The following is a 121,131-nucleotide window of genomic DNA, read 5'->3' on the forward strand; positions in this document are numbered from 1 at the left end:
TGATAAATTTCATAAATTTGTAAGGGTTGATCATTAGTTACAAGGAGTTTTGGAAAGGGTTATTTAGGAAAAAGATATATAAAACCAAGTTAAAGCAAAGATCCAAGACTAAGAGTACCAATATTGAGGTTGAGGTTACCGATGCCTAGACGAATGAGACTAAGTTGAAGCAAAGATTGGGGTCACGTGAGGGTTAAGTGCATTTTTTTCCTTGTTTAAAATTAGTGTCAACATTATATAACACAACCACAAAATAGTATTGATAAGTTTAATTTTCAAACATTCAAATAAAATACTACCAATACAAGCCTAAATTTTCACCTTATGTCTAAATAATTTAGATTACAACACTTATTCAAATTTGAAATTGAATATAAGAAATTTAAAAGTTTGAGGTTAGAATTGAAACAAACTTAAGAAGTTCGTGTTCTAGATCTAACTTGATGAAAAAATGAAATTGATGTTTCAAGAAATTTGTTGATAAATCGTGTGAGATTTAATTTAATGCAAAAATATATGTCAATAAACTTTTATGAGTTTCTTCACGATCTTGACTTTTTATGTTCATTGAAATCAGTGGCTAAATTAATTGATCTTATATTACAAATAAACTCAAAAGGTCAAGTTGATAAATAAGAGTAAATTTTGTAATTACGCACAACCTCTTAAACCAACTTGCCATAATACCATCTTAAATTATCGATTGATAAAAAAAAAACTAATAAATAAATGTAAATTTAATTATAATTCATCTAACGACAAAAAGTGAATAAACGTAATATGCAACAATTTGAGAAAATTAACTAGTCATGAAAAGTATAAAGACAAAAAAGTTGAACGTTTCTCTTTACTATCCAACTATTTTTAGTCGAGACTTGAACTTTGTATACAAAACCCTTTCAGTCGTACAACATTCATATGTCAAACAAACTTGTGGAATGTTAAATTATAGGCATATATCTATCACGAACTAAACTCATTCCCACTAAGTCATTTATTTATCAATAAGTCAACCCATAGCGTGTAACTATACCGAGGAAAAATAACAAGAATAAAAACAAATATGGAAGTTGGAAATTTTGAATTTCTAATTTTAATAACTGAGTAGACATCGATTATTGTAAAATTATACACTTTTCGACGTATGTATTCCTATATCATTTTAAATAATAATAATAATAATAACTTTATGAACTTAAAGGCTGTAGTAATTAAAATAATGTCATTAAAGTATGCTAATGTTGGGATCTTAATTTTTCAATACTATAATTTCTTTCTCTAAATACCATTATTGAAAATTTGATTGTTTTTTGTGCTATTTTATTTGTTTTTCATTATTTCCTTAAAAACCATAAACTTTTTTCTAAAAAAAAAAAAATGAAAGTCAATAAATTTATTGATTTAAAAAATGTCAAATACATCATTTAATTATTTTTTATTGGAAATTCAAATAACTATCATTAAAATATATAGATTGTTAATTACCCTAATTGACCATTTCAGTATTTGAAATGCAACGGCCATTGCCAAAATTGGGCCTAGGCTTTATTTTGGGCCGATTCCTTCTATCCATTCAAAGCCCAGCTAGCAGCCCTTTTTTGGTTTGGCCCATTCTACTTTGTCTTCCACATACGAATATAATTATTGGTTTAGTGTTTAAATTAATATAATTCTCAAAGTCTATAAGTATAAATTGATATTTATCCTAATTTTTTTTAATAACATATGCATACGTTTTATATATACATACATACACGTGCATGCATGTATATATCGGCAAAGTCTACTTCTAAAATTCGAAATATGTACATCTAATAAATTTCAAAATATTTGTTTACTACTTACACTTTTGCAAAAATAAGAAAAGAAAAATCAAGTTCATCGACGAGTAAAACAAGTTTTTAGCACGATCAAACAAATTTTAAACGAGTTATTATCTTCTTCATCCATATTTCACTTTTTTTTTTAAAATAATCTTTCTATATTTCTCGCTCTCCATTTGTTTTTTCCATTCTTGAACAAACTCTTTCATGTTGAATAAGAATTCAAAATAATCGTGGTAAAAAAGTAAACAAATGTATAAGAAAACTTACTGACGATTTCTTTCTTTGCTTTTTAATATGAATTGAAAATGAATACAACAAATAAGTCGAAAAAAACATAAAAGAAATAGAAATGGAAAGAGGATGAAAAGTGAAAAACAATAGAATCAATCCAAGAGAAGGAGAAAAAGGGAAAGTGATGATTGATTTGGCTTTAGAACCCTAAACCGATAATTGTCTTTACACACCTTATACGGTGAGAAAAAAATACAGTTTATAGAAATTTAGTAACAAGTACTTTTAGTGTGATATCAATACATTAAAAAAAAAAAAGTGACATATTAAAGGGTAAATAAGTCGTTATAAGAAAAAATAATGCAAAATAAGAATGTAAATATCCTCGATCTTTCCCTATTTCAATACTAAATTTCATTTCAGAAACCTATTTGTTGCAAAATTTGAAAGTCAAGGGACTAAAACTAAAATTTTACGATTTATCATTTTGTATACATTAAGTCATATATACTAAATTTAAATTTGGCAAATATTGATTTGTGACTTCTATAACTACATGCATGAAATCAAATCTTTTATCAATTATGAAGCTTTTGTGCATTTATGCTCCAACACCTTTACTCATCATTTCTTTTTTCAAAATTTATGCTCTTTTTTCATCCAATATTCCATCTTTTATCATTCCACCTTTTACCCTTTTTGCCATAAAGTTTTCTAGTCCCAATTCTTAGGCCAATCCCAAACATAACAATCCTATCTAACATTTTTCCACAAATAATCCTATGTTTCATCATTACATTTGTCTTCAAAACATTTATCTTCTTTTCTCTTTTAATTAATATTCCTAATCTTCTTTGCATATCATATACAATATTATAATAATGTATTTTATTTTAGTAAAAGATTTTGAAACCTAACCTTATAAATATTACATCATTTTATCAATGTTTTTAAAAATCAAACCAATTTTTTTTTAAGTAAAACATCTACCAAACAAGGTATTACAACGTTTTTCCATTTTAAATTGACGAAAACCTTTTATTGTGAGGTTGGAAGAAAAAAATGCAAATTGTTAAAACGAATATAATTCAACTAATATATAACTGTGTTATTAGCTTCTACACATCTATCGACCTATGTATTTATTGATTTTGAGGGTACTAAAAAGTTATCGAAAAATACTCTTTAACATTTTCTATATTTGATAAGTTTGACTTTAATGAATCTAAAATTATTTTTCAAACACATTGAAAGTTTTAACTTTTAAAAGTTGTTTGTTGTGAAAGAAAATATCACTTCCTTGCAAAATTTTAAATTATAATATATTTAGAAAGTATATTATTAAAAAAAACCTATTTCAAATCAATACGTTGGATTTTTTTTACTTGTAATTTTAACATATTATTCATTATATTTATAATTGTAATATCAAGTAATTTTTTTATTATTATTATTAATTATATGTATAAGTTTACAAAGTACAAAATTAAAATATACAAATATTAATAAAATGGTCTGTATAATTTTTAGAAACTTACTCTTTAAAGTACGATGATAGCTGAAATTATACTCTCAAACTTCTAAAAAAACTTAATCTTCTTGAATCTTTGACACTTAGGTTTATCCTAGAAATTTGACTCTCGTAAAAAGTTTCTATGTTCCAAAATTAGAGATAGAAGAAGTCGATGGTAATTATGATATTTGAACGATTGAGAAAATTGATTATGAAAAATTTGACCAAAAGTGGTTGGTTGGTCAAGCAAATAATTTGCATTGGATTCTATATTAAAATGGAGAATTGAGTAGTGGAAGCATTATTTCTTACTTAGTCCTCGTGTTACGTGCATGATGTTTTGATGCCCTCACGGGTGTACTCTCCCCTCCTCTCTTAACCCTACACGTGTACGGTTCTCCTACTACTTTCCACACATTCCTATTCTAGAAATTTTACCCTCCAAACAAATTCATTCTCGTGTTAATGTATTTTACCGTATGGTTTTATCGTTATATAACAGTAATCAAGGATTAGGGTTATTTAAAAAATTCGGATGTAGTATTTAACCTAACTCAATCTTTTAAAATGTTGGGCTAGATTGAGTTGGATCGTTGTGTTTTTTTAGACCGAGAGAAAGTAAGAAATATAGAGAACGAGGTGTGAAAAGTAAAAACCTTAACTTATATATATATATATATTATAGTATACATGTTCGTCAAATTTGAGTTGGGTCTAGAGTTGAGCAAATATAGATTGAAAATCTTAGGGCGAAAATGATAAAATTCTAACTTGATTTGAAAGACAACGATTTCGATTTTGAATTTAATAGTTTAAAATGTTCAGATTATCGAGTCGTTTTTATAAACCCTAATCATTCTTCTCTACTCTCACTTTTCCTTCTACTTCTCTCGTTGGTTATCATCTTTTTAAATAGTTCAAATCATTTGGTTTTTGAACGGTCGGGAGCTTAAAGATACAAATTGAAAATTAAAAAAAAAATTAATAATAACTTTGCTTAATTTAGGCCCTATTTTGCAATCATTCTGTTTTTTGTTTTGATCTTTTAAAATTAAGCTTATTTCTTTTCCTATGTATTACAATAATTTACATATTTTTTAAATACAACTGGTTGAATTCTTAGTCAAAATAATAATAATAAAAAAAAAACAAAACGCAGCTGTCTTTTTATTTTTCCTTTTTTCTTTCTTTTACTGTCTAATATTTTTTTAAAATGTTTTTCAATTTATTCTAATCATTTCTTTTAATCGATCTAGACTTAAGTTTTTTAAATCAAACGATGAATGTCATATTTCATAATCGTCTGACCTTCTGATTTTTAAAAATTAAGTTGCAAATACTTCGATTAAGTTTTTAAGTTTTTTAAAGTTATTTTCTAATTTTTGTTTTTCAATTTTTTTTATTCGACTAAAAGTTCAAAAATTTTATTTAATAAAAATGATATTCCACGATGAAAAAAAAAAGTTAAGATTAAATTTTATTAGGTTAATAGGTATAGTGTGTTTGACATATATAGCCTAAAATTTTTATGTACAGATATTTTATATGAGGTATATATAGTAAGTTGAATTTAATCTCGTTCTTAATTAAAGTTATTTTTCACGATCGTCATTTTTGTATTATTTACATTTTTTACTATAAGTTTAAAGAAATGTGTTATGTAAATTCTCCAATTCTAAAGGCGTCTTTGTTTTGTATTCGAAATAATTTTCTCTCCAATAAACTTGTTCTTCGTTTGTTCTCCAATGTAATGTATTATTATTGAACTATATATATAAATTTGTGTATTGATTTTTTTTTTCTGCTTACACTTTTCTATTTATCTTTGTCTGTCAAATTTCTAACAATAAATGTGAGAGTACTCAACTATTGCATCGAGTGAGATATCTTTACATTTTTAATATATGTCAAAATTTTAACTAAATCTTTTCTTAATTAACAAACAAAAATTAGGATCAAATGAATTTTATCGTTATGGACTGAATTCACGTATAATTCATTCATGTTAGAAATATTTCAAAAGGAAAAAAAACGTGAAAAGGTTTGTAATTTAGGTCAAAAGGAGACAAAAGTTGGAAGGTAGAAGTGTTGGAAAGTTGAAAAAACAATCTTGAATTGTTACCATTGGTCATTTAATTTAGTTAATAAAGTTAGTAAAAAGGTTATATATATATATATATATATATATATACATACATAATATCATAAGAGTTAATTCTATACTATATGATTAATTTTATCTTAATCTTAATTGTTTTTCTACCATCATATGGTTAAAGTTAAAATTTATATAAAGTTAGAGACAAAGCTAAAAAGTAATAACAAATAAATAAAAATAGTCAACTCATTAAAGGAAATTTAATGGAACAAAACAATTTATTAAAGAACTTCCTTTAAAGTTAAGACTTTTTCCAAAGAAAATAGTAAGAAGAAAAGTTTATGTCAAAATAAAAGAAGAAAAGTAAAGAAAAGGGAGATATTAATTTTTTATGGAACATTATAGAAATTTTGTTTCTAAGACAAGTGGTGAGAATATATATATATATATATATATGATACAAATATTAAAATCAACTAAATGAATCAAATCACTAAGATCAGGTTGAATCGAAAAATTTTCTTTTACTAAACTATTGGATGAGTTCGGTTTAAAACTCTAAGAATGTTGATTTTTCCAACTTGACTTGTTTAAGAATTTTAGATTTTAAAACTAAATCTCAAAGTCGAATTAAACTATATATATATAAATATTTATGATTTGGTTTGATTTTGTGTTTGATATATATTTAAAGTCAAACCGAATTTTGAACACTCTTGATATGTACTAATTTCAACACAACTCAATTAGTTAAGATATATGTTTGTTTCTCTTTATTAATATATTAAACTTATGAATATCTTTTCTTTCGTGAGTTGTTGAACACCCAAATAAACAAATAACACGTACGAAAGTTTTATGTTTTTTATCAGATAGATAAAGAAAGTTCGGATTGATTTATAGCTTTTTTAAAATAAGACCACGTATTAGGGTTAGAAAACTTAGGTGATCATAAACAAAACTATGACTTTAATATAGTGTCTTAATTGTTTAGCGTGATAAATAAGTCTAAAGTTTAAATCAAATCGAACTTTGAATTCTAATAAAAATCAAATAATTTTTTTTTCAAAATAAAACCTAGACGTAAAGTTTGATCAAACCAAGAGTACATAGACACTTCTGTTAAAGTTGTATATATACTCGTCTGTAATTAAGTTGTATACACGAGACACATTAAAAACATGAACATACCATACATATACATATACATATAACCAATACGTAAAGAAAAAAAAAAACAAGCTCTACTACAAAAATAAACAAATCTACCTAAAATACGTCCAACGTAATCTAAGTACCAAAATATATGCATAAATAGTATTTCAAGTAACAAATTCGTCTCTATATTATAATTCAATAAAAACAACACTTTAAAGTTACTTTAATTTGATTCATTTAGACGGTTGTAAAAGCGTTAAGCTTACGAGCATAGTTGTCTATTGGCTAGTTAAAAATTCAAACCAACATTCGATCATATCGTTATACATTTAGTGGATTCCATGCATCTTATTCTTTTATATCACAACCCGATAAAGAAATCGTTAAATATGCCTTAATCAATGGTCGTAAAAAGTTTATTAAAGTTTAAAAGATGATTAAAAAAAGAGAGAGGAAAGGTTGTAGGGGAAAAAAGTGAAGAAAAACAAACATGGATTGAATTAGACAAAAGTGATTGGCTAAAATTAAAAAGAGAAAAATAAAAGTTCTTTTTTTTTTTTTTAGTTAAATTGAAAACTTTATGAAGGCCTAAATACAACTTAATTAGGAGGAGGTGATTGATGATAATTATTCATAAAGCTTAATTAATTTATATATCTTCATAAGATTCCTTTTTATTTATATATATTCATTATATGTCTTTTAAGTGATTACATATTTGATTTTTATGTGATTATTTGGGTATGATTTAAACAAAGGATGCTTTAATTGGAATTTTGGGATTGATTAATTAGGAATTTTATTATTATGATTAAAGTGTTCTCCACTTTGTTGACATTTTAAAAACAAGTAGTAGGTGTGTTGAAATTTCATTCAATAATGAATTTTGTAATTATTTTATCTAGAAATCTTAATTTCTTTTCTAACGATGGTAGAGTAAAATGCAACCAAACACGTCAATTTATCTTCAGATGACAATAGAATTCAATTGATATTTTAGAGTGGAATAACAAATAATTATTACATAGTTCAATAGAAATACAATGTGTAAGTTATGTTTATATAGTTCGAAAGTTGGAAAATGAAGTTATGATGATGGGTGTGTTCACGTATCATTTGATAGTAGATACATACATTTTTTAAAGAATTATACAGTTCACCAGAGTGAGCATAGCTCGACTAACCTAAAGTATATACGAAATTTATAATTTTTTTCCTCCAAATAAACTTTTTTATATTTATGTGAATTCTTTTAAGAGTATTTTTCAAATATAGCAAGATAAACAAATATTTATAAATTATAACACGGTTTTAAATTTTATTAACGATAAATACTAATAGACAATAATAGACTTACATCAACGTTTATCAATACCACCGATATTATATTCTATCAATGATAAATATTGATACACACTGATGAAAACTACAATTACGTCCAATGACGAGTTTATAAAACAAAAGTTACTTTAGTTTTCTCACTTGAAAGTATACCTAACGAGGAAGAAAAAGAAAACCTTATGGTAAAAGGTATTGTGTATCAATTTTATTCTAGAAACAAACGATTATACGATTACGATACATATTTCAATTAATTTCTTTTTTATTTTATTATAGTTTTGGTACAATCATTTAAACTAAAGACCGTAAAATCACTTACGCATAGCACATATCAATTGAGTTATACTCGTTTAACTAATTATATTTGAGAACCTAGCGTTGTATGCTTTTCGAATATGTGTGTGGTGGTGGTAGATTCATTAATTGGGTTATAATTTAAACAAAATTATTGTAAACTTAATTAAAAGTTTGAATATGTTGAGAAATGAAATGAGACTGTGTGTTTAAATTGGTGGTGGGGGGTGTGGCTGTGACGCACTTAGCGTGACCTGCGGGTGATCTACGAAAGAAAGCGAGGAGGGTGATGGAAATTGCAACGGCTACCTGCTTCTCGTTAACCGATGACTTTTTACTTTTGTTTATTTTTTATTTTATTTTATTTTTATCATTTTTGGGAAATGGAAATTTTCGTCCTCTATTTTTGAAATTACTAGATTACCCCCACTGTTAATTACCATGCTTCGTTTGTCCGTTACCGTTGGGGATAATATATATATTTTTTTAAATTATTATTATTATTTATTGGTAATGGGTTGTTGGAATATTCTAATTATTCTTCCCCTGACATTTTTCATTCATTTATTTCCTATATAAATTTTGGTACATAACTACGACATCCCTTCACTAAAATTATTATATTTGAATGTCTAATCACCTCGATCAATCACTGAATATACCAAAATTTTAAATTCTATACGTAGTATATATTGAATCATTCTTTAACAATCTTACCTTATATGGAGCTACATTGATGTTTTTATTTACAGAGTTAAACCTTTCTCCCACTACGTTTTTAGAATATGTTAATCTGATAAATGAACTGAACTTTACGTGAGATTCTTGGCCTCGAAGGGGCATTTAACCAGAAGTTATGAGGTTTTCTTCGTCTCAACCTTCTATGTCAAGGTTAAATGAATCCCAGGTCTAAATACCTTATTTTTCTTCCTTATTATTCTAATTGGACCTACCTTGGTTCAGATCTCGTTTTTTGCTTTTTGTTTATTGATTGAATTTATCCTTTTAGTCCAACATTAGAATTAAAATGTTTGTTTTATAAAAAAGACACAAATGACTAAAAGTTGAACAAACACTCGAATATTAAATATTATGATCGATATTTTAACTTTAATCCTTGAAGTTTGAATGATTCTGAATTTTACGTCATTTAAATATTTGTGTGTGAATATACATATATATATATATATATATATATATATATATGTTTGTTTTTTTTTTTTTTTTTTTGTATGTGTGTGTTGATTTGTTTAAGTGAAAAAAAATGTTTTTGTTGTTTTTGGAAGTGAAAATAAAAATAGATCACGTGAACTATTCTTTTGATCTCAATGTTCCCATGTGTCATTTTAGATTAATTATTAAATTGAATAATACATAACGTGAAATTATTCCATTTTTTTGGCCTTTTCATAAAAGAAAAAAAAAAACCCTAATCTCTTAATTTGGAATTTATTTATTTTACATAAAAAATCAGTATAAATAAATAGATGACAGCAACCATCATATTATTCTTCCCTCTATTTTAAATTAAAACAAAAAAAAAATTGTTATAAAGGATAAAATTGTTTAAATATTTATAAATATAACATAATTTTTATTTATATTTATTAAAATTAAACAATTAAATATATATATTTTTTTAAATAGTTTAATTCATTTTAATATATAATTTATGATATTAGTATGGAAGTTTTTAAAAATATGTTTGGAATTTTTTTTAGAGAGGACTGAAACACAATTTTATAATATTTTGAATTTTAGTGGATTATTGTCTATGCATTCTCTATAATTCTTAAATTTTGTCACCATGTTAGTTAAATATTGAATTGTTATACAAAATTTTGTTATTATCCATTAGTAATACAATAGGATCTATGCATTGTAAAATTTGAAAATACATTGATATATTGCATTTCTATGCATATAAATTAGGAGAATTATTGAAAATAGAAAAATAGCAAATTATGGATGAAAATATTGTTGTTATTATTAATTGTTTATTAATTGTGTTTTTGAAGGTGTGTATGAAATTATTAGTTGATTGTTGATATGATTTGGTGATGAAAATGAATGAAGTTTTGGACATATTTATATTGAAGTGTGTGATGTGATTAATTTATGTTGACTGAATTAGAGAAATACTTTATTGATTCATTGAGATTGGAGGACTTGTGGGAAAATCAGAAGGTGAATGATGAATTGCAATATGAAAAAATGTGCACTAAGATATCAAATAATTATGGGTCTCTTTTTACCTTTTCTTTCTTCTCTTTTTTGGTGGTGGGATGAATGTGAAGTTTTTTCTTCTTTTTTTTCCCTTTACAATAGTGATGGCCATAATGAATAGGTATACCTATATATGTATATTATATGTGGATATAATTTTAATATAATATGTATATAAAACAAAAAAAAAAATGTTATAAACCTAAAAAACTAAGGTAACTTATATGTATAAATATTATATATTCTTAGCTTTATATCGGTCTCTATATGAGTCTATAAACGATGGAAAGTAAAACTTTTCCTATGTTTGAAAATGATCTTATTAATTATATGTTTTTGTATTAGTTTTTTTTTTTTTTTTTTGGGTTGCTTAGAGAAAGTTTAATATGGTATGTTCCTTTTTTGTTTTAGTATGTTATCAAATGACTAACGTTAATGACATACTAGATATAAATACATTACGTTAAAAATGAAAGTTATGACTTTTTATTTTAAACTATGTATTTATGCAGTTCATAAATTAGTTAGGTAAAATTAAGTGCATACTCAGTCGTGTTTATAACGTAGCTTGTTATAAGCATAATTGAGTGTACACTCGTGTTTTGTCAAGTGTATGAATTATGAACTATATATAAGGTATGGTTAGTTATTTATCGCATAAACATTTCATGTAAAGAAAAAAAAAACGAGCATACCTCATGTGACATATTGTAATGTCGTATAATTTAGATAAATGATATCTTAAAGTATAATAAAAGTTTGGAGGTTAAGTCAATATCTAAGGTGTGGTTGATGTAGAACTCAAATTTTGTTTTGTTTTTATTCTTTTAAATTTAAATTTCGCCTTCATGTTAGTCTCTAAGACGTGTACTAACATGGCATACTAGAACGAAAGTTTCTCCTGCAATTGACAACATCATCTATGCTCGTTGAATGACTTTAATAGTAAAAAGTCGTCCTCACAAAAACTAATACAGGTAATTTCAACATGTTTTATTATCCCATTCATTCGCTTTTTGAGAAAATTCCCACAATGTAACCAAAACATATAATTTTACAAAACTAAGCATGCTTAGCTACGAATGTCTTATGATCAAGCCACTTAAGAGGAAGATGTTTATCTTGTTAGCACATATAGTAGATTTCAATTCTTTTAAGTGTTTCATAAGCATACTTTCATATCACAAGGATCTCTCTTATTTAAATATGATATCGATTCATTATTGTTCTCTGCTTAAACTCAATAAGTTACATTTTGTTATTTTTATTACATCAACAATACAATTTAGTAACAACCACGATATATAGTTATAGTTACACATGTATAGAAGGTTAGCCCTAGCTCCACAAACACGTGGATATGATTTAATTATACTAGTTTCTCATTAATTAATTATGTTTCCATATTAGTCACTTTTTGTTTGCAATGTGTCTTGAAGAAATATATATATTATGGTAGGCTCATTTTGTACCTCCTCATGTAATAAAGACTAAATGGTGTCACACCTCGACCTTGTCGGGTGCATATCAAATAGCTTGTATATCCAAGTTAGCATTAATTAATTAGAAATATAATATATCGTTTAGAAAGTTGAGATATGGTATTTTTTAAAGTACATATTTATATAGTTCGTAAATCAATAAGAATTTAGTGTAAAGTAAATAAGCCGTTTACATTATATGCACAATTGAACGTATACTCAAATTTTGTCAAGTGTTTACGTTATATACTTGGTAAAAATAAAAGCTATGTATATTTAGTCGTTGTTGTCTAAAAAGTTTCTAATTTTGAGTTTGACAAAATATGTCATCGTCATTAATAATTCGAACTATAAAATATAAAACAAAAAATTGGTCTTTATCATATTTAATTAAGGGAAATATCTACTAAAAACTTGTAAAGGCAATAATAGACATGATTTACTCCGACCAAAATTATTAAGACGTAGAAACCCAAGCGTCTTGCTTGCTAAAAAGGAATTGTTGATTGTACTATCTTCTTTGATTGTCATGTCCTGATGAACATGCTTAATCGTTTCCTCTGCCCCACTCCTAAGACTCTTAATTTGTTTATGAAAAAATTGGGATCTAATGTTGTTTTCTTACCGATGTTTTTTTTTAGTTTTATCCATCAAATTGGAATAGTGCTCATGGGGATCTTATGGGGTTATTTTTTCTTGGGCTTCAGATTTGACGATTGGTTGATATCCCCCCTTGTTATTCTGATATCAAGAATTTTCTCTTAAGGTCTAGAGTCGTCAAGTCGTGAGCATTTTGGTTCTGTTGTTGTACTTAGAAAAAAGACATGAACACTGCATTTACTCTAAGAAAAAAGAACAACAATTTATTAATTTTTAGAGTGAAATGTCACTTTTTAAGACTTTGTTCATATACTTTCAAACTTGTTCAATTTTAGTAATTACATATTTTATATCAATTCGTAGATTTATTATTGAATTTTTAAATCTTCTACAAGCTATTAGTACTTTTATTACAAAATTCGAAAACACATTTACTTATTGTATTTTATTGCACAAAATTATCGTTGTTTAATTAAATTTCATATCGATTTATTCGAAAGACTAGAACTGACCTTTATTAAAAATAAAGAAACTAAAAAACTATACATTAAAAGTATAGAAACCGAAACTGAAGCATAAATAATAAATAAAAAAATTAAATGATAAAACTCCTATAGAAAAACATCATAATCTATCGATGATAGATCATGTCGACATAGATAATAGTCTAATTTAATTTATTGATATATATTTTAATTTTATTTATTTAAAAAAATAGTTTGGTTTATTTTTGAAAATGGCCTAAAATAAGAACTAAAATATGGTGACCAAAGACCATTAATGAGGCTTTATTTCATAGTATTTTATTCTATTTCCCTTTTTCTATGATGGATTAAATAATGTAAGAGTGGAAGGAAAAGTCTAAAATTTAATGGGTGACAGAGAAAAGAAAGGTCCCATTTGCAAAAAAGTTGTCATCTTTAGATTATGTAATGTAAGTAAATATCCAAAAATCTTTCATCTCCTATGGAAATTTGACCATGCAAAAGCAAACCCATTGGTCCTAAAAATCATCCGTTTCCCATTACCAAATTTTTGAAAAAAGAAATGAACACACGAAAAAGAAAATATGATTTGTAATTGTACAGCAAAGGTCCGAATCGGAGGGAAAATGACAAGAAAGTGGGGCAGTTTTCTTGAGGGGGAGAGAGAGAGAGAGATTGAATGCTTTTTAGAGAAGTGCGCGTGTGGGTTTTTTGAGAGAGAGAGAGAGAGAGAGAGAGGCTCTCTGTGAAGTGGGTTCTTGGTGGTAGTGGCCATCAGCCATTGTTGTTTTTCAGCTGGGCTTCTTCTTCTTCTTCTTCTTCTTGTTCTGTTTCTGGGTTTTTCTTCATTTGTGGTGTAGTGGAGGAAATTGCAGTGGATCTTTGATTTTGAGAGTGTTTTTGGAGATGGGTTCTGCTCGATTTAGCAGATGCAGGACCATGGAAGCTCTCGTCGTCATTTTTTCTGTTTTGGGGATAGTTTCTTTGTGCTGTGGGACGAGGTTGGAATCAGGTTCTCGCCAGAAGCTGGAGGTGCAAAAACACCTCAGGCGTTTGAACAAACCTGCTGTTAAAACCATTGAGGTTTGTTTGTTTTCTATTCAAATGGGGTTTTTATTCTGGTAGTTCTTGCTCTGTTTGGTTTCTGGGAAAATGTGGGGAAATGGGTGTTTTTCTTCATTTTCTCCGGAACTAAACAAGGAATGATGTGTATAACTTCCTTCCTATTTTTTGCTCAAATGGGATTTTCTTCCTGGGAAAATGTTTGGTTTCCTTCATTTTCTCAGGAACCAAACAAGAACAGATACATTCTACCCAAATGGGGGTTTTCTTCTTGTGGCACTCTGTTTGGTTCCTGGGAAAATGCTTTGTTTCCTTAGTTGTCTCCTTCACATTTTCTCTTGATATCTCTATATCTAAACTTTATCAGGAGCCAACCACCATATGTTGTTGTCTCTCTTTGTGAAAACCTGGCTGAAGATGAAGTTTATTACCTTCTACAAATTAGAACAAAGAGAGTCTTGTGGGTTTTTATGTTGTGAAGGCTCTTTGATATTGTTCTTATGTTTGTTCTATTGGTTCAACCAGAGTCCAGATGGGGATCTAATTGACTGTGTTCACATGTCTCATCAACCTGCATTTGACCATCCTTTCCTCAAAGACCATAAAATCCAGGTTTGTTCTAGTTTGAGCTGATAATTTTCTGTCATTTTCTCTTCCAAGTTTTAACTTACAAAAGTTTTGTCCACGTTTCTTTTTTGTTTTTCAGATGAGGCCAAGTTATCATCCTGAAGGGCTATTTGATGAGAACAAAGTAGCTGAGAAAGCCAGTGAAAAACCAAACCCAATAAACCAACTGTGGCATGCTAATGGAAAATGTCCCGAAGGAACTATCCCCATTAGAAGAACAAAACATGAGGATGTTTTGAGAGCAAGTTCAGTCAAAAGATATGGAAGAAAGAAGCACAGATCAACTCCAATACCTCCAAGGTCTGCAGAGCCTGATCTCATAAACCAAAGTGGTCATCAGGTAATCATCACATTTCTCCTTTTATTTTTTCTCTTTAATGTTCTTTTTTTCAGCTCTGATTTTGTTCTTTTTGGGCTTGTTTAGCATGCGATAGCTTATGTTGAAGGAGATAAGTATTATGGCGCTAAAGCAACTATGAATGTGTGGGAGCCCAGTATACAACAGCCTAATGAGTTTAGCTTATCACAGCTTTGGATATTGGGTGGTTCTTTTGGTGAAGATCTCAATAGCATTGAAGCTGGTTGGCAGGTATCATCATCATCATCTGCGTTATCTTCGTGTTACTGACTCAAAATGATTGAACTTATAAATGAGAAAAATGTCATAACGTTTTATTCTTTCTTAACATTATTAATTTCTTGCCATTATTCCTCTTCCATGTATCAGGTTAGTCCTGATCTCTACGGCGACAACAATACTAGACTCTTCACATACTGGACGGTGAGCCCTGCGAGACATTCGAACATTTTTCCAGCGGGTTTTTTCGATTGTCATTGTTTCTTTTGCTTACCTGTCTCCTTTTTTTTTTTTTTTTTTTTTCAGAGTGATGCATATCAAGCTACAGGCTGTTACAACCTCCTATGCTCAGGCTTTATTCAAATCAACAGCGATATAGCAATGGGAGCGAGCATCTCTCCTGTCTCAGCATACAGAAATTCACAATACGATATTAGTATACTTGTCTGGAAGGTAAAAGCCAAAATCTGACCGCTTTATTTTTAAATAGCATGATAGTGTTTCTAAAACAAGGAGAAAAATCCAATACTCACGAAAATGATAGTACCAATGAAAGATGGCATGTGGGGGAAGAATCAGATGATGGTTGTTTGTCTCAATCCCAATTGATCACTCGAGACATTTCAAATCTTTTGGCCATTTCAATAAATACCTTGCTGCAATAAATGAGACACTGGTGGGGAGGGTGGGGGGTGATTTGAAACGAGAGTGCATTATTGTGGTTCTCATGCCGCTGCTAAGAATCTCTTGGCCTTGGCCATGACAGGTTGGCCTTAGGGGCCACTAAAAGATAAACTGTAATGGGTGAAGATTTAAAATAGGTTACACACACCGGAACTAATCAATGGTAGGAAAAATGACCATTAGGAGATTGGTTAACATACACATAATAGCTATTGATATTGATTAGCTCAAGTGTATATAAACTTGTTTGACCCCACTGTGTCTCTTGACAAGACACCACAACCAAGTCTCCGGCTCTTTTCAAGTCCGTACTTGCAGATTTGAAATGAAAATCACTTTAAACTAATAGTTTTGTTTGTTTTAGATTGGTTTTTCACATTACATTTACATAAATGGTGATTGATTTATGCAGGATCCAAAAGAAGGGCATTGGTGGATGCAATTTGGAAATGGTTATGTGATGGGATATTGGCCTTCATTTTTATTCTCATATTTAGCAGACAGTGCTTCCATGATTGAATGGGGAGGTGAAGTTGTAAACTCAGAGCCAAATGGAGAACACACTTCAACTCAAATGGGGAGTGGCCATTTCCCAGATGAAGGATTTGGTAAAGCAAGCTATTTTAGAAACATTCAAGTTGTTGATGGATCCAACAATCTCAAACCCCCAAAAGGCATTGGCACCTTCACAGAACAACCTGATTGTTATGATGTTCAAACAGGTAGCAATGGGGATTGGGGCCACTTCTTTTACTATGGAGGCCCTGGTAGAAACCCTAATTGCAAATGAAAAAGAAGAAATGACCGTTTTACCCTCCATGTCCTTCTCTCACTGTAAACTACCTCTCTTAGGCTTAGTTAGTAGAGGCTATATGTGACATTTTCTCACTGGTGGAAAGTTTTGGCTCTGTGGGGTCTTTTCTTTTTTTCTTTTTTTTTTTTTTAGAGGAAAAAGATTCTCTCCATGTAAGTGGTGGGGTGTAAGGGAAAGGGCCAAAGTTTCTTAGAAGCCTGAAAAGAAATAGGGGCCTTTTGTTATGACTTGATAATGATGAATGTGTATTTTATTAGTTTGTTCAGTATACTCCTCTCCCTTGGAGTTGCTTTATTAATGAAGAATGGGCTTTCTTTTATTTTTATTTTGTGGATTGTGAGGAACATTGGTGCAAAGAAAAAGGAGATTCTATTATTAATGGGATTTGTTTTCATGGTATAGTTTATTTGATTTTTATTAACAATCTAAGGGTCTAGAAATATTTCTGTCTTCTATAAAAGTGGAACCACCTTCTTAAAGACTAAAAAGTATCCTTTTTGTAAAGTATAATTTTTAGAAATTAATATCAATTTTATATGTCAGTAACAATAATAAGATAACTTATTATTTCTTGTATGAAGAATGAAGACATCTTGGAATGAAGGCAGTACAATACTTTGATTCTCTACTTGGATGACCATAGAAGATAACTTAACTTGGTATAGCTTTGTTTGATAGGGGCAATTTGGTCAGCGATAAAAACAAAAAGTTGAGTTGAGTAATTGAGGGAGTTGACACAAGTGTTTTAGTGAGAAATGTGAATTCATGTGAGCAACGAGTAATAAACCTTTTAATTATTGGTGAACCAAACGGTGAGTTGGTTTTTTTTTACCGACGCAACCCAACTCTTTCAAATTACTCGAGTTGCCAAACACTCACTAAATTAATAGTAATCATATGTCTCACATGTTGGGAAAAAAACTGTCAACAAGAAGTTCAAGTCTAAAATTTTATTTATCAAAGTTTTAAAGTAAACTATCGAAGTTTGATAATGCATTGAAACTATGAAATCTCTTTTGCAAAACTTAATAAGAAAAAAGTTTATAGAAGATCTATACTCAAACTTCACTCTTGGTTCAAAAAATACTTGTATACTTCAAAATTATCTTTGAGTTTTCTCAAAGCGTTTCAAAATTATCATTGTATTTGAAAACGTCCCTTCAAAAAACTCTTCAACAAGTATACGAGAATAAAGATGCTAATGTCGCTCATTCTCCATGCTTTCGCAACGTTATCAACCTTTAGAACTATCTTTCATGAAGTCATTTTTAAATTTATTTAGATGTAGATCAACCCCTTTTTATGGTGCTTTTTAATCACCAAAAGAAAGTCCCTAGTAAGCTAAAGTAAGGGAAATTTGGGATGTGATGTAATGTGCATGCTAGTGACAGTGGATGGGTACTATATCTTTTCCATTTCCACATACTTGCCTGTCTCCCTTTTGAATCTTATCTTGTCCCACTCAACTCTCCTTCACAATCTCACACTTCCTACCTTTTTCCCCCATCCTCTCTCTCCTCTACTTGCACATGAAAACAAAAGGGTTTTCTTTAAACTCATTTTAAGTCCAACATTTGACGAACTTATGACGACATTTCGATCGAAACTACGATACGTAAGATATAGAATTATGCTAAAATCAAAGTTAATTTTAGTTTCTTTAAGATGGAGTCATTAGTAAGATCTTTTTTTCCTTTTAAACAATAGGTAGGGGTGTGAGAATTGTACGTCTCTCTAACTTAAAGTTAGATTGATAGATCAAACACTCAGCTAGCTAGCTGAGTTTACTTATTTAGGTTGTAAGTTTATTTATGCTTGTTTGCTTCATTGTTTTCATTATATCTATAAAAAGCAGAGAGAATTTTGATTTTTGTTTTGTTCATAAGCTAGTTTTCAATTGATACACAAGTTTAAAAATAAAAAAACTTCTAATATTTGGATTTTAAATTTGATTTTAATTTATTCCCTAAGTTTCAAAATGTTACAATTTTACCTTTAATGTTTGAGTTTTTGGTTTTAATAGCTTCAAAGAGTTGTTTTAGTTTTTAGGAATGTGCCTTAAGAACGATGCAAATTATTGTAAAATATGAAAAATAAATAGACATAATTTTCAAAAACAAAAAAGAAAATGAAATGGTTACCAAACGAGACATCGAAAATAAAGATAAAAAAATTATACTTTTAGAAACTTAAACAATTTTAAATCATAACTTAAGAAGTAACAATTTTTAAAATGAGGCCAATTTTTTTTTTTTTTTTTCTCTTTTGTTTCTTCCATTGAAACATTGGAAAGCTCAATATGTGAACGTTAAAAAGTAAACTAATATTATATTTTCTTTAAATATAAACTTTTGGGCCTTTAGAATTTACTTTTGCTAAAAATACTTATTTGCATTTTCAAGAATCTCATTATTATATTTTGAAAATTTTCCAACTTTCTAAGTAAAAGAAAAAGGGTGATATATTCTAATAAAAAAAAAAGCAAAAATGTTTTCCCACAATAAATTAATAATAAAAAAAAAAAAAAAAGATAAAAACTTTTTAATTTCTTCAACATCTCTATCTCTCCTATAGTTATTATAATGTTTTCGACCCAAATCTAAATTGGATTTGAAGTTAGAATTTTGTGTCAGTCAAAACTAAAGTTTCAAAGATTTGTCCTAAAAGTGTTTCAAATATAATAATTTCAATCTAACCCTCTAAATCTTATTTTGATTCCTACGGTGTATTTCGTTATAACTATATTCAAATACCATCCTTCTTTTAACTTCTTAATCGTATTTTTAATAAATCTTTCACTTTTTTGTTAAAACGAGTTTAGTATAAAACGAGTTTAGTATATTGATAGTTAATATAAGTGGGAATTCGATCTCCATCCTAAATTGTGTTAAGAAAACAAATCGATCACTAATCATTATTTATTATCCATTAAAACGTCAATAATATAATCTCCCCTATTATTTGATGTTTTTTTCCAATATAAACTTAAGGTTATTTTCAAATATAGCAAAATAAACACAAATATTTACAGAACAAAGTGAAATATCATAGTCTAAACACGATAAACCACAATAGATCAAGATATACTACTATCTGTGTTTATTCGTATTATGATAGACACATGTAGTAATTTATTGTAGTCTATTTTTGATAACTTATAATGTTTTGTTGTATTTGTAAATATTTTCAGAAATTTTGTAATTTAAAATAATTTTCCCTCATTTTATGTGTATAAATCTTACAATCACTTATAGTCCTTTATTTGTATATGATATTGAGTGATTTTTTAATGGTGACAGTTTGCATGTTATTGTACGAAAAGAAAAACTTTTAGTGCTTTTAAATTGTATCTTTTATTTTAAAATATACATGAAGAAAAATATATTTGATTTTTTTTAAAAAAATTACATATAATTCGTAAATATAACAAAGTCTATCAGTGATAAATTTATAAATTTTATCCAATGATATGATCTATCGTAGAAAATAAATCATAAAATAAAAATCTATCGTTGATAGATTTTGCTAAATTTGTAATTATTTTAAAATATTATTATATATACCGATATTTTGATTTTAATTGTTATATTTGCAATTGGTCGGCCGATAAAAAGTAAAAAATTAAAAAGAAAAAAAGAAAAACCATTGATGTGTTGGGTATGAAGGATGATTAGGTGCCAACGGGCCTTGTGTAATTCATGGGTCGATAGTCACTTCCTTTGCAACTTTATTGGGCCCAATTGGCCCAAAAATCAATCACACTTTGTAACTCTTGCATTTTGGAACCATTTCTTTTTCCTCTACTTTGGAAGGGATAAGCTAATTCCATTTTCTTTTTCTTTATATATATCATATGAGAGTAAAACTTTGTAGTTTTTTCTATACAAAACAATAATTTTAAATCTAAATGAAAATCATGTGTATACTTAACTGCACATATTTAAAACAATGCAATGCTTTGTTTCCTACTATATCAAACATATTGTACAGTGTTGAAAAGAGATCAATCTTTTGTAGGGTTCTTGTGTTATCTCTCATTCTATATTTGACGAAGCGATTAATGGAGTTGTGAGCTTGCTCTCAAAGATGGTTAATGGAAGTTTGGAGACAAATGATCTTTTATCTTATATTTGAGGAAGCAATTAGTATGACCATCAGATCTTAAATAAACTATTTTTGAGTTTTTCTCGACAGTGTGCCCCCTTAGGATCATGTCTATGTCGGAGAGTCTTGTTTGGGAGAGGTAATAGAATCAAGATATGGTTTATGAGTTTATTGTGTTATGAATGTATTGAGAATCATTGAGAGTGACCATTTGTGTTTTTTCCTTTTTATCTTACATTACTATAAAATGGAAGTCTACTATGTCAAATGTGGGTACAAGTTGACTTAGGTGTTGTACTTGGAAGCTTCTTCTTCCGTAAGTCTTGACGTGGAAAAAATTGAAAAATCGTTATGAGCTATTTTTGTTAGACAAATATGCAATGTGCTTACCTTAACCCTCTCCCAACTTGTAAAGTCATGGATAGTTGGCCCATCGTAGATTGTGACCTAAAGGGGGATGCTACGTTTCTTATGGAGGGACATTCTCCTATGATGGTCCTGTTCAGCTTGTTAAGGCTATTGCCTTATTTGAATGTATTTCCAATTCTCTTACGGATTGCATTTTCCCTCTTTGAGTTGTTGAAATTAATCTTTGAACTGTTTGGAATCGATTGATCGTGCCTAGATACAAGAACGAGGTTCAAGCATTTGTTGATTTTAGTTGTGACCTTTGTCGTTATAGTTTTGTTCATGGTTTCCTTTCAGTTAACTACAAGTATAACTTGGTCACTCATAACATTGTTGTCCATACTAAAAGATTTGGATTTTTGGCAATATGACTTGAAGATCTTTCCTCCGTAGAGGAATTATGGTATATGTTATGACTGGACATGCCTTTAAGTTGTCTTGTTATTATTTTTTCCTCTTGTAGTATTAAAAAAAAAATACATTATATAACATCTTGTTATAGGTTAACAACAATGTGTCATAAGTTAACAATAATGTTAGGTTAACTAACTAAAGGATGCCAAAGTGAGTCACGTTCAACAGTAATTAACATAATATTTCATCCTAAATGTGAGAGGTTTGGTCAACCATCCCTATAATTGTTGTACTTTTTTTAAAAAAGCCAGAGCATACTGTTTGTTGTAAAAAAATTTAATAGCTAAACAATATGTGTATGAGAGGTTAGGATATATGATCTTGGTAAGAAAAATATACATGCTTCATGTTGTGAAATGGAATAAGTTCAAAACCCTAACCATCGTGCCAAATGGGAATATAACTCACAAGAACGCGTGTGATGGTTAGAAATTTAAAATGCCATACTCTCATTTGTTGTACTAGAAAGATATAACTCATATTTGTTTAATGGAAAAAGTATGACAGTGTCAATATTATAAAAAAACGACGTTTTAAAGTTTTTTTTTCATTTAGTTCAACGATATACATATGTGAGAAATTTCGAAACTTGTACCCCTTAATCAACTATATTAGACTTAAAAGGGAAACTTATCTTTTTAATCCTTAGGTTTTGATGAATATGTGCGTTTAATCCATGAGTTTTAAAAATAAACATTTTAGTCCCCATGTTTATAAGAGTAGACATCTGGTCCTCAAGTTTTTAAAATGTATTTTTCTAGTCCACGAATTTTTAAAAATACGTTTAAAAACTATCTGAAATAACTTTATACTTTTATTTTAAATAATTGCCTGACATTTTAAATGAGAATAATAACTTCTGTTTTTTTTTCGTCTAATTTTAAAAATCATATAATTATTTATAAAAGATCAAACATAAAATACGTATGGGATCTCGTAAACCTATTTTTTAAAACTCAAGGACTAAAATGGTACAATTTGATACTCGAGGATTAAATTGATCTATTCTTATAAACCCGGAGACTAAAAATGTCTATTTTTTAAAATCAGGATCCAAATGCACATGTTCACTAAAACTTAACGACTAAAAGATAGTTTTTTCTTTTAAGTTAGTGAAGTCATGCTCGGGATTAATTTGCTCATTTCTCATACCAACAAATTGTACCATCTATCGATGTAAGGGTTAAATGAATTGAATTAATTATTAGTGAGGATGTGAATCTTCTAATTGTGAAAAACACACAAAAGCAAAGTAGATGATTGGAGGTTACTTAAAAAATTAAGAAGAAAGATGCGTCCTTAGTTGAACGTCTAACCATGACTATGACTATATATAAAAAAAATGATAAACTTCTATTCATCGGAAGACTTCATTGACTCTTTGGTTGATTTGTCCATACAATTTTCAAATGGATTCAAAACCTACATACCATTTTTAATAAAAGCTAAAAGAAAGAGAGAGAGAGATTTGAGAGACAAAATTGCTTAAAAAAAGTCAAATTTGTCAAATACAAAGCAAACAAACAAAAAAAAATTGGACCTTTTCATTCCTACATAACTCCACACATTATATTATATAAGATAATTCTTACATTCAAATGATTCAAACAAATTGCTTCACCTTTTTTTTCTTTTTAAACATTTATTAAAAGAACACTTTTCTATTTCGTTACATTCTCAACTAAATTATCTTTTATTATTTATTAAATATATTATCCATTTAGATATTAATTCATTATAAAATGAGAGATTGAACTTTCGACTTTTAAGAGGATAAACTATACTAATGTTATTAAGTAAATTTAGTATGAATAACACCAACATTATCAGCATGTAAGAATAAACTCAACGAAGAGATATCTTTTTATTTATTTATTTAATTTTTCTCAACCATTGTCTTCTTACTCCTTAGCTAAAACTATTTTTTAGTCTTTTTGTTTTTTTCTTTCCAAATAAAACATCAATTTTTTTTTCTCTTTCTAAAAAAATGCTTTCCCCTTTTTTCACTCCTCACTGTTCAAACAGAGAGAGAGAGAGAGAGAGAGAGCAAGCAGTAGGGTTTTGTTAAATTTTGGTTGATCTTCTTTACCAAAGCTTGTTCATTTTTGTTTGGTATTCAAATCTTTGAAATCACAGAGATAAACCCAAATCATCAAACCCTAAAAATTTGTTCCAATCTTTCCCATTTCTCCTTTTTTGACTTTGATTCCAACAACTTTTCTTTTTCTCACTCTTCACCTCTGTCTCTCTCTCTCTTCTCACCCCTTTACTTCACATGCCGAGCTAACCCAATTCTTCCTTTTTTTTTTTCCTTCCCCAAACCCTAAATTCCATGTTTGAACACTACCCATTTTAGCTGAATTTCATAATCATGTTGTTTCTGTCTCATCAATCAGTTGCAGTGAAACAGGTAGCAATTATCCATTTCTTTGCCCATATGGTAACTTCTTTTAGTTCTGGGTTTTCAGTATTAATCGTGTTCTCTCTTTGTTTCTTGCATTTCCCCCCCTTTTTAGTGGAATTAGTATTGGTTTTGATGCATGCGGGGTAGCTAGTAAGAGGACGCCATGGAAGGGGACGGGCATAAGGTGGTATTGGCGTGTGTGATATCCGGGTCGCTCTTCTCGGTGCTGGGCTCCGCCTCGTTTTTCATACTCTGGGCTGTGAACTGGCGCCCATGGCGGATTTATAGGTAAATTTTTGATTGTTGTGGATATGCTGGTCTCTTCTTTTTTGAATTTTCCTTGGATGACACCAGAATTTTATGTAATGCTGTTTTAGTTTAGTAGTTTCAGATTGTAATCAAGCATGTTGTGGTATTTGAGATCATAAAAATTTACTTGTGTGAGCATCACTGCTCAATGTGCGGGTCAATTAGCTGAATGCTGGGTTGGAAAGATTTATATTAGGGCAAGGAGTCTGGATCAAACATTTCCTTATGCTTTTTCATGGGTCATGATTGAGTTATAGTTCTTATAATATGAAAACCCTCATGGTTAAAACATTTAGGTGAATTCTCTGGTTTTTGAGCAGTCGAATGAAGATAAACAGTAGTTTAATATCCGCTGTTTTGTATCATTTGTTATAATCAAACATATTCCCTGTTTTTTGAGAAAGAAATAAATATCAAACATTTTCCCTGTTTTCAGATGTCTGTTCAAAATTGTTATATCCATTTTTCTAAGCCTGGTTTTTATTGTGTTATGCATGCATGTGTTTAATGGAAGCTGCTCATGTCTTTATTGTATAGATGAACGCATTTTTTTTCTTCCTTTTGTGCATCATATATTTCTCAGGTTTGTTTTATATATATTTTCATACAAGTATAGATTATATTTTCATCTATTTTAATGCAAGCACAATTATTTTTCAGTTGGATCTTTGCCAGAAAGTGGCCAAATATCTTGCAAGGACCTCAGCTGGATTTGCTTTGTGGTTTTCTCTCTTTATCTGCATGGATATTAGTTATTTCTCCAATCATGGTGCTGATCATATGGGGGTGCTGGCTGATTGTAATATTGGGCCGAGACATAACTGGGCTTGCTGTGGTGATGGCTGGCACTGCTCTTCTACTGGCATTTTATTCAATTATGCTATGGTGGAGAACACAATGGCAAAGCTCAAGTATGTAGCTTTGATTGATTGGTTTAATTTTGAAAAGATTATTATGATTCATCCTTCTATCTGTTGAATAAAATTTTCAGTTCTTATATTTTAGAATGATATTTGACTTGCTTGAATGGTTATTGTTGAGATTTTTGTATTCAGCTAGGGAGAGGAGATATATTTTACAAGGACCAAGTTGTCCGGTTGTTGGTTGTTTAACAATTAGCATACTACTAGTTTATTCTAGCACCATCACAACTTTCTAGGTTTAGAAGCCTTTTGAAAACCTTACTGTTTTTTGTTATCTTAAAAGTTGGACAACAAAGTATGGATAGGGTCTTGGTAATTAATGATCTCTATATCCATGTGCACATGCATGTTTGGATGATTGGAGTTTGAAGTGTCTAAAGCCTTTTGCTCTAATGTTTCAAAGAGTTTTCCAATTGACAACTCTATTCATTTGTTCTCTTTGTGGTAAAATAATAGTATGCTTAAGTAGGCTCGGTACGTCAATCAGGGCATAGCCCACAAGCTATAAGAGCCATGAGAATTTATCAAGCAACAATTTCCTTCATTTCACCTTTAGGAAAAGTTGGAAGTTCGTCAATATTGGTAGAGTTAGAAATTCAGGTAGCCGGTACGATTGTTGTTTAGCTATCTTGTGAGGTGTGTGGGTCAAGAGAAACAACAAATATTTTAGATGAAGTGGTCTTTGAAGGAGGGGTATGGTAGGGGTGATGTTTAGTGCCTTCGTATGGGCGCATTTTTGTTGGACTTTTTGTAATTATCAACTTAGTATCATTCTTATGGATCAGAGCTTGTTAGATGACATTATATTAAATTTACCTTCACCCATCAACTTTAACTTTTGAGTCAATTAGTGATTTAAGATGATATTAGAGCAGATGGTCTAAGTGGTCATGTTATCAAACCATGCAGTGTATTCTTCTCCCAATTGATATTGATTTCCACATGTTAGGTCTTCTAACTATCTCAAACTTGCAGATTTACTTTGGGAAGGTGTGGATGAAGGAAAAGGAAAAGGTTCTCAACTTATTAGGTGGGACGTGATTGAGAAACCTTTATCTTTAAGGAGTCTTGAAATTGGAACCTGAAAAACTGTAACAAGCCCTTTTAGCCAAATGGCTTTGGCGTTTTCCCGATGAGCCCAATTCTTTATGGCATAGGTTTATTAGAAGTAAACATGGTCCTCACCCTTTCAAGTGGTTGGATAAGGGGGTTAAAGGCACTTATCGGAATCTGTGGAATGATATCTCGTAAGAGCTCCATGATCTTCTTCTGTGGGTTTAGTGTGTGTTAGGGGAGGAAAGAGAGACATATTTATGGGAAGACCTTTGGGTGGGGAAAGACCACTTTGTGGGTTATTCCCTTGTTTGTATCACTTGTCGTCTTTGAAAAATCATTTTATGGCTGACTTTCTGGTATGGAATGGGAACTCTTGTTCTTTCTCCTTTGGGTTTCGTCGTGCTCTTTCCGATAGGGAAACGTCGAACGTGGTGGCTCTCATTTCCCTTCTTGAGAGCCATTCTTTCCGTCTTGGAAGGAGAGATGTAACTGTTTGGAGTCCTTTTCCTTTGGAGGGATTCTTGTGTAAGTCTTTCTTTCAGTGTTTGGTTAACTCTACCCCCACGAGTGAATCAGTCTCTTCTTTGATTTGGAGGATTAAGGTCCCTAGAAAGTTTGTGTTATTTTCTTGGCAGGTTCTTCACGGCCTCCTTAATACGTCAGATAGAGTGTCCATGATTTTGCCTTTATTAATTGGTCCTTTCTATTGTATGTTGTGCCGAAAGGTGGAGGAAGACTTGGATCACCTTCTTTGGCATTGTGAGTTGGTGAGTTGCGTTTGGGATGATTTTCTTCAAACTTTTGGCTTGTCGTATGCTCGTCATAGAGATGTTAGAGGGACGGTTGAGGAGTTCCTCCTCAATTCGCCTTGTGGGGAAAGAGGCCCATTTCTTTGGCATGCTTGTGTTCATGCCCATCTTGTGGGTTTTGTGGGATGAGAGAAATAGGAGGGTGTTTAGGGGAGTTGAAAGGGGGAGTGGGGAGTTTTGTTCTGTTACTCGGTATCATATTTCTCTTTGGGCTTTGATTTCGAAGACTTTTTGTAATTATCCTCTTAACATGGTTTTGTATAGCTGGGTCCCCTTCCTGTAGTGGGGTCCCCTATTTTCTGTGGGCTTGGTTTTTTTGTGCAGCCGTGTATTCTTTCATTTTTTTTCAATTGAAGCCGTTTATTTCAATAAAAAACAATATTTCGAACCCGCAAATGAGGGAAAATGTTAGATGATGTAATATTAAATTTACCTTTCTCCTATCAACTTAAATTTTGGGTTAATGGGTGATTTGACAAAACTTTTGGGTCAATGGTTTATTTAACAGGGTATAGTGCAAGTGATCCATGTTCAAAAATTTGCAATGTTCTTCCCCCTCCTATTAATATCGATATGCACTTGTTAGGTATTATAATATATCAAGCTACGAGTGATGAGAGTATTAGATGATATAATTTTAAATTAACTTGTTCCATAAGCACCAGTGGATTTAGCATAGGCCCAAGGGACTCGAGCCCCCCCTCAATTTTATTGTCTTTATATAATATATATAAAGAAAATTGCTTTGTTTTTAATATTTATAGTTGGTTTAGTGGTTACTCTGACTATCGGCCTCCCTTCTGACCCAGGTTCAAATCTTACCTATGTAGTTTATTTTCCATATTTTTCTTTTAGCCCCCTGTCAATATATTTTCTAGATCCGTAGAAACCTTTCACTGAAGCTTAAACTTTTGGGTCAATGGGTCATTTAAGAGAGTGCTAGGTTGAGAGCTTTTTATGAGCTTGATTTTATATGTCCTTGTATATTCTTTCATTATTTTCAACGAAAGCTTGATTTCTTACTTAACAAAGAAGAAAGAACTATATTTTGTTCAATCATGCAAGATGCATGTGCGAGACATATTGCATTAGTGTAATATTGTACAATTAGGTAAGTGGGATGCAACTAGGGTGGTAAGCAAATATAGCCGATGATTTAAGTATGAGAAGAGTAAAACGTGTCATGCATATTTGTATCAATTGGGATATGCAATCCATATGGAGAAAAAAGTATGCTGATTGGAAGAAACTTGCACCCTTTTATTAATGATCCATTCCGCCCCTTTGTCTCTTGGGTATTCAATCTTACGGATGACTGTTTGTAGTTCTTCCATCCTTCATGTTCCACCTGTTCCTTCACTCCCTAGGAATTTCACAGAACCAGACAACCTAAAAAGAAATTTAGCTCTTTCGGCTGACTTTTAGACCTTTCGATAGGGTGAGTATCCACACATGTCCCAAAGTGATGTACATTGGGTATACTCGAGAGCGAAGATTGGATTTCGACATCTCCTTATACATGGGGTAATGGACTCTTTGTTTGTTTAGGATCTTCTTTCGACATGAAATGCTTTATTGAACTGATGATTTATGCATGTAAAGGTTTGTAGATAGAGAACAAACTTCTTGAGAATAAAACCCAAGAGGTTATTCTTTAAGCATTTGGAATGGCATACTACTTACCAACATTGTAGTTCTTTTTACTCATGTTAGTCATCCTTTCAGAAATGAGAAGAAGACCCTCTGGCGTCACATAAGAGGAACTAATGAACCTTCATTGAAACCATGAATTCTTTCAACTCTTTTATGAGCTTGATCTTCATTTAGCTTTATACTCGTAAAAACCTTCATATCTATAACAGATTATAGCTTGGGCATTCTATCTTCAATCTGGAAAACTTTTTTGTAATTCTTTTGAGAAAACGTCCTCCCTTTTTGTATTATTTTGTTTCATAGATGAAATGTTTATTTCCTTTAGGAGAAAAAAAAGGAATTTTAACCTTCGTAAGCTTGGTAAAGAAATGATTGTTGGAGCAAAAAGCTGCCAAATCATGTATGCAAAAGAAGATTTAGCTAATAAACAACGTGAAAGGTAGCTAGGGTGAGAGGCGAGGCGAGGCGAACAGGGGCTGTTGCGCCTTGAAGGTAGCTAGGGTGAGCTCCTTCAACCAGGCGTTTGCCTAATCACACCTTTTGTTGCCTTGATGTGCCTTCGCCATATTATGAGGCGAGTGCCTGTCTGTATTTTGTCCATTTTTCTTTTCTGTTCTTTTCCTTTTCTTTAATATACTTGTAACAAAAGAGTCTGGTGAAGGACAAATGATGGTAGAGAAGTACAGAGAAAGCAAAGAATAAAAAGAAAGATGAAGAGTATAGTTGGCAGTAGAGATGATGGAAGGTGACAAGTTTACAAACTGCTTATGAACCCTCCTTTCAGGAAAAGGGAAAAGTCTTGTGGCAAACTAACTTCTTATGTTGTTTTCTGGGGTATTTGCTTATGAATCCCCCTTTCGGGAAGAGGGAAAAGTATTGTGGTAAATTAACTTCTTTTGTTGTTTTGTGGAGTATTTGGTCGGAAAGAAACAAGAAAATTTTTAGGGAGGTTGAGCGATTGAATGAGGAGGTCTGGGAGGTGACTAGGTTTTCTACTGCCTGACTCTGGGCTTTGGTTGCTTTTTTTTTTTTTTTTTTGTAATTATGTCATTAGTCTTGTTCTTATGGATTAAACTCCTTTTATGAAAACCTGGTCTTTTTTTATTGCTCTTGTATTCTTTAAATTTCTTAATAAAAGCTCAATTTCTTACCCAAGAGAGAGGCCCTACAAGAAAAAAGTAGAGTTGTGCAAGTACCACTCAACTACTCTTGTTTTGTTACTTTTATTATTATCTTGAATAGCCTGGTTTAGTTTTATATAAAGAAAAGAAATTATATTTTTATACTTTCACCTTTGTCTCTCTTATTCTACTTTTCAATCCCTCCTTCTCTCCCATTCATTGTTTGTTTACCTATTATTATTATTTTTTTTTTTGAAAAGGAAACGAGTCTCTTTACCTGTTAATTGGTAAATGGGAAGATGTTGTAATGATGGAAGTTCAATAGGTGTTGGAACTTCACTATTGCAATATGTCATACCAACAGGATGTTGTTTTAAGTGCTTTCTTGCATCATCTGTAGGGCAGTAATCTTTTCTTTAAATTTCTTTCTCATACATTTATCTTGACATCACCATGTGTTGTTCCTTGGACAGGGGCTGTCGCTATTCTTCTTCTTTTGGCGGTCGCGCTTCTATGTGCATATGAACTTTGTGCTGTATATGTTACAGCTGGTTCTAGTGCATCTGAGCGTTATTCACCTTCTGGTTTCTTTTTTGGTATATCAGCAATTGCCTTGGCTATCAACATGCTCTTCATTTGTCGAATGGTCTTTAATGGTATACTCGAAAACTCATCACCGCCAAACAATTTCTTCTAAGTTCGCATTCTTTTTTTATTTTTATTTTTGACAGGAATCTATTTCTTGCATTCCCTTTTATTTATTTTTCTCTTGGTTCAGGAAATGGATTAGATGTGGATGAATATGTGAGGAGGGCATATAAGTTTGCATATTCGGATTGTATAGAAGTGGGTCCCTTGGCTTCTTTGCCTGAACCACCTGATCCTAATGAATTGTATCCTCGTCAATCTAGTAGGCAAGCACTCAAAGTTCTCACATTATTCTTTCATCTTTATATAATCAATTAATTACAAAATCTTATAATTTTGTAGCTAGTGACAGTGATTCTCACTAGTCTCTGGGCGTGCCTATGCTATATTGTGGGTGTATTTTTAGGTCTCTTACCTTTTCTATTCTTCTTCTGGATGCTTGTGTCCTCAATCTTTCATATTTTGATTTCATGTTAAAAGTTATTTGTATACCATTCTTATTTTTTTGTTTCTTCTAGTAATGTTTGGGGGCTTTGTTTACCTACTCAGGATGAAAGTGAACCATGAGGAAAATAGTTAGTTTTCGATATTATATTCTAATCTTGAAATGTTAACTGTCCAGGGAGCAAATATTGTTATTGATTGAAAAGTGAGTTGGTAGACCTTTCATTAGAAATTAACGAGTATTAGGATGGTTTGAAAGAACCATGTGGTGCAAAGTTGTCTTTCTCCTGAGGAGATTAAGGTCTTTAGTTGTTAAATGGCAAGTTTTATTAAGATGTTCTCAAGTTCTAGTTTCAAAAAGCTAAACCACATAATGTCTCAAATTGCTGTCAAGAGGTAAGTTCAGACATTTAAGTGGCCAAGACCGGCATTTGTATACTTCTGCTTATTGGCGACCTCACTTAAACTCTGATCATCAGTTTAGCCATGTTAATACTCAAGCTGAAAGCATATTTGAACTGGTTGATGATGTTTTGAGGATTAGCTTTGGTTTTTTCCGTTCATCAATGAAAAAAATGTTGGATGTTATTTCATTTGAGCTTCCTACTTTTTCTTATTTTGTCAGGCATGTTGTGGGGAATGGTAAGGACATGTTTCTTTTGAGAGGATCAGTAGTGGGGGATAGAGCTCTTTCTACTGTCTTTTCATATTTCTATAACTTTTCTTCCTTTAAAATTGTCTGATCTCAGACTTCTTGATTTGGTTTGAAAACTCTCTTTTTCCTTCGGGGTTTGTTGAATGTTGCCATTTGTCCAATAGGGAAATAGCTGAGGTTGGCTCTCTTCTTTCTTTATTAGAGGTGTGCACTTTTAGGGAGGGGAGAAGGGATGTTTACATTTGGAGTCTGTATCCTAGTGAAGGGTTTTTCTTGTAAATCCTTTTTCAGGTTGATATTGGATCCCTCTTCCACTGGGGAGTCCGTGTTTGATGTCATTTAGAGGTTTAATATTCTTAAAAGAGTTAGGTTTTTTATTTGGCCAGTCTTGCTTGGCTGTGTGAACACTCTTGATAGGCTTGTTAGGAGAAGAACTCCGCGTGTGAGGCATTTTTGCTGTATTCTTTGTCGGAAGGTGAGGAAGACCTAAATCATCTTTTTTGGGACTGCCAGTATGCGAGAACGGTGTGAAGTTTTCTTGCAAGAGTTCAATGATAGCATTGCTTGGCAGGGAGATGTTTGTGTGATGATCGAGGAGTACCTCCTCCATCCGTCTTCCTGTGAGGGAGGCCGTTTTTTGTGGCTCGCTGTGGTGTGTATGGTAGTTTGGAATATTTGGGCGAGGGGAATGGTAATGTGTTTAGAGGGCGAGAAAGGGACCATTGTTAGGTTTGGTCTTTGGTGGGATTTTATGTGTCCCTTTTGGCTTCTGCGTTGAAGCTTTTTTGTAATTATACTCACATTTTCCTTAGTTGGAACCCTTTCCTTTAGTTGGGGTGTTTTGGTGGGCTTGTTTTCTTTATGCTCTTGTATTCTTTCATTGAAGCCGTTGTTCCAATAAAAAAATGTTGGACATTATTAATAAATTGGGGTGATTAAGATGTATTTTTCCCATAACAATGAGAAAACTTCCACCAACTAGAACTCAACTTCTTTCGGAAATATTGTCCCAAACACAACCTACTACAGAGAGAAAAGGGGAAATATCTTGACAAGGTTCTCTATCAGTGAGATTCCTCTTGGTTTTCCATTGAGAGTGTTGGTGTGATTTGAATGAGGGACACAAGGAGTCCATTTTCTCTTAGTAATGCCAAAGTCAATTATGTGCATCTAAGAAATTCCTGCCTAGTTTTCTATTGACCTTTTTGATATGTAATTTAGAAAGGAGGTCTTGCTTTCCCTTCCTTCTGCTCATATACAACTTTATTAGTCAGATTTGCAAACAAGAAGACCTGATTAGGAAAAGGAGTTAATATGTGCTAGTTGGCTAAACAATCATTCATCTTTGGGTTGTTTAGAATCCACGTATCTTTAGGGGAAAAAAAAAATTTACATATCTTTAAAGAATTTAGTTAGTTATTATTATTGTTGAGGTTCTTATTAATAAAGAAGTTTTTGTCTCCGTTTCAAAAAAAAAAGTTATTATTATTGTTGAGTATTTAGATCAGAGTCTGGTTGTGTCTAGCCTCATCAGATTAATTGTGATTCTTCTAAATCTCCTTAGAGATCTGTTTGTACTTCTTTGGACCTAGTGGCCCATCATGCTTATCGTCGTTAGGGCCATCTCTTTTTGGCATGAAGCATGATTCTTGGTTGAGTGGTGGAGTTATTACTACTGTTTTATCTTGTCTTTTTCATCTAACCACTTGGCTGACCAGTGCCATCGCTGAAGTTTGGAATTTTGGAATTCTGCTCATGCTGCTTGGGATTTGAGTTTTTACTGTTATCTCAATGGTTAGGAAATCATTGAATGGGGACAATCTTTCTCATCTTCTTTCCTTGATTGGTATGGGGAACCTGGATGATTATTGGTCTTGGCCGCTGGATCCTTCCAATATCTTCTCAGTTAAGTCTCTTTTAGAGGCTCTTGTTGGTACACCTACAACAAGTAGTAGCAATCTTTACTTAGGGATCTGGAATAATACTTATCCAAAGAAGATTGTGATTTTCCTGTTGGAGCTTAGTCTTGGTAGATTAAACTCAACTGATTTTCATCTTTCTCCTTCTTGTTGTATTATGTGTTTGTCAATTTCTGAGTCTGTTGGACTTGTTTGCTAATTGTACTCTTTTGCATCTAATTATTCGACGTGTTTTCTAAAGGCTTTTGGGTGATCTTTGGGCTTTGGCCTTACCAAATAACATTTTTGATCTTCTATCCTCTATTTTTGTGGGCCACTCTTTCAACGGTGCAAAACATTATTATGACTTGCTATCAACTAAGTCTTTTTCTGGTCTCTTTGCGGAGAGAGAAATGGTTGCATTTTCAAGGATATTTCTTGTTCTTCTTTTAATCAGTTTATGGATTCCATTCTTTTTCATGCATCGTATTTGTGTAAATGTAAACACCCTTTGACTGACTGTAGCCTCTACTTTAATTGCTAATCGACTAGCTTATGTAATCCACCTATTAGTGTTGGACCTCTTTATTTTATTTTATCAATGAAATTGTTTCCCCTCTCAAAATAATTATCATTGTTAGCTGATAGTATGATTGTTCATTTCTGGGTTGGGACTTCCATTTTTCAGGGCTTCACATCTCGGGCTTCTTTACGTCGGTTCAGTTTTAGTACTTGTTGCCTACTCTATTTTATATGGCCTTACAGCTAAGGAGGCACGGTGGCTTGGTGCCACTACTTCTGCTGCTGTTATCATTCTTGGTATGTTCCAACTGTTTCACCTATATTTATCCTTCTTTACTCTTGTATTTTCTAATGTTTTAATTATTTTGGGTACATCTTTTGCAGATTGGAATGTAGGGGCATGCTTGTACGGGTTCCAGCTGTTAAAAAGTGGTGTTTTAGCACTTTTTGTGGCTGGCATGTCTCGTGTTTTTCTCATTTGTTTCGGAGTTCATTATTGGTTTGTTTCTACAAATTTCTTTTGGTTTTCTTTTCTTATTACTAAACCTGATAGCTGTTATCATGGTTCTCATTCTTCCTTTTGCATCAGGTATTTGGGACATTGCATAAGTTATGCAGTTGTAGCTTCTGTACTATTGGGTGCTGCTGTAATGCGTCATCTTTCAGCAACAGATCCATTTGCTGCTAGGAGAGATGCCTTGCAAAGCACTGTGATTCGCTTGAGAGAGGGGTTTCGCAGGAAAGAACCAAATAGTTCATCAAGCTCGTCAGATGGTTGTGGTTCAAGTATGAAACGTAGTAGCAGTGTTGAGGCAGGTCACCTTGGTAATGTTGTTGAATCTACTAGCAAGAGTGGGCCAGCTGCACAATGTACAGTTGATGGTAATAATTGGAATGGTGTCCTATGTCGAGTTGGTAGTTCACAAGAGGGGATTAACAGTGATAAGAGCCTGGATAGTGGACGGCCAAGTTTGGCTTTGCGGAGTAGTTCTTGTCGTTCTATCATCCAAGAGCCTGATGCAGCAATGTCGTTCGTGGATAAAATTTTTGATCAAAATAGTTCCTTGGTAGTTTGTTCTAGTAGTGGGCTTGAAAGCCAAGGCTGCGAATCTAGCACGTCAACTTCTGCAAACCAACAAACATTGGATTTGAACTTGGCTTTGGCGTTGCAGGAAAGATTGAGTGACCCAAGGATTACATCTATGTTGAAGAGAAGCTCTAGACAGGGGGATCGTGAATTGGCTAATTTATTGCAGAATAAAGGACTGGATCCTAATTTTGCAATGATGTTAAAGGAGAAGAGCTTGGACCCAACTATCCTTGCATTACTTCAAAGGAGTAGTTTGGATGCAGACAGAGAACATCGAGATAATACTGATATTACAATCATTGATTCAAACAGTGTTGACAACATGCTGCCTAATCAAATTTCTCTATCTGAAGAACTGAGACTTCATGGGCTTGAAAAGTGGCTTCAGTTCTCCAGGCTCGTACTACACAATGTAGCAGGGACCCCAGAACGAGCATGGGTGATCTTTAGTCTTGTTTTCATAATTGAAACAATCATTGTAGCCATATTCCGTCCAAAAACTATAGACATTATAAATGCAAAACACCAACAGGTGAATAGAGCTTTTATTTACATATATGGAGTACAACAGCATTATTTGATTTTGGAATTACCAAATTTGTGAAATGTCAAGTTAACCTTTGTGTTTCTTCAAACTAAGACTTTTTTTGTGCTTTCAGTTTGAATTTGGCTTTGCTGTCTTACTACTATCCCCTGTAGTCTGTTCAATTATGGCTTTCCTCCAGTCATTGCAAGCAGAAGAAATGTCAATGACCTCAAAACCTCGGAAGGTATGTATTCCATTGTGAGATTAAATATGTGCAGACAAGAAAGTTGTTTTGATTTACATCAATGAAATATTGTTCTGGTAGTTACATTGATTTTTAGTATCCCTAGAATTTCTTCTCTTATAGGTGGAAACAGCTATTTTCTTGTATTGTGAAGGTTGCGTATAGAGCTTTATTTTCTTCTGTGGATATAAGAGCTTGTTAGGTAGGCTATTTGAAATCGAAGATTTGGAAACAAAGAAATATCTGAGTACTCGAAAGTTTGGTATGGCAATGTGGAGGTCTTAGTTTTTGAGGAACTCCTATGTTGTTTAGGGTAGGAGGGATCTCAATTTTGGTCCTCTTCTCCTCCTGGGCTTCCCTTCTAGTTCTTTCCTTTTCTTATAAGGACTACCTTTCTTCCCCGGTTTTCTTTACTTGGGAAGATTAAGGTCCCAAGAAGGTCAAGTTTTTCGTCCAGCAGGTCCTGTGTGGAAGCGTGAGCATCTTACACTGCATGCAAAAATATTTTCCTTTCTTTTTGCGGCTGCATGTTCCATTTGCAGAAGGTGCTGAAGAATCCTGACCATATCCCCTGGGATTGCAGTTCTGTGCAGTCTGTATGGTCTAGATTTTAGGACGCTTTGGGAGTTTAGTTGGCTTGGAGTTGGAGCAGAGTTTGTAGGGCCGTGATGGAGGCGGTTTTGTTGTCTTGTTGTCTCCCCCTATCTCATTTCTCTGGCAGGTGTGCTCGTTTTTGCCCTTCTTTGAGGCTTTGACTTGTGAAGATGAAAGGCTTTTAAGAGGCACTGCAAGATTTGAGGTAGAGTTTTGGGAGGTTGTTAGGTTCAATACCTCAATTTGGACCTCGGTGAATAAGGTTTTTTTGCAACTATCAGCTAGGTCTCATCCTTTAAGATGGAAGTCCTTTCCTGTAGCTTTTTGAACTCTTACTTGTTAGGTAGTTATTTTCTTGTATGTCTTCATACATTCTTTAATTATTTTTATTGAAAGCTTGATTTCTTATTAAAAAAAAAATCTTTTTACTTATACTATTTTACGTGTATAGTTCCATGATTTGATTCATATTCATTGGTTTTCTAATTATTTATTTTGGTCTATGCCTCAATATGATCTTTTTTTGCAGTATGGGTTCATCGCTTGGCTACTCAGCACTTCTGTGGGGCTTTTACTTTCTTTCTTGAGGTTTGTCAATACCATCTAGCATCAAGTGTTATTTTTCTTTTTTGGAAAAGCTCTAGAGCTGTAGTGGCCTGGGAAAGTTGGAAACTGGACCTTCTATTTATTTATTATTTTATACTTCTGTATTGATATTCATACTCTTCTGTTACATTGAGGTACATACCCATTTTTCTAAGATTTAAATTCTCTCTTGAAAGTTCTATAGTTCCTCTGTTTTATTATTATTTCATCTGCACAGTTTTGAATACCATTCCAGTTTTCATGCCTTCCTTAAAAGACTTTTTACCTTGAACCTTCTTTTGATCTTCCACTACGTCATTTTTGGTAGCAGAAGTTTTTGATTTCCTTCCTTTTTCTCAGTTTTACTTTGATCCATTGATTTTTTTCTTTGTTTCTTTGGTAAATGATTGTTAAGTATCTGTTCTGCAGCAAGTCATCGGTCCTTTTAGGGCTGTCCTTAACAGTTCCACTCATGGTAGCTTGTCTTTCTCTTGCCATTCCTATATGGATCCGCAATGGATACCAGTTTTGGATTCCTCGAGTACAATGCATGGGTTCTGCTGGAAACCAACGAACTCTTGGAACAAAGGAGGTTTGAAGTCTGCTTTTTAATTTTAAAAATTTTAGAATTTCTTCCATTTTACTTCCTTGTAAGATGAAAGTTTTTGGTTTCTAATTGTAAATTCTTGTCTTGACTCTTGTAATCTGACTGTTACGGGTGGGACTTGTTATTTTTACCATTTTGCAAGTCGTTTTCCATTTTACCATTTTGCAAGTCTTTTTCAATTTTTCTAATAGAAGTAGAAGTAGGTTCTTATGTAGAGTAAAGAAAAGAAATTAGAAGAAAATATTTATTGATATGAAAGTGATACATTACGAGCACAACCATCAGAAAGAGATTCAGGATAAAGGAAGCATGGACCTCTCAGCTAGTGTTTTGCTTATCTACTTGACTGCATTTCAAATATCCGAGTGGGGTGTAGTGACAGGTGTTATGGAATGTTAGTGGTGCTCGCATAGCTCGTTGTTAGATTCATGAGGAATAAATCAAAATTATATATTTCTTTTAGGGGTTGTTTGAGCCTCCAACTTCAAATGGGTGAAGTGGATTATTATAACCCACAGGTTACAATGGTTGGTGTTTACAACTATTTTTTTTGAATCGGTCAAGCTTTTTTATGAATTATAACTCAAGAGAATTATACAATGAGAATAATATGTATTTCCAACTATTATAACTTACCATTAACTACAATATTGCGATTTCAATTTTTTTTTTGCTACGGTGTTTATTGTTTTGTTATATTGTTTACTATTTTCTAGTCATTCCCTCTTTCCATCTTTGTTATAATGTTTACTATTTTCTATCCAAACTATGATAGTCTCCATCTAAACATAAATTATTATGACCTAGACAAAAATAACCTACACCCCGAACACAAAGTATTATAACCTACAAACTATTATAACCCATGTACCTCTGATAGATTATTATACATATTGTGAACTTAGTCCGTTGCTCTTCATACCTAAGCATTGGTAATAAGAGATGAGCAGTTTTGCTTCCAAAAGAGATATAACCCACAAAACTATATTAACTATATCAGCCAACTTAGCCCCTCAAACGGACCATTAAATGAAGCATAAGGACTGTGAGCCTCTGTGCGTTTTTACAAAGGTTTTCCCTCTTCTTGTTCAATGGAAGCGTAAGTCTCAATGCTAAAAGTTAGGGTTTGCTTCGGTGCAACCCTCAAGGTTTAAAGCTTAATAGCCTTTTAAAACCTTGATATGAATAGCCCATAGAAAGGGTCAATCCTTAATCCTAAACCCTAAACTCCTTTTATTTATGATTAATCTCTCTAACCGACTTTTCAGGTAATTATAAGGACACCACTATTATAATCCTACTATAGCACTAATATAATTCCTGGTGTTTAATCATACTTAACTTGAATAATTAATTTTGATAACTTTGAGTCTTCAGCAATCTCAGTTTTCTTTACTCAATTTCATGAGTTTTATGGGAAACTATATTAGGAATTTTAGTAGTGGAAAGAACAATTCTAGATTGATGCTCAAAGAGGAACGTTAACATTGCAAGAGATGAACGACTTCCCAAATTCTAAAAATCTTACCATTCCTCGCAAGCCAAATGCTCCATAGAATATTTGACAACCAGCTATTGAAGGACCTAGACCTTTGCAAAATGGTGGCTGCAGGAAAACTGCCTCTATCATATAACAGTAGTCTCTGTTCTAAGTCAAACAAATGCCAAACAGCTCCATAAAGCAATCCCAGATTGATCGATTTGTCAAATTATTCTATGTTTACAATATCTCCCTGTTTCTATTATTTATTTATTTCTTTTTTTCATATTTTTTATCACTTCAATCACTGTTCAATGCTGATTCTAATTTCTCTATTATAATGATTTTACAGGGTATTGTCCTTGTGATTTGTATGTCACTGTTTTCTGGATCCGTGATAGCTCTTGGTGCCATAGTGTCTGCCAAGCCTCTTAATGATTTACGCTACAAAGGTTGGACTGGTGATGACAAAAGCTTCTCATCGCCTTATGCCACATCTGCATACCTTGGCTGGGCTATGGCGTCTGCAATTTCCTTAATTGTCACTGGTGTGCTGCCAATAGTTTCATGGTTCTCGACGTATCGTTTTTCCTTCTCTTCTGCTGTTAGTGTTGCCATCTTCACAGGTAACATCTGCCAGTAGTTTACACATCATTTTTCCCTCTCTTCTTTTCTGCCAATAGCTTCTTTAGTTGGCCTTTTGGATTAGGTTCTTGGAACGAATGGTTTTTATTTTAAAAACTCTGCCCAAAGTTGGTCTTAATAGTCTCTTTTCCTTTTTTATAGTGGTTCTTGTCATGTTTTGTGGTGCATCATATTTGGAAGTTGTGAAATCAAGAGATGATGAGGTTCCTACGAATGGAGATTTTCTTGCTGCTTTGCTTCCGCTAGTGTGCATCCCTGCTTTGCTCTCTCTTTGCTCTGGATTATATAAATGGTGAGAGCCTATTCCTTGTACAATCAGTGTGGATAGAATTATCTGGTTGAACTCTGCAGTTAGTTACATTACTGGCCAACTTTAGTTTTAACTCTAAGGAGAGAGATTATTGTTACCTTTTGAATATGTGTTTTCAGGAAAGATGATGGCTGGAGGCTTTCCCGAGGTGTTTATGCATTTCTTTTTATTGGGCTCCTCCTGCTACTTGGTGCTATATCGGCTGTTATAGTTGTAATTAAACCTTGGACGGTAAGACAAGACTTGTGATACCTCTGTTTTTGTATACTTTGACTATATTCATTTCGCTTATAGCACCTCTTCTTTCCAATAAACAGATTGGGGCAGCATTTCTACTGGTGCTTCTTATGGTTGTACTAGCAATTGGCTCTGTTCACCATTGGGCTTCAAACAACTTTTATTTGACGAGGACCCAAATGTTTCTTGTTTGTTTCCTTGCTTTTCTTCTGGCTTTGGCGGCATTTCTCGTTGGATGGTTTGAGGGTGAGATAAGGAATTGTTGATCTTATTTCTTGTTCCTGTGTTTGTTTCTCTTCCCTTTCAGAAAGTTATGAGTCTAATCACAAAATACAAATTTCTCACCCTAATAATGCTTCTCTTTTTCATCCTTCAGGCAAACCATTTGTGGGAGCTTCTGTTGGCTATTTCTTATTCTTATTTCTTCTGGCTGGAAGAGCATTAACTGTGGGTTATACTTGACCTTCTTTAACATATTTTACTATTATATTTGATTTTATCAGTTGTTAACTAGTAGAATATTATTACTTGTAATCACTTTTTTTTCCCTCTCTTTTCAGGTTTTACTCTCACCACCAATTGTAGTCTACTCACCAAGAGTTCTTCCTGTATATGTTTATGATGCTCACGCAGATTGTGGGAAGAATGTCAGGTTTGTTTAGCTCTTGTATTTTCTTGATTCATTGTCAACTGTCTTGTGCTTTCTTCGTCATATTGTATATGGGTCTGTATTGAAGAAATCCATCTGATATTTGCTAATTTATTCTCCATAGTGCTGCGTTTCTTATGCTTTATGGGATAGCATTAGCAACTGAAGGCTGGGGTGTTGTTGCAAGTTTGCTTATTTATCCACCATTTGCTGGAGCCGCTGTATCAGCAATTACTCTTGTTGTATCCTTTGGTTTTGCTGTCTCTCGTCCATGTTTAACTCTCAAGGTATGGATTATCCACAATGAAGACTTCTGTAAAAGAGTTTGCTCTATAATCTGTACTCACTGTTTAAGGCATTATCAACGTTTTCAAATATGTGTAGATGATGCAAGATGCTGTTCACTTTCTCGGCAAGGAAACTATTATTCAAGCAATTTCTCGATCTGCCACCAAGGTGTGCTTGACCCCAGTACATATAAAGATTACCTTATACTAGATGTGTTTTCATCACCTTATATGTAACTATATTCATAAGGATTCTTGACTGTTGCTTGACCTTTTATGTAGTCAAATTCTTTTTATTGTGCTCTTTTATGATTTGTGCATCAATCACTTATTCACCCAAAAAGTTACTTGTTTGAATGTGCATTTATGCTCCTAGTGCATGTTTTACTGGGTGTCTTTCATTTGTTTGCTATAGCAACTTTTAGTTTTCTTACTTTAGATTTATTTTTTTCTATTCTAAAATGCTGTGCCTGGATCTAATTGGACTAGTTTATGCTTACAATCCAGACTAGAAATGCTTTATCTGGAACATATTCAGCACCACAGAGGTCTGCTAGTTCTGCAGCTCTTCTAGTTGGTGATCCAGCCGTCATGCGTGATAGAGCAGGAAATTTTGTTCTTCCAAGGGCAGATGTTATGAAACTTAGAGATCGCTTGAGAAATGAGGAGCTAGTTGCCGGATCATTCTTCTGTAGACTGAGATATAGGAGGCCATTTTTTCATGAGACAACTAACGATGTTGACCACAGAAGGCAAATGTGTGCTCATGCTCGTATCTTGGCCTTGGAAGAGGCAATTGATACAGAATGGGTATACATGTGGGACAAATTTGGTGGCTATTTACTGCTTTTGCTTGGTTTGACTGCCAAAGCTGAGCGAGTTCAAGTATGTCCTGAACTGTTGCATATTATTGATGAAATATACGTTCGCTTCTGTTAAATGGTAGTTGGAAATTGACGGATACTAGTACTGATTTATTTTATTACATAATATAATAAAAAGTTTTTTTATTGATAAATTTTAAATTTTTTCAACTAAATTGAGCACTTCTGCAAAAATTAACTCGATTTGGTTGATTTTTTTTTTGTAGGATGAGGTTCGTTTAAGACTTTTTCTTGATAGCATAGGCTTTCCAGATCTGAGTGCTAAGAAAATAAAAAAGTGGATGCCGGAGGACCGTAGGCAATTTGAAATCATTCAGGAGAGGTATTTAACTTTGTTAGTATTCTTTTTACGAACTACGGAAGATCTCTAATTTTCTTGTATGCATTGTAGTTATATAAGAGAAAAAGAAATGGAAGAAGAAATCCTAATGCAAAGACGTGAGGAGGAGGGAAGGGGTAAAGAAAGAAGAAAGGCTTTACTAGAGAAAGAAGAGCGTAAATGGAAGGAAATAGAAGCTTCTCTAATGTCTTCTATTCCAAATGCTGGTGGTAGAGAAGCTGCTGCCATGACTGCAGCTGTGCGTGCCGTTGGAGGTGATTCTGTTCTTGAGGATTCTTTTGCTCGAGAAAGAGTGTCAAGCATTGCTCGTAGGATTCGAGTAGCTCAGTTGGCTCGCCGTGCACTTCAGGTTCAGTACTTCCCACTTTCTGATGAAATAAAGCATATGACCTTTTTCTTGTGCTGGGCAGTTTAATATTACCATTATATGCAAACAACAAATACAACGAAATAGAGATAAACTTACAAACAACCACTACCGACATGCCTCCTTCAAATACGGAGAAACAAAGGTTACTAAAAAGCTACCAATAAACTTCCAAAAAACGTCCACCAACCTACAGAAGACCAACAAAGAGCAACATGATGCATGGACTAAAAGATCAATGAAAAATGCTTTTGACGAAGAACCAATTCCAAGAGTCTTGAATTTTTTTTTTCCCACGTAACATTCTAACACCTTCCAATAGGAGAACGAAATAGAGCCCAACAAGTTTTTAAACTGCCACCTCATAGATCTTCCCAAAACAACAAACAAGAAGCCAACCACCCTCTATATATCACCCCTGAGATTGTTACAAGACGGGGTAAAGGGTGAATTTCTTTGAGTTGTATTTTACAGACCTTAGTTAAAGATGAAAACTTGGAAGCAATGGAGAAAGATATGATAAAGGGTGCAAAGGGTTGAGACAGTCTAATTATCTTGGAAGGGGCTGGACAGTTCCAACCCAACCGCTTTAGCAGAAGTACAATTGAAATAATAAACCCAAATAGGAAAACTAAAGAGTTTGGAATTATACACGGAAATAAGGAAAATCCCTAAAATCCCCTACAGCAGGATTCTTGTACCTTTTCTCCCTTTTATCATCGGCCTATCTCTTTCTTGGCGTAATTATAATTTTCCCTTTCTTAATAATATAGTTTATATTTTCTTATACCCCGTCGGATTAGATTTTTGCAATCATCTAGCTAAGAATTTCAGAGTTGCTTGTAACTTCATCATATCAATGAAATGAATGGATTGCCCATGAACAAAAAAGAAAAACAATGTAAAAAGGAAAATAATAATAATGATAATGTTTACCCTTCTTTTTCATGGTACTTCTGCAGACAGGAATTCTTGGTGCTGTCTGCGTCCTTGATGATGAGCCAATAGGATGTGGCAAGCACTGTGGTCAGGTTGAGGCTAGTTTATGTCAAAGTCGAAAAATCAGTGTTTCAATTGCTGCATTGATTCAACCAGAGTCTGGTCCTGTTTGTCTGTTTGGTACGGAGTATCAGAAGAAGATTTGCTGGGAATTTCTGGTGGCTGGTTCCGAACAAGGCATTGAAGCTGGACAAGTTGGTCTAAGATTGATTACTAAAAGTGATAGACAATCTACTGTAACAAAAGAGTGGAGCATAAGTGCAACCAGTATTGCTGATGGAAGGTTTGTGTCGATTGTTTTGAGTACTAGACTAAGCAGCTTCTTCCTCTTGCTTCTGCTTTGTTTCATTTGGCATGAGAGTGTGCTGATGCAAGGCTTTTGTTATGTCTTTTGTGAACTAGACTGAGCAACCCATTCTGTCTCTATTTTCTTGTACTTGAGATTCTAAGTTTTGTGCTTTCAAGTTCTTGTCCTGTCTGTTCTGGAGAATAATCTTCTGGTACAGCAGAATTCGATTTAATATTTCAAGTTTTATTTGCAGGTGGCACATTGTAACTATGACCATTGATGCTGATTTAGGAGAAGCAACCTGCTATTTAGATGGTGGGTTTGATGGCTACCAGACTGGGTTGCCATTAAATGTGGGTGATAATATTTGGGAGCAAGGGACAGAAATTTGGGTTGGTGTTAGACCCCCCACAGATGTTGACATATTTGGAAGATCTGATAGTGAAGGAGCTGAGTCCAAGATGCACATTATGGATGTGTTTCTCTGGGGAAGGAGCTTAACTGAAGATGAAATTGCCGCTCTCCATGCAGCTATTAGCTCTACAGACTTTAATATGATTCACTTTGCTGAAGATAATTGGGAGTGGGCGGATTCACCATCTAGAGTATGTTTTGTTTCTCTATTAAGATATGAGAGGCAAGCTACCGTTCCAGTTGAACCTATCGACTAATGGATGCCTTATTTGTTTTCCTCAGGTTGATGAGTGGGACAGTGATCCTGCAGACGTAGATCTGTATGATAGGGATGATGTGGATTGGGATGGACAGTATTCAAGCGGAAGGAAGAGAAGATTGGAGCGTGATGGAGTAGTAGTTGATGTGGATTCTTTCACAAGGAAGTTTAGGAGGCCTCGCATGGAAACATGCGAGGAAATCAACCAACGGATGCTTTCAGTAGAACTGGCTGTTAAAGAAGCCCTCTCTGCAAGGGGAGAAATGCATTTTACTGATGAGGAGTTTCCTCCAAATGACGAGTCTTTGTATGTGGATCCAAAGAATCCACCTTCTAAACTACAGGTACTTTTTCTGACTGTTTATCTGATTATTGAGGCTCTTAATCAATGTCGTGTTTTCTTCATAAAATGTTTGTTCTTCCTTAGGTTGTTTCTGAGTGGATGAGGCCTGTTGAGTTAGTAAAAGAGGGCAGATTAGAATCTCAGCCTTGCTTATTTTCTGAGGCTGCTAATCCATCTGACGTTTGTCAGGTTTGTCTCGGAGAAACTACTAAAATATTTTTCCGTTTGGCTTTTCCTTGTGGAAGGAAAGATCCTGTTTGTCTTTTGAATTCACCAATATTAAGCATTTAATCTCTCCATTTTTTACTCTGATCTTACTAAACTTTAACAAGATCCATGTCTATGTGATAAAATGAAACAGGGACGACTAGGTGATTGTTGGTTCCTAAGTGCTGTTGCTGTTTTAACCGAGGCTTCCAAAATTTCTGAAGTGATTATTACTCCAAGTTATAATGAAGAAGGGATCTATACAGTTCGCTTCTGTATTCAGGTGAGCTTTTGAGTTTTGACTATCATCATTTGGTGCTCGTGCATGAGCGTGGTGTTCGAGGGAAATCCTAGAATCTTTGATGATAGGAGTTTCGAAGATTCTTTTGTCTATAGCATTCAACATTTAGCTTCTTTGTGGAAAGGATTTTGTTGCAATGTTTTCTTGATTTGGTTCTTACTATTTGGGAAGGAGTTCTCTACCTGGCTTGAGCTGTATTTCTCTTCTATGATGTGAATCCACATATATTTTATAAAGGACAGATAATTACTAAAATCCTTACTGAGCCTGCACCCGGAAACTGTAGCAAAGAAAACACCAGAGATCGTTGATTTTATTTCTCTAGAACACCAGAGATCTTTGATCTTATTTCTCTTTCTCTGTAACCATGCATGTCACATAATACTCGTATTTGTATGTTGTAACTCTATCGAGCCCACTTTTTCCATAAATCTGAATGGACGATAAAAGGATAGTGGAGAAGAGATTGTTAGCCACTTTGTAGTTGAAAAAGACCCAGCAGAAGAGAACGTCCACCGTGTTGAGTAACATTTTAACAGTACTAATTCACATTCTAAATCGTAACGAAGTTTGTTGCGTATTTTTGTAATTACTGTTTCAATTTATTACGAGTGATTAAAATTTTAATTGTTGTGTATTTCATTTTCTCTTCCTAGAGTGAATGGGTCCCTGTGGTTGTTGATGATTGGATCCCATGTGAATCACCGGGGAAACCGGCATTTGCTACAAGTAGGAAAGGTAACGAGCTCTGGGTGTCCATATTGGAGAAGGCATATGCTAAGTTACATGGATCTTATGAGGCATTGGAGGGCGGTCTAGTTCAGGATGCTCTTGTAGATCTTACTGGAGGTGCCGGTGAGGAGATCGACATGAGGAGTGCCCAGGCCCAGATTGATTTAGCAAGTGGTAGGCTATGGTCTCAATTGTTGCGCTTTAAGCAAGAGGGATTTTTACTTGGTGCTGGCAGTCCATCAGGTTCAGATGTGCATATTTCATCCAGTGGCATTGTGCAAGGACATGCCTATTCGTTGTTACAGGTAAGTTGTTTCTATATGTGCATCTGATAATCTTGTACAAATTTCTGATTGAATGTCCAGGAAGAATGTTCAACACAACATTAGACCCATATTATTATTTCAATGAGAAGTCTTGTTTCTTTAAATTAAAATTGAAGAATGTCCAACTTTTTACTGAATTTTCAGGTAAGAGAGGTTGATGGCCACAAGCTTATTCAGATACGAAATCCATGGGCCAATGAAGTTGAGTGGAATGGCCCTTGGGCTGATACTTCACCTGAATGGACTGATAGGATGAAGCACAAGCTAAAGCATATTCCACAGGTCTGTGCTTACGTATTGTTTTCCAGATTTGCTGTAAGATGAAGGGGCTTACAATGAAAGATGGATTTCAAAATTTAAGATGTGATCTCAACATAGTATTCGTATGAGACTTGAAATTATAAACTAAAGTACGAATAAAATGTGTGAACTCTTATTGTCAGTAATCACATGAGACTTGATACAAACTAAAGCACGATATAATTGCTTACTATGTTTTGTATGTGTTTTGCAGTCAAAAGATGGAATATTCTGGATGTCATGGCAAGATTTTCAGATACACTTTCGATCAATATATGTTTGTCGAATCTATCCTCCAGAGATGCGGTACTCTGTGCATGGCCAATGGAGAGGTTATAGTGCTGGTGGCTGTCAAGATTATGATACATGGCATCAAAATCCACAATTTCGGTTGAGGGCTTCTGGGCCAGATGCATCGTATCCTGTTCATGTATTCATTACCTTAACCCAGGTATCCTTCTTTACTTTAATTTGAAAATATCTTCTTCCTGATGCACATTATTAACTTCAAGCTATACATTTTTAGGGGGTGAGCTTCTCGAGGACCGCTGCTGGTTTCAGGAATTATCAATCAAGTCATGATTCAATGATGTTCTACATTGGAATGAGAATCTTGAAAACCCGTGGACGGCGAGCTGCTTACAATATTTACCTGCATGAATCCGTTGGGGGCACGGACTATGTGAATTCTCGTGAAATATCATGTGAGATGGTTCTGGAACCTGATCCAAAGGGCTACACAATTGTGCCTACAACGATACACCCAGGGGAAGAAGCACCATTTGTCCTCTCTGTCTTCACTAAAGCATCTATAACCTTGGATGTTTTATAACGCACGTGGTCTCTCTTCAGATGGTTTTATCAAACAAGGTGAGATGGCCTTGTGCATCCACCTAACATTTCGAGTAGCTTGGGCTGGCGATCTGTTTTCTGCTTCAGGGGTTTCATTGACCTATCAATCATGAGAGAATTGCCGGTAAACTTTTTTTCTCTAAGTTCTATAATTTTTCCCCTTTCATTGTCACTATGTCGGGAGGACCCCATTTTTATGCTTCTTTTAAGTATCTCTTTTTTTTCCTTTATCCAACAGTTTTCTCGGTGCTTTTCATATGGCTTTTAACAAGTGTGTCAACCATCATGGGTTGACATAGTAGTAAATCGGGGGACATGATAAAGAACTAACAGGTTATGGGTTCTATTCATGATGACTACATGCTTAGGATTTAATACCCTACAAGTTTCTTTACCACTCTAATATTGTACGTAGAGTCCTCCTGTAAAAGGGAAGCAAAAAAAGGTTATGTTCTCTCGTTTGCCCCATATGGAGGCTACTTTGGGCTTTGAAAGGAACAAAGATGTTTGAAAAGGAAACAAGTCTCTCGATCCATATAAATGTAAATGAAAGAGACTGATGCTCAAAGTACATGAGGATTATACAAAGAGCGTAAAACATAAAGCATATCTAGGATTAGTAGACGTACCTGGACATCTCAATTAGGTTGACACTCTCTTAGCGCCCTCATCATATCCTTCAAAACATAACATCAAATGAGCGCCCGGGGGGTCATTGTTAGTGCTCCCCACTTTAGTCAGTTAAGTTATACTAGCTACTTTCTATTCTGAAGTATTAATTGATTTGCTATATTTTATGCTTTAACAATACATAATTCTGAAGTATTCACTGTATGCTCATTCTTCATTAAATGATTACCCGCTAATGGCAACATCAGCACTCTCATAGGATGGTTGAAACTAAATCGAGTCTATTCTTCTCAGGTTGCAATGTTATATATATGTATCCCAGCCTCTAAGGGGCAGCCCTTTTGGGTCGAGCAATTTGGTAGATATAAGCAGGTGCAGTTGCAAGTCCAATACGAGCTCTCAAAACATTCAAGATAATATCCTGAACAAGCCTTATGCCTTTTTCGGATTTTACATAGGAAGAAGATGCTAAAGCAAGGATGCATGATAGATTCTTTTGAGTAGTACATCAGGTACTTTTGTCAATCTTGTATATAGGTAGATTTTGTATTTAACTATAGCCGTTGTAATGTAAATTTTTTTATTTATGATTTCCCCCCTTTTTTGGGTTGAGGGGCAAAAGTATTAGGAAACAAAAATTAGCAGAGCTAGTCAACTTGGGCACTATAGAGAAAGCAATGTAGCTGGGGAATGCTTATGTTTCTAGCTGCAGTTTTGGAAGCTTTTAACTGTCGGAACATTGAGTTCAATTGTACAAAAATGCATTTTTTTCTCCCAATATAATCTTTTGTTATATACTCGAGTCTCTCGTATTCATTTTCATCTTGGTTAGAATTTCATAGGTATCATTTTCATCTTGGTTAGAATTTCATAGGTAATATTTGTAGAGTTGTCTATTTGTTTCTAGGTCACTCATAAATGAGTGATTTTAGCTCAATGACAATTGATATGATCCTTGGATCTTCATCTGCAATTGTAGTAAAAGAATCCTAGTTGGAGAACTCTGGCATCACCAATTTAACAAGAATGGAAAGGATTTCAACCCTTCCAGGTTGGCCTTGAGAGCATTTTTTATTTAAGTCGATTCTAAAATTATCGTGATTGTTTTTTAGTATTCTATCAATCATTATTTGTCCTAACTAATGTCTGCCAAGTAAATGATCATGATTGTTTTTTTCAAATAAGTATGACTAAATTGAAATAAAGCTAAAATTTAAATTTGAGTTGGTCCAATAGTAGCTGTGAACTTTTCATAGGTTTTACACAAAATTAATAATTTTCAAATTGGAATATCTTTTTGACTGATCCTCCTGAAACATTGTGGTCAAATGAGATTTGACTGAATCTTTTGCAACTTTTTTTCCCTTCCAGATTTTTGTTGTATTCCCCCCCTTTTGAGGTCTATGCTCTGTCTTGCTTGTGCTCTACCTCTCTCGCTCTCACTTTTCGCTCCATGCATGTTCGAGTCGTTTCTGTAGGTTGCCAATGCGCCATCTGAAGTCACCCTTCGAGGTGAAAAGCGTTGCCGAAGGATAGAAAGACTTCCATTAGCATTTTCACTTAACATTTTCATTTTTGGTCATGCAAAGTGAGTGATTGTGCAAAATGAACGAGTTGATAGTAAAAATGATTGTTAAAAAATGTTTGAAAAAATAATCTTTAGAAATGAAATATCATTGAAGCTCAAATCTTTTAGTTCATCTTTTAAGAACCTTTAGATGCTTTCTAAACTTTTTGAGTATTAGAGCCAACTCAGTATAAGCATGTACCATTGATTTAGGGATTCAAAATTTAAACCTTCAGATGTTAACTCATAAATTTTGTGAATAATAAAATTTGCGATTGAATTATAAAATAACATAGCAAAGAACTTTCAAAGTTTTCATGATACCCATGAACTTTATTGTAAATATTTTTAGTTTAGAGTTCTTTATTGTCTTTTTACATTCTCTTAATTAGGAAACTTTCGTACTCTTTAGAGAATAGAATTGGATTAGATATTCTGATTCTTTCCAATCTAAAAGTTCCAAGTTTTGAAATTAAAAATCTTGATTTTCTTAAAAAATGTTCTAAAAATAACTATAGCATTAATTTTGAATGAAAATGATTAGTGCTTTGTTTAAAAATATACTTGAACTTACAAAAATTCAACAATATTTTTAAATTAAACAATTTGAAAAATACCTCATCCTTAGTATGCAGTTGTTAATCATATCTCGTTTAAAAATATTTTTTAAATTTTGGAAAGTTTCATAAACAACACTCGTAATTTCTATTACTCCAAATTAGGTAATTCACAAGTTTTCTTCTCTTAAAAGGTAAAAGTACTTCTAATGCCCTTTTTAAAGTTTAAAAGTATTTTTGCAAGAATGTACTCACAAATCTTGTTTGTATCAAGAAGGGTATTTTTAAAAAATTATTATTAAAACAAAACACTAACAATTTCCACAAAAAACATATAATAAAGTTTCAATCTTTAAGGGTTATCTTTCAAACTTTGTGTGTGTAGCCAAACTTTGAAGATTTGAATGTTGAAACCTAGTAAACTTAACCAATTAAGATGTAATTTTTCATTGAAAATCACAGGACTAGATTAACCAACAATATAAGAATGAAGTCAAGAGTGGTTAATATTTAAACCTATGAACTATAAACACACCCTTTATCAGAACAAACAAACTATAAAAAAATGGTTGTGGGGTAGGCTATTACATAAAAGTTGGAAGCAACCCATAACTTGGAAAGGAAGAAAGCTAAAATTACAAACATCAAGACCCAAGAAATAAAGAGCAAAAAGTAAAATGATTTCTACCAATTTAAATTCACTCAACCAATTAGCAATCAAATAGCACTAAAGAAAAGAAATTAGGTGACTTATATTACATCATCATCTCAATTCTGAAAAATCCCTCCTCCTCCTCCCCCCCCAACCCAAAAAAAAAAGAAAAGAAAAAGAACCCCAAAAGTCCAACTCTCCTCCTTTTCTCCAAAATATGGCTATCAATAAACAAGAGGTTATTTCTATCCAATATGTCTATTTTTGTCTCTTATTGATCCAGTCATTCTGAGTCACTTTCCATACTTCTCATGGCCTTCAATCCTCTGGGTCTCTGCGTATTCCAATACCATTCTCATGTTATTATTATTTGAAAGAGAATCACAAAAATGGGTAGGGGATAGATTGACAATACTTTGTCAGTTTCCATCTTTTATATAGTGTTTTTTAGTGAATTTTTATCAGTAAGGAGGTGTTTGACTCACAGACTCCATAAGTTGATGTTAAACAACTTCAATAGTTAGAAACGAGAAACTCTATCTTTCTGTCTCCCCCTCTAATGTTTCTTGACTCTAGATTAAACAACTCCTCCTCTAAACACGGACTTCCTAACTTCAATATATTGACTACAGAAGTCAGAATTCGGTTACTCAAACAAACTCTAATAGTTTTCTTGGTGGAGTGATGTTATTTTACCTTTTTTGAAGTCTTCTTTTCCCTCACCTCATACCTTTCTTGGCACAAGTCTGATAGCCATGAACCTGGCATCACCAGCTGCATTCACACACAAGCGAAAGGAGTTAGCTAACTTTTCAAATGAAGGGTTCCTCGGTGTGACCCGTGATTGCTTTCTTTTCCTCCTTGGCTTTATCAAAGCATGAATCATAGCTTAAAACACTTACAACTAAGCTTTTTTGTAACAATTTGGCTCTTTTCTTAGGTCTTTGAGGAAGTTTACACCCTTTCATGGCCATGAAATCTTCTTCCTTTTCCTTGCTAGATAGAGAAATATAGAGCCTTGGCCAGACAAACCCTTTTCGGTCGTTTCCTGTGGGGTGGTCTATTGAGACCTTTTCATCCACACCCATCGAACCTCTTGTCGTATAGTATCGATCTTCCTTTTCTGGTGATGTTATGGTTGTTCTTTGGTTGTCAGTTGGTGAAGCAATGCTCCTTTGACCAAACAGAATATCATGACAAAATTAGCACCAATATAATAGCCTACATTATTCTGTAAATTCCAAGATTACAAGTGAGAAAAAGAATGCTTAAGATACACATAAGGATCTACTAACAACATACAACCAGTATCAAACTATTCTTCTAATCATCATCAACATTCCAAACCAGAATAACAGCATTCAAATAGAAAGATACTTCACAAGTTTCCTAAAAAGGTAGAAAATAATCTTGTTTAAAGCTGTTCAAGACCTAAAATATGATCTTTGAGCATTCCAAGACCTAAAAACTTGATGAATTAAAGAGCAAAGCATAATCAAAAGAAAGTAGAGTTAAAACAAACAAAGAATAGGGGAAAATGAAGTACGATTTCTTTGACATTGAATCAGGAATCTGGTTTCTTACTTGTTAAGGCGATGAGTTTGTTGAGTAGATGAAGCTTTCTCAGCTGTAACAACACGACGATCCCCTTTAGATGAAACTTTCTTCTTTCCCAAACAATCGGGTTTACTAGTAATTCTTTGTGGTTCTTTAACTTTCATATATCTCATCCTCTTCCTGTTCCCCCACTGCAACAGAAAATCTGTTTCACCAGATTTATTACTTTTCTGACCTATTTCTTCCTTTTCCATATCTCTGCAACAAAAAAATCACATTCACCCATTCACTCTTTTGTACAAAGAAACACTCCAAATCCAATAAAACCCCATAAAAAAATACAGCACTACAAAACTAACCTCAAGATCCAACCCCCAAAAATCAGTGAATCATCAACACAATTTCCCTCTAATAACCCTGCATTCAATGGATTAAAACAAACCACATGATTTACCAAAACGAAGATGCAAAAAAATCAATTAAGTGAGAAGTAAACGAAACTCCCTAAACCCAAAACCGGATTAAGAATCAAAGTTTATCTCATTCTTAATTTTTCATTTTTCCCCCAAAATATAAACAAAAAAAAACCCACAAAAGAAAAAGAAGAGGAAAATACAATTACCTCTCAAAAGGCTTCTTCTGCATCGGTATTCATAATCATCATCAACACAAGAGTTGCAATGGAAGAAGAATCCAAAGTAGCAAAAGAGGCGATGAAGCAGCAGAGAGAAAAATGGAAATGGCAAAAAGATTTTCCAAAGAAGAAGAGGAGAAAAGTGGCTAGAATGGAAGAAGAGACATTAAAGTTTAATGGGTCAGAGTTAGATTTTAGCATTCAAAGGAAACAGAGGAAGAAAAATCGGCCGCTCTTCAGTTCAGTTGCACGCACAGAAGCTCTCTTCTCTTTCTTTTCCTCTCTTTCTCTTTCTTTTTTATTTTTCTTAATTAGTTTTAGAATTTGAAATGAAAAAGGAAAAGCGTGGAATTTTTTCAACCATTGGATTGAAATGAAGGGCTAGATGGAGTTCGGGTTGACCCGATTGAAAAATTCAAGTGCACGTGATATCGGGTTGATGAATTCAAACAAAATCTATTGAATGAATTTTGCGTTAACATTTGCACTAATCACTAAAGCTACAATCTGCTGTGCCTCATACATACCTTTTTCTTTTAACCCCTTTTTCTACTTCTGACACGTCATCATCTTAACCCTAATTTTACTTTTTTTATCCGCCACGTCATCCATTTTCCTAATTTTATTGCCATTAGTTACAAAGAAAAATGAGAACCGGTGGGATATTGATTTTTTCCTTTAACTATTGGATTCTTTTTAGATTAAAACGAGAAAAAGTCGGTTACATGAGTTCAACTCAAGTAACATCTATATATTTTTTAGGGTAAAAGTTTTTGGATTCAAATCTACTCACATACAAGTTGTATTTAATAAAAACAGAGGGAACGACATTGTTCCAATCACAATAGATGAACTGAAGAGAATGAGGAATTTTCTTTTTTTTTACTACTTATGAAAGACGGGGAGTACTTAATAATTACCTTATCATATGATTTTATTTAATTGTTTTCTTTTCCCAAAGTGATATAATTCAGCAAACAACAAGTTCGAAATAGAATTTCTGGTTCTTCTTCTTTAAACTAAGCTTACAAATAGTATTTCAACGTTTTATTTTTACAAAATGTTGACTTTGAACTTGATAGTACAAACAATATGTTAGTTGAGCTATGTAAATTTTTTTTTCCATTTTTACTTATAGTCATCTTTGCATTATTAACTATTGTTTTTCAAATTGGTAGAAAAATTAGACCTTTCACGCACAAAAAAAATATATATATACAAAAAAAAATTGAGGAAATAAACATACTTTTCGAATAGTGATAATAATAATAAGACAAGAGTTTTCTGGCACAATTGATATGTGTATTATATTGTGTAGATGAGAATTTAAACCTTTGAATATCTAATCAGTGTTATAACATCTATTATTGTTGTGAAAATTAGGTCACAAGTTTACACCAACCTCGTAATCCATACAATGTCTTGGGATTGAGTTGACATTTTTTAGTTGAGAGATTGGATTTCATGATCGAGCTAACTTATCCTTGTCGAGGTGTAAAGTCACGCGATCAAGAAGACTTGTCCTAGATGAAGGTAACCTAATAGTACTAGCAAGCTAAGTTAGAACTAGTAGTATCATATATAACCAACATGCCACTATCAAGATACTACTACATAAGTAGAGGAGTTTAAAATTTGTACAACAAAAAATTACGTGAAATGAACTTAAAAAGTTTTAAATTTGAATATTATATATATATTCAAAATTTATAAAGATTATATATTTTATATAAAAAATAATTGCTTTTTACATGTAGACTTTTAAAATTTATATATCGTTGGTTTTCACTGTATACGATTTGTTATATTATGGAATAGAACGTGATTTTCTCTTTGTCAACCGCATGGATAATAAGTTAGTCATGATTTGACTTTCCATAACCGTAGACATAGGTTTTCAACCATTCAAGATGTATAGCTTCATATCACTTCTCATTGATGATAGTTTCTAGAGTACAACCTACTAGATTACTACTTTAGCTATTGCCGATAGTACTTTTAGGTAAATCAACTATATGAAATGAATTAAAATAATGTTGGCCAAATTTAATTTAAAATAAAAAACAACCTAGTTACATTGTTTGTAAAATCATGTGATGTAGTATAAAAGTCAAAGTGGGTTTATTGTTTCAATTATTTTAATTTCAATGTTCATATTTAATTTACAATTTTCCTATTAAATAATTATTCTAAATCTTATAGGATTTAAATTACGTCTACATTTTTTTAACTTACCTAACAAAATACATATATAATATAAAAATATTTAAGATATATCATCAATAGACGTTAATAGAAATGTTAGAATTTGAATTTATGTTATCTTTTATAAATATATTCAATGATTTTCTTATTTATGATAATTTCTTTTTAAAAATTTTGTAAACTACTTTTATAGAAAAATTAAAAAATTTGGCATCTATTTGTGATTGTTGTTAAATATATGAATAAGTTTGTAGTACTAGTTGAAGTACTATTTTGGTTGTGTACTTTTAAGTTTTTTTCAATTTGGTATATGTACTTTTAATCGCCAATTTTAGCCATATTTTCAATTAATATTAAATTATTAGTCTCTACCGTTAATTTTTTTTTAAGATAACAACAAAAAGACCCAACCAACTATATGAAAACATCAAACCATAAAACTTTTTTTAAAAAAAACTATGTAAGATAATAAGAAACACAAGTCTTGTTTGTCAGTTTATTGTTTGTGTTCACACGAGATTTCAGAAGAAATTTAATTCGTGGAATCGAACTTTGTATTGATTTGTGGATACAATCTCTAATATTTACTCATTTGATTCTTTCTCTCGAATACAAAAAGTAAAATTTAGAACTCTGTGGTCTTCGATCTTCAAGGAAGTTGTAACTACAAGTCAATTCGAGCTTCAATCCTCAGGAATTCAAGGAAAGTTTGATCTTCCAAGTCTTCGATCTTTCAGAAGGATGATTTCGAGGTTGATGATAACTTGCACGTCTTGAGAGTCTTCAGAAGTTTTTGTTTTCAATTCTTCAGAGCTTCGGTTCTTCTTTTCAATCAAAAGGTCCCCCAAATGAATGGTAGATGCCTTTATTTATAGAGAAATTTTATGGGCTTCAAGTGGGCTTGGGCCTGTTCGCTTGTTGGGCTTGGGTTTGGGCTTATCTGTCTGTTGGACTTAGGCTTGGCCCATTTGCTTATTGGGCTTGGGCTTGAGCCCACCTGGCACTCTGGGCTTGGGCCCATTTGCTTGTTGGGTTCGTGTCCGGGCCCACTTGTTTGACGGGCTTGGTCCATTATTTCTTACTCTAATTTATATTTAGGGCTTAATTAGATCGGGCACAAGAAAACTTAATTATCCAAACCCAATCAAATTATGATTATCACAATGTTTATTATGATGACGTGGCGGAATTTAATTGGCCAAATTTTATTGCTCAACAGTTTGCTAGCTTATTATTAATTCGATAACTCTTAAAACATATTAATAACTAAACATATTTCAATATAATTAAAGTCGAAATTTATAAAAAGTATATATCTAAATTAAAATTAGACAATTAAAAATATTTTAACTTTTTTTTTATTCTATTAAAATTCTTCCACACTTAATTTTTATTTTTCAAATCAAAGGCTTATTTGTGGTAGAATATAAACTTGAATTTTGTATTGATATTGATATTTATTTTTACTTTAAAATAAAGATGGATAGACCATGTTTTAGGTAAACTTTCTTCTTTTTTCTTTGTTCCATATTTTACTTTAGATGGATTAATTGATAAAAGATCATTTTCTTTATCAATTGGAGTCTAATTTCTCCAATAAAATATGGATAACTTTTTTGTTTGCAATAAATAAATTTATTTAAAAGAAGAATTAAATAGGAAAGGTAGGTTGGAAATTGTAGTTAAAGCTTCTTGGAGCCAATAGTAATATAATTAGTGGGGAACATTTTAATTGTTCCAAGTGACATTGGGTTATATGTTTATTAAAAATAATGATCCTATTCATTAAAATAATTATATATATGTATGTATGTATGTATAATAGGGCTTCTAGTGAATTTTACTAAGCAAAGGGGGTTGAAAGTGATGATGATTATATAAAAGGGCAAACTTGATAACATTTTATTATTATTATTATTATTATTAAAAAGTATATACATATATGTATTGACATCTACTTCGTTTCTAAATGTCGGAGGTTTGGTACTTCGTACTACATCTATGGTACCGAAGAAAACTGTAAATATTTGATAATTATTTCTTTTTCCGATTTTAGGTTTGATTACTTATTTTTGTTTGAATTTTTTTTCAACTATAGCAAAATTAACCAAAATATTTACAAAATATAGTAAAATTTCAGAGTTTATCAAACTCTCTTGGTGTCTATCTATGTCATTAATAGACATCGGTAGAAGTCTATTGGATGGAACTTCTGATTATAATAGTCTGTATGTTTGAAGCATAGATCATAAATAACCTTTTGGTCCTTAGATTTTGAATTTAGTTTCTATTTATTTTTTTATTTCTCAAAAATCAATACTTTTATCGTGAGATTTCAATAATGCTTAATTTTAGTTAACTAAATTAATTATATACCAATTTATGTCGATGATGTAAATATATTATTTTTTGTAGGGCAAAAGGTTCTTTTTATAAAAAGAAAAATAATAAAATAAACTTTTCTTTAATATTTTTCACCTTTCTCCACTCTTTCCTTCCCTTTCTCTTCCTCTTCCTCTGCTCTACTCTACTCTTTTTATCTCCTCCATCTCCTTGTATTCTTTTGTTACCATTTTTTTTAAATCTCATAGTAAAATTTGAAAATTCAAAAATTAGTTTCTCAAACGGAGACATTTTAAAAAAACATCAAAATATTGAAAATATTTACAAAATATAATAAATTTCATCGAACACTTTCTAGTCTATTTAAGTGTTTTTGCTATATTTGTTAATAATTTTTTTCTTTATCTATAACAATTTTCCTTTTTTCAAAAACTTGTTTTTGTTTCTTAAGTTTAGAAAAAAAGATTCAACTATATTGTAATTAAGAAAGAGGTTAAGAAAATTAGTTTAATTTTAAGAAACTAAAGAATAAAATTGTCATGGAACAAATAACTTTTAGTTGTTTTGATTGTTCAACGATACAAATTAATAACCCCAAATCATTATTGAGGTAGTTTTTTATGACCAAAGACAAGGACTATACCATGCCCAATATTTATCTTTAATCATTCTCAATTACCAAAGTATGATGGGAAACAAAAATGTTTTTCAAAATTGTTGTCGAACTTCCTATAAATATATTAAGGCCAAAAGTATATAGCCTACAACAAAATTTAATATAGAACCTAAATAATAATAATAATAAAAAAGAATTATTTTTTAAAATTATTATAATAACTAACAAACAAATGAAAATAAATATATGAAAATTTTATTTTTTTAAAATTAGTATACCTTCATATCAAAAAAAATTTATCGTCTTTCTCTGTGGACCTACAAGGTTAATCATTAATTTCTTTCATAAACTTAAGTCTTCATCGTTAAAAGATCAAAGTAAGTATCTTTTTGCTGTTAATTTGATATTTTGTGTCACACATACGCAAGCACTTGCTCAATGATGATAACATATAAAAACTCTATTGGACAGAATTTACGATAATTCAAATAGGGTTTCGGCTGCTATAATCTAGACAATATTGTAGTTTCATTGACTGTTTAAAAAGTTTTCAAAGATAAAATCTTTTAAAATAAATAAGGATATTAAAGATTGTTTGGTAGGTAAACTCATATACAATTATATGTCGTTAGATTTACTGCGTTTAGGAAATATGTGTTTTGGTTAGTAGTTTGGGATATTGTTTTGTAAATATTTTTGGTATCTATAATCAAATCCATGCAAATTCTAAAAAGAATTTCAGTGTATTCAAATATTGTGAATCCAAAATTTTTATATGCATAATAAAATTAAAAAAAAAAAAGATAAAAGTAATAAATGTTGAACAAGAAATTTTAGCCAATTAAATATCACCGTACATTGTGCGATTATATTTTGATTGGATTTGGGTAGTCAAGTTTTTTCATATCCAACTCATTTCAAGCGTCTAATAAAAAATTGGGCCAAAGAAATAATGGACCCGAGCCCGAGCCTACCAATCAAATGGACCCAAGTCTAACTGGTAAATGGACTCAAGCCCAAACTCAATAAGCAAATGGGCTCAAACCCACCTAAAGCCCATGGAAATTCTCTATAGAGAGTTTTTCCATTCATTTGAAAGACCTTTAGTAGAAGGAAGAATTGAAGTTCTGAAGAATTTAAGACGTGCAAGTTCTTATCAACCTCGAGATCATCATCTTTTGAAAGGTTGAAGACTTGGTGAATGAGCTAATCTACCTTTTTTTTTCTTTTCAAAGATATAATAAAGCGGCAAAATATTTATACTGTATATAACAATTTCGAAAACGGAAAAAGCTCATAGGCCCATCGTGAAAAATACCAAAAAAGTTTCGTCAACCACGTCACTAACAACACGCGCGTAATATATTTGGTACACGATCGTTTAAATTTGGTAGTTTAGATTTCGCTATAATTTATTTTTTTCAATTCTAGCGTTTAATTTTGTTACACAATCATTTAATTTGGTTATACGATCGTTTAGATTTAGACCACGATTTTTTTTTTCAAAATTTGGTTACACGATTGTTTAAACGACGTAAAAAAAAGAAGAAAAGAAGAAAGACACGGAAAGAAATCGCAATGAAAAAAAAAAATCGCAGCAACAAAGAGAAGAAAGACGAGAGGGCAAATCTGAAATATTTAAAAAATGGCTAACTTCATGAGTTTTTGTGCCGTAAATAGTTTGGTGTTTTGTTACTTTTATGAAATTTATTATTTTTTTTCTTTTTTAAAAATTTATCAAATTAATATGTCGCAAATGTCCTAAAATTTAATAATATTTCACCATCATATTTTAGCAACATTTTGGGACATTTTTATCCTTTTACATTCCCCATCTTCCTTTAGTTTCATAGCATTTTTTCTAAAAAGAAAATAAGTCATTTGGGATTTGTTATGAATTATATAATGATTTTATTTTTCTTAAATACAATTAATTGCATTATTGCTCATCATCAATTAATGTTTAAAATATTATTATTCTTTCCTTATTAATACAATTTTTGAATTCTCACTTTCTTTTGTCATTTACTAATTTTCTTTTATATTCATGTAAGGTAGAATCCTTAAAATAATGGTTTCTTTTAATCCTAGTAAAAAAAAAATATATTTTCTTCAACCTTCCATTGAGATCTTTAAGTGTATATCAAATATACGAGTAATATATTTATAAAAAAAAATGTAAATATATATCACATATATCGTTGTTTATTTTTTAGTTTATTTACAAATATAATAAAAAAAATGATAGACTCCCATAATAATATTTGATATATATAATATATCGTACAAATTTCTTTGTTCATACACTTATGAAATATACCTTAGTTTATCTTTTAGACAATTCAAGTACATAGTATTGTTATATATCAAATATATTTTTGAAATTTCTTGTCCATTCTTGCTTTTATATATGAGAGTGACAATTTTCAGATCTCTAATGAAATTTTTCTTCGTTTTATAGGTCGTGAAAGAAAGAATGTTTTTTCATTGTTATTAGTATTATAAATGGTAATGAGGGCTCAAAAGGGAAATTATAATACATTTTTGTGTAAGATATAGAAAATGGAAATGTTAAAGATAATTGTGTAATTAAACCTATTTAATTAAAAAGTTTTTCTTTTTTGGGTGAATAGCTTTTGGGTTGAATATTGTGAGATGAGCCCAATACTGTAATTGGCCCAGCCCAATCACTACAATATTCATTGCTTAATGGGCTCAAATTCAACTCAATAAGCCCAATCTCAAATTATTCCTTGGGAAACCCAACAAATTGAAATTTCAAAATTAAGATTCAATTTGAGAGAGAGAGAGAGAGAAATTTGAAATTTGTTCTAAGAAAAAACTTTGATAATTCCTTTTTTTTTTTTTTTGTTTATTAATTAAAAGTAAAACTTTGATGACTTTCTCTCTCTCTCTCTCTCTGAAAACTTTTTCTCTTTCTTTTTATGATCAATTTGAAAATTCAAATTAAAGATTCAAATTTACACTAAAATATGGTTATAAACTTAACAACTTATTTAAAACAATCATTTCACCAAATGTAAAGGATGTAGACATATGCACCAACTCAATATTTTTGTTAAAATATCAATTTCAATTGCCTAACCAATTAATATCTCATTTTTTAACTCCAAATTATTTTATAACATCTTTTATCTACATTTCAATTAATCGAACGGTTTGTCAATATATTCAATCTCAAGATAGTTCTCGATGTTAACTCGTTTTCTCAAACCGTTTGTTTCTTTAATAACACAAGCCAAAAAGTTTTAACAAATATAATTTTACATACAAAGACAAATAATAAAAACTTTGAAAATAATTTTGAAAAGGGAAAATATTTTAGGTTATATATTTATCACTTATTCATATATAATTTTTACTTTAAGAAAATATTCTTAGATCTTTCTTTCTTTCTTTAAGGAAAAGTTTTTTTCTTTTTCTCAAAACATTACATTGAAACAATAAAATAAAAAAAAAAAAAAAAAGGAGATTCGAGTTACTAACAATTATGGTATTCAAATTCCGTCGATATGGCAGTAATTTTACACTTTTATAGGTAATATTTCCATCGCATTGTAAAAAATGATGAAACACGAAAAACAAATCAAAACAAAAAGTCATAAATATATAAATATAACTTATGGGTATCATATCGAAATAGTTCGGTGTTCAAAATCTCAGTTGTTTGATTTAAGTCACATACTTTTACTATCAATTCTCTTTTTTTTAAAAAAAAAGTAAACAAAAAAAACGTCGTTAACATAAACATAACATCTTAAACCTTTTTGAAAACAATCGTCTTTTCAACAAATGCCACTTAATGTAAATATAGCACGTGATATCATATCAAAATAAAGCCGCAACCACAATCGAGAGAAAAAACGAAAGCAAGCAACAAAATGTCATTGATCGTAAAAATAAGATATGATTTTAACTTTCTATTCTCATTTTTTGAAACAAAGAAAATAAAATAACCCCTCTTTATAATTAACATTAATTTCACCAATAGCATATATATATATATAAAAACAAGTAAGTAAGTAATAATGATTAAAGAAAAGGTTAATGATGATTTAATATTGTAAAAACCCTAAAGAAAGCAAAACCCAACATCTGTTCTCAACCCCTCTTTTGGATTTCAAGTGGTGGGGCTGAAGACAGCTGTTTGGCAATACAAACCACCAAATCAAACCAACCTGTAAAAAACCTTAAATAATAAAAGAAATTCCCATTTCTTTTGCTATAAATACCAACACACTCTTCATCATTTCCCTTACCATTTTCAAAAAAAAGAAAAGAAAAGAAAAACAAAGAGAAACCCATTTGAAAAAAAGAAAAAAAAAAGTCCTCAACTTTCAAGGATTTTTTCATCAAAATGGAAGCAGCAAACAAGTTTCTAATGATAACAATGATGGTGGTTGTTGTAATGGTCATTTCATCATCATCCGCCATTGTTGCAGCTCAAGAAGCTCCAGCTCCAAGCCCAGCTTCTGATGCCTCTCTTTCTATTCCAACGTTAATGGCTTCTTTTGTTCCTCTTCTTTTTGGATTGTTTTTCATCTAATAATTTTCTTCCCCTTTCCTCTTTTTTCTTTTCTTTCAATTTACCTATGAATATATATATATATATATAAATGTGTGTGTGTGTGTGTGTGTTTTTCTTTATTTAGGGGATGATGATTGAATTTGTTTGGGTGTGAGATTTGGGATTATTATTGATTTTATGTATATCTTTCCATATTAATTTAATGTTATGTTGTTATTCTATATTATTGTTCTCATTAATTTCTTCTTTTTCTTTTGGTAATTTTTTTTATATAGCAATTAAAATCACTTTTAATAATTAACTAACTAAATAAGAAATTTAAAAAAAGAGTAAACAAATGATAATTAATTACCTACTTAATTATAAACAAAACTACAATCCTAACTCGAACAATGTACATAGTATCGAACTAGTTTCGTCGTATATTTCTCGTTAAACGGATTTAGATAGTTTGATAGAAAAATCGACTTTGAACCGGAACAAAAAGAGGAGAGTAAAAGGTGTAGAAAATAAAATGAAAAGAGTATAATTAAAAATAAAAATAATTATAGGAACTTAAAAGAAAGAAAGAAAGAATATGAAAAGAAAGAAAGATTGAGACAAAATGAAGAGTGATCACATGGGGAGGTCAGTGAGTGTGAGCTGTGGCCTTTACAGACAGAGACTCCATTATTGTAATCTTTCAAAAGTCCAAAACTAATTTTAGGTGTTAAAATGTAAAAATGTATATATATATATATATATTGAGACCAAACCAAATCAACATGTGTATATAGTTTTTGTTTTTTAAATTTAGGGTTTATCATACTCTGTTTGGAAATAGAATTGTAGTTTTAGAAGAATGAGGTGTGAGAAAAGTAAGATAATATTCGTTAAATATCAGCTCGAATTTGAAATTTTAGATTATGGTGTTTGGTAAATAAGAAAAACAATAGACTTCTAATCTATTTAAAGAAATGGTAATTCAAAAAATTTAAATCATTATTTATCTTTAGAGAGTAATTTTTAAATATTTAAAAAATAGCTCTACTTTTTTAAAAAAAAAAATCAATATGATATATTTAACTCACGAAAAATAGAAAATAGTTTTGATTTTGTGAAAAAAAAAAGGAGACGTTTGGTAAGGAATTGAAATTATTTACAAAATATAACAAAATCTATCTAACTCGCTGTAGTTTATTAGTTTTTTTTTCTTTTTGTATTTTATGAATAGTTTTATTTTCTTTACCATCTATAAGAATTTCTCTTAAAATAAAAATATCTTATGCATAACGTATAAAATTGAAAACTAAATATTAATTAAAATTTTTACGTGATTGATTTTAAATGGTTAAGATTTTCTTTCAAATGATCTTTTTACGTGTTAACGTTAATTTTATTAACTTTACAAGTGATTAATAGGTTCTTAGGAAATATCATTTTTTTTTGGAATAAGTCTCTAAAATTTAAATTTTGTCTAATATAGACTTATTTTATAATTTTCAAAATTCTTACACCAAAATAAACAAATATTCTAAATTTTAATAGTATTGTTTGTTAGTGTTTGGAGTTTATTTACTCCAAACTTAGAAAATAAATAGTTTTTCTTAATTTATTTCTAATAATATTAACAAATATTGAAACACATAAGAAATCAAAGAAAAAAAAGTAAACTAATTGTAAGATCCCAAAAAGAGTTCTCGTTGATAGCTACACTTTCAAATTTTTACCAATTAGTTCAAATATATTCCATTTCTAAAGTTTTATTTCGGACTCGATATCCATCTTGGTTAGGGGTTATCAACCGATAATCGGTTTTTCGACCAAACCGTTTCGAACCACCCACTAATTGGCACAGAAGTTGCAAAACCGACATCGACCGCTGTTTCCAACAAAATCGGTCGATCCGACCATATCTACTTCCCTAATCACCTACAATTCGGTTTTTGAATTTCTATAACCAAAAACCGACCGCCTATAGTACATTCCGGACCAACCGACTTCGATTCGTTCAGTTTCAATCGTTCGTTTCAGATTTTCGGCCCACCATACTCATAACCTTAATATTGGCTTAAATAACACCAAAACATGCTAATATATATAATGAAATAATACCAATACCATAATTAACTAATCTAGTAGTAAAACTCTCTTCTAATCCTCCTTAAATTTAAGTTCAAGCTCCAATCCACTCCACTCCAAGATATCAAGATTAAAATAAGAGTAATATCTAATATCTAAGATCAAACAAAACTTTTTTCCCCCCCAATTCTAGCCATTACCTTGAAAATAAATTGTAACTACAAAGAAGAATGGCCACATTTTCCTATAGATATTTGTTGTGATATATAGGAAAAATTCACTATCAATTAACACATATGGAGACCAAAATGATGTTGCCATTTGGCATATTGTTTTCTCAAACAAAATGTCAATTTCTCTTTCATTAATGAAATTTGGAAGTCTAGAGAGAGAGAGAGAGGACAGCATAGAGAGAAAAGGCATCACATGTTGATGTTTACTTATGCACATGGGGCTGTGACATCTTATTATTTGGCCATATTTCTTATCATATCTAAACAAAACTGCAATTTTATTCAAATCAAAATTTTAATATTTTCTTAATTTTTGTAATTATGTCTAAATACTAAATATTTAAATGTTTTGAAGAATTAAATCAATGTAAAAGCAATATATATAGAAAAATTGCTACGAACTGTCTTTTGTATTATAAAGGGGCAAAAGATAATCTTGATACAACGTAGGAAGATAAAACCCTATAAAGTTTGATATTTACGTTCTTCTCGAATAATCCCCATTCTATCCTACAATGGTTGTAAGTTCTCAATGATCAATTCTTGCTTTTCCATGATGAATGGGAATCGTTAAATCAATAGCAATAAGTCCTAATTGAAGAGACTTATATACAAAATGACTTTGACAAATTGCCATGAGAGAAGAATTCAAATAACTTAATCCATCAACCATCGATAAGTTTAGCTAGAGTATTTATAGCACGACATAAATGTGTCTGACTTATTAGAACCTTAGCTACTATTTTACTACTAAAGGCTTAGATAGCCGATGTTTAGATATAACATTATTTTTTATAGAATTCAAATTTTGTTATAGAACGCAATACTAATTGAATTGAAAATAAATTAAAATTTAAAGAATTGTTTTCAAATATATCAAAATGAACCAAAATATTTACAAATATAGCTAGATGATAAACACGGATAAACTACTATCATCGATCGGTGATATATACTAAAGTTTTGATGTTTTACACCCAAAATTCTAAATTACTTTATGTTTTCAAGAGAAATATTGCATTCTCTGATCTCTAAAGAGACTTCAATAATGGACAAATATCACACAATTGAAACTATAGCTACCAACATGAGCTTAGTTCGACTGGTGTCTTATGTCCCCGAAGATCAGAAGCCCCAAATTCAAAGCATCCCACCCTCAAGTTGTATTAAAAAGGAAAAAAAGAACCCTAACTGGGGCACTAATTATCATCAACAGAAAGAACATCTAAATTAATTAAAAGATTACCTATTAATTCATTACTATTTTTTAAAATAATGCAAAAGGCATTAAAGAAAAAAAAAACAAGAACAAAAGTAAAACCAAGTGCAAGTGAGTCCAAAAGAAAAAGGCCTAACAATAATTGAAAACAAAACTTAAAGAAAAGCATCAATAAATCTTTTCACCTAATTAATTTGAACTTTAACCCAAAGGGACTCTTCACTTTTAAGCTATATGCTAAAACCCTTACCATCTCAAAAAATTTATATGCTAATTCCTAACCACCAAAGCTAAAGTATGGTTTAAATATTAAAGAATTTTTTTAGATTATTGCATTGAGGTCTAACCTACCTTGCATGTGATCATATGCAAAGAAACTACCATTAATATTTTAATAGAACCATATGTTAGGATAGGATTGTATAAAAACATCTTTCTCCAAATAGTTTTTAATTTGACAGTGCAAAAAGTTTAAATACATTCATACATTTTGTTTTATTTCTTTGTATTATTTCTTAAGTATTTCAATCCCCCAAAAATTGAAATGAAATCAAATAAAATGACTACTTTTTAAAGATACAAGAATCAAAATGAACATATGATAATTATCGAGATAGAGATAAAGATAAACTTAGTAGAATCAAAATAAACTTAGACTAAGTATTAAAACCAGAATAGTATTTAAGAAAAAGAAAAAACTTTCTACAGAACTCGTGAATACAAATATAAGGTTGTAAGAAAACTATTATGAGTTCTAGTATCTTCTAAGAACAACAAAATTATAGGTGATGGAAATAAATGAGCAATGAATGAAGACCATAAGAATACTTTTCCAAGAACAACTTGCATAAAATGGTTCCAAAAAGCTTATCTAGAAAAACAAATTCAAAGCGAATGTAAATGTCACTTCATATCATTCATTGTGAATTACACAAACTAAGGACATTCTTTATATGCTTCATTCAATATTATTAAAAATAAAATAAAATAAAAAAAGTAAAGGATCTTGGTTTGGTAGTTTGAAATATAGAATCAGAATACAAGGACAGTAGAACACAACAAATTCAAAATCATTACAACCAAGGATCAAATCACATGGGGCTGTGTAGCAACCAGACCAGATAAGAACATACCACATTATCAAAATCAGCCCACGTTTATTTCCTTCTAAAAACTTTGATCCCTGTCAATTATATGCTTGTTTTGTAAATCAAGCTCTTGCAGTCAATATGTCCCACACATCATCTAAACATAGCTCAATTAGTCGAGGTAAGACAAACCAAGAAGTCGGAAGTTTGAATTTTCACACAACTATAAAGTTGAAATAAAGATAATCTAAACGTAGTTCAACCGATCGAGGTAAGACAAACCAAACAAAGACAGAAGTCCGAATCTCGACATATCTATAAAGTTGAAATAGAGATAATCTAAACATAGCTCAACTAGGCGAGGTAAGACAAACCAATAAGTTAGAAGTTTGAATCTCTTACGCAGACGATGAACTCAAAAGTAAAACAAAAAATAAAAGTACCAACCCCCGCATTTAATAAGAATAACAATAGACGAGGCTATTGTCAGAATACCATCTCTAGAACTGCAAATTGTCAATCTTTGGTCATTAGACAAACTCTAGACAAGGTCACAAGGACAAACGAATTATGATAGATAGTCATTGAAAACTGCTGGCTGGGAGTAATAAAAGAGGCTGTCAAATAAGTGGTTCTATCATTGGATTATATTCTGAGAAAATCAAGGGATCTCAATCACACTGATTTTCAAGTTGCATTTCCCTTTTGTTACATATACAACTGTCCTAATTTTTCACATAAGCCTGAACTGAGATTTAATTCTCTCTTCCCTAATTCCTACCAACTAAGCATATAATTAAGAATTGCCCACCTATCTAGCATGTACAAGAATTATAATACATATAACTTTACATGGTAAGGTCTTAATAGAATAATTAGCAAGAAACAACCTGAGCATTACCTCAGTTGACATAGTCCTAACGTTTCGTTTTTTCAGCGCGCCTAGAAAGCTCCGTGTCAGCAAAATGAAGAATCCTTCGGAGTCTTAAAACCATATCACAGTGAAAAGGCAGAGCAGTTCGCCGGTCCAAGTATGCTGGGCTCACAGTCATCCATGATAAGGCATGAAGCTCTGCTATGATGGATTCAAGGATCAAATGCGTCTCTATTTCAAAGTCTCTGGATTCAACAGTTGAACTTCTTCCCACTTGCTTGATAATTCCGCGGACATTTTTTTCTTGTGTGATATTGTTTCCGTAATAATCAATTAGACTAACCGAAAGGACAGATGGCCATTCCTCTTTCATGTTGCTTCGAGTATCCTTTCTCATCGAGGGCACAGCTCTTGAAATAGCAAATCCTGTAGAAAGTGGAACTGCAGAGCCCTTACTGTGAAGGAGATGTGCTAAAGGTGGGGATTCGGCAGTGAGGCATGTGGGAAGCTGAAGAGGGTTAGAGGGAAGGAAACGCAGACTGGGTGATGGGATTAGTATATAAGAAGAAGATGTGGAACCAAGTGACTTTACAGGGGTAAAGCCTTCAATATACATGGACGAACCCGTATGTACACTGCCTTGATTTCCACCTGTTAAAGACTTTAGGTTAGTACTGAGAAAAGTCACTGCTGCAAAACCTAAAATACATCACATAAATATTTCTCCACGCACCTTAAGAAACTCAAACCCAGACATTTCAAATTATAGACAGACCATGATGACAGCTATTGCAATGTAATTAAAACCATCACAAAGACATCAATTGCTTATGAAATTTCCAGAAGGAAGCTAAGTTGAAAGTTTTCTAACCCAGAAGATGAAAGAACAGAAAGCCTTGATCGCATGCACATAAGAGACTTTATGAATTTGCTACTCTACATGTTCCCCGCTGCTTTTTTATTCAAATTAATCACAAATATTCGTTTAAAAATAAATGAATGGAGGACGGGGAATGTTCGGCTCAAGATTTTAGGACATCTAAGTTTATAGATTGCAATTTGCAAACCCAAGGTTGCATAATTGTATGTCCAGACAGTGCCAAAGAATAAGGAATACAGATATGTATCCATTTGGCGACTCTTTTTTTCTTTCCTTGATAACCTGGGCTCCAACTCCAAGGGCACCCGATTGCTAAATTTTATTAAAAAAATAGAAATGCTTAATCAAAGTACGATTATTAAATATAACACATAAAAATGAGTAACATTATTATTATTGATCAATGATAATTTATTAAAAAAAAAAAAAGATAAAAACGGAGGCTCAGGAGACTTCATCTTATGGTAAAAAATTCATTCAGCTCAGTTATATCACAAGAAGAAAAAAAGAAAATGCAAGATCTTTTGCCCCCCAACCCAGGGCTGAACTCAAGAGACATCATATTTGGCAAGTATCTACTTAGTAGAAGTTATTTTTATTAATTTTTATCAAGAGAAACATAATTTAATTAAAGACTTAGTAAACTCGTAGACTAGTAAAAGCAAACTTACCTAACAAACCTAAGCTCAACTTCATACAACCCTCGCGTTTCTCCAATGGAAATGTCTCCAGAAAATATTTCAACAAAATGCAATTTTATACTTTAGCAGTTTTATGTTATAGCCCTTAAAATATTTACTATAAACGAATAAAACAAACATGGAAGGGAAAAGGTAATAATCTACAACAAACAAACGGAGGGGAAAAGGAAATTCTTGGAGACACAAGGGGGGGAAAGGTAATAATCTACAACAATTAAACAAAAAAAAAAAAGTTCGGCCACAGAACATTAATTGAAGAAAATAAGGTATGTGTTAGATACTGACAACTTATCTTACCAGGAGGTGCCGAATCAGCTTGAAGTAATAGCTGAAGAGAATGCTCCATCGAAACTGCAACGAAACTAATACTATGCACCCACTGAATCAACCCTCTTGAGTTGTCGACCACTGCATGACCACCCATTAGCTGCTTTCTAATAGCAGGTTGTCCAATACCAGCTTTCATAAAGCCTGTGGTTTTTGAATGCGGGCTATATAAAGGATTTGGGGAGGAGGGGAGGTTTCTATCATGAATCAAACTCATCTCCTGTTGTTGCAAGGAACTCCCATTAGTACTTGATGATATCCCATCTGGCATGCAGCGGCGAAGTTGCAAAGGCCATTTTTTCACCTCAGATCCCCATAGTGAGTAAATGGCCTTCTGCCACTCTAGTCATAACAAGATGGAAAAATGCATCATTAGTTCAAACTGTCAGAAATTTAAAATTACGTTTCTAAAATCTTCAACGGAAAATTTTTTAAATGGTAAATGGATGGATATGTGAAAGTAGTGAGTAGTAAAATCATCAAAAGAAGAAGATGTATGTGGGGATCCTTTCGAGGCAGATCACATCTGAATGAGATTATTGATGAAATTGTGAAATAAATCTTCATGATTTAAACTAACTAGTAAATAATTGAGATTATATGAAGCCATGGATAGACATATAAAACTCACCGAGTATCAGATACTAAAAGAAGAATGTACTACAATTGAATCGATAAATAATGAAAGATGAAAATAATAATGATACGTAGAATTTGTACCTAGATACTCAAGTTCATAGAACATTCCAATTCTTGCAATAACCAAGTCCCTCGGCTTGGAAACACCAGTATCAGGTGAACATGACTGAAGTATCATACAGCCTTGCTGCAGAACTTGGACAAAAATGCACTCCAGACCCTTCGTATCCTGCCTGCTGCTGATACCTCCAAATGGAAATATATGGCTGTCTAACAATTCTCCTCGCGAATCTGTCCAGATACATACTAGCCAGCGCCAATCTTCTGTCCATCCATAGGAACAGTGTAGACTAGGATTCTTCTGATGGCCACATCCAAATCCATCCATCTCAGGCCCATCTAGTTGAGAGTTAGATCCAATATCCATACCTACTGTTGAATTTGTACCCTGTAAAAAGGCTCCGCTGTTGTCATCAGATAATGGTTTCGAAGACTCTGTTCCTAGTGTAACAGGATTTATTGGTGAAACTCCATGCTCTAGTGAACCAGGTTCTGCCAGAATAAAAAGTGGTTCAAACATGTAGCAAGAATCATCTTGAAGATAATATTCTCCCATTCGGTTTGGATCACAATTTAATGTTCCAGCCCTTGATTGCCAGGAATTATCCCAGTTTCCAGACCTCAGGGTACCATCAATTTCACCCTCTCGTGGGAGTGAATGCCCAGTCATTCTAGGACCAACACAGTCCTTCCACATCCCTGGAATAGAAGGTGACATTGATGATAGAACTGAATGAGATCTACTAGATATTGATGATGACTGGACAGCGTCATTTGAGGTCCCCCGTGATATTCGACGAGCCTTGTTATAAATAGTAAAAGCTGTCTCCTTAAGAATGACAAGTTCATTTACGGATGGACTACTCACTCTGAAAATCACATCAACTGTCACAATCTGCAATACCAATTTAGGTAGAGTAAACCCTTGAAGAACTAAAACGTTTGATGCTGATGACTCATCAACAGCTGCTGAGCAGCTTAACGACTTTGCAACCTGACTACACAATATTGTTCTCCTATCTCTATCTGACTGGAGCATGACAGAACCGACAGCAATAGAAGATTCAACAACAGTTTGCAATACTTCCAGGGGATCAGGAAAAGGGCATATCACATAAAGTACCTAAGGTAGGAAAAAAATTGTAGGTGAGCCAAGCATGGTGGAAATAATATACATTGAGGGAATAGAAATTGGAAAATATTCAAAGGTCTTACCATGCAAGAACCATTACTTCCTTCTTTTGGATTAGCTGACATGGATGGAGAGAGTTTCAAAGCTTTCAAAGCTTTTGAAAGAGATCTAAGATAGCTTGTCAAGTCCCATCCATTTGAGAGAGAGAGCAAATAGTCACTAATTGAACCAACAATTGAAGCACTGCTGCTATCAATTTTCATTGATTGGGGGCAATCAAGTAGAACAAAACCTGAAGACAACCACTTCCCAGACTCTGTGTCCATTTGATTCCCTAAATTATGCGGGGTATGAGTTCCCAGCTTGCATGTCTCATACACTGGTGACAAACAAGGCGAAGGAAAAGTTGGTCAATCAACTGTAATTTGCCAAAAAAGCTTAAATGCAGCTAATGAGCATATGAAAAGATTATGTGCACCGGGATTCCATTTTTAAATGAAAAGATAACTTTCTATTTAAAAATAACAATAATAATGATGAAAGAATATTGTTAGGTACCTGGATATGAATTTTAGTATGTTAGTATTAAAGGGTATAATGGTCATTAGATGGAAGGTTGGTTACTGGGTGTTGTATAAATATTGAGTGGGTGAGTGAGTGAAGGGTAGACTATTTCGTGGAGTTATCAAGTTCCTTTATACACGGATTATCTTGTACTTTCTTCTTCAATTCTCAATATATTTTAGATATTGATTCTTGTTAGGAAGTATCTTAACAAATACAAGGGACAATACAACCATGTCAACCTTACTTTACAAAACTCCACCTCATATCCAACAAAATGAAAACAAAGCTACAAGTTTCTAATTCTCGTCTCATAAATCTCTCGCTCGGAAAATAGCATAAACTTATAACATCATATCAAAAAAATGGAACTTTGGAACAAAATGGTGGCTCCCACAAGGATGAGATGGTCTTCCCAAAAGGTCCCTGCCTTTTTTTCAACAAGAAACACGAAATTTTCGATGACAAAAATGAAAAGAGGCTAATGTTAAAAATATCCCTACATTTTGATTAAGCACATAGAAAATTTCTATAAATAAATATCTCTACATTTTTATTAAACACAAGATTAAACCCCTCCTGTGATGGGTAACCCCTTTCACGCAAACCAAAGAGATCCTTTGGATGAATCTTGTGTTGGGCCTTTTTTGTGTTTGACTTGGGTGGAAAGAAATCATAGGAATTTTATGTTCATTTCCTTGCTTTTGGTGGAAAATGAGTTGATTGATCCTTTAAAAAAATCTTTGGAATTTTCTTTAATCAAAATGTAACAGTGGCAATTTTATCCACATCAGAACAGTATTTATTCATTTCTTAAAGATCAGTCTCCCGTAGGAAAATACTTCTTTTCAAACAGTCAAATGGAAAATACAAGATTAATCAAGAGACTAAATGCAGAATTAGTTATATAGTAGACCTCTGGAAGTACCCATTTTATTTGATTAAATAACAAATCGTTACTAACCCGTTCCTAGTTGCTGGAAAAAATCAGCAGCAGCTGTTGCAAGAGGATCAATATCGGGGCAAATGACGCAATAATTTATCTGCAACATTTAATGAAAATAAAAATCCATGTCACTTTGGTTCAGAAAAAAAAAATCCATGTCACTAAAAGAGTGCAAATGATATTATCATCTCAGACTTGCAGATACCATATAAATAAATATGGGAAAGAAGACAGAAAGCTCCTTGCAGATGCCAACTGTTCAGTTTTCAATCAACTTACCGGTTTTTGAACAGCATAAGGTTCAAGAGGGGCCTTTTCCCAAAGTTGCAGAGAGTTGGCAGATGTCTTAAGCCAATCATCTTGGTACCTATTTACATATCATCGTTTTCTTCTATTTCAGTAGATGATATTGACAACAGTAATTCATCGACATGAAAATATAAGAGATTGCATAACTGAGCAAATGAACCAAAAACCTCTACAAACTCACCTTCTTTTTCAAATACATACCAGGCTATGATTAAACAGTTTTTAATGGTTAGATTAACCATCTAAGAGTTTGTATTCTTTAAATATTTTCTCAAAGGAAGTTTTTGTTTCCATCAAGAAAACCATCTTAGAGTAGACTTCTTATCCACAAGAGAAAAAAAATCCAAGAATAGACACAATGATGGATCTTGGTCTATGCCAGATAATAGGATTTCCTTGCTTCAGTCCATTGATTGTTTTGTTTATTAATAGTTTCTTCCTCAAATATGGACATATAATTTTGCAGGTCAAAAATAGATAATTCCATGTCTTTTGTGGGTCAGGGGCCGAAGCAATAAATAAAAACAGATGTTTAACAAACTCGAATGAAAGGCAAAAAAATCTGCAGTTTTTAAGTGAAAAATAAAAAAAGAAAAATGCAATGAATGTCATTCACCCAAAGTACAGAGCAATCTTCTAATTATCACATCAACTTGAATGTGCAACCATCATATAAAGGTTAAAAGATAAAGTAATATTCTATGAATGATGTTTAATAGTCTATGAAAGGCACGTAAATGTTTAGCATACAAAACATATCAGGATATACTAGATATGAATTTAATCCTCAATAAATAACAAGGCAATTAAATAATCAAACCCATACCCAACAAGTATTGCAGGTGATGGGAGAACAAGAACTGTTGGTCTCAGCCGGGAAGGCAGTAGTTGCGGGTCAGATCCTGAACTGCAAATCTCTTGGTTTGATCTCCTTTGGGAAGTCTCATCCATTTTGGAACCATCCATCGTGGTACTACCTACAGTATCAGAAAATTGCATGATCCACTGAACTAAACATTTCGTTTTGTATAAATTATAACATCCCTACCTTTGAGACTAGACGATCCACTAGCAGAAGAATGTGAGGGGCTTATGGGCTCTCCAAGATTTTGCATAACAGTACTTGAAGAATCTTTAGATTCATTTACAGTAGACTCGGCAGATAATCCATCACCGGTGCTTCCGGAATCACCTAATTGGCCACGACCTTTGCACCAATCAATTACAGATAATGGCCCATCCAAAGTGCCAAATGCAGATTTCAAGGCTGTTTTCATGTCAGACTGCAGGAAACTCATTACAGACGGGGCATAAACCTGAAGGATAATTCAGCAATAAGCCAATAAGCCAGCAGGACATCTTTAAAGCTACATCCCATCAATAAGCCAGCATGGCAAGAAGGAAAAACAAAAGAAACCACAAACACACAATTGTAGTAACAGTAATAGCAAAAGTAATAATACGGTAGACCAAACGTAATAAAAAAAATGTCAGAAAACATACAAAAGTTAATTTTGTAAAATAACAATATGAATTATGATGATAACAAGATATTAAGCATGAACAATACCTTCAACAAATTATAACAATAAAGTCGAGGTCTAGAATATGACCATAAGATAGTAAATTGTGTGCTTGTGCCTGCAATATCAATTAGAAGGAAAACACACTTACATCAGCAGTGAGAGGATCCACTAACTCAACACCTGCAATGTCCAATGCATGGCAAGAGGCTAAGGTCCCTCCGCAGCCTGCATGAACCATTGATGGCCCACATGAAAATCCCCTCCTCCATTGTTCCTGCAATGCTAGCCAGCCATATGGGCCATCACCACAGTCTGCATCCAAGGCGAGGTCAACAAAAGAAGTAGCCTGCTGGACAATTAAAGGGAAGGCATCAAGGAGCTCCTGAAGTGGTTGTCTCTGCCCATAAGAGAGAACTCCATCCTCATGAAAAGAATTGTGGGGTAAGGATGAGCCAAGTTCCATACTAGGTGAGTTTGATGGCTTTGGAACCTTGGGAACTCCAACAGACCGCCAAACACCAACAGGTGCATTAAGGTGTCCATCAAGTATTCCCCCATCAGCATCTCCAGCTATTCTAATTGGAACAGTCTCCTTCTTCTTCACCTCATTTGCCATATAATCAGTAATAGTACTTGGATCACTAGATAGCTGAGTTGTACCAGAAACTGTGGAACTACCAGATGACTGCAAGGTGTGTCGTAATCTGCACATAGAAGCTTGGAACATTAAGCATTCAACTTCCATCGCAAGAACGTGCTTCTGAGACATAAATAAACAATCAGCTTCAATACTGTCCTCAGCCATTTTCCTTTGTGTGGTTTTGACAGCATTGTGATTCGAGAGAGATGATGCCAGCCCATCAGATGTAGAGATGCTGTTCTTAGAGGGAGCTGATTTTCTTATATGTTTCTCTTTCACATTGTCAACATGTATATAATAATTTTTTGCCCGTAAAACATTAGATGGTTTTGTATTTGAGGAAATACCACTCTTCTCATCAGACCTATCAAAATGTGGTGAGGAGGGTGGTGTTGCACCATATATGTAACTGTTTGTGCTTAAGTTTGAACTCTCTAGTTCCCGAGTTTTTGGAATATATGGACTTCGGAACATTGATGAAGAAAACTCACTTGTAGGAGTTTCCACTGCTCCATATTCTGGAGCAAGTGTCATCAGAGCTTCAGCTTTAGAGATTTGATCGAACTCCCCAGAAGAAGACACTGGGGTTTGGTTGGCTGTCACTGAGGACAATGCATTGTTTGTGACTTCATGATCTTTGCTTAGAACCTCCTCTGTCATCATTGGAACAGCTGGGTTGAAGCTATCAAAGGATGGAAACCCCACAGGCAAAAGCATCTGATCAGAAACATCCATGACTCCAACTGGACTGCTACCTACATCAGTGTAGTCCGGGGCAGAAAACATAAGAGATTGTGACTCTGTAGTTCCTGGAGGCTTCAGAAGATAATAGCATGATGAGCTCCAAGATCATACTCATATAATAAGCAAGAATATTAAGAGAATAAAAAAGAACAGCTTGCCTTCAACTTGACTGAGGAAGATTGAGGGAGTGAAAAAATTATAGTTTTACAAACGAATTAAAGCTCATTAGAGGTATGTACTTCAACTTCAAAATTAAAGGTTTGTACTTTTTTGAATAAAATAACAATGAGTTACCATCACATGTCAATGCCAAATTATCAAAATTGATGGTAGATTGTAATAATCCAAATAATTTTTGGTTAAGCTCAAATTTCATTCCAATGAGGATCTTTTCTCCAGAAAGATACGAGTGGAAAGGAAATTTAAAAAGGTAATGAAGTAACTTACAGGCCACATCAAATTCCATAAACAGATCAGGAAAGAAAATAAAAAAACTAACCATCTTAGAAAGCTTATTTTGAGATATAACTTTGTTTTGGGCTATTGCCCATCACCAGAAACTCAACATGCAACAATAACAACCATCTTATAATCATCCTGCAGCAAAACATTGTACAAGACACATGGAAAATACCTCCCCAAAAGGCAAAACGTCATTCTCAAAGAAGTCTCCAAAGCCCCCAAAATGCAAAAGAAGGTCTTCTATGTCGTCCCCACCCCGGTCATCATCTTCCCAGTCCCAAGGAGATCCAATCAGCTCAGTGGAAGTAAAATCAGATTTGAAAGCATCCTGAATTTGAGCACCTGTACCCATTTGATCTAATGCATCTGGCATCCCTGAACGAGGCCGCTTAATACCCTAACAGATAAGCAATTTGATTGACCAATTGATAATATTAGTAGATATTACAAAAATCTAGAGGTAGCATGAGTAATATTCTTTTTTTCCTAAATAGAAAATTTATATTTCAATGATCATACATAATATTACAAACGAAAGGGGAACCTTCGAAAAATCCTATAAAAAAAGTCTCTCCCGTTAGTCAAAAGATCATTAAGACTACAATTTGTTATAGCAAATAACATTATCATCAAGGGGGGGCAATGGGAAGATACACTTAAAAATCTATCGAAGGTCAATTTCCAGTTGTTTGGTGTCCAATCGTTCCACAAATTCAAGCATAGCTTAGTGGATAAAGACCTCAATTACCATACTAAAAGTTGGTTCGATTCTTGACCCCACCATTTTTCAACTAAAAATTGAAGAATAAAATAAAGGGTGCATTTGATCCTAGGCTATAGAACCAACCCCCCCCCCCCCCCCCACACACACACACACACAAAGATCCTGTTTTTTCACAACCTGATGGCAGTTTTCAACAGCGAGGCAGGTGAAAAATATCGATATTGGATATAAGAATTACTGCCACGCTAGAATCCAACAGAAAGATGTTATCCACCTCAAAAAACAAGAACCAAAGAGTTTCCTCCCATGGAGGAAAACATAAATACCCATTAGACAATGAATCCAATATTAGTTTTCTGCTTTTAGAAATCATGCCGGTATGGTAACAATTTCTTTGATTCGAATTATGCAAAGTCTTTTAGAAAAATGTTTCTATTTTTTAAATTTGCCAGTGTGTGCAATAAAATGTCAGTGCTCATGAAAGTTACTAGAAACATTATAAAAATATAAAAAATAATAATAAAAACGTCTATCAAACATTTTACAATTTTTAAACAAGTTCAAATGTCTATTATTTATATTATATACACATTGATGTTATTTTGTTGCTTACTTCTACGTTTTATGAATTTTGTTTACAATATAGTAGAAATGTCAATTTACTCCTTATGTCAATGTTGATGTAGAACCCATGGTTGGTAACTGAAAATATCAACATGTCGACAAAATTTAAAGCTATTATTGTAACTAAATAAGGACACGTTACCCAATCATTGTTTATGTGAATAATAATTCTTTTTGGAACGTTTCAATAGTGCAAGAAGTACAAGTCAAAATGAAACCATAAAGCAGCATTGCATATACTGAAAGTCGAGTTCCCATTCCAAAACATTAAATCCAATTTGCAAGGTCCTTAATCATATTATCATATATAACAACAGACAGAAAATTAAAATCAAGAACATTAATCCAGCATACCAATTTTCGGGAACTGTTTGCGGACTGGTCATTTGAAGACAATCCAGACTGCCTGCAAGATAAGGAATCAGCATCTGCTTCAAGTTCACTGGCCCCTGTCTTGCAATCACTATCATTAGAACTACTGCTTATGCTACCAATGCTGCTACTGTTACTATTGCTGCTGCTATCGTAACCATGCTGTGAACGTATTTTATCAGTCTCAGTCCACAACCCTTCCATATAATCTACATTTCCAGCACTACAGAAACCACAACCATAAGTGCAAAACTGAAAGGTTAATAATGATTTAAAATGTTAATCCAGTCACCCTACTATAGACATTTTTTCATGAATGCCACTAATATAGAAATATGAAACATACATGAAAGTTGACAACTGAAAAACTTAGAAAGAAAGAAAACATATATATGACAATATACCTTCTTAATATATATATATATATTATAAAGAAAGGATACAACAAAACATCTGGCTTACTTTTTCTTAATGTATATATATATTTCATAAAGAAAGGATACAACAAAACATTAAGGGTACGTTTGGGGGAAGGAAAGAGTTATGGGGGAAAAGGATTATAATAATCCTAGTGTTATGATAATATGTTTTTGGGGGAAAGGTTACTATTGGTAGTGTTATGGTTATATGTGTTTGGGGGAAGGAATATGAAAGGTAGTGTTATGATAGTATGTGTTTGGGGGAGGGATTATGATAGTTGTGTTATAATAATATGTGTTTGAGGGAAGGGTTATGATTGTAGTAATTTAAAAAACAATAATAGAATTTGGATTGGGTTATTTGCGTAGGGTAATGTAGGGTTGTAAGAAAAGAAAAGATAGGGTTATTTGGGGATTAAGATAACCCTAATCCTCATTTATCATAACCCTTGGGCCAAACACGGTTTGGTCCAATTTCCTAACCCTTTTTCCCTAAAACCCCACCCCAAACATACCCTAAGAAGAAGAAATCCACGCTAGTCATCTCACTACATTATTGCTGTTCTTTTTTTAACAAATGAATTCAAATAAACTGCCCATTTTGCAAAAAGGATGCTGAAACACAGAACCAAAGCTTTATTGCTAGCAGTAGCACTTATTCTGGCAAATTTTGGAAGAAGATTTTTCATCTTTCAAAATGGTCCACAGCGCTCCCACATGACCCAAATAGTCTCATTCACTATACCCTAACTGGACCACCTTTTCTCAGATAGGAAAAGAGATTCTATGGACTCACCTAAAGGGTTTTTAATGATAAGGAAAGATCTTTCAATAATCTTTTTTATTATGTTGTCTATTTAGCTATATCTTGGCACATAACACTATTTCTTTCTTGTTACCTCTTCAAAAAGACACTCTATTCTTTCAATTTATATCGCTACTCTACTCTTTTGTCCAATTGGAAAGTTTATTTTAACTTCTTTGGCTTCAAAATTCCTCCCTGATTTTGCAAAAATTCATACACCTATTGAATTTGTTTCTTATTTCAAAAGAGAGAGAGAGAAACAAACAAAAAGACACTAGATGATAGTTGTCATCGTTGGTTCTTGGCAATAAAACAATTTATAACAAAGTGACTTGGTTGGAGGGTATTTTTGAAACCTCTTTTTGTCGAAGACTTGGGATGTCTTGTTTCCCTTTGTCTTTCTGCACTGTTCTTTTTCTAAAAACAAATAGTGGTTTCCTATCATATATACACACTTTTCCAAGTTGTTATCAAGTCTACTTTCGAATGAACTCTTGAAAAGTAGACAAGGTAAAATAGTGTTAGGATCCAGCTTAACATGCACATAACAACATCCAAGCAACATGCACATGTAACATAGTATTTCTTAATCTAATAACATATAACTTCAGTCACATGCTATGAGCTGAAATCCTTACCAATGCACGTTGAAAGATGAACCAGGTAACGAGGGTCCTATCCAGTTTTGCAGCCAAAATCTGAAAAATTTGACTTCAAAGTCAGTAAAAGAAACAAAGGCCACCAAAACTACATCGCAATTCAATAAAGCAAAAACCTTTAGTGCGAAGAGACCAGAAACAGCCGTTCATAAACCAAGCTTCATTTTTCTTAATAAGAAACCAAGCTTTCATTTTGTAATAAGACAAAAGGATCTACTAAGGCATATAAAAAAATAAGCCCAATAATAAAATCAGCACCCCACTTACAAGGGGTTCCAATCCAAAAAGATAATACTAAGTTTACAATTACAAAACACTCTATTAACATATGCTCATAAAGAATGATTAAATTTAATCAAATGCCAAATGTCCTCCCCTGAAAAATTCTATCGACAAGCCAAACGCCCCATATTTAAAAGGGAAGAAAAAAAGAAGAGATCCCCCCCCCCCATAGTGAAGGAGACGAGCACAACATCAAACACCGAACAACACCCTCTATTACGAGCTGACACAGCCTCAAAAGTCTGCCTCTAGATACGCTCTTGGGTATTCACTCTCCCAACCAAAACTTGCCGGGCAATGAATTTTACTTTTCAAAGAGAGGAAAACACAGGAGCTTCTGAGGGAAAGGAGCACAAAGAATCCAAAAGAAAGAATTGCTGGAAAAGCCTTTAGAGGGCTTCAAAACCCAAGATCTAAAATCCCTTCTCCCCGTAATAATAAATTGGTCAAAAATAATTTAGACAAGAATTGACCACCTTGCTACTCTCTCGATCAGCAAGGACAACAAACACATGAGTAAGAGAGGAAGACCTAACAGTAGAAGGCAAAGTATAAACCACCAAATGCAACCTATCATCTGGAAGATGATACAGATGAGGGAACTGTCTCCCACCCAAAAATCCTCCCGAAAATAAGTAGTCAACCCGTTCCAAATAGAGCATTTAAAACTGAAGAGAACATAGGAACACTTGGAGCAATAACAAGAACCCTTAACCTAGTAACCTACCACTTGAGACCCAAACACAAGGGTGAGGTAAATACCTACTCACAATAATCCTCCCCCACAAAGAGTCGAGACTCCAAGTGAAAATTTTACAAACATTATGCCAAGAGAACTTTATTATGTAGCTGCAGATTTCTAAACCCAAAGGCCCCATTCTTAAAAGGCTTCAAAAACCGTCACAGTTAACTAAATGGGTCCCTCCCTCACCTCCACCCCTTCCTACAAAAAGTTTCTCAATAACCTTTCAATGTCTTTACTAACCAAAATGGGATCCTAAAGAGGGAGAGAACACAGATAAAATATGTCTGGGAAGAGGTTGCTTGATTTAATTCCAAAAAGAAAAGGAAGGAAGGAAGAAAGAAATAAAAGAAAACCCAACAACAGCAAGTTCTGATGTAACGGAACATGAAAAACATCTTGGAATGGTTTTTTTCTGTGCTGAGGGATAACCAGTTATTTGCTAATAGAAAAAAATGTGTGATAGCCCATTCTAAAATCCAATACTTAGGCCACCAGATCTCAAGTAGAGGGGTAAAAGCAGATGAGGAAAAAATTTGAAGCATGGTGAATTGGCCCCAGCCTAAGGATGTCACCAGATTGAGAGGATTCCTGGGATTAACCAGGTATTACCGAAGGTTTGTAAGAGGGCATGGAGAAAATACAGCCCCCTTAACTAAACTATTACAGAAAAATTCTTTCAAATGGAGTGAGGAAGCTACTGAAGCTTTTGAAAAACCAAAACTCGCAATGAAAACCATCCATGTATTAGCATTACCCGACTGGTCTCTACCATTCATAATAGAAACTGATGCATCTGGAATTGGGCTAGGAGCAGTGCTTTCACAAAATGGCCATCCTATTGCGTTTTTTAGCCAGAAATTGTCCGCAAGAGCCCAAGCTAAATCCATTTATGAGAGACAGCTGATGGCTATTGTACTTTCTGTTCAAAAATGGAGGCTACTTTTGGGAAGGAAACTCACGGTAACATCTGACCAAAAAGCCATGAAATTTCTATTGGAGCAGAGAGAAGTCTAACCACAGTTTCAAATGAAATTTCTATCGGAGCAGAGAGAAGTCTAACCACAGTTTCAAAAGTGGCTTACCAAGCTTCTTGGATATGATTTGAGATTTTGTATCAACCGGGATTACAAAATAAGCAGTTGATGCCCTTTCTAGAATGGAACCATCCTCGGAACTAAATACCATGTCCACTCCTGGTATTGTGGATTTAGAAGCTGTGCTCAAAGAAGTAGAGAAAGACAGTGAACTCCAAAAGCTTATTGAAGACTTGAAGAAAAATCCAGAAGAAGGGAACAAGTATCAATGGGAGAATGGAAGGCTCTTATCTAAGGGAAGACTAGTGCTCTCCAAGAACTCAACACTCATCCCTAACCTATTACACACATTTCATGATTCGATCTTAGGGGGCCATTCAGGTTTATTGAGAACCTATAAGAGAATGAGTGGAGAATTACATTGGAAGGGAAGGAAAGCGGATGTCAAGAAGTATGTGGAGTAGTGTGATACTTGTCAGCGAAACAAGACCGAAGCTACCAAACCAGCTGGATTGTTACAGCCCATCCCAATTCCTGATCATATACTAGAAGATTGGTCTATGGATTTTCTGGAAGGGCTACCTATGGCAGGGGGGTTAATGTCATTGTGCTAGTGGTTGACAGGCTGAGCTAATATGCTTACTTCATCTCCATCGAACACCCCTTCTCGACTAAACAAGTGGTGGAAACATTCATTGATAAGATTCTGAGAAAGCATGGCATCCCAAAATCCACCATTACTGATAGAGACAAGATATTTCTCAGTAATTTCTGGAAGGAGTTGTTTGCAACCATGGGAACTATACTGAAAAGAAGCACTGCAATTCATCCACAAACGAATGGACAAATAGAACAAGTGAATAAATGCCTAGAGACTTATTTGAGATGTTTCTGTAACAAGCAGCCGAATAAATGGAACAAATTCCTTCCTTGGGCAGAGTTGTGGTATAAGACCACCTTTCATGCCTCTACTAAAACTACACCATCCAGACTGTATACGAGAGACCCCCACCACCTTTGTTATCACACGGAGATAGAAACACAACTAACAATGAAGTAGAATTGTTGCTGAAAGAAAGAGATTTAGCTTTAAATGCCTTAAAAAGAACTTATGTGTGGCCCAGAACCAAATAAAGAAAATGCCAGATCTTAAGAGAAGAGAACTAAGTTCAAGGTGGGAGAAGCGTACTTGCTTAAGTTCAAGGTGGGAGAAGGCAGTGCTCATTGGCCAGGAAAAGCTGTGAGAAACTTGCCCCTAAATTTTATGGACCCTACAAAATAATAGAGGAAATTGGAGAAGTGGCTTATTGGTTACAATTACCACCATAGGCTGTCATCCACAATGTGTTCGATGTTTCCCAACTGAAGCTGAAACTAGGAAAGCAACAACGGGTACAACACCAACACCCCATTCTGACTAAGGAATTCGAACTACAGTTGTGGCCTGAGACAATTTTGGGGATTCGCTCGAGCAAGGAGTTGGGAGCAAATGAATGGTTGATCAAATGGAAGGGTTTACCAAAAGTGAGGCTACATGGGAATCAGTGTATCAAATGAATCGGCAATTCCCTAAGTTTCACCTTGAGGACAAGGTGAACTTGGAACCGAGGGTGTTATAAGGCCTCCAATTATCCATACTTATAAAAGGTAGAAAGGTAATTGTGCAGCAATCCAATGATGAGGGAATGATGCAGTAAAAGAATGTGACTGATGGGGCCCACGAGGAGGAAAGAGAGGGAGAGCTATAAATATATCTTTATAGGATTGGGTAGCTAGGTTATCTTTTTCGTGTAAAGGCTGCTATAGCTTTTTGAGAGTGTTTTCCCCAGCCTCCATGTAAATGTGCTGGGTATGTTTACTGTTTTCTTTATTATTCCATCTTTGAACTACTTGTTATCTCATATTTCGGCTGATATTAATATAAATAACAGAGTACCGTCTTTGTTTTAGCCCGTTTGGTTAGGATTTATTGTGTTTATATTGTTAGAATCCTAACACTTTTCTTCAATACTTCAAATTTCTTTTCATCCCATTTGTGCTTTAAAATTCACAGGGAAGCCCGTAAACTTCAACCAAAGTAATTTACGTTTGTCTTTGAAGAGTGGCCACTAAGGAAAATCTTTTTATTTCTTTCATTCAAAACTTGCACAAAATCAGTATAAAATGTAGCAAAAAGGATTTCCTTGTATCTTTTAAATTGGAAGCACATCAAAGAAGATAAACAGTGCAAGCTTTGGTAACTACCTTTTCAAAGAAGACCTGGCAAATGAGGTCTGCAATAACAAAACAAGCACTGCCTCTGATGGATATATGAAAGTCTTTTTATGAGAAGATAAATGGTTTGACGATCCTTTCAGTTCACCTCGTCCGATAAGAGATTCTGTAACTTGAGGCATTGATACGTTTTTTGTGTAATTTGAATTGGATAGCAGTGGCTTCTCACTCACTGATTTAGGGCACCCTAGGGTAACTTCAACATAGCAATTTTGCCCCTTCGACTGGCAGCCACCTTGAGAGACATGATGGGGTAAACCTACAAAGCCGTATGAAGTCCTAGACTTGCCGGAACTGTTCACAAAAATCAAAAAAAGAAATAAAACGATTAACATTTTATAAAATACAGAGAGAATCTGCCAAATGGAAAGCATACGACATATAATGCAGTACCTGGAATATATCCGTTTTACAACATCACTGGCACAACACCCAGTAAACCTACCTCGAACTCCATGAGGCGAAACAATCACTGAAAATAAACAAATGTTAAAAAAGTTCTGTGCATGGATAATAAAAAATCAGCATCAACCTAACATATGCAATTCAAGCTAGCAAAAACTGAAGTCAAAAGGAAAAAAAAGTTTTTCAAGCAATAAACAATTGAGATATTTTAATTACAAATAATGGAAAAATAAAATTGCCCCATATCACAATGCCTCCTGTTTTATAATTGTAACAAAATATTGTTCCTATTTTCAAAAAAAAATATCAAATAACAAATTATTCCTAACATAAGAACCTAAAGCCCGTATTTATAGAGAAATTATCCACTAAGAAACTTTTTTAGGATGAAACTAACTAAGAATTATTTAGTGGCAAAATAATCAACCATAAGAAATTACAAAATTGCCCTACAGTTTGAATTTCCAAGCTAACCTGGAAGTCCAAGACAGGAATTATGAGCAGAATTCTTCAAAACTCTTTCAATCTCTGCATTTGATAGTGCTCGAATATGTCTAGGAAAAAAAATCAGTTAATTATCAACTTAACCTGTATTGTCAGCAACTTAAAACAAGTAGGGAAAAAATTACTTTGCAGATAAAATGACATGCACAAAGATTGCCTCCTCGGTAGCAGCAAATATGAACTCCATTGTAGGTTGCCCTCTCCTGACCATTCATATCCATTAGTAAAAGAAAAGATCGAACAAGGATCTTTTTAGAAAAAGAAAAATTTGGAAACCAGGATAAGAACAAAAGTAGAAAATTGATTAAAGGAAAAAAACAGTATAAACTAAAACATACTCCAACTGTAATGATCCGCATTTAACCTTCAACTCCCAAAAACTAAACTCTTGGGAGTGTAAATTTGATGAAATTATACCCTCCAACCACCATTTGGCTTATTTCAGAGGAAAAGGTGCACAGCACACTAATACCCCAGGGCCCAGCTTTATATGGCTTCAATATGTTGTTTAACATACATCTTGTTAAGAAAAAATTGAACAATAGAAGTATGTAGTTATTTCTCTTTTTAGAAGTTAGCCTCGTAGTGTAGGTATCTGTTACTAAAATGAAATATACTGAAGTCTTCCGTAGAAGAAGCCATTCAGGAAGCTAAACAAATTACAGCTACCTTATTATTTGGATTTACACAAATCCCTTCGAAGGTTTATGTCCTAATTAGAATTCCCAAACCTCACTATATCAGTGTGTCAAAAATTGTGTAAAAATTAAATTAAGAAAGAAGTCTATCTAGCTACCCACTAAAATTTTGCTTCAACTTGATTCAAGACTTAACTATATAGCTTGCTGCACTAACAATGTACATATCAGACCTATATGGTTGCACCAGAGTCAGCATCACACAGAAACATAATCATCTATTTTTGTACTGAAGTTCACAGCAGTATAATAGAAGAAAGATTCGTGAAGCTGACAAGAATTAAAGAGAAACCTGAATAGATCTTCACTTTGCATGTGGTGATATTTTGTGAAAACATCTCCAAACCTCATGTATGAAAGTCCAGTTAGGGCTCTGCCAATCTCAGGTAAGTTAGGTTTGAGTATGAATAAACAAATAATTCGGCATATAATCAGTGTGTCAAGCTAAATGACCTTTCGATACAATTTCGTAATGCCTGAGAAAGGGCAGCTGCAACTTCCTCTGAATCCCCAGGAGAGATCCACAGTCCAGATGCAACAACTATTGTGAAGAAAGACATTGCCACAGAGCAAAAATGTGAGTGGAACACGGCCCATTTTAACAATGGAGAATGAGTTCAAGAGTAGTCGAGTTTGCACATAAATTGTAACAAGAATGAATTAATTTGAATGAACCAAAGCCAAGTTTGTGTGTTTAAATACGTAAAAAAGTTGTATAACACATTAAATCAAGCACAATGCCTTCATGAGTAGCACATACCCCTTAACTTGGAAACAGCTGCTTGGGCAGTTTCAACGACAGAAGAATGGCGTCCAGGTAGAAAAAGCCAGAGTTTAATTTTCTCATCTGGGTATGCAAAATTATCAAAAGTTAGACAAGTACAATTGATTAAGCAGATAGATGAAAATACACATTGCATCAACATTTCCATTTCTCACCAGGATTGTGCAAACCCTGAGATGGGTCCCAAGGCCCTACAAATGAGTTGGTCCAAGTACTTAGAAATCCTTCCTTCTGTAATTGCACATGTGATGACAGAACCAAGAATGTGGCAGCATCATTGTGCTCAACCTTCGCACTTTCAACATCAAAAGCCTAATTTTAGCATGGTCAACAAAGTGGAAGTCCACCCAAAAAAATCCTAAATGTTAAACCAAGGAACAGGTTCACTAAGTTTTACCTTTTGTCTGGTAAGGTACTCAAATCAGATTCATTAGGCAGAAACTGGAACCATGATATTTGATGTAGACCACCCTATGACAACATCACAGCAGAAAGCATTATCAGGAACGTACAAATGCAATAAATTCTAGAGTAAACAATCAAATGTATTCAAGGATTAGCCTAATGGAAAGTTGTCCTGATAACTAGATTGCATGTGTGTGCATAGTCAAAACATAGCAATTGAGAAGACATAGTTTACTTATGGACTAAAAATCAGAAATTAGCAATGATCTCTTTTTTTTAAATAACTTTGATGCTACCTTTTAGGGAGTAAGAATATTCCAGCCAAGTAACCATGATGCAACACAAAAAAAAACTTTCTTTGTAAGTCCCAAAAAGGGGGGAAAAGAAACAAGTACAAAGCAACTAGCAGGAGACACAAGCACCTTTATAAGGCACTTAGGATGACAAATATTGACCGTTCGTGCTCCCCTTGTTTGATAGTATGAGATTCCATCTCAAAACCAATTGGCAACGAGAGGAGCAGTCCATCTATATTATATGGAGTGTGAGTCCCCTTGGTTTTTCCAATGTAAGACTCTCAACATCTCCAACTTGTCCCCTCAAGATGGTGTTTTTTTTTTGTTCACCTATCTTGGACCAAATACCTCTTTAGGCTTAATGAGCTCTCACACCATGTTTGATAGTATGGGGTTCCATCTCAAAACCAATTGGCAATGAGAGGAGTAGCCTATCTATATTATATGAAGTGTGAGTCCTCTTGGTTTTTCCAATGTGAGACTCTCAACATCTCCAACTCCCCTGAACGATCCATACATATCTTTTAAAGGATTTTAATCAACTAAATTAGAAAATTATGTGTATGATGTATCTATACATTTTAACCACCTAGTTCATTCAAAAGAAGGAAATCCCGCTCCATCATACAATTGCAGCTGAGATTTTCAAGATTGTAAAGTTCCCACAATTTATTACTGACCATGCTGAATAATAAAGAGGAAATGTGCAAAGAACCAAAAATTAACCAAGTTCAACGTATGAGAACAAACATAAAGAGAAATTCAACGCAAAAAAATAACGGAATTAAAACATATAAATACCATTCATAAACATTAAGGATAGATCTAAATCGGAAAGGCTAAGGAACATACAATTTTGAAAATATTCGTCCACATCACTTCAGAAAACTAAAAGTTCAACTTCCACGACGATACCAGTTTCCAAACAAGCAAATTCCCTGTGCTAGAAAACCACCACCAAAGCATCCATTTGCTGACCTGTAAGGGATCCAAAAGCACCAGCGTATGAATGAGCAAAATACACCACTACGAAAAGGTGATCAATACCATCATTAACCAATTGTCATTCGAATAAATAGTTAACTCAACAAGCCATCTCCACGAAAGCAAAATTCTTTCGTTCCCCAGATCAACAACTCAACAGAAACTTTTGTTGCCTCACTCAAATCACGTATTCTCAACCAAGTTCAAAAAGTAAATGAAACAGGAACAAACCCACAAAAACTGAATCCAAATCAAACATGAGCAAGAGAAAATGCACAACCCTAACTACCCATTAAGCAAAAAAAAGCTACCCAAGATTCAGAAACTCGAAAAACGACTAAAACGAATTCAAACTGAAAGTAAGACTCGAATTTCCCCCAGAAAAATCCAACCTTGGAAAATTCTGGCATTACCCAGAAGGAAAAGTGGGTTGCAGCATAGAAAAATGATTAAAAGAAGGTGATGAAATGGAATTAGAAGGCATACCCTTTCGAGTAATCGGTGGTGTCGGGTTGAAGAGAGGAGTTGCAAGCACACGCACAGCTTATTCTTCTTCTCCAGTGGGAAAGTCCAAAAGCTTCGATTCCCTCGTTTCGTTTGGCGCATTAAGCCTTCAACATTATAATTTTTGTTGAAATTTTGTGGGGGGAAATGCCATAATCCGCCATTTGTTTTCACAAATTTTGGTTAGTATTTACAATAACCTAATAATATATTTGATGTTTTAAATATTAAATCCTAAATTAAAAAAAAAAAAAAAAAAGTGTTCTTAATTTTTAGGTTGTGTCAAAAGGTTTAAACTTTTCGAATCATTAGTTTGTAGATAGTGAAAATTTTGAATACTTTTTGAATAATTTCATTTTAATAATTTTGTTATATATATAAAATATTATTGTTATATAAGTTTTCGTGCTCCTCGATTTCATAACAATGTCCAATAGCGAATCGTAATATTTTAAAACACAAATGAATTAAATTCGAATTCCAAACCTATAAACTAAAAAGGTAATAGTTTAACATAACCGGACGCAAAACCTTTAACAAGTTTATTAAATAGTCTGCAAATATTTGATATTTTTAAAAGAATACGATACATTAATTACATAGGTTACTAGCCTAACTATTTTACTACAATAATATAAGGATTTGAACCTCTCGATATTGAGCAAAAAAATATATGATTATGATTGAAAATGTCCATCATTTAGATCTCTATCTTGTACACTTTTTTTTTAAGTTGACCATTACACGCACATGAGGATTCAAACATCTACTTGTTTTTTTGTTGATTATACGATGTCTTAACCAGAGGTATAGAAATAAACTCTCATAAATGCTATTGAACCTAAGAGAACATTTATCGTAATGTTAGTTGATCATACCCCTATTAAATTATAATTTTGATTGTCCGCCATGGAAATGAAGCATAGTTTTGAGCAATTGTATTCCTTTATTGAAAAAACAAAATATGTAATTCTTCATTTGAATTACAATTGCTAATTTGTTTTATTTTAATATAATACTCATTTACCCACAAGTGTAATGGTTATAGTCTAGAAGGCCAATGATTTATTGACATTAAATACATTTTTATAAAAATGAAGGTAATGTTCATCCATATGTGATTGTAACAGTATTTTATCAATATATTAATAATAATGAACCACAATCGGAAACTTATTTGAATTGTGTTTAAATATGATCGTAAATCTGTCACATCAACCTTACCGTTACTTTTATCAATATCATGATTGCTAGACATAATTTGTCGTATTTACTGCTGTTGATGCTTTTAGATCAATAATGATAACGACAATAGTAACAATAAATACAAAAGATTAAGAATTCTAATACTGTAACAATAACAATATGTGCAACGACGCCAATAACAATAACGACTAAAGACTCTTGTGTAATTTCAAACACCATCTGACTAAACACCACAAATTCTCAATTAGAGTATGTTATTTGATTATATAATTTAAAGCATACCTCACATTTCATTATGATTACGGAATACGATTAAATAACAACGAACGTAATCAAATGAGACTCACTTTTCTATCGCTATTAATTTATTTAGCTTATAAGTATAAATTCGACCTAAATTTATAGATGGCAAACAAAAGTAAAAAAAGACAATGAAACCAAAAGGGATATAAAAGACTTTGGACACTCTCGATCTCACAAATCTCTCTTAATCTTCGTGGTTAACTACAATTCTTACCTTTGACATGGTTCTTTGATCTTTTATAATAAATATTATCTCATTTAGAGATGAGGGTTGATCTTCTAAATATAAGATCTCTTTTAACTCTTGAGGAATTACGATCACTGTTTGCTACGAAATATCGATTTCATGTGGTGCACATTGCAAACAACATTAATGTGTAACTAGTGAATCATTCTATTTTCTATGCCAATGTATAATACTCACAGTTTCCTATACGAACTTATCACTCAAGAAGTATACATAAGTTTGAATCATTCCACTCTATAAGTTGAACTCCAAACAATTATCTCCTACATTTGAGATGTCAAGATGATTTAAACCATGTACTAATATTTATATTAATTTAAATATCAAACGTCTTTTACGTGTATTAATTTATAAAATCAACTAAATCCTTAAAACTTTTGAGAAACCGTTAATTTGGAACAACCGACAAGTCTAGACACATTTGAGAATTAACACACTTGATCTTAAAAGAAAATCGAAAAAAATGTCTAAATTGATTGATTAGTAAAAATTCGGGAGTTTAATTTACTTTAAATTATAAATGGATAAAATTATTAGTATAATGTTGAACTGTTGTATCAAAATCATAGATCATATAAATCTCCACAAACACTTCAAATAATAAATAAAGAAATTTCTCAATTAAATAGAAAAGATGGGGGCAGTAAAACATGGTTCTGTCCCTCTTATACCATGCAACTATAAGGCATAATAAAGAAGCATCTAACAATGATTCAATATATCCCATAGAAATATTATTGTCAGTTGCAAGATGTTCCTACCATCTTGATACTAAAGAAAAATTGTACTTCCATTTCTAAAGAAGCACTGCTCATCGAAAAGCATCAAAACTAAAAATCGATGCTCATGATAGCGTAAAAACGGAATGGCCAAACAACCAATCTAACTCTCCTCATCAGTGGATTTACATGGCTATCCCTTTGCCCTACACAAAGGAGAAAGATGTCTATTAGAAAGATCGTTTAAATGAATTTTCACAACATTCAATGCTTCTCATTCATCAAAACTTGGTAACTACAAATCAATAGGAAAACAGTATTGGACGAGGATGGAAGTAGGAGCGAAAACGCATGTCCACAGATACTAAAACAGAATAACTTGATCACGAATGCCATGGGAAGTAATGGACAAGAGGGTGTACCTCTCAATATAAGAGTCATCCTCTGTATTAATCACTATCACGTCTCCTACAACGATGTGTGGTGGTACCTGAAAATACACGCAAATCATGGTCTTAGTAACTGAGACTGAGAAAATTTTGGACTGGACTTAGTATATAATGATACAGAGGATATGATAGCCAAGAATATATGAAAACATCTAAAATTATCTGAGGGGAACCGCCTCAATGGCCAAGCCACTGCCCCCTGACGATTGATTACAAGAATTATATATAATGCCTCTGTCTAAATTGTCGCAGATTCATTACGCATAAATGTATACATTGATGTGAACATCCATAAACACAAAAATACACATGTGCACACGTCATCAAGGCTAAAAAGACGTGGAGCATGAAAATAGATTGAAAATATGAGCACGTCTAAATATAAACTAGATAAACAGTAACTACACAAATGGATACAAAATGATTCGATCTAGTCCCCTAGGGAGGTTAAGCAGAACTGTATAAATTAAGCATATAACTTACTTTTATTGTCATGCCATTGTCCAGTAATGCCTTCTTTTCCCTGAATCAAAAAAAGTTATTATTAGGATATGAGGTTTACGATCGAGTTAAAACACCACAAGAATAATCTATAAAAACTTTTCACAAATTACGAGATAATCACAAGTTGGGAAAAAAGACAAATAGAAACGATCCATTTCTCTGAAACTTTAAAAAATTAAATTCCTCTTCATTAATACCCTTAAAAACTCTGTTTTCTGCTCTTCTAGCTTTTATCGACTTACTATCTTGCCTCTTCTAAACCTTCCAAATTAAATTAATCCAAATCCAAGCAAGAAATAAGCCATACTCGATACTACCATCAAATGTTCGAAAATACTAACACCAAAAATATTACGATTTCAATCGTCTTGCCAAGGGAAAGGAACACAATGTTTCAAGGTCTGTTTCAGAAAAAAAAATGTTTTGAGGTCAAAATTGAGGGAACTTTGAGAAGATGACACGTATTCATTAAGCCCATACCCTCGTTTCTGCATTTCAAAGTGGTTATGAATCTGTTTGCAAGAGAAATTATCAAACATGTAGTATTTGTTATGACCATCAAAACAGGAGAATAACTCCAAACTCTTTGAACACAACCTAACAACCTAATACCCATAATTAGAAGATAGCTTGGAAACATTTCAACAGCAGAGTAAATCCATATTGACAACCCCAAGTCAAGAGAATAGGATAATGAATAACTTCCCATACAAGGCCAATCAAGTAAATATTTCTTGATTTCCCACGATTGGTGTTGATAAATATTTAATAAAATGCCAAGCATGGCCGCAACATCTTATGATTGTCTGAGTTATGCACTTATGCTAGATTCACATGCACGTGATATTGAGTTTGTGCCCACAATTGTAAAGCAAGAGTTGAGTTTGTGGTTTTAAATTGAGAGATTTGCTAATGCCAATATTTTTCTCTAATCCCACTTCACACTCCGAAGTCCCTCCCTGTACCGGATTGATTTCCCTTACCCCCATGCCACTTGAATTCTTTTTTGAACAAAAAGTTCAGCGCATTTTAGACCAGTGAGAAAAAATGTAACTTAAAGTTGCATGTTCACAATGACATTTGTATTTACACATCAACCGGAGAAGGAACATACTTGGGAGTAGCTGCAATTCCTTTCATAGGTGGTTGTGCTTCCGTCACAACACATGTCACTCGTTTGGGAACCGATGCAGACAAGGGAGTGTCATTGAAAAGCTGTACCATTACTTTCATGTCATCTATTTTTCAGGTTTAACAAGTATTAGTTCCTAGAAAAAACAAAAGGATATTGATTATGAATGATGGTACATGACAAATAACAATGTCTTGACATTCCGTGGCATGTATAGACACAATTATCATTATCATTGTTATATTAAATGATAGAATATCGGGGTAACATTTTTAGACAAGCCAAGTCTCCTAGTTCAAAGAGAGACGAGACTTCAATCACAAATACTTAATCATGTTGATATAAGTCAAGTAAAAAACTGAATATAAATTTGTGATGCTCACGCACAATATTTTAATATCACCTTGTAAATACATGGCAGCTTTACCAAACAATTCCTCGGAGACTTCCAGTTGCTCAAAAGTATCAGGGCTGAAATACAATTAACAGAGCAAATTATCAGTAAATTTCGTGTTATAAGACTTTCCCGTTCTTCAAGTTCACTGTTCACGACATATAAATATTGAAGGGCTTGTAGCTGGAGAATCTTGGAACTCACTCCATTAACAGTACTTTGGCGTCCCTATCTTTACACATAAATATATATGCTTTCTCCTGCACAAAAACCCCTGCAACAATTCATTAGTCACAAGATATGATACCAACTTATAGTAGATAGAAGGATCAGCAATACCTAACACTATTCCTGATGGTTGTACATCAAAATTATAAAAGTACATCAGAGACATGGATGGAATAAAATTTTATAGTCGTAGAAGTATAATGAGATAACAAAACCTTAATAATACATGTTTTAAGGGTATGAAACAATCACTGCATACATGAACGATTTATGGCTTATCCAAGAAAATTATGGCTTTAATGCACAGCCTTGTGAAGCAATTTATCCACACGCGGAGTTCAATAATCCATAACCGTCCTACTGATCCATCGGACTGAGTTGGTTTATTATTATTTGATATTAAAAAAAATTAAAATATATAATGTCAAACGTGTTTTCTTTACAAGCATATCCTATACACCTATTTTCTTCTCTTTGAAACTTCTGCATTTAAAACAAAAACCATCAGAGGTTCAACCTATGAAATACAAATGACTCATGTACTCCCACATACTTCCCACATATTATTTGATACGTAATTTGGCATATCTGTTTTTTTTTTTTTTGTTTTTATAAATATTAGACACACTTGTCCCCTTCCAAATACGTGAAATGAATACTCTAAACCTTAAAACGGCTCATCTAATCTTTCCCAACCCAAAACTAAGCAACATATATACAAGTTCACTGCCCCAACCCAAAACTAAACTGGAAAAAACCAAACACTAGAACCATCAAATCTTCATCATCACGTTTGAGCTCCCACAAAGTCATAAGAATTAGCCTACTTGAATATCTTCAACAATTCAGTGAGAAGTCTTTGAGTACCAATATTCTTAATTTCACATTCTATGCTTTTTAATTAATGGATTACATTTTAGAATCTTTATTTTAAATTTAAAAATATCCTAGATTTGTAAAAAACCATGTATCATCAACGTATCTGCACCTTAGTTTTTTAAAAATTGACATATCGTTGTATCCTATTGTATCTATATCCATGTTTATCCTTCGTAAGTTCAACACAATAGTTACCAAAACGTGTCATAATACTTTGTGAGTTTGAACAATACTTACTTTTAGTAAATATGTCCTCAGCTCTGAAACCTGAACTTAGTAAAATAATGTGACACTATGCATTGTATTATGTCTAACGTCCATATCATGCAACAGTGCTTAAGTGATTGAAAATTAGATTAAAAAAGAAAAGAAAAGAAAAAAAAGTTGAAAGCTCTCGTATAAACCATAAAAACTCCCGGTCTATATTAGTCAACCATGAAAAGAATATGCTATGATCATTGCTGATGAGAATTGCTAACAAATCATGTCCCCCAACTTAAGGGGTGTCGATGGATATACAACATGCCGATTTCTTTCAAAAGTGTTGCATTATGGTTCTAGAAATCATCTTTAAAGTTTTAAACATTTAATACAAAAGTATATCAGTAATAACAAAACTAAGACATGGAAATAGAAGAAAACATCCTCAACCAGGTAGGTTATGCTATGTAGGATTTCATTTGCAACAAGATTTGCATGATATAAGGCTCAATTGGTGCATAGGATATATGGAAGGAACAATACGTAACTGTCAACAGATTCATCTGTGGCCAACCGTTGAGTTACTTTGTTTCCACTCTCAACATCACGAAGTTCAACCTGTCATAAAGTAGATGCTAATTTTACATTAGTAAGGGAAAGTAATTGCATTTCATCCGTAAGAAGAAAGGCAACTTTGATCCCATGACAGTTGGTGTAAATGCATTTATACACATTATGTACACAATCCAGATATTGTCTACATGTATGCAATGTCATACAGAGACTTAGATGTGTGCATTCACGAACACACGCACACATATGAGAGAGTGAGAGAGAGAGATGGCAAGATTTATAGAAAAGAAGTTCATAAAAAAAGAGTGAGACAAGATGAGTTATTCTCCCTATCCTAGGAACCATGGAAGTTGAACATTCCCATTGTTGTTAATTGGGTAGAATGAATTACAAAAAAAATCTGAAAACAACTTTTCATGTAATTGCTAGAAACCAAAAATCATGTCCCACAAAAAGTACGTATTCCCTCGAGTCTTAACCACTTCATGGGTAGTGTTGTCTCATATCACTCTTGGCCTTCTTCTAGAATGACTGCAAAGAATCTTCGACGCTCTTAGGGAACACCAGAAGATGGCAAAGATAAAATGCCACAGCATGTAGGAAATGATAAAAACTCACCTCTGGAAATATCCAAAGACATCATTGACACCTCAATTTAGGAATTTTTGGGACTATTTAGGACACTGTAAAGGGGCTTGACCTCAATAGGAATGTTTAAGGTAGAACCTCAAGCAATTATTCCCACCTTTTCTTGATGCAATTGAAGGAGCTTTTAATAATCCCCCTTACCCAAATAAAATGCACTGCTTGTCCCAAGAAAACATCAAAGGAAAATTCAATTAAAATCAAAATATCTAAAACTTCAAAGTTCAGAACTGAACCTTGATCGTGGCTTTTCCTCTTCCTTCGTGTGAATGATCAACTTTTGTAACCTAAGCCAAAACAAAGAAACAAGCATCATATAAGACAATAATACTATGCTATCTTGATCATATATCAATGAGAACTCATATAAAAAACCTTACCTGAAAAATACGTTCTGGATCAAATAATTCAGGCAAAAAATGAAAGTCGTCCAGTCAGTTGTGTATACAAATCGTGAGAGACAGATAAACAATTGCTTTGTTAGTTAACATGCAGTTCACAATCAAATATCAACACAGACGGAAAATAACCTTTCCGTTCAATTATATTCCCCACTTTCACCTGCAATCATAAATTAAAATCACTAAGCATAAACCCATTACGAAAAACTGGTAAAAAAAAAAAAAAAAAGAGAAACATCGAATGAATTGAAAAATCACCAAGTGGCAAAAACAAACTTACATCTGATCCATGGACTTTGAATCCACGGTGTTGAATGACGGACCATAGAGAGCCAAGCAAATGGCGACGGGCGTCGACGGCGGAACGAGTTTGTGGTGAAGTTAGGAAATCCGACAAAAAGGATGATGAAGAAGCGAAGGATGAAAAGTTAATGGATGAAGGGGAAGAGAGGGCCTTAGAGACCCCTTTGCGCAGGAGAAGAGTTCGCATCATGTTGCAAGTGCAAAATGGAGTAGCTAAGAGAAGAAACTAGAGCTCCATTAGTAGTGTTCGGATTTTACAGCGACAGCAACGATGGTCTTCATCTTTTTCCTTTTCTTTTCTTCTTCCAAGTTTTAAGGTAAATCTTGAGAAATAACAACTCTTTTGTTTTATATTCTAAAAGTAGTACAATTTTAGAAATTTTTGTAATTTTATTTTTGTCGATCATAATATATTAGTTTTAAAATTTTTCGTAATTTTACTTTTCTAAGTTAATATCCATCGAGATTTTTCTCAAATTTTAAAAAATAAAATTCGATCAAAAAAATTTTCTGTCTCCTCCGACTAATTGTGTCAGTGTGTTTTTATTTTGAATAAAATTGTAAAAATTAGAACAATGAAATTATTTTTGTATTTATGAAACTTTTCGATAATTGATAAAACTATAAAATTTTAAGGGTATTTTTTTTCTTATAATTTAACCTATTTGTTATTGTTGTTATTATTTGGGAGGATTTTTCCTTTTCTAATTGCTGTATTTGATTCATTTTGTTGCATTCAAAACAGTACTAAATAAAATGCATATAAACATTTTTCCCCCAAACTTGAATGTAATGATTTATGGACCTTGAACAAATCTCCAAGACTCGCAAGGCTTTTGAAAACTTCAATCACAAATATTTAGGCAATCAGAACATCATGGGTTTAGTGGATACTATACTTAGAACTTTCACAACATGATTTAGTAGATATGATATTTATTGCCTCAGTTATCTTTTTTAATAATAAAAAAAGAAAAAGAAAAATCACAAATATTTTGGTCATATATTTCCTGACAGTGCCACAGACCAAAAAATTTACATCCAAAACATTGCATCAGCCTGAGAAAACAATGATCCAAACAGCAGAGATAAAGGAATTTATCTTATATTAAGAGAAAATATCAAATTCAATGCATAAAAAACTTGATGGTTTATGAGAAGTGGTGGAAAAACCTCAGCTCATAAAAGTATGACAACCAAGTTAAACAAAATTGATGTCAGCATCATCTCTTTTGTTGCCCCCAAGCCTTTATTTTTTATCAAATCAATGTTTCCCCCACTGATTCCTGAACTAAAATCAATCCAAAATTTTCAATGGGACTTTTATGCTAACACTCCTATAATCCATCGCAACCCGAACTCAACAAACACAGTTTAGTCCCTCAACTCTACTACGACGATCTTGTGGTAACAAAAGAATAACAATAGTAATAGCAATAAGTCTTTGACTTTTACGGGCGCGATTTCTGTCAAGAAGAAGAACCATAACAATAGCCTCCTCTGAAGAAGGTTAAAAAATTGTTCCATAAGATTGTCACTCGAAACCTCAAAGTCCAATGGACTTCTCGAACTTTTGAACTTGATTGAGGAAAATCCATGTCATCTGCATATTGCCATAGAAGTAGATTATGAATAAATCAATAATCATTAACAGCTTATAATTGCAAGTATAGATGGGAAAATTCATCAAACAATCCTGCCCCCCCCCCCCCAAAATCTTGTGAGCCACAGCCACTCGTCCCTAATCTTTGGAGTGTTTTGGGTTTAGTTTCTATTTGGTCCCCTAAGTTTCAAAATGTTACATTTTTAGTTCTTAAATTTTGAGTTTGGTTTCAAAATGTTGCAATGAGATTTGAGTTTTGTTTCAGTCCAGTCCATCAAATTCAAAGATCTACACTTGAAATCTCAAACTTTCACTAAATATTCACTTTTCATATTTAGTGTCAATATTTATTAATTATTTTAAAAGAATTATAATCAATTAAGTTTCATTGTTTTCATCAATATTAAAATTAAATCTAAATTTTCATTTCATGATTATTTTAAGCTAATTAATAGACATGAACGCTACTAATTGAAGTGAGTGTTCAATGAAAAATCTAGGTTTAATCTTGAAATCTAGGGACCAAATTGAAAGAACTAAAACTCAAAACTCAAATCAAGGGATTAAATTGAAAACTAGACTCAAAACTTAAAAGGACTAAATTTGCAACATATTAAAACCTAGGGACCAACGGAAACTAGACCAAAAAGGTATTTTTTTTAATGCTCATGACTTATCCCACTAATCCTAGACAAGATCCACTATTGGTTTTGTGCTGATATCCTACTCCACTAATCTTGGCGAGGCTTCACCAATATAAAGGCCAGATGAGACCATAACAAAAACAGAAAATAAGAGTGGCAGGAGTCTAGGAGAGAGATCGTACCATGACGTGTGGTGCAATCCTAATGCAGTACACAGGGAAGCCAGTGTAAAATTTGAATGGCCCGCCAGATTTCAAGGTCTTCATGGCACAATCCATAGAGCCAGAGTAAGGAAGCTTTCCTTCAGCATCAGGCTGCATTTTCTGGATCTGTGTCTTCACATAATCAAATGGCAAACTGCAAGCTGAAGCAAAGAATCCTGAAACAGCACTTGCACCTGAAAGGAGCAAGAAAGGGAGAGAAAATGTCGATTAACACATAATAAAATTTCAAGAAGAAGGCCGTTCTTGGCACAGTTTAGGCAGAACCTAAAAGTTTGCAAGATTTTCATTGGCAATTTGATGTTAATTCAGGCAGAGGGACAAATTTCCAATTTCGAAATACAGAATAAAGATGGAATTTGCATGGAGCGTGAATAACAAGAATAAGATGCAAGAGTATTAGGAATATTAGTATGGTATTAGCAGGAGGCATAAGGGTAATTAGCTAGGGAGTTAGTGCATCTGATTATAAATAGATGGAAGGGGATTTAGAGAAAAAAGAAATGAGAGAAAATAGACAATTGTCGAGTAATTTAGGGCTTGGGTTAGCATATTCAAGAGGATAGGTTCCAACTTCCAAGTGACTTGTACTTGGTTCATCTTGTAGTTATTACCTTTATGTTTCAAGGTATTCCAGTTCTTAATTCTTGTTAGATGGTATCCTAACAGAAAATGGATAAATTGCAAAAAAAATCAATAAAGAAATGTGCAAAGAAGCTCACTTAGAACTGTTGTAGCTTCACTGAAACCAAGGTTATCCTTGAAAAACTCAACACTTTGATCATAGGAAGCAAGCATGCCCATATTCAATGCCATTGCTCTCACTACTGTTGGCCCAGCACCTTTCCAGAGAGCCAAAACACCCTCATCTCCAACAATACGATATAGTGCATGGAATGCATTTTTGTAGTTTCGGCGTTGTGCCACTGGAAGGGTAGCATCAGCTTGCATTCGGATAAGTGCCAAATCTGCTGGACTGCCAAAAGATGCTCCAATTGCACCAGCTGTTAACCCACACAAAGCTTTTTGATAAAGAGGAAGGGGCTTGCCATCATTAGCTTCAATTGCTTTGTTTGTCAAAATCCTGCAGAAGGGAACAAATAGGACATTCATAAATAATTAATTAGTGAACCAACATATCGATCAGAAGATGAAAGAAACTGAAACTGGAGGCTAACCACATTGGAAAATTCATCAAAAATTATTTAGAACAAAACCTATGCCTCCATTGAGTAAAACGCTGGAAAAAGGAGTTTGGATGCAAGGATATTCAAAATTAAAAGACTCGTCTTGGTCCAACATATATAATTGTGCAAGAGACTTGGCACTTTCATTTCATTGAAGGAAACAATACCATGTAAATATCAGCCAGTGCGTATTCTTCCATCAAATATGTTTGCATCATTCCATTTCGTTTATTCTTGGAGAAAAGATCTATTAACAAAATGTTCTCCTAGCTACTGAATAGGAATGCATCCCTAGCGACAATCAAGTTCCATTTAATTACCAAGGAATGGAAAGTGATAGTTGCAAGTAAACAATGATAACAGAACTTCATTTTCCAAATAATACTTGGAATCCTCGGAATAGTAGTATATCTGATCTAAATCTTGACATGTCAATTTGGACAAATTTCTCTTGACAACTTTTTTTTTTTTAAAGAATGACTTTTTACTTTTAGTAAAGATAACAAGGTTATCATAAATTTCCTTTCCAATCCAGACCTAAAATTATTAATAAAAAAAAAAAAAAAACGTGTGATAAAACAATACATCATGCTTACAGCAAGACACCTGGCCAAATAATCAGCACTCAGTTCAATTCATTACCAAAAAAAACTTTTGTGAAGATAAAATTCAGCATAACACTCACTTGAATGATCCAAGTCGTGCAGTGGTATAGGTAGCTTGTCTAAGAAGCCCAGCAGATAGACCCTGTTTGACATTATTATGCGCACTTCAGAAATTTTAAACAATTAAATAGATAGATAAACAGATAGAAGAAGAAGAAGAAGAAGAAGAAGAAGAAGAAGAAGAAGAACTACAAGTATACAAGCAGAAATCATTGGACTTTTATTTTTCCTCTTAATTTAGTAAGTTCCCTTGTAAAAGCCAGTCAATCATGCAAAACATACATACAACCAAACACGGCAACAAATCAGTTTCAACATTTAGCTGCAAAAAGATCACATGATCGGAATGTAGGATGAGGGAAAGAAATAAACTGGTAATTCAAACCAATATCGATCCACCATTCCCAATTGATACAATTATAAATCTAGCAGATAAGCCAATTTACAATTATAAATCTCTAAGGTGCTCAAAAAAACAAGATCTCATAACCAACACAACAAAAGTTAACTCCAAGCCAGCATTTTACAATGTACCACACAAGAAGATCGACAGTACAATTCATATTGATATTATCAGACTTCAACTGAATCTTTAAAACTCACCTTGTAGAAAGCACCAACTCCCTCCGACTTAAGCATGTTCTTGGTTACTTGGCCTGCTGAGCCCTGACCCAACTGAATTCTCACCTGAATCAAATCAAGAAGACGTTATTAAACCAGCAAACATACCGATCAACGCATAAGGACCGTACAAAAACAGCCAAAATACAGAGATAAATAAAAAAAGACCCCCAAAACCCCTAGATCTGAACTCCATGAACAAACTCAATCCCCAACTTATTAGAAAATAAAAATCTCAGCATAAATCATGAATAACAACCAATACTTAACAAAACCCTGTTCGATCATGATCCTCATACAAACGTAACAGGTAAATCTAAAGATTTATTGTACCTTGACCATATCGATGGGCTGAATGACGCAAGTCGCAAGCATACCAGAGACCCCTCCATTGATAAAAGGTTTGACGGTGGGCCAAACACCAGCAGATTTAGCCTTCTTCTCGTCGCCCATTTGCTGAGATGAAAAGTTAAGAGTAAGAACTCAAATGGGGGAGAGAAGAAGAAATCAAAAAAGCTTTCTGGGTTATAGCGAAGGAGAACGAAGAACAAGAACAACAAAAAGTGGAGAAATGAGGTTTTTATAGAGAATGTATTACCAAAAACCCTCTTTCTTTGTTTTCTCTCTCTCTCTCTCTCTCTCCCTCCCTCTCACTCACAGCGGCAATTAGCAACTGGCCAAGTATTAATTTAATTTAAAGCTGTTGATGTTGATGTAGATGTTAATGGCGGACCTCAGATTCCTCGTCAATCAATGAAAATGGCTAATTCCCATTTGCAAAGTTCCAATTTTTGCTGCTCTCTTCCCCCAAATTTGGCTCCTTTTACATGTGTGAGGTTAAAAATAACCCTAATGTATCATCACAAATTGGGCATGCTTGAAAATTCTATCTTTTTTATAGGTTTAGAGGTGATTTCGGTCTAATAATTCAATCTTCAAACTACATTTGGTAACGATTTAGTTTATGTATCTCTAATTTGTAATTTAGCTCTCGAGCTTTAAAAGGTAATAATAATAATAATCTCGTTCCTAATAATAAAATTTGTAACAATTTGTTGAAAATTGTAGCAATTTGAGTCTATGATAAAAAATTTCATTAAGATTAAACCATACCTATATCGATAAGGATTTAATCGTTACAAATAGTAAAAACGTATGCATTAGATTATTGCTTTTATAATAGTTTAGGAGAAATAATCTTAAACTATTTTTCACTTTTCACAACTAGATGTTTTTGAAAAATGTGTTTTATATATATATATATTATATTTCTTGACCGAGATCGAATAAAATAAACGAAACAACTTAAATTAAAATGAGATGAAACTCCAACAACTTGGATTAAAATAATGTCTTAAATTTGTTTTTTATTCCTCTATATGTGATTTTAAAATATTTTGTATTCTATGATGATTTTTTCAAGACGCTTTTTATTTTTTCTTTTAAATTCCAAAATAGTTAAAAGAATGAATTAACAAAAAAAAAATTAAAATTATTTATAAATTATAGCAAAATACTTGACCGTAGTTGTATTTCGTAAATATTTTTTTGTTATCCATGCCTTTATTTATTCGCTTTTTCATGGTTCTTTATTTTTTTATGTGTGTAGAAATGGAAATAAAAGAGGTCTTATCTAAATCGATGAAGGCATAAAAAATGTCTAAAGTTACTTTTATAATACTTTTATTATTCCACTCAAAGAATAGTTTACATTTTATAAATGACAAAATGTATTTATACTTTATAGAAAAATCAAGTCCGATAAATAGTATAGATCCTATAAATTAATTAATTTTCAATGATATTTTTAAACTAAATACAACAATTTGAAAACTATAGTTATTTTTTAAGAGTATTTTGATAAACATATTTAACTTCTTTCTTAGTTGTTATTAACGATTTTTCATCATTGGAAAAGGAAAATTAACAAAATGTTCGATAAATAAAAAAGCAAAAAGAGATCGAATGAAAAATACGTACCAATAAAGAAAGGTATAGTTGAAAGTTAGTTCGATAAAAAAAGAAAACTAAATAATTCATTACCAAGATAGTTGCATGGTCATTATAAATTCGGAGACCACGGTAAAGTATCGTTATTTATATAAAGAGTAGGACGAATGTTTGAAAAATGAACGAGTAGATGACGAAATTTTTGAGTTTGAAAAGTAGTTTGATATATTTTATTTGAGACTTAAATTTTGAGATAAGAAAAAAAAAAGGATTTATTTTGTTTAATCCATTGGTTGGTTATTTGGTTTGAAGAGAAACATAATAAAATTAGGTTATTGTTAAAAGATAATAAATTATTGAAAGGGTATTTGAGGAATTTGAGATTGGGGATTTCGGTTTTTGGTAATGGCGCGCTTCTCGAGGCCGAAACGGCGCTCCCTCCCATTTCGGAATCTCCTTCCTTGCAAAAAAAATTTAACCTAATTTGCATATATCACCTTTGTATATAATAATTTTTTGTTTTTTGTTTTTAGATTATGGAATTAAAATAGTAAAAACTAATAAAATAGTTTTAAAAAACTAACTCTTTAAATATATATATATATAAACCATATAATAAATGAATGAGAGGGAATTGACTTAGCTAAAAAAAATCAAATGATTATACAACGGGTCTAAATTGTTATAAAATTTCAATTACATTTACTAAATCACATCTCTTTATAGATTAAAGTGTTAATTCTAAAAAGAAAGAAAATGAGTTTTTAGGAAAAGGTTTTAATTGAATCGAGCTCTATGTATGAAGATTGGAATTAAAAAAGTTCATATAATTGCTTGTATTTTAAAACAAATTGTTGTTGTTATCTATTATTAAATAATTACAATGATTTTGGTGCTCAAACAAATAAATAAAAAAGAAGAAAAAGAAAAAGGAATGATAATTTTGTTGATGAAGGAAAGGCATATTTGGATGCGTTTTGAGGAAGTAAGCAACCAATTTTGGTTAGCGTAAGATCATCAATAACGTGGCCATTGGGGGGGTCAAGCCAAGCAAACAAATTTACAGGTCACATCCAAAAATCCAAAATATATGTATCAACCATGTATATTTTATAAGCAAAGTAATTGTAGAGTGAGTGACCAAATTTTTTCGTCCAGTTGTGATCTAAAATTTATGTTGACTGATGATTTTATAAGCTCTCGGACTTTGAACTTTGATCTAAAGAGGTTTGGAAGCCTAATTTACCACCAACTCCATAGTATATTTGTCGATACTCCTACCTCTACGTATCATTATTAGAGTACATTAAGAGTAGGCTAGTTTTTACATTGTCTCTCTTGCACTGTCAATAAAAGTTCAAAACGACAAGTAGAAGCACAAAAGCAAGCGAGAGAACTAAGAGGAGTGTGAAAGAGGAAGAACTCTAGTATGTGGAATTATATTGTATGGATGAAATTAATTTCACAATCACTGTATAACAAACATGTTACTATTGCAATATTGACCCTGACAAAGGGTCATCCCAACTTCATAAATAAAAAGGAAAATATTGCATATGCATCCTATAGATTTTGAAGAGTATAGTAGTTGTAATTATACCTGTAAACTTTCAATTTAAAAGAGTCAAGGTTTCAAACTAAAACTTATACAAGCATTAAAATCGGATTCTCAAACTTCCATAATTATATAAAATTGAGGATTCAAAATTTGTCATTTGCAAGTCAATCTTTTTATTTTTTCCTGTTATTGTAGCTTTAAGGCTCAAATTCTAATGCTTCAAAATGTTTAGTTCATTTTACAGAACTAAAAGTTTAAGATCATAATCACATGTAGAAGTTCAAAAGCTCAAACTTAACCAACTTAACCGATTTTGGTTTAGTTCTCAATAATCCAAATTCAGATTGAACTTAATTATGCTTTCAAAATCTAGTTTACAAAGTTTTATCAAAATAGTTGGACAAAAACTTGATACTAGCAAAATCAAAGACATAAGACCCTTGTAGGTCAAATCTCATTTCAATGGAAAGTAAGTAGCTGCCATAGAGCCAATCTCATCGCCTTTAACAAACAAAGACACGATAAAACGAGTAATTCAATTTAAAACCCTTCCAACTTTTGATGCAAGGAAACACCATTTAGTAATTTCCATTGCTACATGTGGGTATTTAGATATATTTTTTAAAAACATTATTTTATCTATTCAATTCAAACAGATTAATCTCAATTAGAATATCAAATTGAGAAAGAGAAAAAGCTAAACATCTCTAACTTCGAGAATCTCAAATTAGGGAAGACCAACAAAATCAAAAGTCAAACAGGAACGAAATCAGTTGATTTTGTTTGTAAAATCCAAATTAAGTTAGAAATTCAAATCGAGCTATACTCGTATTTGCAACTATCAAAATACACGTGGGATGCCGAGAAATAATATATACAATAAAAAATAGTTCCTAAAGAAAATTAGAGAACGAAATTAATATTCATATAAAGTTCACTTTTTTAGGTTCCTCAGTCCCATTGTATAGCTCTCTGACTTCACCATTTTCGCGCTTCTTCTTCAATTGCGCTCTTACACCAAATCCTATCTCCCCTTCTCTTCGTCTTCGTTTTCTCAATTTCCCACTTCAATTCTAGTTCCGGAATCACCTTCCCACCGGCCCCGATCGACGGTAACAACATTCCTTCTTTATCCCGTTGATCTTCACACCGTTTCTGTAATCTGGGTCCTAATCAACTTAGGAACATCATTTTCAATAATTATTTTTTTGGTGGAAAGGAAACTCAATGACAATGCTGTTTATTACTTTTACATTTTGGATTTCTTCATTTTGTTATCGATTGATTAGCAGCTGATGGGTTTTTTTTTTCTTTTAAAATGTTTTCAGTCAATAGGGAAGTGCATGAGCGGTTTTTTCTTTTAGTGGAAAATGTTCAATAAGTTAACCAAGCGTGGCTTTTGTACGGCAATATCATCACGACCTTGGCTTTTTGTGGGGTTGGGAAACCCTGGAGAGAAGTTCAGAGGAACTAGGCACAATGTAATCATTGTACCATTTTCCGTTGTTCATCTTAAATCACATTTTGATTTTGTAATGAGAGGTATTCGTTCAGTCATTCTTATTTTGGTTCAGTATAGGTGGGCTTTCAGATGATTGATGTATTTGCTGAGTCTGTTGGAATTCCAATGAACAGGGTTCACTGTAAAGCTGTGTTTGGTGAAGGTATGTTCACTTTTTATGTTATAATTTTATGTTTCATCTGTTAAGTGTTTTCAGGTGTTATTGTCGTTTGATTGCACGAAGTTCACAGATATCTTGGCTATTGACGTCAGGTTTTGTTGGGGACATCCCTGTTTTTCTGGCAAAGCCTCAAACTTACATGAACCTGAGTGGTGAATCTGTATGTGATTGAGAAACCTTTTTTGGCTTCTGTCTTCTCAAAGTTAGGTTTCTTGTAGTATTAGAGCTCATAGATTCATTTGAGTGAATTCATCTTGCAAAATTATGTGACTTTGAAGGGGAAAAAGCTGGTAGTCGTTCTAAAATTCACTAGGAAATTGGGAATACATTTCCTGTGAAGGCTATTGTAGCTAGTTCAATACATGTCAATGATATCTTCCTTACCGAGATTGGTTTGATGGCGTAAATCTTGTTTTTGTCATCATACTGCAGGCAGGACCACTTGCAGCTCATTACAAGCTACCTCTGAACCGTGTGCTCGTGGTAAATCCTTATGTGCATTTCAATCATTTATTTTCTCATTAGAGTTCTTAAATGAACAGCGCCGCGGTATTGTTTTGAGTATTTGACTGCTGCAGTTTCATGATGACATGAACTTACCATGTGGGGTGCTTCGGCTTCAACACAATGGAGGACACGACTACCACAATGGGTATCATTGAAACTACTTTATTAACTTTTTTGTTTTTTATATTTTAGTCGTCTTCTATTGTAGCCTACTTCCACCTATAACCCCAATCTAGTTGCCCTTTGTCTCTACACCTCTTACATTAACATACATTTGACTAGTTTTTTATAATTAGAAATTGAACTTTCACTGAGAAAGAAATGAAATCACAAGGGCGTGCCACAAAAGAATACCCCAGGAAAGGAGAGTCAACTAATTAAAAGGGCTCCAACCAACATCAAGTAAAATAAGACCAATGATCACAAAGAGGCATTACATCGGTGCCCAAAGAGAAATATAGAACCTGTCAAGGGACCAAGCATCGATAGGTGCCTCTCAAGGCTCTCTGAAGGTCCCGTTCCTCGTTTCCCTCAAACTTCACAACACAAACTTGCGTAAAAAGCTTCATCTTCTGAACAAAAGCTAGATGAAGAAGGAACTCCTTGATCGTCTCCTCATAACCTGTGTCTAGAAAATTGAAAGCCAAACACATCAAAAAAGGGATTCCACAGACTTAACAAAGTCACAGCTCCAAGGAATATGATTATGATCTTCCTCCACTCTCCGGCAAAGAATCCAACGAAAAGGCCCAATCAAAGTAGACATCTTTCTTGCAAGCTGATATGAAGTGTTAACCCTTCCACAGATGACCTGCTTGCCACATGAACTGAATCTTCGGGATTTTCACCTTTCATAGATGAAATTCATTAAGCTATTTTCCATTTGGGAAAAACGATCCAATAGGAGTTTAAGATTATTTATTATCTCAGGTTTAGTGTCCAACATGCAAGAGCGATGCTGATCAGGTACATCCTATTTGAATTTCTTAGTTATGTTCGGTCATGTCAGTGATTTGCTCCATTATAGGCTCAAAGAATCTAAGCATAGCATTTGAGGGATCAAGATGTTGTACATCACCTTCTAATACGAATATTGAATGTTCTTGCCTCAAAATAAAAAAAGACCCTGAATGCCATCTATTTCCACAAAGTTTTTTCAACACAATTCCTCTAAATATGACATTAAGCCGGCATGCTACAACTTTAACTTTATACATATTTTTTGAGACACACTTTTTATTGTTCATGCTTGTAAATTTGCTGGCAGTATTCTTTCCTTTAGTAAAATCTTTACGACTTCTATTCTATGTCGCCTTTCTGGTACATCATGAAATTGATTTTTATTTTAGGCTGAAGAGTGTCATTTATCATTTTCGAGGGAACAGAGAGTTCGCTAGGTTAAGAATTGGTAAGTTTTGTTGCCTATGCTATTTTGTAGTTTTTTGTGTCTACTCCATGTTTAAAACATTTTCTTTCTAGGCATTGGAAGGCCACCTGGTCAAATGGATCCCAAAGCATTCTTGCTTCAAAAGTTCAATAACACTGCTCAAGAACGAGTGAGTCTTTTTGCTGATTATATTACACAAAACTTATAGTTGAAACTTTTTTATCTTTCCTAGTTTCATTGAGCTTTCACGAGTTTCGCCAACACCACAACTTACTTGCTTTGCTTATATGTAACTCTGTCACTCTCCATTCTTTTGCTAAAAAGTGCATACTTTTGACAATTGTATTTTGGATTCTTTTTATGGGATGTTTTTGTTAGGAACCGAGGTAGTATGAGATGCCTTGTTAGAATGGGATGACCAAGGGGTGCTTAAGTGGCTTGGCTTTCCCACCCCAAAAGCTAGCTATTGGGGTGTGATTCTTCGAGGTTCATTAAGTACCTAACTGTTTTAAAATATAGTAAATTAAGCTAAATTTTACCAGCAAATCTATCTGTGCCTATCATTGTTTGTCACGGATGACATTTTGCTATATTTTCAACAGTTTTGCCATTGTAACAATTACCCTTTTTTAATCCCCTTCTTTTTTTTTTTTTTGGTAAGTAATTTGTATCTTCACATCAGTTATTCCTTTTGCTAACTCATTGCGAATAATGCTTGACTACATTATGCTTAATTGGTATCCATCCTAGCTTAACAATTACTTTCATTTTTGTTTAAAAAGATTGATACTGCATTACAAGAAGGGGTTGGCGCATTGAAGCGCCTATTGTCTCATGGTTTGTCTGAGAGTGTAAGACACTTCAACCACGAACAAAAATACAAGCATATAAGGCTACAAACCATGCCAGTATGATGAGACTATATGGTACATTGCCAACGAAACATACAAATTTTTCCAAGTTCTCAAGATAAAAGGAGCGAAGGCGTGGAGGTTCTACTTAAGGTACGCAATGACTTTGTCTTCTGATATGTATGTAATTATTTTATGCTCACAACTGATAAGCTTTGGTACTTCTAAATTGACTGAAGTTAATTAATATATTATTTATTTATAGAATTGGAGGACCTGATTGTTTTTGTTTTTAACTTTCTCTTTGGAGTTCAGCCCATTGTTCTCTTGCATTGTGCTTCAATTTCATATCTTTAAAATTATATAAATTTTTTTTGGGATATATTACCAAATTTCCTGTGTGATTATTCGAAGACTGGAAGATTCTGATTCAGTTAAAAGACCAATGTACCCTTTCTTTTTGGTATTTTACCAGTCTTGTGCTCTGGGGGGGGGGGGGGGGGGGGGGGTGGGGTGGGGTGTTCTTTCTGCTTTCTAATTATCCATGTGTCAGATGACCCTATAGTTTTTGGATGTCAAACTAACTCATAAGTTGATATCGATTTGGCTCGATCTCTTAAGTCCTTTCTGCTTTATAATTATCCAAGTGTCAAAACCATATATATGACCCTATAATTTTTGGATGTCAAACTAAAACCATATATATGACCCTATAATTTTTGGATGTCAAACTAACTCATAGGTTGATACAAAATCCTAGATAGGTAACCACCAAAGATTTTACTCAATCTCTTAAGTTCTTTATTAAATTATATCCATGACCAATTTTGACTACTGGACTAACTCATGATGATTCTTTTAAGAATTCGTCCATGGGAAGACTTTGTTTGATGGAACTGTAAATGGATATGAGAGGGTAAAAAAATAGGCCCAGAGCACACACATATATGTATCACCATTTTACATAGCTTTTTATTTTTCTTTACTATATCCTATCCTTTTTATGTTAAACTTTTGATTTCAGTTGGGGGTGAACCTAAACTCAAAAACACCGAACAGAACAGAACCAAACCAAATCAAAAATTCAATTTATATTGAAGCATTGCTTTGGTTCGGCTTGGACTGAAAATTTTGATTCAAAATTTGACTACCGAATTGAATCATAAACGGTACCATAATTAACACCACCATCATTAACCACATAAATTGCCTACAAAATTTCTAACAGCGTGAGTTCAAAATATATGAGAATAAGATCCAAAACCATCAAACTCAACCTACCTCCAATTCTTGCTTTGAGTTCCACAAATCTTTGCAACAATAATGTGAGTGAACAATGTTATTCTGGGCTATTAAAATGGTCAATACATAGCTTCTTTTTAAACAAAGAAACTGAATTAAGCAGATGAGAACATTAAGAACTATTTAAATACAACATTCAAATCTGTGACAAATTCAATAGAATACAACTAAAATTTATTGAGTGATATTATAATGGTGTCTCTCATCTTCAGAACCCCAAAATGGCCTACAAGAAATACATGACAATGAGATTATAATGAATGCCATCAAACTCAACCTACCTCTGTTTCACTTCGAGATCCACAAATCTTGCAACATAAAAGAAAAATGTACAAAGTTAACTATGAGAGGAAACAAACAATTAAAATGGTTAAAAATATGAAAAGAACTTACTGTGCTTCGTAGCTTCTTTTATTTGCAGACGAAGAAATTGAGAAATAGATGAGAACATTAGAATTATTTAAATTGCACTCAAAGTTGTGAAAAATACAATAGAAAACACTCTCCACTAAAATTAAAACTAGAACCATTGCAAATATAATTTTAAAATAGAACATCTAACTCATATTCAAACTAACAGTCAAAACATCTAACTCTTAAAAAATAAATTAAAAAAAAAAAAAAAACGATTTTTTTTTTTGAAAAAATGTCTTATTTTATATATCATTCCTCCAACATTGAAGTCATGATTTTTCAAATAAGTGGAATCTATCCATTAATTTTGGCTATATTAGAATTTTTGTCAACCCACTTTTTGGAACCTCATTGTTGGATTATTTTATAGGATTTGGAGGTAATTTTCTTTTTAAAAAAAGTTTAGAATTAAAACCATAATTAAAAGCCTATATTATTAGTTATAGATTTAATATAATTTTCAATTACCTTCCAAATACAAAAACATATTTACATTCATTACAAAACTTTTTGGTTTCATGTGGAATGAAAAATTTAAATGAGAAAGATAAGATATAAAAATAAAAATTGGTTCCAAATAGAGAGGGTGAAAAGAAAAAAAAATTCTTCACCTCGAGAACATGAAGAGAATTTTACCATTCCCTCAACTCTGTCATAGGAAGGAAGCCTTTTCACAAATAAAATAAAATAAAAGAAAAGAAAAGAAAAGAGAAAACATGTGAAACCTAAAATCTGAATTCCTAGTACTTAACATAAATAAATATACATTAGACATATCTTATATATCTCCAATCCAATCCTAAAATCTGAAAATAACACATACATATTTTAATTTATATAATTTAGAGAATATATTGTTCTATGTTATTTGATTTTATTTTTCTTCTTTTTCTTTTTTCCATCCTTATTCCTCTTTTTTTTTTTTTCTTTTTTTTCCTTCCTTATTCCTTCTATTTTTTTCTTTTATTTCTTTTTTCCCCCTTCCTTATTCCTCCTATTTTCTTTTCATTTTTACCTTCCTTATTTCTCCTATTTTATTTCTTTTTTTTTTCCTTCCTTATTCCTCCTTTTTTTTTTTTCTTTTTTCCCTTCCTTGTTCCTCCTATTTTTTTTTCTTTTTTTTTTTCCTTCCTTATTCCTCCTGTTTTTTTCTCTCATTTTTTTCCTTCCTTATACCTCCTCATTTTTTTTTCTTTTTCCCTTCCTTATTCCTCCCTTTTTTTTGCTTCCTTATTTCTCCAAAATGTTTCTTTTATGTAAATTAAAATATGTATGTCATATTTTCAATACAAACATAAATATAATTTTTTGTATCATATCCTTTTTTCAAGACTAACATAAATAGAGTTTTTGTATCCTATAAAACATAGGATATGTCCTTATAAATAAATAATTCTTATAGTATATAATTTCTATTGACTAAAAGAATAAGGATATTACTTTGACATAAATAAATACATTGATATCTTATACATCTCCACAACCCAATCCTAATACTAATATATTCTTCTTCCTTGTACTGTACTTAAATACAATACCTTATGTACCGAAAATAACACATACATATTTTAGTTTATATAATTTAGAGAATATTTTATTCTATGTTATTTTATTTTATTTTTCTTCTTTTTCTTTTTTCCATCCTTGTTCCTCTTCTTTTTTTTCCCCTTCCTTATTCCCCCATATTTTTTTTCTCTTTTTTCCCTTGCTTATTCCTCCATATATTTTTTTTTTCTGTTTTTCCCCTTCCTTATTCCTCCCTATTTTTTTTTCTTTTTTTTTTCCTTCCTTATTCCTCTTTTTTTTTTCTTTTTTTTCCCTTCCTTATTCCTCTTTTTCTTTTCTTTTTTTTTCCCTTCCTTATTCCTCTTTTTCTTTTCTTTTTTTCCCTCTTTTCTTTTCTTTTTTTTCCCTCTTTTCTTTTCTTTTTTTTCCCTCCTATTTTTTCTTTCTTTTTTTTTCCCTTCCTTATTCCTCCTTTTTTTTCCCCCTTCCTTATTCCTCCTATTTTCTTTCTTTTTTTTTTCCCTTCCTTATTCCTCCTTTTTTTCCCCCTTCCTTATTCCTCCTATTTTTTTTCTTTTTTTTTCCCTTCCTTATTCCTCCTATTTTTTTTCTTTTTTTTTTCCCCTTCATTATTCCTCCCTATTTTTTTTTCTTTTTTCTTTTTCCCTTCCTTATCCCTCCTAATTTTTTTCCCTTCCATATTCCTCTTTTTTTTTTTTTTTTTTTTTTGCTTCCTTATTTCTCCAAAATGTCTCTTTTATGTAAATTAAAATATGTATGTCATATTTTCAATAATAACATAAATATAATTTATTGTATCCTACCCTTTTTCTTCTACTTGTATCCAAAATAGGATATGTCCTTATAAAGGAATAATTTAAACACTATTTTTACTATTGACTAAACCTCAATCTTCCCCAACAAATTACCAATGTCTTAACTTTTTAATTCATAGAGAAACACAATCCTATATCATTTCTTTCCCTATCCATACACAATCCTTCCTTTTTCCTCATCTTTTGATTTCTCTTTTTTTCCCTTAAAAGATAAATAATCTCAGCAATCTCTACACTAAGGAAGAAACAAAATGATTCATACGAACACTATATCTTACTTTCTGGTTCCTAACATAAATACAAACCTTATATCTCAAACCCTAACGCCTAAATAATTGTTTCTAACCCTAAATCCTTTAATCATAAGATAATAAAACTATTTCCTTGAAAAGAAAAAATAGCTTAGACGATGTTTTGCTAAATATATGTATATATAATATAACTACAAAGATTATGACGTGGGCTTAATTAGAGTTGAGAAAATGAGTGCGTACCGTTCACCTACATCGCCATGCAAATAGGTGATGGTATGATTGAATAAACCACTTGGAAATCCATGTCCATATTTTCTCATTCCTACAGATGATCAAATGAAATCATGATGAGGCAACAACTTCGGATGTTAAAATGAATTAACAAACTGCATTCATTCAATTTTGAAACCTATTGTTTATCTGATTTGAATCTCCAACGATATCCCAAACTAATTTAAGTTTATGATCAATTTCACATTATATATACTTTACCTAATTCTTAGAAACCCTACAATTTGAAGGGTAAAATGAAACACAAATTAATTTGATTTATAACATAAACCCTAGAATTTTTTATTATTTTTTTCTTTCTTGATTTAATTTGTTAAGAAATTTAATCATTTGGAATTCTTGTATTAATTAAGATTAAACATTCTGTTCTCCCAAATTATGAAAAGATTATCAATTATAGTAATCTAACTAATCTCACAATGAATACAAAATACAAATATTGCAAGAAATAACAGATAAAATCAAACATTAAAAAGAAACTTTAGGAACGTAATTAATCAAGAACGAGAATCAAGATTACCAAAAGAAAGTTGCCAAATTAAATTAATAAAACAGCGAATTCATGAATTGAGAAATAAACAAATGAATAATGATACAAAATTAGAAAGCAATTGAACATTTTCAAAAGATATAGATATACAGATGATAATAAAAGAAAAAAGAAAAGGTATGATAATAGATGAAAATTAAACCTTGGAAATTAAAATTGATTATTGTAGAAGCCAAAGGAATGGATGATGTTGCCGGAGAGGGTGTGTCGCCGCCACCGTCGGCCATGGCGGCGAAAGATTAAAATGAAAATAAAGGATAAAAAGGAAGAAACGTAAGGTGAAAGGATGATAGATTCTTGAGGGTTATGTTCATGTGACGATGAACAAACAAAAATAAATGAAAACAAGGAGTTATATATATTGTAAAAATGAATATTGAGGGATGCCACAAAATATTTACAATATCGAAGTCCACAGTCGAAAATATCTTTGTCCCATCGTTTAGATTTGATTTTGCTACCCAATTTTTTCGGTTTTGATTTGATTTGGGTAGCCAAATCTCAATATCTCTGTTTAAATAAATTGGATAGCCAAATTAGTAGTCAAATATATCTCTTTTAAATTTAGATACCAAATCAGAAGATGTCTGATTAGCCAAATCAGAATGATATCTCGTTTAAGTCAAATATATCTCCGTACATCACAGTAGCCAAATCTCAATAATATTTTTATATTTGTTACACGATCTCGAACCAAATAATAGAAAATAATAGAAAAAGTCGATGAAAAGGAAAAGAAAAATGATAGAAAAGGACGATGTAAAAAAAATCGCAGAAGAGAAGAAGGCAATAAAAAAATGGTCAATTTCACAAGTCCCACGAACTCCACTAACTTTAAGGGGCTGTTTGGGGTTAGGGTTTGGGCTGTGGGGTTGGGTTAGCCCAACCCTAACCCCCGTTTGGGCCCAATGTTAAGGAAACCCTAGTGTTAGGGTTTCCTTAACACGATTTCATTTCTCCTTCGAACGCCGATAACGCGTTTTCGTGAATCCGGTTTCCTCCTTCAGCGCAATCCGTCTTCGATTCATTCTCAAACCGATTTCATTTCGTCCTTCAGCGCAATCCGTCTTCGATTTTTCGTTGAAATCGATTTCATCTTCTTCTCAACATCAAATTCCTCGATTCGATTCATCCTCAAACCGATTTCATTTCGTCCTTCAGCGCAATCCGTTTTCGATTTTTCGTTGAAATCGATTTCATCTTCTTCTCAACATCAAAGTCCTCGATATTTTTCCTTTTTCTTTGTTTCTGTCATTTCCCGCATGGAAACCACGAACCGTTTCGTCTTCTACCTCATGTCTTCTAGGGTTTCTGTACATTTTACTAATGTCCGGTCGATTTTTGTTTTCTTCCTTTCATCCTCTAATACACTCGTTCCGAAAGGGTTTCTCCCTCAATTTTTGTATGGTTTCTGTTCGTAATATTTTGTCCGGTCGATTAGGGTTTTTTCCGTGGAAATCCTTTAATCCATTCGATGGTTTCGTCTTCTCCCTCGATTAAACCATTATGCCCTTGCGTTTTCGCGATGAAACCGGATTTCGTGACGCCGAATCTCTCTCTAAATCTCTCTCATCCGTCTCTCTCACTCCGAAAGGGCTTCTGTGTTCGTTGAAGCCGACGAATTCGTTGGCTCCGAACACGATTTCCTTTTTGGAATCGTGGCTTTCGGCTCCTTGAAACCTTCTTGCCGCCGTGGTGTTCTGTATGCTTTCGGGTCCTTCGATTGGCAATAGGACAGATTCTTCACGTACCCATTGGAGCTTGGTAGGGAGGTTTGGAGTTCTCAATCCACTTTTTTTTAAAGCCGATGATGAGTAATATTTTTTGCTGAATTGTTCTCTATTGTTTACCAATTTCTTATGTGTTCTGTATTGTTACCTATGTCTTATGTAATACTCTTACAATTGTTCTCTGTTGTTCTGTATTTTTTACCTCTATTGTTGTAATACTCTTACAATTGTTCTCTGTTGTTCTGTATTGTTTACCTCTATTGTTGTAATACTCTTACAATTGTTCTCTGTTGTTCTGTATTGTTTACCTCTATTGTTGTAATACTCTTACAATTGTTGAGTTCATGATGAGTTGAAATTTCTGTACAATTGTTGAGCTCTATTGTTGTAATACTCTTACAATTGTTGTTACCTATGTCTTCTGTATTGTTTTGTCCGGCCATGATGAGTTCAAATTTCTGTAATACTCTTACAATTGTTGTTTTTTGTTTACAATTGTTTTAGTATTAGCTCTCTGTATATGTATTCTTTCTATGGATTTTTAGTCTATGGATTTTTATGCTCTCTATTGTTCTGTATATGGATGTTTAGTATATGGATTCTTTCTATCTATTGTTCTGTATATGCTCTCTGTTGTCTCTTCCATGTATTTTTAGTCTATGGATTTGACTTCACATTTCCTTACTAAATTAATTTCACTCTTCTATTCTATTTAATTGTTCTGTTACAAAATATATTTTAATCTTCTCTGTGTATTCTTTCTGCCCAGTGTTGTCTCTTCTTCCTTTCTGTCCAGTGTTGTCTCTTCTTCCTTTCTGTCCAGTGTTGTCTCTTCCATGTTTTTGTAGGGTATGCTTCTGTTATAGGTTTCAGTATATAGGCTTTGACTATGCTATGCTTTATGTCAGTTGGTCTTTATATTTTTGTTGACCTCCCTCTAAGTCCTATCAACTTGCCCCATATTTCCCCTATATATTGGCACCTTTCCTCTTTTCATTCACTGCATTCTTCTTCCTCTTTGTATCATCTCTGTGCTTTTAAGTTACATTCTGTAAGTTCTCTTCTTCTTTACTGTTACCATGTGTCTTTTGTACCCTCTATGTGCTTGTAACTTATCACATCTCTGTGCTTTTTGCTATATGTTTTCTATACATTTCTGTCCTTTATTTATTTTCCTATAACTATGATGGAATTCCATTCATTTTTTTGGAATGGAATCAAAACTCTGAGGCTACTAAATTAAAATGAATCTTGTTTTTACGGTTTCCCGATTCAATCTTCATTTCGAGTTAAATTTATCGTCCTAAAAAGGTATGTATATTTAATTTTTTTTCATACGTTTTCTATTGTGTTTTAATTAGAAATAATAATCATATTCTTTTCTTATGTAGGACGTTGCGACGAAGGAGTTCGAAATTATTTGAAGAGGTACTCTTGTAATAGCCGTTTGTAGGCTTTGATAATGTATTTTTTTTTTTCGTTTATTTCCGGTTTTGTATAATTTTATAATAAACATTTTGTATATAGAACATTCGGGTTAATTTGTTACATAATGTATCCTTTTAATTTTCTGTTTTTTAACAATTTTTTTTTCTATATAGTAATAAAGTTTGTACAAATGTGTTTGACGCTTTCAAAATTTAGTACACACGTTCCAACGTTTAATCACATTTTTTTTTTCGTAATTTATTCCAAACCGTTTTAAACATAAATTATAACTTTTATTTTTCTACCAACAAATAATTACAAAGTGTAATAAAAACTATTGTATATAGAATTCAGAGTTCGTGGCCAAAACTTGTAAGAACTATAAAATGGACATAGTTTGAGAAAATAGAGATAAAAAATATTTTCTATTTTGTTAATTTATATTTCAAGATCAAATGTTGAGATTAGTAATTATGAGGAATATAGAAGTCATAAAAAAATTCCTATACATTCTAAATAATTAGGTTATGTAGCATATTGTGAAATAATTAGGTTAAAAAAAAAATATACATTGAAAATACGTTTTTTCCTAAAAAGAAAAAATAAAATACGTTATGTAGCATATTGTGACGTTAAAGAAAGAAAAAATGACTTCTATTTTCAAACTTTTTTCCCATTTTCGATTATAATGTTCTTAAGCCTCATTTTAATAAATACCAATTTTTATATTTAATTTCAAAGTAATGAAACTTCAATTTTTTATAAAGTTATTTTATTCTCACACATTTGTATGAAATTGTATTTTAACAACAAAGTTATTAATATGTTTTGACCACATACTTTTTTATTTTATTTTTACCTTATTTATGTTTCGTTCAATTTTGTTTTCCAACAAATTTCATTTCTATTTTTAAAATACTTATTTTACAACTAAAATAGATTGTAAAAATTGTTGAAATAACCTTCTTTATTGTTTGGATTTTAATTGTTCAAATAATCTAATTTTTTTGTTCTATGTTTATAGTTTTACTAAATAGGGATATTACTAAGTTTACATATTTTTTTACAATATATCGATATTGTACTAATTTTAAATAGTACATGTTTTTAGGGAACTTTACATACATTGTAATGGATGAACAAACACTTATTGGAGTTCTAACTGCATTCACGTTGGCCCAACGTCAGATTTTACTAACGTTGGAGCTATTAATGAACAACAATAAGCGTCTCCCACATACACCGCCCGATACACGCCATAGAATTAGGGAGCTT

At 32.7% G+C, this 121,131-nt stretch overlaps 7 protein-coding genes and 2 long non-coding RNA genes across 19 annotated transcripts; 3 read left to right on the forward strand and 6 right to left on the reverse strand.

Moving 5' to 3' along the window:
- The first annotated feature begins 13,753 nt into the window (after nt 1–13,753).
- Nucleotides 13,754–17,342, forward strand: LOC103492421 (uncharacterized). Its single transcript, XM_008452791.2, has 7 exons — nt 13,754–14,336; nt 14,841–14,927; nt 15,022–15,282; nt 15,367–15,531; nt 15,670–15,723; nt 15,826–15,972; nt 16,616–17,342. Exons 1-7 carry the CDS (start codon nt 14,160–14,162, stop codon nt 16,991–16,993), a joined length of 1,269 nt encoding a protein of 422 aa, XP_008451013.1. The 5' UTR covers nt 13,754–14,159; the 3' UTR covers nt 16,994–17,342.
- Nucleotides 17,343–23,937: 6,595 nt separating this feature from the next.
- LOC103492422 (calpain-type cysteine protease DEK1) lies at nt 23,938–49,677 on the forward strand. 2 transcript variants are annotated; one of them, XM_008452793.3, is made up of 33 exons: nt 23,938–24,353; nt 24,460–24,635; nt 25,317–25,567; nt 30,692–30,874; nt 30,997–31,132; nt 34,552–34,682; nt 34,770–34,884; nt 34,975–36,007; nt 36,135–36,245; nt 37,369–37,427; nt 37,854–38,016; nt 39,864–40,137; nt 40,298–40,448; nt 40,586–40,697; nt 40,784–40,949; nt 41,080–41,150; nt 41,264–41,355; nt 41,477–41,639; nt 41,737–41,808; nt 42,147–42,524; nt 42,730–42,845; nt 42,915–43,212; nt 44,193–44,512; nt 44,772–45,123; nt 45,215–45,535; nt 45,619–45,723; nt 45,896–46,024; nt 46,699–47,079; nt 47,245–47,382; nt 47,615–47,851; nt 47,927–48,376; nt 48,491–48,585; nt 49,177–49,677. In XM_008452793.3, the coding sequence occupies exons 2-31, from the start codon at nt 24,511–24,513 to the stop codon at nt 48,230–48,232; spliced, it is 6,489 nt and encodes a 2,162-aa protein (XP_008451015.1). In that variant the 5' UTR covers nt 23,938–24,353; nt 24,460–24,510; the 3' UTR covers nt 48,233–48,376; nt 48,491–48,585; nt 49,177–49,677. The 2 variants fall into 2 exon arrangements, with proteins under 2 accessions (XP_008451015.1, XP_008451014.1); XM_008452792.3 differs by lacking the exon at nt 48,491–48,585.
- A 1,988-nt stretch (nt 49,678–51,665) lies between these two features.
- On the reverse strand, nt 51,666–54,150 carry LOC103492424 (uncharacterized). Of its 2 annotated transcripts, XM_008452795.3 has the most exons (6): nt 53,838–54,149; nt 53,575–53,632; nt 53,243–53,473; nt 52,561–52,831; nt 52,355–52,432; nt 51,666–51,992 (listed from the first exon to the last, which is right to left on the reverse strand). In XM_008452795.3, the coding sequence occupies exons 3-6, from the start codon at nt 53,467–53,469 to the stop codon at nt 51,942–51,944; spliced, it is 627 nt and encodes a 208-aa protein (XP_008451017.1). In that variant the 5' UTR covers nt 53,470–53,473; nt 53,575–53,632; nt 53,838–54,149; the 3' UTR covers nt 51,666–51,941. The 2 variants fall into 2 exon arrangements, with proteins under 2 accessions (XP_008451017.1, XP_008451016.1); XM_008452794.3 differs by lacking the exon at nt 53,575–53,632 and having other exon boundaries at nt 53,838–54,150.
- Nucleotides 54,151–68,781: 14,631 nt separating this feature from the next.
- On the reverse strand, nt 68,782–90,655 carry LOC103492426 (mediator of RNA polymerase II transcription subunit 13). The gene is made up of 23 exons (XM_008452797.3): nt 90,468–90,655; nt 89,850–89,975; nt 88,694–88,767; nt 88,452–88,591; nt 88,273–88,359; nt 87,966–88,053; nt 87,805–87,885; nt 86,940–87,017; nt 86,785–86,864; nt 86,299–86,377; nt 85,876–86,199; nt 81,550–81,609; nt 79,670–79,910; nt 78,140–78,364; nt 76,270–77,577; nt 75,644–75,911; nt 75,422–75,572; nt 74,566–74,653; nt 74,305–74,383; nt 72,860–73,155; nt 71,666–72,767; nt 70,916–71,287; nt 68,782–69,688 (listed from the first exon to the last, which is right to left on the reverse strand). The coding sequence occupies exons 2-23, from the start codon at nt 89,871–89,873 to the stop codon at nt 69,081–69,083; spliced, it is 5,853 nt and encodes a 1,950-aa protein (XP_008451019.1). The 5' UTR covers nt 89,874–89,975; nt 90,468–90,655; the 3' UTR covers nt 68,782–69,080.
- A 2,184-nt stretch (nt 90,656–92,839) lies between these two features.
- Nucleotides 92,840–98,989, reverse strand: LOC103492427 (uncharacterized). Its single transcript, XM_008452798.3, has 11 exons — nt 98,647–98,989; nt 98,496–98,526; nt 98,346–98,359; nt 98,202–98,252; nt 97,296–97,365; nt 95,644–95,713; nt 95,449–95,516; nt 95,028–95,151; nt 93,893–93,932; nt 93,383–93,450; nt 92,840–93,166 (listed from the first exon to the last, which is right to left on the reverse strand). Exons 1-11 carry the CDS (start codon nt 98,857–98,859, stop codon nt 93,154–93,156), a joined length of 762 nt encoding a protein of 253 aa, XP_008451020.1. The 5' UTR covers nt 98,860–98,989; the 3' UTR covers nt 92,840–93,153.
- Nucleotides 97,597–98,195, reverse strand: LOC127148192 (uncharacterized). Its single transcript, XR_007818990.1, has 2 exons — nt 97,939–98,195; nt 97,597–97,851 (listed from the first exon to the last, which is right to left on the reverse strand). It is a non-coding gene; the product is annotated as an uncharacterized LOC127148192 (long non-coding RNA).
- Nucleotides 98,990–99,758: 769 nt separating the features above from the next.
- On the reverse strand, nt 99,759–104,496 carry LOC103492428 (mitochondrial dicarboxylate/tricarboxylate transporter DTC-like). Its single transcript, XM_008452799.3, has 7 exons — nt 104,209–104,496; nt 103,944–104,066; nt 103,593–103,676; nt 103,010–103,071; nt 101,860–102,221; nt 101,099–101,313; nt 99,759–100,272 (listed from the first exon to the last, which is right to left on the reverse strand). Exons 2-7 carry the CDS (start codon nt 104,061–104,063, stop codon nt 100,216–100,218), a joined length of 900 nt encoding a protein of 299 aa, XP_008451021.1. The 5' UTR covers nt 104,064–104,066; nt 104,209–104,496; the 3' UTR covers nt 99,759–100,215.
- Nucleotides 104,497–108,056: 3,560 nt separating this feature from the next.
- On the forward strand, nt 108,057–119,981 carry LOC103492429 (peptidyl-tRNA hydrolase, mitochondrial). 8 transcript variants are annotated; one of them, XR_007818993.1, is made up of 11 exons: nt 108,057–108,230; nt 108,447–108,599; nt 108,698–108,782; nt 108,893–108,960; nt 109,233–109,283; nt 109,379–109,452; nt 110,238–110,273; nt 110,657–110,715; nt 110,787–110,863; nt 111,073–111,180; nt 111,477–111,614. XR_007818993.1 is itself a non-coding variant. In XM_051081409.1 (10 exons), the coding sequence occupies exons 2-10, from the start codon at nt 108,489–108,491 to the stop codon at nt 111,606–111,608; spliced, it is 681 nt and encodes a 226-aa protein (XP_050937366.1). In that variant the 5' UTR covers nt 108,057–108,230; nt 108,447–108,488; the 3' UTR covers nt 111,609–111,812. The 8 variants fall into 8 exon arrangements, 5 of the variants coding, with proteins under 5 accessions (XP_050937366.1, XP_050937365.1, XP_008451022.1 ...); XR_007818991.1 differs by lacking the exon at nt 111,073–111,180 and adding an exon at nt 119,820–119,981 and having other exon boundaries at nt 108,058–108,230; nt 111,477–111,698; XM_051081409.1 differs by lacking the exon at nt 111,073–111,180 and having other exon boundaries at nt 108,710–108,782; nt 111,477–111,812.
- On the reverse strand, nt 112,791–117,017 carry LOC107991114 (uncharacterized). Of its 2 annotated transcripts, XR_007818995.1 has the most exons (3): nt 116,841–117,017; nt 116,098–116,179; nt 112,791–113,073 (listed from the first exon to the last, which is right to left on the reverse strand). It is a non-coding gene; the product is annotated as an uncharacterized LOC107991114 (long non-coding RNA). The 2 variants fall into 2 exon arrangements; XR_007818994.1 differs by lacking the exon at nt 112,791–113,073 and having other exon boundaries at nt 113,470–116,179; nt 116,841–117,010.
- Nucleotides 119,982–121,131: the final 1,150 nt, after the last annotated feature.

Source organism: Cucumis melo, chromosome 2 (assembly GCF_025177605.1).
Source record: "Cucumis melo cultivar AY chromosome 2, USDA_Cmelo_AY_1.0, whole genome shotgun sequence".
NCBI classification, from domain to species: domain Eukaryota; kingdom Viridiplantae; phylum Streptophyta; class Magnoliopsida; order Cucurbitales; family Cucurbitaceae; genus Cucumis; species Cucumis melo.

What these genes read in the sequence shown, in the direction of transcription:
- LOC103492428 (XM_008452799.3), bottom strand. Translation starts at nt 104,063, where the DNA reads ATGGGCGACGAGAAGAAGGCTAAATCTGCTGGTGTTTGGCCCACCGTC. An exon ending in AGCCCATCGATATGGTCAAG is followed by an intron (nt 103,677 to 103,943) that starts GTACAATAAATC and finishes GATTTGATTCAG; the next exon opens with GTGAGAATTCAGTTGGGTCA. An exon ending in GCACGACTTGGATCATTCAA is followed by an intron (nt 102,222 to 103,009) that starts GTGAGTGTTATG and finishes TCCCTTCTGCAG; the next exon opens with GATTTTGACAAACAAAGCAA.
- LOC103492429 (XM_051081408.1), top strand. Translation starts at nt 108,489, where the DNA reads ATGTTCAATAAGTTAACCAAGCGTGGCTTTTGTACGGCAATATCATCA. An exon ending in TAAAGCTGTGTTTGGTGAAG is followed by an intron (nt 108,783 to 108,892) that starts GTATGTTCACTT and finishes TATTGACGTCAG; the next exon opens with GTTTTGTTGGGGACATCCCT. An exon ending in GTTCGCTAGGTTAAGAATTG is followed by an intron (nt 110,716 to 110,786) that starts GTAAGTTTTGTT and finishes TTTTCTTTCTAG; the next exon opens with GCATTGGAAGGCCACCTGGT.
- LOC103492426 (XM_008452797.3), bottom strand. Translation starts at nt 89,873, where the DNA reads ATGTGGACGAATATTTTCAAAATT. An exon ending in TCAGGGTTTGCACAATCCTG is followed by an intron (nt 88,360 to 88,451) that starts GTGAGAAATGGA and finishes TTGCATACCCAG; the next exon opens with ATGAGAAAATTAAACTCTGG. An exon ending in TTACGAAATTGTATCGAAAG is followed by an intron (nt 87,886 to 87,965) that starts GTCATTTAGCTT and finishes TGAGATTGGCAG; the next exon opens with AGCCCTAACTGGACTTTCAT.
- LOC103492424 (XM_008452794.3), bottom strand. Translation starts at nt 53,860, where the DNA reads ATGCAGAAGAAGCCTTTTGAGAG. An exon ending in CAAACTCATCGCCTTAACAA is followed by an intron (nt 52,832 to 53,242) that starts GTAAGAAACCAG and finishes GTTTGGTCAAAG; the next exon opens with GAGCATTGCTTCACCAACTG. An exon ending in TGTTACAAAAAAGCTTAGTT is followed by an intron (nt 52,433 to 52,560) that starts GTAAGTGTTTTA and finishes GTGTGAATGCAG; the next exon opens with CTGGTGATGCCAGGTTCATG.
- LOC103492422 (XM_008452793.3), top strand. Translation starts at nt 24,511, where the DNA reads ATGGAAGGGGACGGGCATAAGGTGGTATTGGCGTGTGTGATATCCGGG. An exon ending in AACACAATGGCAAAGCTCAA is followed by an intron (nt 25,568 to 30,691) that starts GTATGTAGCTTT and finishes TTCCTTGGACAG; the next exon opens with GGGCTGTCGCTATTCTTCTT. An exon ending in ATCCATCTGACGTTTGTCAG is followed by an intron (nt 45,724 to 45,895) that starts GTTTGTCTCGGA and finishes AAAATGAAACAG; the next exon opens with GGACGACTAGGTGATTGTTG.
- LOC103492421 (XM_008452791.2), top strand. Translation starts at nt 14,160, where the DNA reads ATGGGTTCTGCTCGATTTAGCAGATGCAGGACCATGGAAGCTCTCGTC. An exon ending in TCAAAGACCATAAAATCCAG is followed by an intron (nt 14,928 to 15,021) that starts GTTTGTTCTAGT and finishes TTTGTTTTTCAG; the next exon opens with ATGAGGCCAAGTTATCATCC. An exon ending in GACTCTTCACATACTGGACG is followed by an intron (nt 15,724 to 15,825) that starts GTGAGCCCTGCG and finishes TTTTTTTTTCAG; the next exon opens with AGTGATGCATATCAAGCTAC.
- LOC103492427 (XM_008452798.3), bottom strand. Translation starts at nt 98,859, where the DNA reads ATGATGCGAACTCTTCTCCTGCGCAAAGGGGTCTCTAAGGCCCTCTCT. An exon ending in CACAGATGAATCTGTTGACA is followed by an intron (nt 95,714 to 97,295) that starts GTTACGTATTGT and finishes GAATTGTTGCAG; the next exon opens with GGGTTTTTGTGCAGGAGAAA. An exon ending in ACAATGGCATGACAATAAAA is followed by an intron (nt 93,451 to 93,892) that starts GTAAGTTATATG and finishes GTGTATTTTCAG; the next exon opens with GTACCACCACACATCGTTGT.